Source organism: Lonchura striata, chromosome 9 (assembly GCF_050655825.1).
Source record: "Lonchura striata isolate lonStrDom1 chromosome 9, ASM5065582v1, whole genome shotgun sequence".
NCBI classification, from domain to species: Eukaryota; Metazoa; Chordata; class Aves; order Passeriformes; family Estrildidae; genus Lonchura; species Lonchura striata.
The window spans coordinates 2,061,482-2,205,216 of NC_140711.1; the positions used below are offsets into that span (position 1 = coordinate 2,061,482).

Here is a 143,735-nt window from a genome sequence, read left to right on the forward strand (position 1 = left end):
GGTAAACTTGCCTCTAACAGCCTGTGAGAGATATTTCTTATTTCAAATTTAATTGCTTTTTTTCATTTCTTCTTTCCTTCTGTAAGGTCAGACTTGGCTTATACCCTGTGCTTTTTCTCTCCCCCTTAGCTTTTCTATTACTACAACTTCCCAGGAGAAGTTAACAGCAAAATAATTTCTTCTTTTCTCTGCTGTTATTTTTTTGACTAACAAGCTCTACTCCTTCATCTTTCCCTTACCTTGCTGACCATCTCTAATTGCCCTGTAATGGTCTTCTCTCTCTCTGGACAGGGCTTCATTGAGTTTTTCAAGGAAAAACACATACTATGTGCTGTATACCCCCCACCACCTACATTCTCTATTACGGTCATTTTCCTCTACATCTCTTCTTTTCCTCTACATCTCTTATACCTCAGCCATCTAAAAATCTGAACTACACTCAAAATTCATATATTTTACTGAAATTGTTCCTTTTAGGCAGGGTTATCCTGATTCTGCGTCCTCAGATTCTGTACTCAAACATTTTAAGTGTTATTCATTACATTGTATAATCATCACTGTAATGAATTCAAAGTGGAAAGCAAGACATAAAAAAAGCTGAAAGTCTAAACTCATCTATAGCAGTTGACAATATTGTGCCCCTTTTCTTGCTTCAGGCCTTTCTCTTCTCACTTTTCATCAGACTTGTAGGGTATTTTTAAGATTTAATTATCTGTCTTTTCTCCCTCAGAGTGAAAATCAAAAGAATTGTAGTAACTGTTCTGTCTCTCTCGCTTTGGTTTGTTTATGTCCTTCAGACGGTAAACACTCCAGGCCAGTGCAAGGATTGCACTGTTGTGGGATAGAGGACACAGGCCTCCTAACGTCCAGGTGAACACTTGCATCAAAAGGAGACTTTTCTTTAACTGGATCCTAATGAATATAAAGATCCTCTGTGATATTCCTCTCCTTTATACCACAAAATGTGGGGGATGCAATTTTTAGAGATGGAACTTCAGTCTGGGAGTGAGGTAGGAGAAATTCCCTCAAGAGTGGTTCCCTGTGCTCTGCTGCTTCCCAAACCTCACATTCCCCGTGTTTCTGTTAGATGCTGTTTGGAATTGCAGCAATTTTAGCTGGCAAAATGATTGAGAGAAGTGTCACATTGCCCGTGTCGGGGCCTGCAGCACTGACCGGGCCCACGTGTTTGCCTTCGAGAGAGACGGGCACGCTGGGCTCCCCGGCAGGTCGGCCCCGAGCGCTGCCACCAGGCTCCTGTCCCTCGGCATGGCACACCGGCCCCGCACCGGGGATGGAGCGGCGCTGCGGGCAGCCTGAGCCGGGGATGGGGCCGGCACTGCGGGCAGCCTCAGCCGGGGACGGGAGCGGCGCTGCGGGCAGCCTGAGCCGGGGATGGGGCCGGCACTGCGGGCAGACTCAGCCGGGGACGGGAGAGGCAGTGCGGGCAGCCTGAGCCGGGGATGGGAGAGGCAGTGCGGGCAGCCTGAGCCGGGGATGGGGCCGGCACTGCGGGCAGCCTCACCCGGGGACGGGGCCGGCAGTGCGGGCAGCCTGAGCCGGGGACGGGAGAGGCGCTGCGGGCAGCCTCAGCCGGGGATGGGGCCGGCGCTGCGGGCAGCCTCAGCCGGGGATGGGGCCGGCACTGCGGGCAGCCTGAGCCGGGAACGGGAGAGGCAGTGCGGGCAGCCTGAGCCGGGGACGGGAGAGGCAGTGCGGGCAGCCTCAGCCGGGGACGGGAGAGGCGCTGCGGGCAGCCTCAGCCGGGGACGGGAGCGGCACTGCGGGCAGCCTCAGCCGGGGACGGGAGAGGCGCTGCGGGCAGCCTCAGCCGGGGATGGGGCCGGCAGTGCGGGCAGCCTCAGCCGGGGACGGGGCCGGCACTGCGGGCAGCCTCACCCGGGGACGGGGCCGGCAGTGCGGGCAGCCTCAGCCGGGGACGGGAGCGGCGCTGCGGGCAGCCTCAGCCGGGGACGGGAGAGGCAGTGCGGGCAGCCTCAGCCGGGGACGGGAGAGGCGCTGCGGGCAGCCTCAGCCGGGGACGGGAGCGGCGCTGCGGGCAGCCTCAGCCGGGGACGGGAGAGGCGCTGCGGGCAGCCTGAGCCGGGGATGGGGCCGGCGCTGCGGGCAGCCTCAGCCGGGGATGGGGCCGGCGCTGCGGGCAGCCTCAGCCGGGGATGGGGCCGGCGCTGCGGGCAGCCTGAGCCGGGAACGGGAGAGGCGCTGCGGGCAGCCTGAGCCGGGGATGGGGCCGGCGCTGCGGGCAGCCTGAGCCGGGAACGGGAGAGGCGCTGCGGGCAGCCTCAGCCGGGGATGGGAGAGGCGCTGCGGGCAGCCTCAGCCGGGGATGGGGCCGGCGCTGCGGGCAGCCTGAGCCGGGGACGGGGCCGGCGCTGCGGGCAGCCTCTCGCCGCCGCCGAGCGCTCCGGGCCGTGCCCCACACGGCACTCTGCGCGGCCCTGAGGGGACGCGGTCTGGGCATCGCAGTACGGAAAAACGCATTCGGCGGTTCGGGAGTGTCCAAAGCAGTCCCGATGGAGGCGGGATGGATGCCGTCAGAGTGCCTCAGGACACTTGGTCTGCTCGGCCTGCAGCAGACACAGCAATCGCCAGCATCCTCCGGAGGGGAAGCGAGGGGCCAGCAGTGATCTCTGCTCTTGGTGACAGCGACAGTACCTGAGGGGACGGCAGAGAGCCGGGTCAGGAGAGGCTGAGGCTGAAAATCAGGAAAAACTCGTTCTCACGGAGGCTGGACACCCAACAGGCTCCGCAGGGCGGGGCACAGCACCAAGCCTGGCAGGGTTCAGAAGGTGCCGGTAAACGCTCTCAGACACACGGGGTGCCGCTCGGGGTGCGGAGTGAGGGCCCGAGCTGGGGTCCCCGGTCCCAGGGGTGCTGTCCCACGCTGTGTCCCCGCGGCCGCCAGCCAGCCCCGCGCCGACTACAACTCCCACCCTGCCCCGCGCCGCGGGGCCTGGCGCCGCCGACTACACGTCCCGGCATGCCACGGGAGCGCCCGCTCTCGCGAGCCTGCGGGGCGGCGCTGTGGCGAGAGCGGAGCCCGGAAGCTCCACGTCGGTGATCGGGGCCGGAGCGGGGCCGGGGCCGGAGCGGGGACGGCGGGCGGCTGCTCGGCACAGCGGGGCCATGGTGAGCGGCAGGCAGGGCCCGGGGCCGCCTCGGTGACCATCCGAGCCGGCCCCGGCGAGGCAGCGCGACCCCGCGCTGGGCGGACCGAGCGCATGGGGGGGCCGGGCCGGGCCCGGGCAGCAGCAGCAGCAGCAGCAGCAGCAGCAGCTGTGTGGTGCTGCCCGTGGTGTTCTCAGCCCAGCGAGCGGCTGTCCCGCTGTCCCGGGCTCGGGGTGCGTGTCGCATCTCGGGGCACTTCCCGGCCCTCGGGAGCTGCGGGTCCCAGCGGTTCCCGGGATAAGCGCGGTGCCAAGTGTAGCCGTGCCTGCCTTCCTGCTGTTTGCAGCAGGAGAGGTGAACCCAAATTCATCTTCACATCCCATGTCACAGCTGTGGTACAGGTGCTACCTGACAATCAGGTGGTTCTTTTTCCTTGCAGAGTGTGACATAGATAACTGCAGGTTTTATTAATATGTGCAGTGTTCTTTGGTCAGTCATTATCCACTGAGTTCTGTGAGATAAAAGCAGCATTAAATAATCTCCAGTGAGTGTCTTAAGGAATCCACAATGCCTCAAATATATTAGAAAATTACTTTGCTAGACTTAATGCATTTCAAATACTCTGGCTGTACATTGCCAGTGATTAAAGTGGAAGGTCAGACCCAATTTTGTAAGAGAAAGACTTAAACTTTTTCCTGATGTCAGTTTCTACAAGACAGCGTTCCATTCTAAAACATAATTTTTGAATTGTGAATGGAAGTAAATTTATAATGGGCAAATGTTGTTGTGCTCTATTGTGGTAGTGACTTTTCTTCCTGGTTTGTCAGGTGAAGTAGCAGGAAGATTTATTTTCTAATATTTGTATTAGAAGCAAGTTCTTTTTGCTTTGCTTTCATAGTTCAGGAATACCAGGAGGATGTGCAGTGCATTTTTTTTTTTTTTTCACTCTGCTGGTGATACTTCTGCAGTATGAAGAAATTCTGAATGTTACAGAATTAAATTAAGCAGAGCAACTGCCATTGGTGGGGATATAACCCACAAAAACAGATACACAGATAGAGAGAAAAGAGTAGTAGCCATCTGTCTGCAGGGACAGCGGGATTGAATCCTTTTTTTCTCAGAGTGAACTGCAGCTCTCCTTTTCCTTTTTTTGAGCTGGTTTGCTGTGAAATCACCTGGTCCTCCCAATTGTTTCCCCCAGCCTCTGCGACTGGACATCAAGCGGAAGCTGACGGCCCGCTCTGACCGCGTGAAGAGCGTGGACCTGCATCCCACGGAGCCATGGATGCTGGCCAGCCTCTACAACGGCAGTGTCTGTGTTTGGAACCACGAGACACAGGTGAGGGCTCTAGCTGGGCCTTGTTGGGAAATGTGCGTAACTGGCAGATGTTATCAGGTGCTGGAAAACTGAATTTGTACAGGATATTCAGTCACTGCTGCTACCCGACTGTGCTCCCTCTGGCTGAGTACAGGAATCACTGTATCAGCAGACAAGGAAGTGATATAGTGGGCACTGTTAAGAAAATAGAAAGAGCTCATTTCAAAGTCGTGATTTTCTCCAGTGCTATAAACTGTAACTGTTTTTATTTTCAGACTCTGGTGAAGAATTTTGAAGTGTGTGACCTGCCTGTGAGAGCTGCCAAGTTCGTGGCAAGGAAGAACTGGGTTGTTACTGGAGCTGTAAGCTGTTTCCTCTTGTGATTTCGTATTCAGCTGTACTTTGTCTGATCAATTTTCATCCCATTATTTTCTGCAGATACAATTTTGTAGAGAAGAAGGGAATACAGTTTCCCAGAAGTTTTCTCCTTTAAGGAAGCTTAGAAGCTTAAATTTTCATTTCAAAAGAGAGCAACCTGCTAAGGTGACTGACTTTGCAGGTAATGCCAGGTAGATGGAGTTCAGCTTTTACTGCCATCTGGAACGTACTCAACACAGAGTTCTGACTCAGTATCATATGTGCTACTTTAACTCAGATTAAAATATTGATAGTTGTAGGTAAAATGAATTTGAAATTGCCTTCTACTTTTTTTCTTGGTTATATTAAAAATAATTTTTTAGATTTGCTCACCATTAGAAAAAAAGTCTGCTTTTATTCCATGAATGTACCTTGGAAGGAATAGTTGTATTCTGACCTTGGTAACACATTTTTCTTTATGGAGTCAGTATTTTTTGGCTAAATTAAGGTAATGCCTAAGTATTTTTGTCTCAACATTAATTTCCTAGTCTTCTGCCCTGTACCAAGCATAAAAATGTATCTTCATTTCATTACCATAGGCTGCTATGACTCAGTGACTTGTAAAAATGAAAATTTGGTTGAAGTTTTTTCCATTTCATAAATGACTCGAAACAGCAGTGTGTAATTTATAGCCTTCTGAATCCACGTATAATTTGTATCATTGGCAAGAAAAATTCCTAAATATTTTGTTATCTTTAATGGTGGAATGTCTTTTCCTAGCTCCCCGGCATTGCATGGAAGGTGGGTTGCACAAGAGATTTCTTTTCATGTGGCTCTTTCTGCCTTTTCCAGGATGACATGCAGATCAGAGTTTTTAATTACAACACCCTGGAAAGAGTTCACATGTTCGAGGCCCATTCCGACTACATCCGGTGCATTGCAGTGCACCCCACGCAGCCCTTCATCCTCACGAGCAGTGGTGAGTCCTGTGGGATCTTTGCATGTTCAGCTCTTCTCAGGCTCCTGTTTCCTGTGGAGTGAGGGCTTGCAGGTCTTCTTGGGAAGACTCAGGAGTCCTTGAGGAAGAAGCCAATATGACAGTTGTGATTTTGTTGTTTCTTGCTAGATGCATTCATGTTTTTTTAATGGAATATCAGCTGCACTTAAAATTTAAAATATAATGGCTTATGTTCTTGTCAGAGAAGAGCAAAGAGCCTTCTCTCTTATTATCTCCCAGAGGAGACATTTGTATATGTGCTAATTAGCATGGCAAACTCTCAAATAACAGTTCAGGTTGTGTTTTTAAAAAAATTTCATTGTGGCTTGGAGTAAGATTTTAGCTGGGAATCTGACTTGAAAGCAACAGACAGCTTTCATCTCCCTGTGGTCCTTCTGCAAGGACTGATAATCCTATAGATGCAAATAGATTATTAGCAGTGCCTCCTGTCCATACTGTACCATGAAATTCTGGACGATTATGCACTTTGAGGAGGTTGTTATCACCCACTGAAGCTTGCTGTTTTGTTGTTTGTGGTTTTTTCCAGATGACATGCTGATCAAACTCTGGGACTGGGACAAGAAATGGTCTTGTTCTCAGGTGTTTGAAGGACACACCCATTACGTCATGCAGATTGTCATAAACCCAAAAGACAATAACCAGTTTGCCAGTGCTTCTTTGGATAGGACAATTAAGGTAGAGAAACTATATTTATGTTTTTTTAGTCATTGAGTTTATCAGTGTACACAAACCAACAATCCTGTATGGATGATAGGTCAGTATTCTTAAAAGCAGGTGCAGTAAATAGAATTTTGACTGAAAAGTTCAGTAAATATACCAGATTATCTGTTGCCTCTAACAATTGAAAATTAGTTCTTTAAACTCTTTTAAGTACTGTATTTCCATTTGGACTGCACAGAAAAATGGAGAGGAGTAATAGTTTTATTTTCAATGAGTAATTTATGAGTATTGAAACTGTATAGCGGATAAATACTTTAACTGTGCACTAAAAAGTAAAAAACAACCCTGGTAAAGGTGTCCTTGGATGTGTGTTCATGGAATTGTTTCCAGAGATGCCTTCAGCCTTCTCATGGTCTCATCTGCTGTGCAGCTGTTACTAAATATCTGTGACTACAGATTTGCAGCCACTGAGCAGTAATACCTCTTCAGATTTCCTGTACATTCTCAGTATATTTGCTGTAAAAAGCCAGCACTGATTTCATATGGCCACAGATGTTGAGATCAGATGCACATAAATGTTGATTTGATGTGATAAACATGAGAAGATACTAGTATATCTACACTTGCTTCATTTTGATTCCTCATTTAACATGAGCTTTGATATTTAGTGTAACTGGAAAAATTAAAATTCAGGACACGGAGAAAACTCATGTATAATAGCAAGTAGTTACTAGCTATTTTTATAAACACATAGTGCTTCTTAAAAACAGTGCTTTATATGGTTTCATATCCTTAAAGTTTAAAGCAACTAATTTCAATGTTTAGAGGTATGAGCACAGCATGGGCAATTCAGCATGTTATTTGTGTTTATTGGGGGAAGGACTGCTGAGCAGTTGTTGAGGTTTTTCACCTAAGAAAACAACTGTGTCTTTGGAATTCTGTGTTCCTTCTCTTTGGACTTGAGAAGTACTTCTGGATACCTGTTGTGTGTGCCAAGGATGACCTAGACACAGCAGGTTGCTGGGTACAGGTGGTTGTGTTTTACTGGTCAGGTGTGGCAGCTTGGATCATCCTCTCCCAATTTCACCTTGGAAGGCCATGAGAAAGGAGTGAACTGCATTGACTACTACAGTGGTGGGGACAAGCCATACCTCATTTCTGGGGCAGATGACCGTCTGGTGAAGATCTGGGACTACCAGGTGTGTGCTCAGCTCTTCAGAAGTCTTTGTGCAGGCAGACACCTTTGGTATAAAGTTTCTCTTGTTAGATTTTTTTCTTGTGACAAATTGATTCCTTGCCTTTTAGGCCTCATGTTTGTGGATTAAGCTGTTCCTCCTCTATGTTCAAGTGTAAATATTGCTCATGTATCAACTCTTTCCATCCTTCCACCTCTCTTTTTTTTTCCTTCATTCTTTATAGCTTTCTGTTTCATCCCGTACACATTGGCACAGTACCATGTGTGGCACACACACCCATGCAGTTCTTCTACCCCCAAACAGGGCAGGAGTGATGAGGTGCTCTGTTTGAATGCTCCTCAGGAAAGAGAGATCTAATCCAGGGATTCACTTCTGTTGCTGGAGCCTAGTGTTCCTAAGTTCTTCCCGTCTATGGGTCTGAATGGCCAGAAGGGCAAGACAGAAGTTGTTAGGTGGTACTTTCTGGTCACTAAAACTTACTGCCCTGGTTGAAGCTGGCACTGTTTAATTTAAGTATTCAATGCAGTCATGAGTAGTACACAAGAGTGCTTGAGATTTTGCCACCATATGCAGCTGGAGACACTATACATGCTCCAGTGTAAGTTACCTCAAGCATGTCTCACAAGTGTATGAATGAACATTCTTACCAAAGACCTAAATTAGATGTATTTTCACCTGTGATGCAATGGTTGGTTATGACTTTTTTTTTGCAGTGAACTCAGCTGTCTATCATGCTTTAATGTGTTGTGCTATGCAGCTCTGAGAAAGCATATTTTCTAGCCATAAACACACCTGAACATAGAGGAAAACCCTTCTGTCAAGGGAAATATTTTCTTCTGGGCAGGAGGTACAGCTCAATGCAATCAGCTTTTAATAGCTTAGTGCTGTTGTTTGAATGCCTTCCAAATGTTAGAAATCTATAGAATTTTCAGATCAATTTGGGAGAGTTTTTTTATTTTTTTAAGAAATAAGGGTTAAAATGGGACATTGTGTTCTGTTTCTTTCAGAATAAAACTTGTGTTCAGACGCTGGAGGGCCACGCTCAGAACGTGTCGTGTGTTAGCTTCCATCCGGAGCTGCCCATCATCATCACTGGCTCTGAAGATGGTAATTTTGGGTTTTCTGGTGTAGAAAGGACAGGAAAAGAACTGAGGGGAGAGCTCTTGTGGTGGTGTGGCTCACCCCTGCTGCCGTCCCACAGAGATGAAAGGATCCATCCCTGTGTTTTTCCCCAGGCACAGTGCGGATCTGGCACTCCAGCACTTACCGCCTGGAGAGCACCCTGAACTACGGCATGGAGAGGGTGTGGTGTGTGGCCAGCCTGAGGGGCTCCAACAATGTGGCTTTGGGCTATGATGAAGGCAGCATCATTGTTAAGGTACAGTTAATGGTTGGAAGTGAGAAATTGTGATTCATCGCTGTCCTGTGTGCACAACAACAGGTTTCTGATTCTGGGACAATACGTAAAATACTGACATTTTGGCATTTTAGATGGCATTTTTTGATAGAGATTGGCTATTTCACTTGCTATTTTCTACTGAAAAGAAAAGCAACAATGTATTTTTTCCATAGTCTCACTTCTTTCTTACTTACTTTCTAGCTTGGTCGTGAAGAACCTGCCATGTCCATGGATGCAAATGGAAAAATTATTTGGGCTAAACATTCCGAAGTCCAACAGGCTAACTTGAAAGCGATGGGAGATGCTGAAATCAAAGATGGAGAGAGGTTGCCACTGGCTGTGAAGGATATGGGCAGCTGTGAAATCTATCCTCAGACAATCCAGCACAACCCTAATGGACGGTAACACATTCCTTCATCACTTCTCTTGAACTGGTTGGGTTTCTTTTGTTAGCAGGTTCAAATAAAAGGGATGCAGGGTCCAAGAGGTGCTCAGTGGAGACCCAGAAGGAGCATGACTCAGGAAGGAAATGGAGATCCTTGACATTTTAGGCATATATAAAGCTCATGCTTTGTGTTTCAGTGATAATCTTGGGCATGGGAGCCTTTACAGATAATCTGCCTTCTTGCTGCTGCCTGCTGACCTGGACACAGATACCTGACAAGTGCCTCTCTCTCCTGCCCCAGGTTCGTGGTGGTGTGTGGTGATGGTGAATACATCATCTATACAGCCATGGCTCTGAGGAACAAGAGCTTTGGTTCTGCACAGGAGTTTGTGTGGGCACATGACTCTTCAGAGTAAGTCTTGGAAGTTTTTTCCTTTGTATTACATATGCTGCTGCTAATTTAGTTTTTAGGCCATGTAGACCCAAAACAAAAAAATGAATTTTCAGTAATTCTCCTGCTTGAAAAGTTTGGACTTTTAGCACTCTGCTGGTTTTAGAAGATAACTCAAATGCAGTTGTTTTATAGCAGCTTTTGGTTTAGTAATTTTCAACTTCGGAAACTAAGTATTTGTTTTGTTTATTTAAAATTTAATCTCTATTTAGGTATGCAATCAGGGAGAGCAACAGTGTTGTAAAGATATTTAAAAATTTCAAAGAGAAGAAGTCCTTCAAGCCTGATTTTGGAGCCGAAGGTAAGTACTTTAAAAACAGATATGCTGGTGTGGTTTTTGCACAATGTGGATTTCTTCCACCTTTATTTTCTTGCAGGCATCTATGGTGGCTTTCTGTTGGGAGTCAGATCTGTCAATGGCCTGGCATTCTATGACTGGGAGAATACAGAGCTGATTCGCAGGATTGAAATCCAGCCCAAACATGTGAGTTTCTGCATGGCACTGAAGATACTACCTGTTTGGGTTTACTGATTTATATTTTCTTTATTAAACTGGTTTTCTTGCATGAAGCAAAGCTGGCAATAATAAACTAATAATTTGAGTTTATCTCAGTCATGAAGCAGAAAGGGCAGAAAAATTCCTGGATGTGTTGGCTTCTCAGTCCTAAAGCTTCTAGAGTTGTTGTGTTTTACCCTTAATTCCCACATAATCCTTCTTAGCCCGGGGTGTGTAATACTGCCACTGTTGATTCTGCTGTCACAGATTTTCTGGTCTGACTCGGGTGAGCTTGTGTGCATTGCTACAGAAGAGTCATTCTTCATTCTCAAGTACCTGTCAGAAAAAGTGGCAGCAGCCCAAGAAACACATGAAGGGGTCACTGAAGATGGAATTGAAGATGCCTTTGAGGTACCTTTTATTTAAAAAGTGGAATGAGATTAGAGATGGTAGAAGCAAGAGAGTGTGGCAAGCTTAGTCCTTAACACAGTCAAATTTAAGTGTTAGTTTCCAGACCATTTTTAATATCACACATTGTGCACCTGCCTAAGAACATATAATAATTTTTATGGGATTCATGAGGAGTGTATTCCTGTCTGAAACCCAGCATAATAAACCTTGATGCCTGCATTTCTCTTCATCGGTTCACTATTGTCAGAGAGTTATACGGATTTTTTTAAAAACACACTTTTGGGTCATTGCTTAATTTCTTTTTCTAAAATTTTAAAGTTTTGAAATGTTATTTAAGTTTGAGAAGTGAAAAGAAAACCTCATGTGGTGAATCAAAATTTCAGAAGGAAAGTTACCTTTGATTGTCTTGCTTAATGCTTAGTTTGGAGCTTGTTTCCTAGATTTATAATTGGCTTAGTTGGGAATTAGGGTAGCATGCAAGTAAAAAGAAATTATCATTTATGTACTTCCAATCTGTATCTAAATATATTTGCAACTTGCCCAACTATTTAAGTATACAATGTGGAATTATATTTTAAATTACAGTAGTCTTTCTGCTACCTAGAAGTACCTTTTTATGCATCTAATTACCCAAAATTTGCTTTGCAGGTTCTTGGTGAGATCCAGGAGATTGTGAAAACAGGTCTGTGGGTCGGTGACTGCTTTATTTACACCAGTTCTGTGAACAGACTCAACTACTACGTTGGAGGAGAGATTGTCACCATTGCCCACCTGGACAGGTGAGTTGCTGCTTCACTTAAAAGTGTTCAAGGTTCTCTCAGTGAAAGGGGTTCAAGGTGAACCCTGGCAGCTGCTGCTGTGCCCTGCTTTAGCACCAGAGGTGGGAACAAGTGGGACAGCAGTGCAGTTCTGAGGGATGAACAGTGCTCTGTGAAAGAGTGCATCCAGGAAAAGCAGAGTGTTGATGGGAGTATCCTTGCTACCATAAGAACTACTGGAATGGTTTTTTAAAGACTGTTTGTGCGGATCTGTTGAAGTGGAGTGCTCTTTGTTTTGTTTCAGAACAATGTATCTCCTGGGGTACATCCCCAAGGACAACAGGCTGTATTTGGGCGATAAAGAGCTGAACATTGTTAGTTACTCCCTGCTGGTCTCAGTGCTTGAATATCAAACCGCTGTGATGAGGAGAGATTTCGGCATGGCTGACAAAGTTCTTCCCACAATCCCAAAAGAACAGAGAACCAGGGTCGCACATTTTCTTGAAAAACAGGCAAGAAAACTATTTCTTAGTTATTCTTAATTGAGTTTGGTAAGCAAAACCCAGTGATATTATCTGTGAACATTAACTCGTTAATTATCCTGCTTGTTTGAGAACACTGTAACCTTCTGTTCAGAGTGCTTTTGTTAAAGTATTTAGGATTATGTTTGACCTGACAAGTCTCAGCTTCACTGTCAGATTTTTGTTTTAGGGCTTCAAACAACAAGCTCTTGCAGTATCTACAGATCCAGAGCATCGTTTTGAACTTGCTCTTCAACTTGGAGAATTAAAAATAGCCTATCAGCTTGCAGTGGAAGCAGAGGTAACAATACAAATTTGGGTGATTCATCCTGGATTCTGAGTATTAGCAGGTGTCTGAGAGGCCCTTTAAGAAAAGTCAGTGGTATGTGGAGATACAACTCCCTAAACAAAACTGAAATGCCTCCAATTCCTTTGATGAAGTTCTTCTGCCCATAATTCAAAGGAATCTAAGCTGTGGGATGGGGACAAAGAATAGTGTCTGCTCAGAAAGCTGCAGGAACTCCTGGAAAATATGAAACTTGAGTCCAGAACCAAGCCTTAATCTCCAGGACTTAACAGGGAGAGGAGGAAAGATAGGGCTGAAGCCTTCAGACCTTTTTTCTAGCCTTGGCAAACTTAGACTGCTGCACTAAAAAACCGATTTGTTCCCATCATTCTTATGCAGAGAGTCAATCTCATTGTTCCTAAGCAAGTTATTTAGAAGGAATGTTAACTCAGTTAACCTTTCAGTATTGAGGGTTAACTTGGGAGTTTTAAGAGATTGTTATAGGTAAATTTCCAGAGTTTTGCCTGCCTCCCCCCTCCATGTTTACTGAGAAGCTGTTTATTTTATGTAAGGTAGGGAGGGATCTCTTAACACTCACTGTGTCATGCTGGGAAGCTGCAATAATCACAGTACCTCAGTGGGAAGACAGATGTAGTCATGGGATACAGCACCTTCACAAGTCAACTTACATTTTCATACTGAGTGCTCTGAAAACCTTTAAATGCTGTTCAGAAATGTGAGTGGTTTGGTTTTTTCTTTCCCTCCCCCCTTTTTGTACAATCAGTCAGAACAGAAGTGGAAGCAGCTTGCAGAGCTTGCCATCAGTAAATGCCAGTTTGGCTTAGCCCAGGAGTGTCTCCACCATGCCCAAGACTACGGAGGGCTGCTGCTCCTTGCCACAGCTTCAGGGAATGCCAGCATGGTGAACAAGTTGGCCGAAGGTGCAGAAAAAGATGGCAAGAATAATGTGGCATTTATGAGCTACTTCCTGCAGGGAAAGTAAGTAGCAAATGAGCTTCTGATTGTTCTGTTCTTCTTTCTCAAGTGCTGAGACCCTTGGGTTCTTCAAGTGGTTAACTTCAGCTAACTGAAAACTTCATGGAGAAAGATGGGCATAGGACCTTCTCAGAAATGCTCATTCTATGATGGCTACTAGATTTAAAATCTGAAATGAAAGCACCTTAAATTAATGGAATAGAATAAACACCTTTCTAATACAAGAACTTACCTTTATTAAGTTTACTGGTCCAAATCACATTTTGAAATATTTTTAGGCTTGATTCCTGTTTGGAGCTCCTGATCAAAACTGGGCGTCTCCCTGAAGCTGCTTTCCTTGCACGGACGTATTTGCCGAGCCAGGTTTCAAGGTAATTTCTAAGCATGTGCAGAGCATGAGCTGTGTTGTCTGAATGAGCTGTCTGTAACAAATCTGGTTTACGTCTCCAGGGTTGTTAAACTCTGGCGGGAGAACCTCTCTAAAGTCAATCAAAAGGCTGCCGAGTCCCTTGCTGATCCTACAGAATATGAAAATCTTTTCCCTGGATTAAAGGAAGCTTTTGTTGCTGAAGAGTACGTTAAGCAAAGTCTTGCTGACTTGAGACCAGCCAGGGAATATCCCCTTGTCACTGTAAGTAGAACGTTTTATTGTCTCTAGAAAAGTAAAATTTGGTGCTGTGTAAAATCACCTCTAAGCAACTCAGTGCAACACTTAAATGTGTCTGGTTTTGGTTTTTTTTTTAACTTTTAGCCAAATGAAGAAAGAAACTTACTTGAAGAAGCAAAAGGATTCGAGCCCTCTGGAATAATGACATCTCAGGTCAGTGATGAATCTAAAGTAGAATTTTGCTATCTTACAGTAACATCTATCCTGGAGAATATTTCACTGGTAATGGACAAAATGTTGCTTTTATTACCTTGACTGTAAGTGCTGCAGTTGGCTTCATGTTCTTTTGCTTCAGATTTTTTTTAATCTACATCTGTACCTTGACTGTGAAATTATTTGTGTGCTTCCTCACCTTGGGTAACCCTGTGTAGAGTGAGTAGTTCTAGAGTCTTTCAGTTGAATTAATCCTACAGAAAAGTAACTCCAGTTGCATTTACAAATACTGCCTTGATTGCAGCTGATTTTCTAAAAGCTCAGTAGCTGGAAATGTAAACTCTTGCCTATTACAGCAATGACAAATGCTCTGTGTTCTTTGCTGGTGTGCTCCATGGTTATGGAATAACACTGCTCAGTAACTAACTGACCAGGAATCCTACTCAGGTACTTGAACATAGGTTCTAATCAATGTCTGAAGTAATGAACTAATTTTTTTACTACCTCAGTAGTCCAATTCTTATGCAGAAAATAGGACAAGTATAAGGTATAAGCATACAGATTGAAACAAACACTTAAAGCTTTCCAGAGCCTTAGAAGATGACAACTTCTAATTTTGCTCAAGTCAAATACACTACAGTGTATGTGAAAATCATAATGCAAGGGTTTCTTAAAGGCAGTGATGCTGGCACAACTCTTTAGAGGCTATAAATACCTAAAATCAAAACTGCGCTGGAAACTGAAGGAGAAACAGAAAAGCTACAACTCTCCATTGTCTGTATGTTTTTCCTCATAGGATATGCACTATAAAACATAGTTTTGGACATCCCTGACAGAGCAGAGAGGTTAGGTTACTTTCAAGCCTCTGTAGTGACTCTGCCACTTGTGCATCATAGGAAATACTATTAAAGCAAAATCAAACATTGTCTGGACTACCTATGGAAACAAAAGGAAAGAACTAAGAACTAGCATGCGTAGAAGCTGACAAGACCTCAGTTTATCTTTGCATTCAGCTCATGATTGCACAGAAGCCATAAGCCCCATTTTCCTCTTACAGCTGAGGCTGAATATGGGACGTTTTGTAGGAGACAGATTCATTCTATAATTAAATACAGTAAATTGAATAGTACCATTGCTTCAGTAAGATACTGACTGATGAATTATCTTAATATAAAACTTGTGCACAAGTGAAGCAAGAAGAAAGTGTTAAACCATTATAGGATTTGGAACACAAAGCCCAACAACTACTAAAATCTGCTGTCAGTCTCAACTTAGTCTCTCCTGCTGAAGATGTTGAAAATCACTAACAACACTTCAGTATTTAAAATGAACTGTTAATTTCTGAAGCTTCTCATTTTATCAGTTCCATCATCAACTGCATCAAATATACTGGGGCAGGAAATAATGGAGTGAGGACTAGAATCTTTTCTGACAGAGAAGATATGGCTCAAGAGTAACTAAGGGAAGCTGAAAGAGAACCACTGGGCAAGGGGTAGTAGAGATCTGCTGTTGTTTACCTCCTTTTGTTGAAAGAAAACTAAAGGAATTTCTTTGCCATTAGAAAAAGGCTGAAGAACCAGTTCCCTCTCCTAAACAGGAAGTGATGAAGACAGTTGTGCAGAATTCTGATAACCTGCCAGCAAGAGATCAAAAGGTACCCAGTTTTATGAGGGGAAATACAAGCTCTCACAATTCATTTTATAGTAAAGACTTCAATGGGTGTGATTTAACCAAGCTACTGCACACATGACTCTGGCAGTGCCAGAGCAGTGTTCAGAGCCCTGCACACAGTAACAGACCAGTTCAGCAGGTGGGGGTGACAAGGGGTGTTCAAACCTAGCTGCTCACAGCATGGTAAAGAGCTGCACTGGTGGAAGAGGCTTCCTCATCGAGCAGGCAGCTGCTCTCCAGCCTCCTTTAGCACTTGTGTTCCTCATGAGGCCTTGGCTGTGGTTTGCAGTGTGCAGACCCATCTATCCCATAAGGTGCATCACATGTAACCACAGTGGTATCTCCCTCATCTAGTCTTTTCTCTCCTTAGACACTGCTGGACCTGGAAGATGACTTAGACAACTTGGATCTGGAGGATATTGATACCACAGATATCAATCTGGATGAAGAGATCTTAGATGAGTGAACATCCTTTTATAGATGACCAAAACAGGAAATAATTTGGTCAAAACACAGAGGAATGAAGTTCTGTGGACTGCTTGCTCCAAGTTACTTTGATTTTTGTATCACAAGTGGGCCATGTACATGTAGAAGGAAGCATACAGCTAACAATTGTACAAAGAGAATCAGTTTCCAGTATGTTGAAATTCAAGATGTAAGCCTCCTCCAGAACATACTACAAAATGTTTTCATTTATCAAGTGATTCAATAAATCCTTTTAAACGTTCTGCTCCTCAGTCCTCCAATTAGTAGTAATATTTACTAAAAATAGTAAAATTCTTAAGACTAACCCAGCTTCCATAGTGTATATTCCAAATCTGTGAAAGAGGAGCACAGTAGCTGAAAAATAGTATTTTAACCTGACTATTCTCAGCACCTACACTGAGGTATGTGATTGTGTTTTCACTGTGCTGCCATCTAGCACTGGTAACCATCAGTATCAGCTCAGTTACTCTTTCAGACACTACTTCAGCTAAAAGCTCCAGCAGAGCAGTGATACAGCTTAAGGGTTAGAAGTGGTGTTTGTTACACCCTTTCCTAAACGAAGCAGTCCAGACCCTGCACTTACCTCAGTAACTTAAATTAACTGTGGGCAATTCCTTAGATTTAAGATGCAACAATAAAAAAAAAATTGAACTTAGGGTACCATGTCAGCAAAAATAAGTCATGATGGCTGCTCTAAGTTCACTTACAGAACTTTTCAAAATGAACTGCTCTACTGATTCATACGTATTTCAGTAAAGAAAAATACATTCTATAGCAGTCATTTTCAAGTATTTATTGTGGAAAGGTGTACAGAAAATGCTTATAAACAGACTTAAAACTTCTGATGAGCTGATGTTTACTTCATGAAGCTGAAGAAGTAGCCATTGCTTCTTCATAAGCCTGCAGGGCCAGCTGAATATAACCTTCTCTCTGGGATTCAGTTTTCACAAATACCTGCAGCCATGGCAGGAGAGAGGTTAATGAAAGAGCAGAGTCATCATGCCAGTGGCAGATCAGCCACCCACAACTGAAATCCTGGTGCAGCTGTACATAGGGAGTTTAAAAACCCCAGTGTGGCACGTACAAGAGTTCTGGTTAAGTATCTGCTTCCTAAGGTAAAGAGATATTTAACTACTAATAGGGTTCTGCTTGAAAAGCTGTCTTCTGCAGGTTACGCAGCTGAAAGCAGAAAAGCTTACCTTGATCAGATCAACTCCTTGAAGTTTCTGTTCCTTAGCTGCCTTTGCCGACTGACATTCAGGGTGAAGCATATGATATAGTGTAATTAAACTTGTAGCATCATCCAGCCTAAACAAATAAAGACTCATTTTAGCAATTCCTTTCTCTTCAGAATATTTATAGAGAGTGTATTTGTAATGTACTTTGCATAGCACAGGCTCTCAAGCTGCTGGTTCCACTGAGTATCCAGTCCCTGGAATACACAGGCAAATACCTACATATATCCCTGCTGAAGCCTGCTGGCCTGTTCAGCAGTAATACAGCTGACATCCTTCTGAAAATACAATTAATTACTAATAATGAATATTTAGTGGAGTTTTCTAACACTGACTGTGATGACCAGTATGTTTTACAGAAGCAGCATGAGAAATCCTGTGACACTGAGCTCTCAGCTTGAAGTTTGTGGCAGAAAAAGACATTCCAAATGCTGCTTGTTTAAATTGGCCAGATACACGAGTTCTCCCTTTACCAATCTGATTCTAAGCCAGGAACCTTCCTGAGTTCTCCATATGCTCAGGTTTAAAAGCAAGATCTGACCATCTGTTTCAAGTTTCTAACTGAAACAGCAGGAAATAAATGCCATTATCACTGCAACTTGGACTTCTGACTGTACAAATTTCTCCCAGCTCTAGTGACATTTTGAACTTCAGGGAACTTTGAATAACTTTAGCACCATGTTTTATAGAAATTCATCTATTTAAAATGAAACCTTATCTACATGTTCCTAAGCTACTCAGGAATTGCTCAAAAACCTAGAGTGTATCAATTCTATAAGCCAAAACTGAGCTCAGTATGGAAATGCCAGACTTTAAGATCAGAAGTACTCAGAGCTGGAAGTGTTCTGACAATTACATGGGAAACAAAAATAAACACCAAAAGACTACAGAAAGCTAATTTCTGCAGAAACCTATATATACCCTACAACTTCATGGACTATTACTGCTCCTGTACAGCTAACAGTAGCTACACAGCTAACTGTTAGTTACAGCAGGCCTAAAATGTCATGCAAGTGAGAACTATCCTACATCTGCCAGAAATACTTATTTTATTGTTGAAAGGCAGTACTTTTTCTAAGGCAAGGCAGGATTCCCAAGTGCCAGGCTGTACTTACAGGTCTCTGTTGATCATGTCTATGAGTAGGCCATCTGCCTTCTTCCTGCCGAGCAGGTACCACACCATGCCCCCAAAGTGCCTGGTTGAGCGCAGCAGGTCGTACTTGCCGTTTTTCTCGATGTCCTCATAGGTGCGGTGGTGAACCTGCGCACATACGTGCTTGTTTGCAGAACTGGAGCCTGGTGACAGCTTTCCCCCTGTACCTCTCAGTTTTTAATCCTTTTCATTTCCCTAAGGTGCAGGGGTAAGCCACATGCTGAACCATATGCCTGTTATAATTCAGGGTAACACCGGGCTAGCCGAGTCCTTGGTACTTAGGATTTAGCTTCCTTTTACCATAAGGATGTCTATGCCTCTCTCCTGAACTTTTGCGGAGACAGGGACATAAGCTCTGGTCCTTCTCTGCACTGTGGTCAAGCTGCAGCTATCCTTTCAGGAGAAAAATTAACTAGAGCAAGGAGCTGTGAAATTTAGGAAAACAGGTTACTTGAAAAATTGCCTAATATAAGTAACAACTTCTCAACTCACTGAGAACATTACAGTTTAAAGAGAAGTAAACATTTTAAAAGCAAGTGTAGACTAACATTCACCAGCAGCTGTAGCTACTAATTTTATTCTGCTGGAACTGTATTTTTGTAGCTGCTTTTTATCAAAAAATAATACTTTGTGCACAGTGCTCTTTCTCAAAACGCACTTTGTCAGCTCCCTAGCTGTTCCTACTAGTTCCTAAGCCAGCAGTCAGTGTGACTTCAGCAGCAAAACTCTGCTCAGAGCCCCTGACAAATGTTACCATCAATTCTGCTTTGCTACCAAAAGTACCTGAATAAAGACTATTTTTGTAGGCTGGCAAAAATTACTTGTGCAAAATCCTCTTCTACTGTTCTGCATAAAAATAAACCCCAAAACTCATCACAAGATAATCTATATGGGAAAATTAGAGCACATACGACCAACACCTTTGTTCCCCAGATGAATATGTTTACAAAATAAACCCTACAATTCTCCACTAGGATTTTTTTTTTTTTTGCTAGAAAAATAGAAAGTGAACTCACTCTGATATAGTCAGGCGAATCTGGCTCAAACTGAGCAATGCACATGTTCAGGACATCTTCGTGACGGTCTTGCTGAAATACAGTCTGAAACAGCAGTTTGCATTCAGGGGTAGATTATGTAATCACACCATCCCAACATCCCAAAATCAAAACAGCAGCCACAACTCTGTTCTGGGCAGCATTTACAATGAGTAACCCCTTCATCAAAAGACAAAATGGACAGAGGTACAGCAATTGACTTGACGACATTAATAAAATGTTTCTTGGTTTTTGATTCTGAAACACCAGTTCACATTTCCAGATTAAATGTACAATTGTTTCTAGTATGACACAGTATTACACCTACCTAGGATTTACCTGGCCCTGACCTGGAACTTTATTTCAAGTATTTCAACCAAGTTACAATGAAAGGCAATTTTCAAAACAGAATTCAAGCCACTCTACACATACATGCAGAATGGATTATTCAGAGTTACTCTGCCCAGAGAGCAGAGTTTCACAATCAGACTGCAATGAAGTAAAAGTGCTCAGTTTCAAAGCCAAGAAGAGCTTACCCCAAGGTTCTCATCCTTGAATAATGCTGGGGGAATCACCCTGCGCCCTTCCTTTGGGAAGAATATCTGGATCATCCTGTCTCGTTCCTCCCAGGTGGCTTTGCGTAACACCCCATTTGGTTCTCTAACTACAATGAAACGTTCCTGCAAATGAGGTAAAAACAAAACATTGTCTAAAGCCTTCTCCCTTCATAGCCAGAACCATCCTAAAAAACTCCTCATTTGTCTAAGTCCTTCTACTCCTAAAGTCACCCTAATAACACCAGTTTCTACCTGACTGTTGCCATGTGCCAGATTGATCATTTCTGCCTTACTACCTGCTGAATAAGTGTTGTTTTTGCACCTCAGTTTTGCTGTCTGACAACTGTGCATGTGCCAACGTTGAAAGCCATGGCTCTGGGAAGTTTAGAGGCAACATGACCCATACCCAGACAGGAAGTTAGCCTGATTTTATCATTTAATAACTCATACAAAAATTAGGAATGCAAGTGTCATTCACTTTTGTACCTTTTTTCCAGAGGTTGGCTAGAATAAAGTAAGAGTAAGTGCAAGGCAAAAAATACAACAAATTAAACAATATACTCAGATCTGTTTAGAAGCATAACTGCTTTAGGGTGGCAAATGGGAAAGTTTGCTGGACAGGAAAGTTTTCAGTATGGTTGTTGGGGGTTGGGTTTTTCTTGTTACTTGTGGAACTTCTTCCCATTGAGTTGCTAAGAAGCACTGATGGCTGGGTGCTCTGGTTTTTGGGAGTGTTCTTTGAGGGGGGGAGGGGGGAACAGAGATACCACGAGAATAGAGGCAGGTAAATGACAGCGCTGGGGAGTTGGGGACTCTCTCTCTCTCTCTCTCTCTTTGCCATCAGAGGAGGACGGCCCGGCTGTCACTTACTGTGGGGACAATTCACCAGCACCGCTGGAGCTCAGCCCTGAGGGACCGATCACCGTCTGCTCGTGTGCCCCGGGACCCCTGAACCCTGTGTGCCCCGGCAATCCCCCGTGTGCCCCGGGAATCCCCCGTGTGCCCGGCAATCCCCCGTGTGCCCGGCAATCCCCCGTGTGCCCGGCAATCCCCCGTGTGCCCCGGGAATCCCCCGTGTGCCCCGGCAATCCCCCGTGTGCCCCGGCAATCCCCCTGCCCTGCCCGGCAATCCCCCGTGTGCCCCGGCAATCCCCCGTGTGCCCCGGGACCCCTGAACCCTGTGTGCCCCGGCAATCCCCCGTGTGCCCCGGCAATCCCCCTGCCCTGCCCGGCAATCCCCCGTGTGCCCGGCAATCCCCCGTGTGCCCCGGCAATCCCCCGTGTGCCCCGGCAATCCCCCTGCCCTGCCCGGCAATCCCCCGTGTGCCCGGCAATCCCGAGCCCCGTCTCTCCCTGCCCTGCCCGGAGCCGGGCCGCCGCTGCTCCGTCCCCGCTGTTTCTTTGCTCCTGCTCTGAGCTTCTCCACGCCCCAGTCCCGCAGTTCCAGCTACCGCCGGGAAACCCCTGGTACATCTCACCCCCCAGCCCGGGATTTTGCTCATTCCTGCCGCTGTGACGGTAACTGCACCAAAGGGGGAGGTGCCTGCAGTCGAGAAGACTGTTACCGGGTCCCCGGTCCTGTTGGTTGTTAGTGCTGTAGTTACTGGGTTTTGTTTGCCTTGTTATACATCCTAGTAAAGAACTGTTATTCCTATTCCCATGTATTTGCCTAAGCGCTCCTTAATTTCAAAATTATAATTATTCGGAGGGAGGGGGTTCACATTCTGCATTCCAGGGATGCTTTCTGCCTTCCCTAGCAGACACCTGTCTTTCAAACCAAGGCAATGGTGCATCAGGAGGATAAACAGCAGTTTCCTGGAGAAAGCTCTCAGAGTAATAAATGGAAGACTGGCCAGTTCATTTCAGAGGATCATCACTATATGCACATTTGAACCATGAAGGGTTCCTGGAATCAGAACTTGGTTAAGAATTTTTCTGGCCTCTTATTACTGGTACTTAAAGACAATTGAGATGTTTAATTACACAAAGGAAAATTTATCCTTATACTCCCCAATTCCATTAGACAACTATTTCTTCACAGCTTTCCTGGGAACTCATTCATCATTTCTACAGCTTTCCATCAGATCTTTGCAAGTGTGGAGTAGCTCCATCTTACAAAGGAATCCAATCCTACAAAGAGCTTCTAGGAGCATGGAAGAACTCGGTAGTCCTAGCATATCACATCCACTGCTTATAAAATAATTAACTACTCACCATACAGCTTTCCCATGTCTGCTTTTGAGTAGCAGAATGTAATTTATGATTATCAGTTAGAAGCAGGTATTTAGAAACACATTTTTCTCTACTGCCTTGTAGCAGACTGAACTTTCAACTCCTCAGCCCTTTGCAAACTGACGCATCTACATTTGCATTAAAGCTTATTTTGAGAACAAAAATACTGTTGATCACGTTACTTACACGATGTGGAATGGAGTAACTTAAATCTGTAAACACATATTTTGCAGTTTCAGTTCCTTCAAGGACTTTGTCTTCTGCTAAGACATCATCAATTGGCTCTCGTTCATTCAAAACAGGGGGCATGATTAGTTTTGTTTTAGCTTCCTCAATGGCTTTTCTTGTGGCCTTGCAGGGGAAAAAAAAGTAGTTTAATTTTACAATTAAAACTATCATCCTATTGGAAAGATAATATACAATTTGGGGACAAGTATTTTCATTTAGAAGCTTGGTTTTCTTCTTCTGCATTTGACAAAAAATGAGACACCAATTCTACCTCTAGGTAGGTGAATTTCATGAAAACAATTTACCACTACTAAAACCTGGACAAAATGTTGGCAGAAGTTACAAAACTACAACAGGCAAACACCAAGTTTATTTTAGGTGTTTTTCCATGGTAAATTTCCCCCAAAATACAAACCACAACCAACAGTTTGTATATAGGTTTAATTGTGGCTACAGCAGAACTGGCTTAAATAAGGCCCTTTGTCATCCTGAATTATGTCAGACCAGAGGGGAGAGGGGAAATAAGTTGTCAAAGAATTCCCAGGGCTATAACTTAAGTATCATATGAAGGTATTTGATAGAGTTAGGAAGCATTAACAGCTTAATAAAGAGAAACTATCACCAAAAAAATATAAGTTTTCCTCCCATATTCCATCCAAATCGCACAAAACTGGACAAACCAAAATATTGCAAGTGAAGAAACACTGATTTACACTGATTTAGGGAATAATCCGAAACAAAGTAAAGAAACCGTAATGTTTTCAAACGCAGCAGTAAGGAAGGCAGAAATATGGGCTATTACAGGCATTTTGTTAAAATCAACACTTACTTCCGAAGGAAGCAGAGCAGCCTACCTCTTCCAGCTGAGCTTCGGTCATCAGCTTGTAGTGGGGCGGCTTGAGGCCCTTTTTCACAGGCCGGAACACCTTGTGCAGGTCGAGTCCCGTCATTTTGTAAAGCAGCGTCTGAACCGCTTCATCCGTGAAGGCGGGCTTGGGCTGGGCGGTCTTTCCCGCTGCGGGAGAGGGCGCACGCCGTTACCGGGCTGAGGAGGTACCACGGTCACCCCTGGCCTCACGGCTCCTCCCGCCCCGCATCCCTCCCCCCGCGCTCCGCAGCCGCCCAACACCGCGCGGCACGGCTGGGCCCCGAGGCCGGGCCGGCCGGCAGCGCGCCGGGGGTGCCCCCGGTCCCCTCGCGTACCGCCCGCAGCCGCGGCCAGCGCCCGCCGCGCGGGGAGCGCCCGCAGCCGCGCGGGGAGCGCCCGCAGCGCCCGCGCCCCCAGCGCCGCCATCTTCGCTCCGCCCCTGCCCGCCCCGCGGCGCGCCGGGAAACGGAGTCACGGCGGGCCGGCCCAATGGAAACGGAGCCGCGGAGTCACGGCGGGCCGGCCCAATGGAAACGGAGTCACGGCGGGCCGGCCCAATGGAAACGGAGCCGCGGAGTCACGGCGGGACAGCCGGCCCGACGGAAACGGAGCCGCGGAGTCACGGCGGGCCGGCCCAATGGAAACGGAGCCGCGGAGTCACGGCGGGACGGCCCAATGGAAACGGAGCCGCGGAGTCACGGCGGGACAGCCGGCCCGACGGAAACGGAGCCGCGGAGTCACGGCGGGCCGGCCCAATGGAAACGGAGCCACGGAGTCACGGCGGGCCGGCCCAATGGAAACGGAGCCGCGGCGGGCTGGGCCGAGAGTCGCCTCGTGTGCCGGGAGTGGCATCCTGTACCTGAAAGCTTTGTCCAAGTGCTTCTTGAACTCAGACAGCCTTGGCGCTGTGGCCACTGCCCTGCAGAGCCTGTTCCAGTGCCTGGCCGCTCTGTGTGAAAAACCTTTTCGTGCTATCCATCCTAAACCTCCCCTGACACAGCTTCAGGCCGTTCTCTCGGGTGCTGTCACTGGTCGCCAGAGAGCAGAGATCAGTGCCTGCCCCTCATGCGGAAGCTGTAGATGGCTACGAGGTCTCCCCGGAGTCTCCTGCCGGCGCGGGGCCGCGCGGTCCCGAGGCACAGCGCGGGGGCCGCTGCCGGCGCTTTGCGCTCCTGACGCGCTGCGGAGCGCCTGCCGGAGCGCGTGTGCCGGCTCCCGCGGCCGCGGGCGCGGCGCTGCGGCTGCCCCCTCAGCGGGGAGCGGCGTGGAGCCACCGTGCGGGACTAAAGCGCTGTACCCGCGGGTCCGGAGCGCTGCGGGCGGCCGTGGGCGCGCTGCCCGCTGTGAGGGGCACCCCCGCCCCGCGGCCGGGCAGGCTGCCCCGGAGGGAGGAACATTAAACATTAAATCCCACCCGGCCCCGTCTGCGCCGTGCCCGGGGCCGCCTGCCCCGCGCGGGGCACCGGCCTCGTCAGCCCGACCTTGGCCCCACTGCCGTGGGTGGGGAGCAGCTGCTGCCCTCGTGTTCAGGGAGCTGTAACGCTTTTGTGAATAAAGGAAAACACATAATTGCACTTAACCATAAGACCAAAATTAGCGTTATACTCAATAATTATGACATCGGCTCTGAAGTCTGTGAAGAAGGGATACTGACTTCTTATAACTGGGCCTGTTTCAGGGGGCTGTAAATTTATTATGACTTGAAGTTTATTTATTCTAGCCGGTCTGTATACCTTCCATTGTGAATTTCGCTCTTACAGACTGTGCTTAGGGAGGCCTGAAACTGAATTTGATCTTGAAGACCTCTTCCAGTCTTGATTAATCTATTATTCTCTTAGCAGCAGGCAGGCAAGTCTGTGTCCAAGAGCCCGGAAAGCCTCAAGTTCTGGAATATCAAAGCCACCCATCAGTGCAAGCTGGCTCCTGCCTTCCCATTGAAACAGGGAAGATTTCATCTCCAGGAGGAGCAACACAAGCAATGTGCTTGTGTTCTGTAGATCTCCAACTGTTTTAAACTTTAGAGGGTTGTTCATTGCTTTGCCAGATCAAAGTCTAAGTTATACTACTTTTGAAAATTATGATTCGATGTCTGGGAGAAAATGAAGCTTTTTAAATGTATATTGGTTTTAGTTAAAATAAAGTTAAGTATCAGCTTAAAAAAGTGTATTTGTTTCTTATAATTGATGGTCTTTGTACTGGGGAGCATTTCTGTTTTTCTCAGCCTTATATCCAAACACGTGCTCTGGATTGAATTTAATATTCAGCCTTTTCAATATCCTGGCCTTGTCAGGAAGGTTGCAGGAGAATATGCTGTTCTCATATTTGCCTTGATACAACTAAGTTGAAATTACTGGGTATTGCAGAGAGCAAATGAAACCCTTAATATTATTTTAATGCAATTTTGTGCAGAATTTATTTAAATAATGCTAAGAAATTGAAAAATAATTTTGATGAAATGGAGAAGGTGTTGTTTTTCAATTCTTGCATGGAAGATCTCTGGAGTGAGAGCTATACCCTATAAGGGAATTGGGAAGTTTTTTGGCAACATGCCTAAAAGCCACTTCAGACCTGTTCATAAGTTTGGATGGCAAGCCAACGTCCATTTTAATTCACAAAAGTGCTTAGAAAAACAACAGAATTTATTGGGCAATATCCAGGAGAGGTTAAATTCACATTCAGTCTGTACTGGAGTAGTAACAGCTGCTGTGAGGATTAACCTTTTTGATTGGTGGGATGAAAGGAAATATTAACTAACTATACTGTAGATGGAAGTATAGCAGGTTAACATAATTTATAAAGTAGGATCATTTATAACGGGTAGGTTGGTTATATTTTATTGTGGTTTAAATTTTGACTGAAGTGACAGCTTTAAGTAGGATATTTTATATTGATGTAGTTAAAAATGTAACACCAGCTTGAAGAATCGGTGTTGTAAAAATCAATAATGAAATAATGAATCTTTCTGAGCTTCTGTTATTATTTTCAATGCATCCCAGGACAGTTGCTGTTGGAAAATTGCAACCATCTGATGATGATGGGTGGATGTCCCCAGTGAAACCCATTGGTGGTCCAAGTCTGGATTCTACTGGGAAAGTGTCTATACAAAATCACCTGCACAGTTGGCAGTAATTTCCTTTTCACTGACAGTTTCAGGAGCGCAAAAGGATCAGAAGGCAGCTGGTGCTGAGAGTGCACCAGTTGGTTGACATCTCAGGGAAAGAGGAGACAAACGAGGAGCTTAGACGCTTGTGTTGTTGCTTTGCTTATTTAATTGATAAAATAAGGGGCTGTAGTTTACTTGTCTTCCTGAACCATAAATATGTCAAATTAGTAGTGAGAAGTTGTTTGGAAGGAAGAATTCTTTCTTGGGAAAAATACAGAGAAAAATACAAAATGTCAGGTTCGGTAACTGCGCATCCAATTGTTATGTGAAGAACACAGAGTGAACCCAGTCAGGCTGTGCATGTGTACACAGCTGATGATGTGACCTTTTTAGAGTTAATAGTTGATTCTCTTGATCCTGATAAGAAAAAGTCTGGCAATGCTGTGGAACATTATTCTGAAGGACACAATGGACCAGGTTGGATTAGTCTGAAGATAAATTATTTTTTCCAGAGAAGGCATAGAGTGCTGACATAGGAGCGATGACACAAACCTTACTATATCATCAAACCACTTTTTAGAGGAATTAAATACTACAAATGGTTTTGTTTCACCACGTACATTGAGGGAGCGGGTATTTTTTGCTAAAATTGTTGGAGTTGTCATTTTCAATAGGATTTCCTATTTTCAGAGTTGCCTGCTGAACCTCAGGTGCTGGAGCTCAGCTACAGCATTCTCACCCTGTGTGCCAGCTGCCTTCTGCTGCTGCAAGCATCCCCAGGGCCTGAGGAAACGTGATGCAAAAGGCTCCTAAAGCTGCTCCTTTGGTTCTGTCACTTGTAGCAAGTGCTCCTGCTCAGCACAGGCTGAGGACCTAATGCCCTTCGAGGTTTTATTTGTGCCGTGACTATTTGACGTCTGCGTTTCAATTCGAAGGGGAAATGACAAAGCAGGAAGGATTATCCGGGCACTTTATTTTCAGTTTTAAGCCTTGCTTCAGCCACGATTGCCCTGCACTCTGTGCTGCGTTCCTGTGGGCCACAGCGGGGCAGGAGCGAGGGCTTAGAGCAAGGAGAAGTGCCTGAGGAGCTGCAGAGAGTAATGTAAATAAACTGTTTTCATTAATGACCCACATTTGCCTCTGTCTCACATAAAGCTGCCATAATCTCACTTTAATAATGATAAATTAGATACACACAAAGACCGTTTCCACTAGTTGGGATTACATACATTATTTATAGTAGGAATATAAATTCCACTTCAGTTTATATTGTTTTCTTTGCTACACTATAAGGGCTTGAGCCAAAGCCCATTAAAGTCCTTTCCTAACTTCAGCGTGCTCTGAATTAGGAGTCCCTATTTTTCAAATTAGTTTTATAATTTCTTTCTCCTCTTGTAATACTTATCTTTTAAAAATAGTTACCAAGGAAAGAAATAATAGTACATATTCTGTATTATTCAAAGTGAGGTATAGTTTCAGTAACTGTTTTTTTCCCCATTCTTAATAGTTTTTAACTTTCCTCTACATCCTATCACAATTTCAAGTCCTGTCCTTCTGAATCCAAGTGCTTGCCAAGGCATGGTGAACTGTAAATCTGGTGTGCAGCACAAACTCTTAGGTGTGGGCAGGTGTGGGCAGGTGGGATGTGTGATCCCTTTGTTTTCACAGGGGAAGGAAGAGCAATATCCTGGCACATTTGTTGGTTTGTTTTGTTCTTTGGGCACAGAAAAATTAGCAGAAGATGGCACTCTCCAATTCAAAGGTTAATTATAATATTTTCCTTCTCTCCTGTTGCTAGCTCAAGTAGTCAACACCTTGTTCTCATAATTGTATTTTTATCTGTTTTTCAATGAAATCCAACACCTGAGAGAATCTCCTGAAACCAAAACTGTCCAAATTAAACCTAGATGTGTGTTGTGTGTATTGCCTGGCCTGTTGTCAAAGTTTGCATAAAAATCTAAATCCCATGTGTCTGCTAGTTACACTTTTTCAAGTTTTGCCATTCTTAAAAAGAAGCCTAGATGTCTAGTTTTCCTGCTTTTTTAAATCCAAATTTCATCTGGGCTATTGTCTAATTTTATGGTTTTTAATTTAATCATTTTCTCAATTAATTTACCTGGCAAAGAAACACATCCTCCTAGTTCTAAACTGGTTCAATAACACTCAGTGATAACAGCCAATTTTTGTTTCTTCCAGCCTGTTCTTGATTTTATTAATAGGCAACTACTTCACTCTTCAGTTGCCTCAGAAGGTGAATATATTTGTCTTCTTGTGACTTGTAACAGTTAAATGCATTAATTTTGTCTGCAAAACTGGTTCCGTTTCTATAATTTTGTTTGATTATTTTTTGCCAGTTTAACACCAAACATCTTGTTGCTTAGTGATGCCAAGAAACTACTCTTATCTGCATGCCATTCCCTTCTCAAGTTCTTTTTCCCCCTGAGACTCATCTGTCTGGGATTCTTTTACAATTTCACTTCTCCTTCTATGCAATTATTTTTCTTTAAGTCTCTCAATTGTTCTTCATAGTACCCCTAAGCCTGCCTGCCTTCATATTACTTTGAATTCATCTGGATTTACTAGGATTTGTTTTGTCACCTTGATTCTTCTTTTGTCTTTCCCCAGATGAAATTTTTTGGAAATAGCTCCTGTAGTTCACTATTTAACAGTCTGCACTTTTAAATTTACTTTGTTATTGTTGATAAAGGGCAATGTGTACCTTTGGCTTGCTATCATATATATAAATAGCCTGCATGATAAGGCCAACTTTTTTAACTATTTCATACCAATATCGCACTATTTGAAATAGAATCACCTCTCTTTTAAAGGTGGCTCTGGAGATGTGTTTGTGTATTTGTTTTTTTCCTTCTGTTTTTTTCTTATTCTTTCCTTTGGATCCAGACTGTAATACAAATTCAAATTGCTTAGGCAAACCCACTGCGCATTTGAAAAAGTCATTTTAAAGACAAGATCCTAGGGGTCTGACAGAACAGCTAAACCAGCTGTGCTCTCCAGGACAAACAACACATAAATCTACAGTATCTTTTCTTCAGGATCAAATAAGTGAAAGAAAAGCCTCAGAAAGTAAAAGATATTTTTATCTCACAGAAGCAGAACTAGAATAATTTTGTGTCAGTTAAAATCTTAGCCATTCCTGTTAGACTCATAAAATCCAACACTTTTTTCATTTTAACCAGGAGCATTTTTATTTGCTAATCAAACAGCTCCCTTTACCTGTTTGATATAAAGGTTGTCTTTAGGTCGAGGAAAAAAATGGCTATTCATCTCTTTAGTGAAGAGTCAATCTCACAAGAACACTTCCCAGTTCTAATTGATTTGCTTAAGTAGAAAGGAAGCAAGAAAATTCTAGAAACTGAAACAGAAATATAATTAATTTGGTCTTATAGTTACCAGATTATTTTCCGCATTTATTCCCAAGTGAACTTCTTGACATTTATTAGGTTGCTCACTGGAGCTAATAGGAAGACTTCCATCCATTTTTGGACAAACTGTCTGATTGGAGAATGAGATGTCACTAGATGATTTCCAGAAAAGCCACAAAAGAAAATGGTTCAGCTGGTGTTATCCCTGCTGTATTTGGGGCAAAATATATATGTATGCTCTTCATAAATTGTTTTAAACCTATGCAACTGAGGAAGTGATTGCATTTATGGTTCTGGGGATTTTCAGAGGGTGTTTATGGGTAGAGCTCTGCATTTCCACAGGGCTTTCTCCTGCATGCCCTGCAGAAATGGAATGGGCACTAACAGATGTCAGGGTTCCTACACCGGGGTGGAGCAAGTGCTGGCATTTGGTGAAGGCACGTATTTCATATCTTAATAAATAATAGAGCTGGGCAGCTGGAGGCATCTAGTAGCAGTTTTATTAAATGCTTTAAGGAAAAAAAAGCCAGCAAACAGCCAAGCGTGGCAAGGGAAATATTAGTGACAGAAACATAAAACACAGACCTGACTCTGCCCTGTGCACAATGCAGGGTGTCCCCATTGTCAGAGGGATGAGTGTGGGACATGCAGAGCAGGGAATTCTTTCATTGTTGGGGAGGAGGATTAAAAACAACCCTTCAGCAAGCAAGCAGACTGAAAATTAAAATAAAAAGTGAAAAGTGCTAGAAGTCCAAGTGTTTTTGTCTGGTTAGATGTTATTTGTTTATTTAATTTTTTTACAACTGCACAGGAAAAGGGAATGTCTTGGTCTTCCCTTTTATTTACCCATTTCTGGGCAGACTGTCTCTGATTTCTCCCGTTATATCCACTCAAAATGCATACATTATATCTTTTCATAAACAACTTCAGTATATTATCTAAGTGAAAAAAATTAATTCATTTTCTTTTTGGTTATTGAGCTGAGTCAAGTCACAGAGGGACCCACTGAGTTCCAGACCCTCTGAAGGAAAAACTGGAAGCAGAATCTTCCCACTTTGTTAGCAGCAAACCTCCCGATTGTCACCAGCTTTTCAGGTACATGCAGCCTCAAGATGCAGTTTTATATCTGCCCAAAACTGATCTCAGACTTTCCTCTGTTCAAGCCCTCCCAAAAACATTTTGTTCTTCATAACAAAAGTCACTAAACAGAGTCAGTAATTTTCTTATGAATTTTGATGAACAGCACAGTAGTTTGTGACACAGAAATTCAGGATCTGACTCTGAAAGGGAGCTTAGATAGAAAAGCAAACTGAATGCCATCCCTTTTGAGGCTCTGCCGCAGCACAGACCTCTCCTAAACCTTGCAAGGTATTTTACTGAGACGCAGCCAAGCCAAGGGTATTTCACAGGAGACTTTGGCAGCACTGAGACAATTTCACTTTTGTAGGGAGGCAGGGGAGTTTTTGATTGATACGTACCAATTAAGCAAAGTATTGCTTGGAGGGTTTTGTGTAACAGCCCAAAATTAACTGTGCAATTTTTATGCACATTTCTGCCTGAAGGACTAATATTTACCCTTAAAGCAGAGCATCATTTGAATTAGTCTTCCACTCCTTTTCCTGCTCCTTTCCTCTCTCTTTTTTTCATTGTAGACCCAATTAAACTTCTTCTAAATGCTGATACAATATGTGCAATTTACTATATTTTCTAAATATGATTATATTTTCTTCTAGCGGTAGTTCAACATTGCTTACAGTCAGACATTCTTTTGCTTTCTGCTCATAGTTTCCTCCGTCCAATTAAAAAAAATAAAAGGAAAAAATCTTCCTTGTCAAAATGGATCCGTGTGTGCTATTGGGAGCTGCTCGGGAAGATCCTCGGCAGGGTGTCGCTGTCGCTGCGGGTGGCTCGGGCGCTAGATGGCAATGTGGCTGTGCGACATCAGGGAGCGGCAGCAGCACAGCGAGTCCTCGTGTTTCAAAAATATTTGTAATATTGCCTTCTTATTATGAAAACAATTATAATGTGTAAATGCTCCTTTTTTTGCAGTCTAAAAGCTTTAAAAAGTTTATTTTCCCTGCATTATGACTACACGGGGAACATTTCTTAATGAGTTCGACTGGTGAGTACAACATTTACCTGTTTTTCTGGTCTACTGTAAAGCTCTCCGATTGATTAATCTATCAAAAGGCAGAATTTTCAGTTCCTGGCATCGTCAGTCTGTTCCTTACCATGAAAAGGGGAAGGAGCAATGACAGGATGTTGCCCTCCCCTCTCTCCTTAATTAACCTTTTACTAGGTGTCAGGGCAATGATGACAATGGACATTTAAAGACTCAGGTAAAAGCAAAAGGTGTTAGATGGCAATAGCAACTTTATATCCCTATTTTGAGCTAGGGAGCCAGCCTAAAGACAATCAGTGCAACAGCTGTCACTCTGTCAGAGTTTGAATGCTATTGATGACTTCAAAAGAAGTGGCTCCAAAACCACTGACCTTGCACAAATGACAGCTGCTGAAGGACCTGATCCTGCACAGGCTCTCTAGACAATATTGTGTGCATTTTGGGAATGGAGCTGAACCCCTGGTGTGGTGCTACTTTTCCATGTCATATCCTACCTCTGCCCCACTGCATTAGGTCTCCCTCTTGACCAGCCTGTGTGGGTCACTTTTTATCGAGATAAGCTGGTGCCCTATGTTTGTCAGGGTTAATGATCTCACTTTGCAGACAGGCAGGAAGAAATAATTTCTCAAGGAATTTTGCATGGAGTATATTATTGATGTTCAGATAAGGGGGAAATCAGGAATGGTGAGGACCCACCATGGTTATCAGGGGTGGGCAGTCTGCCTAAGGCACCCCAGAATGGTTTATTGCTCCCACCCTGGGGCAGGAAGGGTTTTTGTCTGCAGGTGTGTCTGCCTCTGCGACAGCAGGATGAAAAGGCTGTTTGAGCTGTGCTCTGATGGAATTGAAGGGCCATCCATGGCCTGTGGTTCCTGCTGGAATGTAGGATGAAGGGAGCACTGTCTCATTCTTTGTCTTCTCAGAGGCAATGCTGCTTTCCATGCCCAAAAGGAGAAGCAGAGCCCAGAGCAGACATTTGATTTCCAGCTTCTCTCTGTTGGCTTCTCCATCCTAGTGCAGTATCCAGTGCTGTCTTGTGGTAAACACCAGCAGTCATTCCATTGGGAAAGGAAGCTTGGATGGGAAAACTAAGATATTTATGGCCTTTATTAAGGACCCTTCTCTGCCCCCAGTCTCTGTTTTACTGTTGGTCTCTCTGCTCCATGTTCCCCACTGGTGCTTTATTTTGACATTTTTGACCACTCATGCACTTCCTTTTTTCCCCACCCATTGTCTTTTTCTGTCCTCCTCTCCTTTTCCTTGTAATAGGGTGTATCCCTATGGCATTTGGTTTTGTTTGGTTGGGACTGACACCAGTCCCCACCGAAAACATTTTGGTTTGGGTACTCTGTGTAAGTGCAAACGTCTCACAGCTACAATCTTTTATTTCTCAATGAGGAATGAATGCAAGTAAAGCCCTTGTTTAGTGGAAATGAGATTTGGGACTTCCTGCAGACTGATCAACTGTAAAATTAAAGCTGAACATTTTGGAGAGCAGTGCTAAAGTAAAACAAAATACACCCAATGAATCATGAAAGAATTTTCCTGAGGTTTGAACTTTTGGGGTTTTCTTTCAATGATTCAAAATAAAATGGGAATCTAAACTGGCCACAGAGCTGTCCCCATCCTCTTGCAAAGCAATCGGTCTCGGAGCAAGCAGCTCTATCCCATGAGCACATGCTAACTCCAAACTGTGTTTAAAGCCGAGGGTTCTGTGCCTCCCTCTGCCCCTCTACCTGTGCCGAGGGGCTGGGGCAGGGCAGGAGCCACTCCAGGAGCCCCCGAGCCTGGCCCTGCTGTGCTCTGCCTCGGGAGACAAGCAGGGCACAGCTTGCCTGGGAGCAAAGCTGTCCTTTGAGGTTATCTCTATGACCAGGTGATATCCCCTCCCTGCAGAAGGAATTTTTCCTCCCATCCTTCCCACTGATGGCACCAGTGCAGAGGACACAGAACTGAGTGTGCTGGGTCTGGGAGGTGTCCATGTGCCTCAGGGCTCTTCAGCTGGTGGGGGGAAACTCTTCACAACACCCTTTCCAAATCAGTTTGTTTTAATAGCAGATTAAGTGCCCTCAAGTCTCCTACTTATGTTTTCAGTGAGAAAATGGCCAAGCAATAACTGAAGCCCCTCAGAGAAACAGGACATCCTGAGCTGTGGCAGATGGACTTCCTTTACACAATTTTAATGAAAATTTTCAACAATAGCTCTGTGCATTAGTGTTCTTAGTGGGGTTAGCAAGTGCACATGTTTATGTATACACACACACAGTGCAATGCTACACAAGCTTTTTAAAATAACATACAAAATACTCGGAATACTTTGCTGGAAGAAATTGGTGTTGCAAATTATATATATATATATATATATATATATATATATATATATATATACTGTGTTATGACATGAGGCAGGATTAGGTGGAGAGAAAATTTCAGGACATGGGTGGCCACAGTTGAAGGTGTTACAGGGAGTGTTCAGTAAAATATCCTTGGAACAACAAATTAAAGTGAATGAAGAATAAAGTTAACCAAAGCATCAGCGAACATAAACAAATCTTCATGCTAAACAAATAATCCAAGGAAGCCAAAGTGCAATAATTAGAAAGGGATAATTATGCTTCCTCAACTTCCTAAAAGAGCTATATCAGATTTTCTGTAATTTCCTAAATGCATAGTGTAAGATACTGGCAAAAAATGACAAACCCCCGTTAAATTTTATGATATACAAGAAACTACTCTGGCTGAGGGCCTGTTTCATGGCAATAAAGAATTAGCAAAATTTTTTAAAAAATTAAATATTCTAAAGGTGCTCTCTTCTATAACACAAAAATATCTGGAAATTTAATATATAAGAAAACAAAACAGTTGCAATACTGTCATTTAGACAGGACTGTGGTAAAATATTTATCCAGTCATTGAATGTGTTGCCTTTAGTTCACACGTTTTCCTCTTTTGAAGGAGATTTTTTTTTTTAATTTTTGTGATTGCTAATTTCTGTTCATTTCTGAGGTACTAGTTTTCTAGGAAGAAAAACAGATGGGCACTGTTTTGATGTCAGTTATCTGGAACTGTTCTGTGGAACTCAGTTTAGATTTTGAAGGAATGCTCTGAGGTAATAAACTATTCTTATGATATTTTAACAAAATTACATTGTTGTCAAAATGCAGTAACAGCATGAAAAACATATTTATTAAAAACTCTCTGCATTTTTTGTATATAGTAAACAATCTGGTTTTCCCATCCCTTCTGGATGAGCTGAACTTCATTCCCATGCTTAAAATGACCCAACCATAATTACAGCATCACCTTCAGCCTCTCTTTTGTGTTTTTGTTTTCCTGTATTCTCAGGAAGGAGTCAGCATTAGAAGCCCACAAACACTGAAAAAGGCATGCCCCAAAGTTGATGCAGTCATAACTGGGAGGCTTTTCCTGTTGTTCCTGTGAGCACAGTGTGGAGAAGCCTTCCCAAGGTGCTTTAGACAGACCAAGGCTATAAAAGAGCAGCACTCAATGTTTTGTTTTAGAAGTTTGAGTCATACTTAGAACTACAATAAAGCAAAGACTTTTTGTTTTTCTCATCTCAAATGAAGATGTGAAAAGGCTCTCTCATTTTGTGTTTCCAAGCTGGAGCCTGGTTTTGGTGTTCCTGGGAAGCAAAGGATGTGGGCAGGGAGCGTTTGCTCCGAAGGAGGAGCACCGAGCTGTCCTGTCAGCTGGAGCAGCTGAGCCCTGACACTGTGTCCCTCTGCCAACTCCACTTGCAGGCCAAGAAGAGCAGCCCCAGGTAATTTATAACTGCATTTAACACACTCAAGAATAGGAACAAGTAGCAAAACTCGTGCTAGAAAATGTAGATGCAGGTGAGCAGGGTTTGTTTAGATTGATGGATGTGGATTCTGGAAAAGAGAATATAAAAATTTACACAAAATGCATCTCATGCAGAAGAAATATTTCATCATCTTTAATTTTTCTACAGATTTGACTGTCTTGCATCTTAAACTCCATGATAGAAGATATTTTTACCATAAACTTAAATTTTCAACTTTCTGAGAATATTCTTAAAGAATCTAATACAGCATCAGAGGAAAAAATAATTGGAACAATAAGTGTCAATGAGATGCATTTTACTAGGACAGACATTTGCATGGCCTGTGCTATGTACAAGAGTCATAGAACTTAAACCTATAGACTTTAGGAAGATGTTGGTTTTATACCTCAGGGCAGAAATCTTTTTACTGTCAATGTCTTTAGGGTCACAGTGGATTTAAACAGAAAAAATATGTCCAGAATATTTTTGTTCTACTGTCCTTAGGGCTCTTAGGAAGGGGAAAGCCCACTGCCAGTTATTGTGGTGTGGTCTAACACTGCACCTCTTTAGGATCTGTGGAATGCCTAATGTCTTGTGATGGGTAATTAGACCTGTTACTGGGAATATTCCTGTAGGTCTCTGTAGGAGCTAGTGAAGAGCAAGAGTGCTAATAAGTGGCCCTGAATCAGGAGAAGGTTTGTTTGTTTGGATGATGTTGGAATTTGCTCAGTAACTCTTGGAAAGTGAAGCTGCACATGGGGCTGAGGAGGAAGAGGATGAGTGTGAGCAGACAGACACAACCATTTCAATGCAGGGCAAGAGTTTGTTGGGATTTGCCTCCACACCAGGAGAAAACTTACAGTGGAGAAAAGCATCCTGTGGCCCTGTATCCTGAACTTTTTGTTCTATTATAAAGCTTTGATTTTAAGGTTTCCATTTCCATCACTAATCAAATATGAATTCAAAGCTGAGCCTGAAGCTCAGGACACAAGCTGTTATCCCGCTTCCTGTTTTATTTCCAGAGTTGTGCTGCTTGTGGGACTGAATAGGATCACAAGTCACTTTCCAGTTAGGATTTCAGTGATTGGTTTTTCACAATTGCCCAGCAGATCCAGTGGAGCTGGATATCTTTGAGAAACCAGACGCCTCATTTTCAGTGGTTAAATGTGGTTTCAGGTTTCCTAGAAATTTAATCCCACAACTGTCTATAAAGACAATTTGTACCAAAAGCTGTGATTTAGGGTTATATGGATATAGCTTTATGTTACCATATCTTTCTTCTTAAGGATGATTTAAGATATTGGGATGCAATATTATTTTATGACCCAAGTTTCCAATTCCAGTCTTGTCTTTCTCTGAAAATGAAAGTTCAAACAAGTCATTCTTCAGCTGAATATTTGATGCACATACTAAAATAAATCACTACAGAAGTTTGATAAATTCTTCACATAGACCAAAGTCAAAATAAGGCTTTTCTAGACTGCATTTTCCATAAATAACCAAAAGCTGCAAATGCATTGCAAACTCAGCATCCAAGCATCTATTAACATCATGAAACAAGTAGAAACACCTGCTGTGATTCAATAACCCTGTTGTCTAGAGGGTAGGAAATTCAATTGGTAATGCCAGATCCTTGTTAACTGAACTTGAGAGCATCATTGAACTGTCTTTATTTCCCTTGAAGACAGCAACACTGAGTAGAAACAAAAGAGCTCAGAACACAAGTGATCAAAAGGGATCATCTAGGAGCACCAGACAAGTGACCTAAAACATGAAGTGGTTTATTGTGGATTAGTTATCTTAATTTTGGGATGATCCTCAGAGTATGAGTGGAACCATCTCTCCAGCCAGAAGAACCCAAAAATGTATGATCTCCCAACAGGAACGTGTGGGATTTATTTTGTTTTGCTCAAATCTCAGACATTAAGTCACGCAGGCCTGAGAAATAAAGCTGACCTGTTGAAATTATCATACTGCTCTCTGTAACTGAAAACTCTGGGCTAACTTAGCTGAGCATGTGAAGGTGTCTTTTAGAGGAATGAGTGTCTTGGATTCCCACAGCTGGACTGCACGAGGAGAATGTACTCTGTGTGACAACTGAAAGGGAGGTGTCATTCAAGAAATTACAAGGCCTCTATATCCCCCTTTCGTTTTTGGGCTTGGAAGAAAGTAGGGAAATGAAGTCTTGGCTTCCAGTGGAGACAAATTTCGGTTTCCTGATTCCAGCAGTGTCACAAGTGCACTTTCACTGGAGTGCAGGTCCTTTTTACTCCCTCCCTGCCAGCTCCTGGGGACGGGGCTGTTGCCTGCCTTGGTTCCTATTATTGTCCAGGCTGCTTGTGATCATAGAGTTTCACCTGCATTAGACCTGGCTCTGCTGTTTCTTCTGTACAAAAGCTGCACCAATAACATCTCCCTTAGTGTTAATTAGCTCACACTGTACAGGAGAGTTGAGATATGGGTCTGAGCTGCTCTCACAAGAACAAGTCCCCATGCCTGAAGTTAACCCCACAGGACTTTCTTAAAGCCATGCAGGAAATCTGTGACAGATCCCAGAATAAATCACAGATTTCCTGTCTCTTTCACTTGAGCTGTAACTACACCAGGCCCAGGATTTCTTAGCTGAGGAAAGTGCTGTCCAACATTATCTTTCTTTTTCTGGTTTACTGTTGCTTCAGTTCACTGCACAAGTTGCTGCCATATGTTAGGCTGTGCCTGTTCACCCTATGACTCTTTTTTTATTGTATTTTATAGAACATGCATGAGTGTTGTACAGTGAGCAGTGGTAATGCTGAGTACCACTACTCCATCATTTAAACAAGCAAACCTCAATAAAAGTGAGTATTTGCAGGTGAAAGTAATTTATTGTCTGAGACCCTCCTCAAACAAAACTGTCCATACTTCTAATCTAAATAGCACTCAGAGAAGCAAGTTTGGTACATATCAAAAAATAACTGCCTGTGCTAAGATAATACATACAGATAGTGTTAAATTATTTGGATAAGTAATTTTCCTTTGTGCATATGCCACTTTGTAAAACTGGCATGTTCTGTTGTTCCCAAGCATCATTCCTCTTCAATGAATTATAAATTAACCAATGCACGGAAAGTAACTAGTGGCTCTATAATTGAATGAGATGCTCTGAATATACTATTACTTTTACTAGGGCTTGAGAAAGGCAAGTTGGAGGAATTTGGTTTGCTCTTTGGGTATCTTAGATGTTCACATGGACTGCCAAATGTTTCTTTTCTTTTTTTTAATTACTTTGCCTCTAGGTTAAACATTAATAGTTTTCATTCTGTGCTTCTCAATTTGCCATCATATGGTTCTTCTTTAGATAACATTACTTGTACAAATTCCAGCCGAAGCTGAATCAGTAATCTTCAGCCAGTCTTGACAGCATTTCTAATGCAGTACAGCTATGGAATTTCATTCCATCTTCTTGTTGCTAAATAACTGAACAGACACATGGGAACAAATGAGGTTTGTGTGTGAACACCCTCTTCTTAATTTATAACATGGCATTTAGATCATGTATTAAAGGTGTGATTGTTTTGAATGCAAGACCTTTGTAGACTTCAGTGGGCAATTTCAAAAGCAGGATGCTGAAGGTTTGTGCTCTACAGATGTTTAAAAACAAAACCTAACTTCCAGCACAGAAACTGATGCACGAGTCTGCAGGGAGCTGCTCTGAGTGGAACCCAACCAGTGCTGACATGAGGGACACCCAAGGACACCTGCCTGGTGCACTGTCCCAACAGCTTCTTGGGGCCCAAGAAGTTTTTTCCATGGAGCAGATGTGGGTCCACAAGAGGGTGGGTGCTTTGCCATGGCCCCTGGCTCCTTCTACAGCCAAGAACAGTGAGCACAGATGTGCAGAAATGCTTTGCTCTGCAGGGGTGAGTTCTGTCCCCCCCCCATTATCCCAGTGGGCCTTGCCTGACCCCACACAGCTCTCTGTGCACCGTGCAGGATGGCTCCCATTTCAGCCTGGCTTTCCCTTTACTGTTCTGGCTCCCATTTCAGGGGATAATGGGCAGCCAGCTGGATTACAATTGTTTTCATGTAAGGTTGGTTACTTTTTGTTGTGGGAAAAGTTACTCTTTGGGGTGAGTGCTACCACTGTAACATCTGTACTGATTCCGAAGCAGTACATACATCACATACTGCCCTGCAAAATAAAACAGAAAACATCAACTTAAGGGATGACACTGTTCACTTGAGCCCATTACAAGGCAGAAGGATAATGAAGATTTGGAGGATGATGGTGAGGGGGATGACATCTCCCTCACAGAGTTTTAATGAACACGAGAGCGGCATGGCACAGATCCAGAAACTGAACTCCAGCTTAAATCAGTGTAAAGGGGAAGGGTCTTAACCCAGGTGGTTATCCAATTCTTAGACTGTGACAATGCATTAAGAGAGTTAGCACTCAAAAGGTAGAACTTCAGTCTGAATATGCTTTTGAGAAAGAGTATGCTGTGGTTCTTACTTAGCAGAGCTGAACTGCTCCGTATTCATTTGATAGTTGTCTCTAGACTCCCTTTTATCTTTGTAGTTTAGAAATACTTATATGTCTCTGTAGCTGTAGCATTGTTGTTACTTCTGTAAGGCCTTGTAAATCCAAAGTGATGTGACTAGCAATTTATGTCATTATTTTGATTGCAATTAAGACAAGTTAAAGAGAATACAAACCGGCTTCAGTTAGAATATTCTGTCTTTTCCATAATGTACCCTTTATTTAATCTGGTTGCTTACAACGGTTCTGCCTGGTTAATGAGGCTACATGCAGTAGTGGTGTTAGCAGAAACCATCAGGTCTCTTCATGCTGCTGTTTTTAGTAAGTCTGATTTCTTTGTGAAAAACAGCTGTTTTGTACTTGGACTATCTGAGTTCAAAGACATAATCAGCAAACCTCATAGTTCTGAAGTCAGAAAGCTGTTAATTCTATGAGACTAAGGATTGATTGCAGGATTAGAATATCCCTAATAACAGCTGGCTGCATCTGGAGAGTTCTGCAGACATAGATTCTTTCTTCATCTTGTTACAGTCATTGGTTTCTATTGTTTCTTTCTACATTGATCTGAGATACAAATATTTTTTTAAAAAATCAGTTAAATTTTCTAAATGAAACTTAATTGGTGCTTTATAACCAAATGTAAACATCATGTAACTATACACACTTTGCAAATTTAAGAAAAACTCAAATCTTATCTGCTTTGTATGGAGTGTATGCATAAATAATTAATAATGCATATCATAAAATAGTAGCAATTAAAATAATAAAAATATAATCAGTGATGTTTAGCACAGGCACAGGATTTCAATTTTATATGAGTGGTGAAGAACATCCACCTTCAGTTCTTACTGTAGTTGTCTGTGGAAGCACCTGATCACCGTGAACAGCAACAGCCATTCTCAATTTACTGCCTAAAATGGCTCTTTTTCCCCTCCTAATTCCTGTTTGTTGTTTGTGTGCATCCAGTGCCTATTTTATGGATAAGGACAGACCTCTTTTAATACCTTCCTGATTTACAGATCCAATTCTGCCAGGCAAGAAGGAGCTGGTTTACACCAGGTAAACACGAGCCCATTTATAAGCAGAATGAAGTGCTCAGCCCAGGAGCACCTTGGCTTTACAAACCGAGCAGGGGCTGCAGGGCTGCCCCCAGCAAGTGCAGAGCCCACTTTGCCAGAGCAGCTTTCCCCACTGCAGAACTCTTGGGGAAGGACAGCAGCTGCCAGGTGAGGCTCTGCTGCCTGCAGGGATGCAGCCAGCTGGTGGAGAGGTGTGCTGCTGGCAGCAAGGGAGGCAGGAGCTGAGGCAGTGCAGCTGCAGTGCTTTAGCAGAAAACTTGATATTCCACCTCCTGTTGACTTACTTGTTTGCCAAGTTGCTTATATGTCAGCACTTGCAGTTTAAGATTCCTCACGTTCTTAATGGCATGGACAGGATGGACTTGCAGTGATATTTTCCCCCCACAGAAAATTCAGGCTGTTCTGCACCTCTGCAAAGCAATCATCCAAAGCTGGTGGGCAGAATTGCTTTTCCTCAAATGAGTGGGTTTTACTCAGTTCAAAGCTAATATGTACTAATGTCCCTTAGTTGCTGATTGTTTTTATTTTGTCTAATAATTATTTTAAAAGTAGAATTTTTAACTATTGCGCTTACATGATTTTATAAGGATTTATTATCAAACCACCTGTATTCAGTGCTTTAATGCAGGCTGAAAAATCAGTTGTGCGGTATTATCTGGAAAGGAAACCATTCTCTTTCTAGAAACATCTGTTATTGTTCCACTTTGAAAACAGTTTCACTGTTTTCTCAGAAAGTGAGCAAAGATAAATGTAGAACTAGACAGTAAAAAATGGAGTAGAACTGCTTAAATCACCAGGTGTATGCCAAAATGCTTTAGACAGACAATAAAAGATGAATTTTCTTGCAGAACGTTTTAGCCTAAGCTCTTTCTAATCTCCACACACGTGGAAGCAGCAGCCCTTACACATATTTGAAATAGGTAAGAAAAAAAGTTATGGCTTTTTTTTTTTATATTTCTAATTTGCAGTTTTAAAAGAAGTGCCGTGCTGCTTGCCTTGATGTTTTGGAATCACAAAAAGCATTTTTAGTTTTATTCCAGTAGATATTTTCTCTTGTTTGTTATTTTTAGCAGACTGACTAATGGGATCTTAAAAATATTCCTGAAACCTTCTCGGTTTCAGGAAGGTTTCTGAACTGAGTTCAGAATTGTTATTGGCTAAAAAATCAGCATTCCCAGGGAATATCCATAGGAATGGGAGCTGTGAGTAACAGAGAGGGTCACCCCTTAGTCCTCCTTCTACCCCTTGGTGCTGTCATTGCTGCCTCCTCAGTGTGAAGGAGAAACTAGATCAGGAGCAATGCAAGTGCTACTAAAAAGTGATTCTTTGAGATTTTTTCCCCCAAAACCATCACTCCCCTTTATTGGAAAAGCTGCTTTCTACAGCATCCTGTCCTCTAAGCTTCCTGAAATGATAATGAAAAGAGCAGGGCATACCTGCTGAGTCAGCTGCTGCTTTGTTGGAAAACCAACTGGGGGGGGCTGCAGAAGGGGAAGTAAAAATACCCTGGTGCAGAGAGTTCACTGCAGAGTCAGTTCAATAAAACTTGTGCTTCCCAGTCCTGGCAATGCATTTGGACATTTCAAAGGGCCTGATAAACAGCAATAGCCTTGTCTCCCACACAGTAAAGCTTCATCATGACATTGCATGAAAAGAAGCAAAACCTGGCAGCACAGTAAAGCAAAGGGTAAGGTGCTCCTCGGATGGGTCAAGGTGCTCTGAGCTGCGCTCGCTTCGCTGAAATAACAGCGTTGCTTTTCTGGCAGCAGAACATCTGTAACCTCTGTCTGCCTCAAAGCAGCACATCTGTTCACAGTTATGGGCCAGTACCCGACAGGAAGCTCACCCGTACTGCGCTCAGAGATGCTGGGTCACAGCTCCCAAAAAGCATTCCTAAAACTTTAATTAGTGCAGGAACACAGGAGAAAATGAATGCAAATCAAAGCCATGAGAGTGAAAGCCCTAAACAATTGTTTTTAACCTGATGAACTTCTAGGCAGCTGTAGGCAATCATCATGTTTTATTCAATGCTGTATTGATTTCAGTTAAAATTCCAGATTCTAAAAAATACCAAGGAATAAAACTTACATTGGTAGTGCTGCAAAGCTCCTAAAGAGCCTGGGCTGTCTGATCACAATGAATTCACAGCACAGCATGTTTTTTGGAGTCATTCCTGTCTTGCCAGCCCAGAGAAGCTGCAGTGCTTCCCTCTGTCAGGCAGCTTCTTGGAAGTTCTTCCAGCTTTAGGGGGAACGTTGAAACATACAGCACACAGTGTTTGCAGCAACATTAAAATCAGTTTACTGGTGCTACAGTTGCCCTGCAAAGAGAACATTTACTTGTTTTGGTTCTCTTACCTCTGAAAATAGATTTTGAGCAGATTGAGATGTATATTTTCAGTTCAAAAATATGTAAGCCTATACACATGCTGCTTTCTAATTATAATTATCTAATTATAATATAATTATAATTTAATATAACTGAATCCAGTTATTCCAAGTCTGATTTAACTGGAACACAGAAATATTTCTGAGAATGGTAGAACTAGAACCTTTTGTCCTGTGGCAGGAAAGACAGATAGAAAGCAATTTAGAAAACTAAAATTTAAAACCAAAATTTCATAACATCACCCAATTGCTTTGTTTAAAAGAATTCATGAACTTGTTTGAAACATACAAATAATACTACAAAATATACTGAGCTGACATTGTGTTTGGTTCTGCTTCTTGATAATCTTAACTATGAGGCTGACCTTGCTCTCCACTTATATTCATTTAATGTAGTCCAGTTTTATTGCTGTGTCTGGGAATGGGCTGATAATGCTGAAATTTTCCTATAGGATGCCTGACTTTTCAGCTGCTGGAAATATGGTGTTAATCTTCCACTAAAAAAAGGAAATTACACTTTCATTTTCCTATTTCCTTGAAGCACAGGCACTTCAGCATTTCAGTGCTCTAGCACAGTGTCTACTCTGTGAACTTTAAATTCCATCATGAAGACCCTGAAGGAGGTCACTGGTGTAGAAAATTACTTCTAACACAGTAAAGTTGTAATTGCTAAAACAAATTAATCTGATGGCTAATCTTTTGTTCTTAATTGGCTGTCATGACTTATAACAAGCAAACTCACTATGGCACTATATGCATTCATTTGTGTGGCAGGAAGTGCTTTATAACCTCAAGAAATAATGTCTAAAATATGCCTGGGACATAAAAATGTCCAAGTTATTTACAGAAAGACACTTGGGAGGTTTATAATGTGCTCATCTCTGGCTTAACTCTCTTCTAATTGCAGTTAATAAAATGCCTCCCCTTCCCACACTTTGAAGGGCAATGATGTTCCTGCTGAGGAAGTTGTGGCTGAACCTGGAGCTCCTGACACTTAGGGGATACCCAGGGAAAATTCTGTCTCTGTTGCAGGAATTTCATCTGCCCACTTGCCAACCACATACTGGACTCCAGAAAATCACTACACTATGTTGGACAAACTCCTGCTCTGCAGCAAAAGCTTGAACTCATGCCTAATATTTATGCAGTATGACATGGAGAAATTATTGATATATTATTGAATGGCATGATTCAGTCATTTTAACCCTTGAATATCAGTGTTTTTCTTGTGCAGAGTGCTGGGTACCTTCAAAGTGCATAAATAGAAAACATTAGTAATCCCACTGAGTGATCAGATAAAACTAGACAAAAACATTTGCTACTATGTATTCGGTCTTTTTGCTAATAAATCTAACAGTAGAATTCTTATAGGTATTTGAATAATACCAGTTTAAGGTTTAAATTGATAGTTAAGGTGTAAATATGAGACCGTGAGGTGTGAGGGAAGAGCTTTTGGCATGGATTCTGTGTTCAAGTGTCCTGACAGGTTCCTGAGCTTGATAAACAGTTCCAGTAACCTGGCTTCAGACATCACTTTGCAAAGATCTTGGTGCACAGGTCAGATGATCCTCTATATGCAAGTACTTCAGAGGCAGCCTGTAAAATATTACCTACTGGGCATAATGCAGAGCCATTACGGGCATGGGGTTTAGAAAATGTACAGAAACACAATTGTGACAAATGTTCTTGCAATTACTCTTATGGCACCAAGGTCAGGAAGCTACATGAGAGGCAATGAGTACCTGGTTTTCTATAGAAAAGACTTTTACTCGTTTTTTTTCTGTGCACTGGTTGAGGGGGAAGAAGAGCCTGTCAGTGATCATAATTAAGCATCAAGAAGCTTAGTTCAGAATTAAGAAATATAAATGAGGCAAAACTGATGAACATCTATTTGAAGGCTGGGATTTGAACTAAAGGAGTTACCACAGATAATGTAGTTAGATCCTAGGCTTCCTTTAGCAGAAAAAAGCTTGAGTTTTCTCTTAAAAAATAACTTTGACTTCAACAACTCTGTGTGCTGTCTGGCAGGATATACAAAATCTCAAAGTACACCATGGGCTGCAATGGCTGAAACAATTAGTGTAGTAACTGTTTATGTAACTTTTTTTTCTAAAATATTCAGAGCAGGTAATTTCTTATGCTTGCTTTCTTTGGAACCTGAACTTTGTTAGTAGTTAGTGTAAGATGTAGCAAGGTCCTTGTTAACTTCAGGTTTGCATCATTTCCAAAGAGAACATCATAGAGTTCTAATGAGCAAGTCGTTCAGAAATGGAATCAGAAAGCCTCATCAGCCCCCGGATGCCTTGCACATGACTGGGGCACAAGTAAAAATCCACTGGCGTAACCTGTAAGGATTTCTCTGAAAACCCAGTAGCACACAGACAAGAAAGCTGGCAAAAGCCTTGAGAACAGTTAAAGTGCAGAAGGCAATGATTTATACTGATGTTTAAAGCTGGAGAGAAGCATATGATTGTTTTATCAAACATTCGGAATTTTCCCAGAGAAACTTTGCTGCTTTTGTTGATAAGTGCACAGCTGACCGGTTGCTTTTCACTCTAGCAAATTATTCTGCTGATTGATAGCTCAGTTAATTTCAGAAGGAGCCTTCTTGCTGTAGGTGCAGCTGTGAGTTCTAATCAAGGGAAGCAATTAATTGCTATCTCTGTGGTACAGAGGAGCCAACTGGAGAACCAAATGTACTGAGAACAGTCCTCAGCAGATAACCAAGAAGAGTGAAATCCTGCCTAATATTTACTCCCTGTAACATTCCCTTAAGTACTTAAGTATTTAGTAACTGGATTTGTCAGCACTACTCAGTCAAGATTTCTGTTTTCATTATTTTTAATTTTACTTCATTTAGCAGTTAGTAAGAGGGATTAAACAAGGAAGACCTTATACTGCAATTAAGTTAAATAACTGACTCCCACATTTTCAGTCTGGATACAGTATTAGGATCCTGTGTCCCAGGTAGCCTTTTAAACATTATCTTCCACAACTTTCAGTGAGAGCAAGTTTGATGCCAGGTCATATAAACTCAATGTCAGCATATCAAAAAAAAAGTAAAAACTTTTCATGATTATGTCTTTCTGTGTTCAGATAAAACAGGTAAAAGACTAAAATATCTGTAACTGCTAATATTGACAGTCACATGAGTAAGAATAAGAAAGCAGTTGCAGTTTTTCAGAAGTGACTAACTACAATATAAAAGTAGGATCATTGAATACAGTTGCTGACCTGGTCTGTAATATGCTTTCACACACAATTTTTCACTTTAATATCAGTTGAATTCTGTTCTCGCAAAGTGGAAAAGCAGCAGTTAAATTAAAAAAAAAAAAAAAGTGACAATCATTTAAGCAAAGGAAGATATAGAAATTTCATCTGATATGAGGCTAATCCAATAATACCCTTGTATTAATACTCTGTGTAAAGAAAAATAATTTTCTATTAAAAAACAGTATATAAAAAGCCAGGGTTCTTCAACAGGTATTGAGCATACCTCTTACAACTGCCACCCTTAACTAAAATGGAGACCCAAAATAACCTTCCCAACACTAGCTCTGACTCACCCTATATTTTGATTTTCATTATCTCATTTGCATGATGCACTTGCACCTGATAAGAGAAAGGAATTGTGCCCATGTTTGGAGAGCTGGGGCCTGCCTGGCCTCCAGCTGTTCCTGATCTTGCAAATGGCAAGGCTACAATTGCATGTGCAGGTTCACCAGAACAGCTGGATTGTACTGGCTTAGAATTGAACTAAAAGGAATTAAGGCTTGCTGAAAGTTTTAATCCCACAGCAGAAGGAAGTGGTTACTGAGTTTACTTTTTTCAGTTGTCAGACTAAAGTCTAGGAAGTGTTCAGGTATGCTTGGGGCAATTTAAGAATGCACACAAATACACTCATTGAGATGCCTGTGGGTAGTGCTGTTTGGTGATTCCCTAAAATTTCTTATCAAATGTTTTAATAGAATTTTTCCCTCTTTCCAGAACAGGGTGAAGGTAAGGTTAATAGAGACATTTTGTTTATTCTAGAAGAAAGTACCTTGATATGTAAAGATAATCTTGCTTTTGGAGCAGAGGTGAGGGAAATTCCTGCATTTAGCCATGACTTTCTTGTGTGTAAAGTGAAGCCTTCGCTTAGGCAACCAGAATACACCTGCTTGTTGAAATCAAGTTAGGATTGCTGATTTCTGGGGATGTTGTGAGGCTGCTGCTGGCACTGCCAGGTTGGCTGGGCACTGCATTATTGCCCCCAGCTCCCCACAGCAGCTGCTCCCTGCAGCTCCTTTTGCATGCAGAACTCACACCTGGCTCATCTGACAATTTAAAAGTAACTTTCTAAAGATGTAGGAAGGAAGTTTGAGGTTTAAAAATCCATTCATCACAGACAAGCAGTTTGAGCACTGAAATGAGCTGGGGACTGCTTGAGTCACGGAATTCAGGATCCAGCAGTGGAGAAGAGCCATATTTCATTCAGAGGAAGACAAAGAAGAGCTGTTCTCTTTTCTCTCATAGATAGCAAACTGTAAAACTTCCCCTAATGTTCCATAATATCCATATAGGCTTTCATGTGAGACAAATTGTGTGGTGTCAGTTACACAGAGGAAAGTAGGCAGGATGGGAAAGGCAAGCTTTTAAAGTCTGGCAAATTCTGTTCTTATTCATCCAAAGTTAAAATTAATTGCCTTTGGATCAGTAGTCCATTAATTGTGAAGGCTGCTTCTCTGGTTTCAGCTTTTAATAATCAAGACAGCTTTCCAAGAGTTCACTCTGCATCCAGCTTTTTCATTTAGATCTCTTTGGAAAACTGATTCTGGAAAAACTCAGATTCTAAAGCCAAATTTGTACTGGGGCAAGCTCTACTGATGGCAAGAAATTTCCACTGGTGCAAATTTGAGCTAACTTGTGCATTGTCCCTTTATAAATAACTGTGTGTGCCAGCCTACCAGCAGGTGGGTCAGAAATGGTCTGTTCATATGGTTACTTGAAAGTATAAAAGCACCAATTATTTCAGACACACAGACACTGATGATGTTTATGATAAATTTTGCTTCCTATTTACTGTTACTAATATTTATTTCATTGCTCTTTAAAAAAAAAAATAGTAAAGTGCTCCCTTCTATGCCTAAAATCCATTATGTTTTATTTCCTATCCTGGCATAGAAGAACTTTCAAGATGGTAGAAATAATTTTGGGACAGCAAAATGTCACAGTGGGATTTTTTATTCCATCCAACAAAGAGAGAAATATTTTAACTGCAAAATACTTGGTCAAGATGTACTTCTGTACCCAAGTAAATTCCCTGTGTTTGCCAAGAAAAAAAACAACCCTGCAGAACAAAAGAAAGCTTGGAATGAATAAAAAGTTCAATAGGAGTAGATGCTATCAGAGCCGCTCTTTTACTTAAAAGGAACATGAAAAACCTTTTCCTATAAACTCTTAGAGGACACTAACTTCTCAGAAAATCCTCCTGTCTGTAATGTGGTATGCATGGTCACTTACTCCCCGGCAGAAAGAGACTGAGCACTTCTCTTTTAACTCCCATCTCTTTGGCTTCAGCACAGTGGGGATTTGGGAGCCTGCAGCAGTGGTCCAGGCAAGCACAATGTTGTCAGTGGCAGAGGTGAAATGTCTCCCGCTCCTTCACCTCCAGCACTTTGCTCCGTGACACAACCACTGCTCCCTCAGCTGTGTCACAGGGCACAGCCAGGCCTTGAGTGGTGCCACGGAGCTCTGTTTAGGAATAAACACACATTATTCAGATTTTTTAAATTACTGCTGCATCCACAGCCGACTTCAACCTCTTCCTTCTAACCAGCTGGATCTGTGCACTACCTTTATTTCTGGCAGCTGACAAAGAGATGTGTAAAATCTGTAACTTCTGATGTTCTCAGTTGTTCCCTTTTAATAATGGAAAGCTCCTACATATTTTGAATGGAATATTGACTTCTCTTTTGACAGTGTTGGTTAAGTGTTTTCATTGTAATTATTCTTGAAAAAGGAAAAGCAGTTTGAAATGCAGCTCTAGGCTGGGTTCCAGCTGGGATAATGACATGCTACCTCCCTTTAATCCCCCTCCAACATTGTTTCCTCTGATGTTCCTTAGCCGCTGGGTTCAAACCATAGTTCAGTGCTGCTTAGCAGAGCCCCTGCTCCTTTCAGAGATGGGTACACATTTTTGCGTATTATTGTGTTAATCAAGGGAGTCCTGTAGTTCCAAAATTGCTCAGTTTTGGGCCCACACCTCGGGGCAGAGCACAGCTAATCCAAGGAAATCCACGTAGGGAATCCCAGCACAGCTCAGCTTGGAGGCACCCCCAAGGATCAGCACACAGCTGCTGTGCTTCCCCTCTCCTTAAGGCAAAACTGAAGTAAACTCTTCAATGGCTATTGAAGTAATCCAGGGTTTGATTAATCAGCTGTGGTGACTCGGAGCCTGCTTTGGCCCGACTGTGCTGTCCAAGGAGCAGGACAAACTGCTGACGGCTCCCAGTGTCACGGGCAGGACAGGAACACAGGCTGATAGAGAACTGATCCTTTTCCCTTCTCAAAAATACCAGGATCTCTCTCACACTTGCTTAGTCTGGCTAACACATCAATGAAAATTACTTTGAATTTTTTATCCACGAGGAGTGCTTGAAAAAGGAAGCCTCTTTCTTTCTCTGTGATTTAGCCTCTCTATCAGCACCTGGTCCTCCAGAAGCACCATATCCTTGGTTTGATGGCACCTCCCCTCTGCTTCTCTGCTGAGATGAGAGTCCTGCAGCTATCTCAGGGTGGGAAAGGCTGTTTTGTTTCCTTCAGCCAAATCAGTAGCCTTGTTTTCAGAACAGAAAGTCACTGATGGGAGTAACAGTTCTTTTTGGTGAGAACTGAACTTGGTTCCAGTGTAAGGCTTGTGATAAATGTCGCCTCCTTGGTTCCACTGAACCAAAACAACTTGGCACTGCCAGGCAATTAAAATGTAAACAGCGAAGATTAGACTGTATTGGGGAAAAAAAAAAAAAAAAAAAAAAAAAAAAAAAAAAAAAAAAAGAAGAAGCCTGACTAGAGATAACCAAATTGACTAAATTGCAGTTGGGACAGGTCAGATTCCCAACATAAAACCTGGACCAAAGTCCTGTCTGAATCTAAAAGGGATGAATTAGCAACTGATAATGTAAGAAAAAGGGACATGATTTTCCTCTTTGAAATTCTGATCCCACTCATGTGGCATGGACTCTCTTGTCTCTTCCAGAAAGATGAACCGCTTTGCTATCTTTTTTCCCTTTCTATTTACAAGAAAATTCTATTTACAAAGCAAGGGAGAACCAAACAGACTTGAGAATTGTATTGCAGATGATGTGGCAGAATGTGGAGGATGAGCTGGTTGAGTCATTGGTGTGTGCAGTGTTTACTTCTTTTGGAAATAAGCAGAGTTTAAAATGAAAAAAACAGCTTCCTCAATTTTGGGCCTTTTTACTGTCTTTTAAACCCTCCACTAAACCTCACATTTTTGCAAGTTTGTGAAATCACTGCACAAGATGTGGCAGATCACTGATTGTTGTGTCACAGTAACAATACCATAAGTTCTTCTTCATCTCTCTCTCCCTCTTTTCACTGTAGCTCTGCTGGGATAAAATGCCTTGTACATTGAACTGTAAATCTGGGGACACTGGTAAAATCACTCCTATTCCAGTGACCTCCATAGAGCTACACTGGTTCATATGTATTTAAATATTTGTATATTTGGTCGATAGCCTGGTCCACTAAGGTCATGGGCACTGAAGGATGCAGGAGAATAATCCAAGATTCACAGGGAACTCAGGAGAGTGTAAAATGGGAAGGAACACTCAAGAGGTGTACTCTGTGTTTCAGGAGTAGTTGACTGAAGAGTCACATCTGGTCCCATTGAATTTAACAGCACAAAAATTGTTACTTGAAGACCAGGGAAGAAAGCTTAAACACATTAATTGGCAGGCTGGGTAAGAAAATGGGAATTTTCCAGAGAATGTGTTGTCAATAGAGAGGAGAAAGTAGCATGGCTTGGAAGACAAATCCAGTTCCTAATCTAAATGCAAAAATAGGAATAAAAGGAAAGTTATAGTATGTGTAGCACAGAAAACCATCAGAGTGATAACACTGTCAGTCAAATGGGTGGGTGATGGCTGGTTCCATAGCTGTGGAGTTACTGACATAATGTAGGAGTAATAAAGCCTTTGCAGTCATTGGAGAATTAAGTTTGCTGCATTTTAATGTTACTCAAATGTGTGATATGCTTGGGCTTTAGTTCATTTGTTAGCAGAAAGTATCTAGAGAATGCAAAATGAAATTTTTGTTAGCTCCAATCATAATGAGTCATTTGTAAACAAGCATAAAGGCTTAGATACATAAATTCATTACTTTAATATCAATGCTAAAGTTCTTTTGAGAATGATTCTTTGACTACTTTTAGTTTCTGTGGCCTCAGAGATCTAACTTTGGTTTTTCAGTGAGAAGTTTATCGGAGGCATTCTAACAAAAAACCTGGGGTGTTTCACTTTCAGCACAATTTATCTTACATGATAGGTTTTATAATCTTCATTACAAACTCTGTACTTTCCCAAGCTCTGGTAATGAGCACTGTGTATCCAGAAAATTACAGTTCATGCTGGTTTTAGTTCCTGGAGAGGTTCACTTTTGAAATCTGAGTGAATTTCCGTGTTCAGACAAAAACTGGCATGTGCACACCAACAACCACGTGTCTGCCTACATACACACATCTGAAATAATAAACTGTAAATCTGATTTTCAACTGAAAAACCTTGCAAAGGCCTATTTTGGTATTTTCTAAACACAGTATCATTCTTTTTAGTTTGAAATTCTCTCTCACAGCTAATGATTTAATCAAAATTATTTAAAATCTGCATATAGTAACTCAAATTTCTCAGTTTCACACGGGAGGATTTCTGGAATCTCAGGCATGCTCATATAACAGAAGTTCCCCACCTATTTTTGCTTTCCAAATTGAAATTATTAAATGTAGTGTGAAGTGTTGTCCTGATTAGCTATGGTACAAAGACTTTGACAAAAATTCCTTTAATTTCAATGTTATGGGAGATAAGTTATTTAAATGTAAGCCTTGTTAAATCATAGAATATTCATGATATTCTGAGTATCACTGTATGGAGTTCAAAGTGCACCTCTCACAAATGTACCTGAAAACAAAACCAAGGCACAGAAGTAAGGTTTATTGGTCACTCCTTTATATTACCTGCTTCAGAGGCCACTTCGCCCACAGCCAGTGTATTTTTTCTTCTGCAGAAAGAAATACAAATTCCTTTTCAGACAAGAGGAGTTGTCAGAATCCAGCAAACCTACTGTGACCAGTGATTAACTGGGAAAGAAAACAGATGAACTGATTGCATCTTTTGCTCCCACAAATGGACTGTGTGAGAATCATGAACTTTTATCTCATGGGTCCTGATGTTTGACCATTCTTGTTATGTACAGTAAGTGAGGAAATAGGTTTTTGATTTCTTTAGCATGATTTAAGGGCACCTTTACTATTGAACTCACATATAGCTTCATTTATCAGAAGCTTTATAAAATACTGTGCTTGGTAGTATTCAGGGCACCAAGTTCCAGAAAGCATTGCTGTGCTCCTGTCAATACAGATGTAAAACTGGGTTCCTGGCCTTCCAAAATATTTTTTTTTGCAAAATCACTGCGAGAGCTGGGCATGCCTGGAATGCAGTAGTTGACCAATTGATTTCCATTGCTCTGTCTTCAATCTTCAAGCAAAAAGAGCCCTTTTGGTTGCTTGGTGTGATATGCTAAGGCCAGTTCCCAGCCAATGGCCAGAAGCAGCACTGCAATATTCACATCAGCAGAAATTGTGTTACCCTGGCAGCTGCTGGGCAGAGCCATCATATTAATGTAGCTCTCTGAAAATGGGACTGGAATGCCCAAAAAAAGATCTGCAACATCACCTTGGGGGGTGGGGGGGTGGGTGTTGGGGCGGTGGGAAAGTAGAATTGTTGGGGTTTTCTGCACTTTGGTTTTTAACCTTATGGTATTTTAACAGAGCATGAAATATGCTCCAAAAAAACCCCAAAGTTTTAAGTGAGTTCTTGAGACCTCTGGGGTAGTTTATTCCTGATAAGATGGCAATTCATGAGATCAATCAGATGGAAGCTCATAAGAAGAGGGGTTAGACACAAATTCCAGTATTTTCCTAGCAGTTTTCCCCTTTTAATTGCCTTGGGTTTTTATAGATTCCGTGGCTACTGAAGAGTTGGAGGAGCACTGGCACTGCTTTTTGGGGCCTGGGGTATCTCAGGTTTCCCATTCTGGGTAAGTGTTATTGCTCTTTCTGAAAGCAAGCACCAGGAGAGTTCGATATCCAGTGTGCCAACCCACTCTGAAAAAGTGGAAATAGCAATTTTCTGCTGAAATTCTGATGGTAAAGGACAGACATTGAGTAACAGAGACTGATGGACAAGTAGAATGTGTAAAAGCTACAAGAGCAACTATTTAGAAAAGTTGACAGCTATAAATATAACACATTAAAAATTAATTTACAATGTTCAGCCTGTCTGTCCCACTTTTCTGTCTGGGACCTATGTTAACATTATACACTTAAGACATTATATCATTATTCTTATTTTAATGCATTTCATGCTGATAGATTTAATATAAACAGAGGTGATGACAGGAGCTTCAGTTTAAACAGGTTTAAATGTGAATTTGACTTTATGATTCTCATCAGGGAAAAAGACTAAACAGTTTAAGTTGATTAAATTTTCTTAAAGCTGCAGTAAAATATAATGAAAGCCATTTGTGCGTCTTTTTGCAGGAAAATTGAGTGGCTCAGTGTTAGTGACTGACAGTTTGGTGCAATGAATTCTTTTCTTGTGAAACAGAGTCAAAACAGTTTCTATTTTTCATAAACTTCTGCAAGGTAGTTTCAATTTTCTGATTTTCAGAGGAAGCATAGCTTGCCCATTTAAGAGTGGGCTTATTAGACCAAACTATATATGTCAAATTACTAAAAATACAGATAGTACCAGATATTATTTAAATATTATGTTTTCTTGTGCTACGGACATCACAGTGATAAATTTTTTTCTTCCTCTCTTTAAAATTAAATCTCTCCTTTTTAAATTTTATTTATGAAGTGTTGTGATTAGGTAAAGCCTGGGGCTCTGACTCAGCCTGAATACTTGTTTAAGCATGGACCAGATTCAGAGCATGGCCTATCACATGAAAAAAGGTGGTGGTGAACTTAGAAATAATTAATGGGTCAGGCTCTGGCTAAAGCTGATATATGTTTCCTAGAAGTTACTTTTGCACAAGAAAAATGTCATGTTCCTGCTATGAAACGAAGCCATTTAAACTATATTTAAGGGGAATACTGTATCCATATACAGACTTTGTTGTAATCTTTTCCCTGGAGCAGGATCTGAGTTGCACTGAGTGTGCTGTTGCATTTTGCATGTCATTGCCATGGAAATGTCACCCTCAGCACTCCCAGCTGTGCAGTGGTTTCTCAGTGTAGAGGATTGCCCATCACAGTGCGAGGACATCCTTGTTCACAGGGACCAAAAACCAGAGGTATTGGCCCAGGGCTGAACACTGGGAAGGGTAAGAGCCACCTGAGCAGCCCAGGGGCCCCGGGCTGCCCCACACTCGAATCAGCTCTGTACGAGTGGAGCTCTAGGCAAGCTTCAGCTTTATTTTTGGTCAGAAAGTGATTCATGCTCTTCCTGTTCTTGCAAATTACAGAAATATGCCTTCACAAAAACTCAATCCTTTTTTGACATGTTCTTAGGAATTATTTAATATTCTTGGCTCCAGTGTGGTATTTCATAGGACAGGAACTGGGAGACAAATGCTTGGTGTCTTTGTACGGGCTGTTTTTGAAGTCGCCTGAAAAATCAGATTAGACATCACAGCCTGTGTCACTTTTCAGTGCACTCTATTAAACTTGCAACATCTTGCTGCACGTTTGTTTGACATCTTTTGCCCCACTGGTGTTAAAAGTCATGCAAGTCCACAGATGTTAACTTTGGAAAATAACTTTCCATAATAAATCAGTTTAAATTATGTTCCTGGTTAGAGATAACATGGTTACTGGTCAGTTCAAATACTTGGCCACTGGTTCCCTGTGACTTCATGAGAAATCACATCTCTGCTCTGTGCCTCAGTTTTCCTTCATCTCTCCATCTGCTGATCCACCACACCTTGTGTTTGGAACAAATTTAGAAACTTAGAGAAAGAGCAAAATGCTTTGCTTTGAGTGTATATTATCAGTTAAAATTACTTTTCTACGGTTTTTTTTATGTAGAAAATAAGGGAAATTTTCATGCCTGGTGTGTCAAACTCAGCTCTCTTGGTGACCAAGACTCTGCATTTAGGTGGACATTGAAAAATCTTTCAGGTGTGTTTTCAAATTTTCTTGTGATCCACCAACCTTCATTCCGACTATCACAGTGAGCAACAGAATCTCAGCTGTTTCTTCACTAGCTCAAAAACTTATTATTAGCTCTGTCATTCTCTAATTTTTAAGGCATATTTTTGGCATCAGTTCCTTCACTTTTTGACCATTTTTTTGAGCATAAAATAAGACCACAGCAGCTTCCACACTTGCCAGCCCTGCAATAGGAAGTATCCTTAGGGATAACTGTCTCAATATTCAGAAACATATCCCTGGTGTCACTAGATTTCAAGTTTCCAAGGATATCTTTGGACAGTCCCACTCTTAGATTTATTCAGAAAGTCAGCGGGGTCAGTGAGTGCATGGGAAAAAGGATCAGTAGGAGCAGTAAAGACAACCATATGTAAGGATTCGCTGCAGTGAGAGATTCCAGCCTGATGGCAATGACCCTGGAGCCAAGGCTTGGGCTGCTGCCTCGCAGCTTTGCCAGGTATTAGAAGTTACAAATGTTTGTGATCTGCCCGTGCACTAATCCCGAGTGGCTGAGCTCTGTCAGAGGCTGGAAGGACGGCAGCACCCCAGCCATCCTCAGCTGGGCATCATCGGAGTGGGCAGGAGCAGCTCGGCCTGACAGCACCTGGGGGTGGCACTGCCTCAGAGGCACCAGCACAGGACCAGAGTGACGTGATTTCTCTTGGAGAATACAGGATTGAACCAGGGCTTATTGTTTCATAGCGGTGCTCATTTATACATCCGCTTATTACCAGAGACAGAGTGAAAAATCTGGCAAGGCAGCCTCAGTGGTAAATGGGTTTTGTCTTGCATAAAATGACCATCTCTGTGTCAGCTATCAAAGCTGTGAAAGCATGCTTGGAGCCACCCCAAATATAACATTGCTATTAACTTCCTCTTCACTTAGCCATAATTGCCTCATGAATTGGAATGTGCAACTCCAACTGACTTCCTTGGAGGACAGAAATCTTCTCTTCTTGCCATGCAGAATAAAATAGTAAGTAGCAAAGTAGAAACCTTTTTCATGATAAGGAAATTCTTCTTTCTGTGAAGACTTTCTTTTGGAAAGTAATAGATGCAGGATTAAAAAAGAGAGAGCAAAAATGACCTGCAACAAGACATTAAAATATTTGCTTGAATCCAATCCACCCACTCATTTGTAAAACATGCAGTTAACTAGATCTGAAACAAAGGACAATAAAGATAAACAGCTGGACACTGAACAATTAGCAATACAATTGGTCATGAATATTTCTTTCCCCTGTTTGCAAAGTTATTGTGAAAGAGAAAAAGAGAATCCTTCTGAGCAGCTCTTTAATGTGTATTTTTAAAATGCATTCACAGTATAATTCAGAAATGTGCTGGGCTGCATGTTTGTATCTGCAATACCTTCTCTGACAGCAAAGACCACACAGATTGCTTTGGGATGTGGAGCTATTCTCTCCAGACTTTTTTTTTCAATTTTCTTCTTTTGAATTTTTTCTAGGTCTTAATTCTAGTTCTGTACAATACCTAGTACAAAGAAGCACAGACTAGAAGGACTGCAGAGATCATGGGGTTTTAAATCATGTAAAGCTCTTTCAGGCATGGATTTTTACAGGTACATGTTAGTATATAAAAAGTAGAAAATCAGTGTCTTGGATGGTTTTCCTGGTCCCCCCGCCCCCTGAAGTCCTGTTGTAATTAATGCAAAGACTACAAAAATTGCAGGAGGGCTGGATCTGATCTTAAATCCTTCAGGGATGGGGACCAGTTGCATATACCTGTAGCACTTTAAAAAATATTAGTATTATAATCTCAGACTTCACTGTCCCAGAGCCTCTGCCCAAGGCAGGACAGGTGATCTGGGTCAAACTTTGGGCATCTCAAGGCCTGTTTTGCAATGATGTGTGAATGCACACTCAGGTTGTGGCCCTGAGCCTCTCTGTGCCCTCAGCACTGGCTGAGCTCCACATCCACCTCATGCAGAGTTCTGCACCCCAAGGGAAGTTGGAATTAGTGATGTGGCAGCTGGGGCTCACCTGGGCAGTGTGAGGATGTAGGGATGGGGTGTGTGGATGCCTGATCCATTTGGCTGGGCTTCCTTTTTATGACTGGGGCTTTCCTACAATCAGTGCAGGGAAATGGCCAGAGAAGTTCATCTGTTCCGTGTACCTACCTCAGGTGAGAGGAATTGGAGACTAAACATTTCTGATTATGATTGCTTCATTTCCAAACCTGCTCTAGTTTGTGGACGAAGGACATTTCTCTGCATTTTAAAAACCTCCACCCATCCCCCCACCCCCCACCCCCCCTCCGATTCTGAAAAAGAAACTTGTCTCAGTGTGTGGACACAGAGCACTGCTTAATCCAGCAGTGAATGCTGCACAGGTGTACAGCTACAATTCCATTGACAGCAAAAGTGTTCAAAACAATATAACAGAACTTTAAGACCTTTCATTTCTACACAGCCATGAGTCCATGAAAGTATTCCAGCACATGTAGGGAAGAAGCAATGAAAGAAATTCAATAAAAATATTCATGTTTTTGCCTAAAGTGGCATCAGAGGCAGAGTTTGTCACAAACTTCAGACAAGAAACCTTATGAAAATGACAATCTCATACACAGACATGTGTCAGTAGAAACTCCAGGGTTTATTTTATAAGCATTCACTTAAGCACTGCACAACAGAAATGTAACACTTCCCTGTTGCTATTCTCACATTTCATAACAGTGCACAGAGAATTCCATTTTGATGTTCTCAGAATTTATGTGATGTCTGCATTGAAGAGAGTCTGAAATGCACTGCTCTGCTGGGGTGAAGGAAATCATCACTTTCGTGTATGTTGGGTTCCAATAACCTTTTTGAACAGGATCCCATGCTGATGCTGGTGCTGTTCAGGGGCTGAACCAGGAAATATGTTGTTACTTCTTGGCTTCAGAAAACTGGAAAAGCATGTGCACTTCTGGATCTGTTTTTTCCCACCAGCAGTCTTTGGTATGAGGTTTTCTTATATCCTTTTAAAGCGGAAAAAACAAATATTTGCAATCCTTTCCTATTGACTTCATGAAGCCCATGCACACCTTAAATTCTCCATCTGCATGGGATATGGTGAAGATTACAGGTTTTTCCTCCATTCCACAGATCTGATCTTAATGTAGGATTTCCAGAGAGGAGTTTAGACTTTTTTCTTCTTCGTAGGCCTCCCATGCCTCTTTATACTGCAAACAATCAAAAGTTTAGATTTTCAGATTATGGCTATCTCTGATCAGATAGACTGAACATTGCTGTCTACCAGCATCTCTTGAAAGGTCTCCCTTCTCTAAAGATCATTTTCCAAACAAACTGCTTGGATTTCAATTACAAACTCAGCCAAACACAGCTGGCTGCTCTGTGACAGTGAGATCTTCTTGGACCACACTTCTCAGCAATGCTGGGAGCCAGGGATTAAAACCACTTTCCATCCACACAGACAACCACAAGTGGCCTGAAGATTTAAAGTATCTTCACAAGTGGGGCTTATGCTACACAAATTATTTTCCTGTTCCAACTCTCATGGATAGGGTGACTATTGAAACGGGAGTCATGTAGTTTCAATCAAATTCAATCCTCACTGAGGTTACTTTCAGTAATTATATAAACCTAATTTTTTATAGCAAAACTTACTGTAAGAATTACCAAAAATTTAAGCATGTCTGTGATAAGCTACTTTTGATACAATCAAATTCTTGTTTGCTAATTCAGCTGAGCAAATGGAAGACATAAGCAGCCTTTTCATTCTCTGCTTCTCTGTCTTGTGAACTGTGCATTCTAGAATTCCACCCCAAAATAAACACATATCAGCAATTCACTAAACGTATAAACAGCTTCGAAAGCTGTGTGTGCTTATTTAGTCACACTTCTGTAGAGAGTTCATGTAGATATATAAAACTTAATGCAGAGAAAGAGGGTCTTTTATGTTTATATTGAATTGCCAAAGTGAAATCCCAAGATTATTAAAAGTGGAAATGCAAGTTTTAGGCCATTTGAAATATCAGTTTGTGGAAACATCCCCTTGTTCTTCTGTGTGACTGATATAAATGCTACTTCAGCAGTTATATAAATATTGCCTGCCTCAGTAAAGAAATGTGTAGGCTAAATTAATGAAATAATTACAAATTCCATCATGTTTGGCATAAAAATCTCCTAGATGGAGTAGGGATGTGTATTTTCATTGGTTTACTTGTTTCTGCTAGGATGTTTTATGATCATTCACAAAGCTTGCCTGAACATAGTATGGAAGTGGATTATCAGAAATATTGTCAACCACCATGAGAGAAAAACTTCCCAAGGTGGAAGGGAAGTGCAATTCAGCCTATTTGAATGCACCTGAGAGATCCTCTGGAATACCACAGCTTTCTTGGTGGGTAAATCCTTTCCCAGAGTCACAACTTACAGAGCTGAAAGTGTCCCTGTCTGTTCTACCAAAGAACACATTCAAATGCTTTTTTCCCAGTGTGGAAAGCTGCCTCACTCAGCCTTTGATGAGCAGCAGACACTTGTTAAACACTACCATTAAAGAGCTTCCAGCATAACATCTTATGCCTGTATAAGCAAACAATTTGTCAAGCAGGAAAGAATAATTTTGGTCCTCTGCCATCTGCCTTTTGAAGGCCCGTCCCTCTTGCAGCACAAAGTGCTTAATTCTGCACTTAAAGGGGCAGGAGAGATTGTTGCCAGAATTGCTACCTCAATTGCCACGTTATTTGTTTTTATTGCAATAGTTCTGCAATGAGGTTTTGCAGCTTTACACTCCCCAGAAAAAAAAAAAATATATAGGCTGCCACAAAAAAAGGAGAAATCTGAGCAGACTGAGGCAAAGCTGCTCTCATTTGCATGTGGGGAGGAGCTGTGGAGCATCATTCAGGTGCACAGACAAGAGCAGAGTGAGGCTGAAGAGAGGCAGAGGCAGGCTTTGCTGCAAGCCATAGGAGAGCTCTCATTTGTTACAAGCAGTGCTAATTATTTTTAGGAGCAGAGCATTCATGATTCATTGCCCATAACCACTATGAGTAAAGTATTCCCTGGGCCTGGTCCCAGAGGCCTTAAAGCTAAAGTGTGACAGAAACATCAGCAGAGAAGTTAGAGCCCAGACAGAACAGAGTGAGCTGCTGAGGCTCGGTGTGCCGTGCAATTTACCTGTAAAATACATTTCATCATCTCAGGAGCAAATGGAGCAGCGTGGGGACCTGAGCAGAGCCAGGTCTGGCATTTCACAGAAATGTTCCTGCTAAGGAATTAAGCAGGAAGATATCTCAGATTACAAGAATTTCTTGGGGTCAGAATGGGATGAGCCCTTTTGTAACCTAAAGTGATCCTGACCAGATAAATGTTCTTTAAAAGGATGGTGTTATTTGAGATAATACAGTTGATCAAATACTGTTGTATAGTCCCATAACAATTATCTATTTTGGACATTTCTACAGAATTATGAATGCTTGGCTTTCTAATAGACAATTTTTTTCAAGTACCCACTGTATTTACTGTCTATGAGGAAGCAGATAGATGTATATATATATAGATATATGTATGCCTTTCTTCCCTACTTTCTTTTCTTTTTTTTTTTTTTCAGATTTTTTCTGACCTCTGGGTATGTTAAACTGTTTTTAGGTAGAAACCTACAGTTTATGATTAATCAATAAAAGGATTTCTGCTTTTTTATAGCATGTGTAAATTGTCTTTGACGGTCAGCATGGTTCTGTTTGGTGTGGTTCTCATTTTAAAAAGAAAAATATACTGTTAGCTGCCATAAAACAAAACTAAATCCTTAAATGAAAAAAATCAATAAATAATATTTAATACAGGCACATGGAAGATATTTGCATGTTTCTTTGTGGCTGCACCTAATAACAAATAGATTTTCATAGCTGTTAGAAAGCTACTGCTGTAATGTGTGTTAGAGCTGCCAAGGTCTATTTCCAGGATTGGGCAGGATCATTTCATCATTTCTCAGTCAGAACTGCTGCTCTCTGTGCTCCCCACTTTTCTGTTGTACATCAGACTCGGCTTTCAGAGCAGACTGGAAAAGGCTCCAGCCTCTCTCAAGGCAGGATGATTGAGTTCTCCTAATTAGGACTTTCATATCCAGTTCCCGGGGTTTGGCCCCCTGTCCATCCCCTGGAGAAGGTTTGCAGCCCGTACACTGAGGAATTCAGTGCATGTCTATTGGCAGACAGATTTTCTTCATCTTTCCTCTCCTTGACTATAAATACCATTTAAAAACCTGGCTTGGTTCAGAAAGTAATATGCATCAGGCGTTCCCTCTCCTGAAACATTTTCCTCCTAGAACTGCTCAGTGATTTTTCTCCTGTTCTCCTCTGCTCCCTTTTCCAATCTGTTCTTATTCCACTGCCCTTCTTTCTCCCAAATCCCTTTCAGAAAGCAAAAAGCAGGGAGTGATGGCTGAGCCACACATTTTAGCAAATGGCTGAGCCCTTCCTTGGCACTCAGCTTGTGGAAGAGATTGAAAGGACCTCCCTGACTGTGAAATGAGAGACAGAGGAGAGACCCCTGGACTTCATTGAGTAAGAGCTTGTCTAGAGTGGGAATTAAAGGAAGCACAGTAATGATTCCTGGGGACTGGTGCTGTGTAGATCAAGCTTTTGTCAGCCTGAGCAGTTCCAGCACTGCACGGGCAGCAGTGTTCTCCCTTTAGAATGCTTTGTAGCTGGGATCCTGCTAAGCAGCTACTGCAGAAATAATGATATAAATCCCATCTCTTCAGCTGGGTGCACCTCAGGTAGGTGCACTTCAAATAAAAGTGTGTGGGATCCCTCATTGCACAGTACCTCAGCACCCCTTGGGACCTGGGCATGTCCCTACATCACACTCAGCACAGCTGGGAAGTTACAAGGCTGAAATGAAAGCTCATTTTGGCATTGGCACAGATGGAACCATTACCAAAAACGAGTTACTGTGTGTTTGCAGTATCTCTGGGCACTGGTGACAGGCTCACTGCTTGTTCCACACTGGCTTTCTGGAGCAAAGAGCTCCAGCTCTGCCTGCCCAACTCAGGGAATTTGGATTGGAATTGAAGCTGCAGCACGTACATTAATAATTTTCTTCAGTAACTTGTTTATTCATTTCCATTCTGCCACTGCTGGGTCAGAGCTTTTGGCAGGAAAGTAACAATATTTGGCACAACTCCCACGTTCTGTGTGCAACGTATTCGTGTTGCATATAACACACGTGCAGCAGTGTACAAACACCTGAAACTGGATCAGCATGAAGTGATTCTGTGTTTTTGGTAGCAGCAGGCTGCTCAGTGAGTCCTACTCTCAAAGTTGTGCCCAGCAGGTACCGGTGGAAGAATCACAAGGATTTCCCTGCCTACCTGCGAGGCTCAGCCATTGCTCTGTGCAGCACAGGAGGCAGGGAGCTGCAGCACTGCAGGTTCTGTTTCCAGAGGCAGGTATTTAATTGTCTCCTTCTGTCTTTCTCCAAGAGATGATTCCTGCCAATCACTAAAGATGGAATTAACTTTCATGGGTGCCTCTTGCTTCATGGCAGATTTTTCAGTGAAAACTCCTCTTTTTTGAAATTGTTCATTGTCAGCACCCTGACACCATGGTGGTGGCGTTTGCTGAAGGGAACGTGCAGTTTCTCATTAGCCATGGTGCCCTGCTCGTTTCATTTGAATTTCAGTTTAGGTTTTCTGATAATTGTATTGTGCATCGGAGTTTGCAGTTTGCTCTGAATGTTCACATGCTGCAGGACTGCAGCAAAGGCTGTAAGTCACAGACTTTACTTCAGTGAAAGTCCCATTGAGAAGGAGCATGAATATTATTTTTTCAGACTCACATTTCTCAGTATTTCTACTATTTTTTCTTTTTAACACAGAGCCCATTCGAAGTGCCCTGTGGCCATATTTATGACATGAGGCAGAGCAAGTAGATTTGGTTGTGTATTTTGTAACCGAAGCTACACTGCTTTCTAACTTGTTTCTTATGGAGTAACAGAATGTCTAATTTGACTAATTTAGTTTCAACCATAAAAAAGAAAATGTGGGGGAAACGCAGTAATTGACAAAACATAAATTATTATTTCCCTGAAGTCAAAGTGTCATTATGCAAACAAAAAAGTTATTCTTTGATTAGAGATTCCAGGATGAGGTTTCTCTCTTCTTTTTTCTGTATTTTGGTATCTTTTAGTTTTTATAAATTTTGAGGAAAATGTCTAAGCAAATATATTCAAATCCTTACTCCACAAATACCAACAAAAATTGTCTGTTTCCCTAAACATAAAATAGGAGACTTCTTAAAGATGAGGATTTTGCCAGGCAGCTATTTCTGATCAAGATAGAGCCAAACAAGAAAAGAAAAATCCATCATAAATCCTTTCATTTGCAGTGGACAAAATAAGTAGAAAATAATGGAAAGCTTGTTTAAAGAAGAAAATTTCCTTTGTTTTTATTCTCTACTGACTCTACCGCATATCTATTTTTAAACAATTAGCAGACAGTACCAAAATCTCCCTCTTCACAATCAAAATATTCCTGTCTAAACCAAACATGTGAGACTTCTGGTATGAAGACTTCGGTTCTTTAAGCATAATCAGCAAACAAGAAATATTTACCTTTTGGCCTGGAGTAGGAGATACAGGACTGTGACACAGAGTTATTCACAGTTTTCCCAAGAAATCTTTGCATTTTACCATTTTGCATTTTACTCTTGAACACTTGCATTTTAAGCTTATTTTTTAGCCTGATGTACCTGTGGGTGTGAGGAAGGAGGGTTTGAAACATATGCACTCTATATGTTCAATGTGCAAGAGAAGAGGGCAAGGAATTTTGAGATGCAAGAGCTCGTTAAGTGCCACCTTTTTTCACAGTCTCTGTTCTCTTCCAAAGAAAAAGTGTTCCCATGCCACACACAGCTATGGTTTGCCCTTCCTGCTCCTCTGCCCCGTGTCCTCTACCAGGGGGTGGATTTTCTGGAGTATGGAAAACTCCAATAATGAACAAATGTTCACAGCAGCACCACAAAAAAAGTCAGAGGCTGCAACTTCTATTTCACTTCAGAGTACAGCAGAAAACTCTGAGTTCAATTTTCAGGCAGCCTGACAGTTGGGTTGAGTTTCATTTAACCAGATGGCCCTTCTGAATAAATGCTCGTTGCTCTGCCTGTAAGGATGAGTTACAGGTACATTAAATACTTAGGGGCTTGGAGATTTTATTTTTTTGAAAAGACCAAGGTGAGCAGAGGAGGAAAGGCTTAGAGAGAGCTAACAGTGCCCTTTTGCTGCTGTGGTTTGTGGTGTGAGTGTCCCCCCTGCCTGGAGCAGGGCTCACCCTGCCAGGGTCAGCATGCTGCTGGGGAAACGAGGGCTCTGTGGGATGCACCTGGGATGGAGAGGGGGATTGTGCACGTAACAGGGAGACAAAAGGGGGATTGTGCACGTAACAGAGAGACAAACAGCAGCACAGCAGCATGGGCTGCCTGGCTGGCACGTGAAGGTTTTGGGGTTGGGATGGCTGAGCTTTGGCCTTTGCCTCCCAGTTGGTGTCACCAGCAACTCCTGTGTGCCAGCAGCAGCACTTCCACGTGTGGAGCTCAGTCACAGCCCCAGCACCAGGCTGACACACTGAACTTTAATCAGAAACACTGAACATTCATCTGGGCGTGCAGAGGGATGATCACAGCAAAACAAACAGAGAAACACAGGGAAAAGTTGCTCAAATGAGAAAAATGGTTGTGATGTTCAGAGATGTGAACCTTGTCTTTTCTCTCAGCAATGATATCAGCTTAGTGGGGCACAACCACAGCAAGCTCTCCCGAAGATCATTGAAATTATATATTCTGTATAATTATATTCCACTACTATATCTTTGTTACTACAAAATAATTTAAAAGGCTGCGTGTATAAACTAAAATTAATTATTCTCCTATGAAACTCATCTCTAGGAACATAAAAATGTAAGCCAAACATAGATATGCACAGACAACTTTTCTAATATGAATTTGATACTCTCTCTGTGTGTATCAATTGTATTCAAGTCATATTCCTGGTCCTCAGTTCAGTCACTGCAGTGCTGTAGTCATATATAACATGTCACACAAACCCCTGGTGAGAGGTTTTGTTCTGCACCTTTTAACTCTGTTCTCTAGCTGAGTTATAACTGTGTTCTTGCTAATGTTCATCATTTTGGCTAAATTTTAGTCTGTTGTGTTGGCAACTGATCAAATACTGCAGAGCTTCATTAGGCTAGTGATGCCTTCTCAACTGCACAATTATATTCCAAGATTTGCACTAAGTCTAAGGACTCACCTTTTTTATATTTTCCAACACTTTATGAGCAGGAACACCCCAAAGAGTAGCAATTTGTTCTGTCAAATGTCTGTGATGTTTCCCTCTGTTGTATTTCCATTCGGTTACAGACACACTTGGTGGCATGCAGTGTTTGCCTGGCATCCCTCTCCATCCCCATCAGAAACTAGAATCACTTCAGAAATTCTAACATGGCTTGTAGGAAAGAACTGCTCCTTCTGCGAGCACTCCAAGTGTCCAAGTGAGCAAGGTCTGCTTGTATCTATAGCTCATGGTGGACTGAACTCAGAAAATGCTTTGTGTTCGAAAAAATTGGGAAAGCAATTCTTAAATGTATATAAAATGGAGCTATAGCTTTAAAATGAAACAACCAAAAAAGGAACTTAAAATCTTTTCTCACTGCAATGAAATTAAATGATCTGTCAGATTTTGCAGTAAGCTGATATTATTGTAATGCTTTTTAATCTGACACACTTTCACAAGAACCCATTCTCCCAGCAGAATCCTCTGACACAGAGCTAATTTGGAGAAGATCTGAGAGTATGATGCAATATCAGCTGCATTTGCGTAACTCATCACTGTTTTCATTTGAAATCGCTCGTTAAGACTCATGTTACTGTTTGGAAAGTTACTCAGTTCTTTCCTTTTCAAATTTTGAAGCACATTAATATGCTGGGAATAAAAAAGAAGCTGAAGATAACAGTAGATATGGAATTACAGTGTTATTCATAACAAATGGAAGATTTCAGTCTAGGACACTAATTGAAAATTCTGAGTTGACAAGTAAACAAATAATTTTTTTCTACATATAGAAATAAGAATTTACAGTGCCCACTTTATTTTCTTGCTATTTAATTTATTCTAATAAAACAGTTTTGCTGAATTCTTTTTTAAGCTTCTGGAACTAAAATCTCAGCAGTTCATTCAAACATCTTCAGACACCGCCTAAAAAATTATTATCATTTTAGTGTTTAAAAATATGCATATCAGAGAAATAATTCTGAGATATCAGAGAAAGAACCTGAAAAAATCTGGTTTGGAAAAAGAAAATTAATTTTTAGCATAACAAGTATTTTCTTCTTTAAGCCCTAGTTTTGTTTTTGAATTTGTTCCCATACATTACTATATTAAATTTTGTTCTAGTTAAAGCAAAAGCCATCCACTTGTTTTCCATTAGAAATATTGTACAGAAAAATATGAAGTAAATTAAATAACCCCTTTCTGCTCTTTCTCTTTAACTCTATTCAGTAAGTCATTTTAAAACCAATAAAATCCTGAAACTCAACAGACATTTTTCAAAATGGTATTTATATGCTTAAAATACATTTTCTTACCATATACAGTAGTTGAAATCATTCAGTTACACTAAAAATATTTCTAAAGGGTCCCACAGAATTCCTTGTGAAGTATTATTCAGATCTGTCAGCATTATAAATTGGCTTCATAAAATGGCACTAAAAAACTGAAAGCACCAGGATTACATTGCACTTGTTCTCTTCACATATTAAAAGTTTGTTAAATGCGAGTGTGTCAGAGTTAAAAAATGAACTCCCACACGTGCACTGAACAATTTCATTTCGGGACCAGCGGCGGCGGCTGCGAGCTGAGGCCGTGGGCTGGGTACGGATGGAAATGCAGCGATGTCTGGGGCAAATGTTACATTGAAATGGACAGCATTTTAAATCTGTTTTGCCACTCAGATGTATGGAATCCACAGAGCTCTGACAAAGCCGAGCCTTGCAGACCTGACAGATTCAGCCCAGAGTTCGACCAGTCAGGTTAAATTTCCTGACCCACTTCTTCTACTCTGATTGTGACCATTGCTCTGAAAAAAACGGAGAAAGGAAAAAAACGCACCCACACACAGGCCTCCAAAAGTATAATCATGGAAGTTACATTTCTTTAGTGCAAATTCTTATTCAACCTGTTAAAAAATAATTAACAAGAGGAAAAATCTTGAACCAAGTCTTCAAGGTTTGATTTTATTATTAAAAATTTAAAAGGTGGTCTTGATAATGAAAACTACCTTCACTAACAGGACTGAATCTTGTTTGCAGTGAAACTGGTTTGGGAATTTGCATCGTTTGCTTTGTGCTGTGGCTTTTTTCCTCATATGAAAGAAAAGCAGTGCTAACACATTTTGTGAGTGCTCAGAGCAGAAAGTTGTAGGAATCCAGCAGGAAAGGAAAGTGAGGGTGAGCACAGGAATTGTGAGCGAGCACTGGAACAGATCCACACTGCCTCCACAGCTCCCCAGAGAACCACTCCACCAGTGAAACTCCTCTGGAACCTTCTTTCGTGGGGTTCTGCAGGACACTTACCCAGCCCACGCAGAAAAAAAGCCCTTCTTGGTATTTTTCTGATGAACCCCCAGCTAGTCTTACTTGAAACTTCCTTATTTCTTCACCTGATGCTTTTTAAATACATGTAACGCATGTATACAATAGCTTCATTTTGAACACTTGCTGTGAGATTAAAATAAGATTTTAATTTTTGGTATGTTCTTGATGTTCAAAAAGTGTAGGATGGAGAGCATTATTAGCTATCTGCTAGTTGACAAGGGGCAGGATTAGGTTTCTTTAAGGGAATTACACTTTTGATGACCCCACTACATATAAAACATGTTAGCTAATGGGGGTGCAGAGGGGGCAGATTTAAGTGTTTGATCAGGAAATCCTGCATGAGCATATTGGATGGAAATTTGATTAGTAACCTTAGTGACAAGGGGATCAGATCCACTCTCAACATACAATCAGATCTGGCAGTACATGCTTTTTTGTCTCTTTGAAGGAAGGGAACATTTGTACAGAATCAAGGCAGCGTATTGGATAATTTAAAAAGCTGTTACATATTGAAACCTGGAAAATCACCTTTTTTGTTTTATTTTGGAAATATGCTTGCAGTTATCCTGGTGTGGTTTTTCTTACTAAGAAAAATAAAAAAAGCCCACCAAAACCAAAAGAATAAAAGAGTAAGACTTTTCAGATTTACTAGAAATATTCTAGATAATAGGCTTTTAAAAATGTATTTGTATTTTATCTCAGTGTTGTAAAGAATTCTGAAAAAGAAGAGAAATAAAAAAACATTGTAATTCCCTAATATTTGTGTAAAAGTATCATTATGGTCTTACACTGGTTGTAAGCATTATATCTGCCAAGAAAGCTGATTTAGTTTTGAAAGCCAGTTTATTTTTAAGATGACTAAGGCATGCAATAGAGTTTTTAACTAATGTGTTAAAAATAAATTTCTCTGTTTTGATAGGAAAGTCCTTTGTGCTTGACTTTTCAAAGGAGCTCAGAATGGCTACAGGAATCAGGCAGGCTGCCTTTTCCTTAGTGAGGAGTGGAAATTGAGGATGAGGATGTGCTGGGTGAGGAGTGGAAATTGAGGATGAGGATGTGCTGAGCACCAGCCAAGCATTTGGACACGGGGTTTGCTTTAGGAAGGACCAGGGCAAGCTCCAGACCTGTTGCTCTGCACCTTGTGTTGAAGGACTGGGGAGGAGGAAGCAGCTCAGGGAGTGCCTGTGGGCTCCTCTCTGTGCCTGTGACCCTCTGAGTGTCTCCTGGCCCATGGCAGGAGCACCCAGGTCTGGCACATGCGAGGCAGAAAATTTGCTGATAATGCCCCACCATAAAGAGGAGAGCCCAGGGTTCAGATGCTGCCTCTGCTGCTGACCTTGAGCCAGTAATTTCCTAACCCTTTGCTCCCTCTTCTGCTGCCCTGCTCTGCTTTGGGTTCCAGTGATGGAGCCTGGGATGAGGGCTTGGAGCATCACCCACAGATCAGCAGAACTTTTAGCACTGGTAGCTGTCAGACTGTGCTGTAGGGTCAGGGTGCTACTGCTTTAGAAATAAGATTTCACAGGAAATCCTGGCACCACAGCAAGGCAGGCTGTTCCTGTGCTTTAAACTGGATGTGGACTTCAGTTGTCATTTACTTGGGATTTTCATCTTTTCAAGGACAATTGTATGGAAATTCAGGATGTGAAATCAGCCTTTGAGTTCTAAAACTAAAAGCACGTCAAAGTTTCCAGTGTGCTGTGGAAAAAAATACTCAGAGTATCCTTTTTATATAAAGTCCACTGCTAGAAGTAATTAAGTAATAACATCTGATGACACAAGGACTGTCATCTGTTTAGACTCAAAGAACTGGAGAGCTCAGGGAGCCTGGGTATCAGATAACAGAAATGCTGCGTGGCGCAGCTCCTCAGCAGCTCCGTTCTTGAAGTGGATGGGAATTAATGAGGAAAACCCTAATTGTTAAAAATCTGTGCATTCAGGAAATATAGACAACTGGCTTGGGAACAGTTCTGAGCCCCAGGCCTCAGACTGGCATTGCTCCTGTGATGGAGGTGGGAATCTCTGCCTTTCTTGCACATAAACTACAGGGGAGTCAGACCCAGCAGTCTGAACCAGGCACATGCACAGTCTTCAGACACGCTGAAGAATTTGCAACTTATTTTCTAAAAGTACTTAGATGAGTATTAGCCTTTCCAGTGAGCTTGATGGCATTATTTATTTTATACAACAGTCTCATGAGAACAGCCAATAGTTTCATTGTAATTAATTCATCTAATATTTCAAAAATAATACACCCGGCAGTTTCGAGCTCCTGCCATTACGATACAGTAAATGTTGAAGCTTTGCTTTTTTCATTTTACTGCTTGATGTCAAAATACTTAAAATTGTTTTCTCCTTATAGCTAATATTATTTTTTTCTCTTTTTAATACCATGGTCCTAATTGCAGAGAGTTATAAAGGAATGACAAAATATAGTGGAAAAAAAGGTTCTGATCGGATTATAAAGGCTAACAACTAACCAGCAAAGTGGAACTTTTTTTTAACACCATCCAGTGATGTCACCAGTTTGAGGTTTCTCTGGGACTTTATTAAAATGTTTGTGACAGAGCCAATGTAAACCATCCTAAATCTAACACAGAGCTGAAAGGGCTGATTTTAGGGAATGCAAAGATATGGATCATTGGGTCTGTCGAAGCGGCATCTTGAGCCAATTATTGGTGTCATCTTGAGCCAATTTAATCAATCCAAGGGGGACTCGAAGGGGGTGGGGGTGCAGGGTTGCAAGTGTTGGTCAAACATTCTGGCAAAAAGGGATTTGTTGTAACAGCAACCAACCTCTGGTGTGTTGATTTACTTCCTCCAGCCCTGGGTTTGTGCACGCTGTAAATAACTGATCAATCAGTTCAGCTGCTCTCAGGGCTTTAATTGCAGGCTAAATTTGTAGAAGATGTGTTTGTATGTACACAAATGTGAGCTTGAATTTATTTAAGACACTTGCAGAGTGGAGGTAATTTAGCGTAAAAGAACCTGAAATCTCATACAGTGTTACTTTCACAATAGCAAAAGTGTACAAATACATTTCTAAAGAGTAACATCTACTGACATTATCTAAGCCTGATCATGCACACAAGTAAGCTTGAGAGTTGTAATTCCTATGACAGAAACTACTCACACAGTGGAAAAGCTACTCAGTGGAGGAAAGGTAATTTGCAACACAACTGCTAGCAACAGAGAATTGAAGTGAGAAGTGCTCTTAAAGCTTAATAATGTGATTTTGTTTTATCCTGCCAGACCCACAGCAGCAGTTTTGAGTCAGAAAATCTACGTGAATAAATATTTAATTTAAATTCTACTCAAAGCATCTTTTAAAGATATTTTTTGTTTCCTTCTTCTGCTTTAATAGAATGGTATGGGTAAGAGAGGTTGTTATGAGTTAAAATGCCACAGTCTTCCTCATTCAGTAAAACAAAATGAATCCTCGTCACTGTGATTTTTCAACTCAATGAGCATTTGCAAGTCAGAGTACCACAAATTCTCTTGTTATAACCACACATGCAGTTGTAAATTATAATGTGTCTGTGCTTGAATATAATTGAAATCTTGGGTCAAAAATGCTTCCCAGTAGTTCTGCAATTTGCACCTCTCATTATTTTAAAGGTAGAGAGATTGTGAATCTCTATTCAGTAAGAATTGAGATAATGTAATATAAATAGATATAGGTAACAGTAAGAGCAAACAGTAGAAACAGCAGAGAAATCTTTGCATACTAGGATAAAAATACATTTCTTACATAGGATTAAAGTAGTATGTGTATTTTAAGTATGTTTCATAAAGATTATCTATCAAACTAAATTAGTGAGAAGGGGATATTTGTTTTGGACAAGATGTCTTGGAAAAGCAATTTCTGTGTTTTGGAACTGTTAACACTGCAGCAAGTTGTGTCACTGCAGCACAGACAATGCAATGAGGTGGAATGTGAGATGAGCTGATAAAATAAAAGCTAACATTTAAAGACACTCAGCTTTGCCATGGCATCTGTGCTGTTCAAACAAATGGCCTTTTGCTTTAATATATCCCAGAAAATCAGCAAAGAGCACTCAGGGGAGTGTCCAAACCCAGCCTCTGCTTCCTTGCTGCAACCAGCCCGTGTGGAAACAGCAGTGAAAAGTGAAAATAGCCGTGAGCACAGGGCAGGGTGTTTGTGGTGTGTTCACTGAGCTCTGCCCCTCTGCTCAGTGCCTGTTCCTCTCCAGAATAAAGGATGGAGATGTTCAGGCAGGCAGGGAAGGCTGCTGTGTGCTCTGGGGGTGTTCCAGCACCTCTCTGCAGCAGGATCTGCCTCTCACAGCAGTGCAAGGAAAAGCTGGGACAGCAGAGCAGTAACTTAGGCAAAAGTACAGGGAATCTGTTAAACACTTCAGTCCTTTGAGACTGGATCTTTCAAATGTCTTGGTTTGTTTTACAGAGAATTACTTCCGTGTTTCACCAGCAGAAAAATGTTGATTATAAATTTAAGATGCAAGGTATGTCAGTTTACAAGAATTACATAGAAATTCCTGCTCTTCAATGTACTCACAGCTCAAAAATATTATTAGTGTTTGATTTGTCAGTAAAAGAACATCTTTCTTACATTTATAAACAGTATTATACTTTTTATCACTCCTACCCAGTGTACCTTTTCATCTGAGAGTGACATATTTGTGATGGTTCAACTTCAGCTATAATCTGCAGGCTCTAGGTCTGTAATTTATTATTTGCTCTAAAAGATCAGGCTCAGAGTTTAAACGTCCCTAGCTGAAAGTTTATACCAGTCAGGACAGAAAATTATTCTCTATGCCTAGGTTGAAGTACATTACTTCTTTATTGAATTAATTATGATAAGGATCATAACTTTAAACTAGGGGTGAGGTGCTGGCTTTCTACTAGGATTGCTTGAAGCAATTTTCATCTGAACATTTTTGTAGAGTTATTGAGTCTGGCAGGTCTGAACTTTATGAAAGAGTAACTTTCTCCCCAACTTAAAAGACATTGGACATTTATCCAGGCAAAGGTTTACCATATCCCATGTCTGCAGCCAGAAAAATTTGCACTGCATACTGAACAAATAACTACAGAACCAAATTAAACACATCTTATGAGCTTTTAAAATAAAAGCAATGCTGGCTTTTTCCCTGAGGGATCAATCAGGGCACTGAATTAATATGACAGATTTACTTATTTTTTGTTTGTTTGAAGTAGAAGTCTAAAATGATTTTTGGTCAAGGAGGAATTAGTCTACTAAACATGTATACATGAGTCTACTGAACCATGCATATTCAGTGACAAATTTTATGTCTCTATCAGATTGGGAAAATGTTGGGCTTCAAAAGCAGGTAAAGATGTTAATCCTACAATGACTGCTCCCCTCTGATTGGATTAAAAAACCCAGGAACAACGGAAGGAAAGTACAGATCTTTGAAAACTTAAAAAGCAGCTAAGAAAGAAGAAAAACATTCCGTTTGAGAAATGCAGGTTCCAATAACTGTTCTGTTGTCTTGAGCCACAGAGAGTTTGTGCAATACTATAAACAAGAGATCCTCTGGGAAATCTATGGTTTAAGTGATTTGCCTAGAATTACTTAAGAATTCTGTGGCTCAGATTGGATTAGGAATGATTTATTTGGGTGAGAGGTGGTTATTTTTTCATGCATTTTGTGTTTTATTGCCTTCCTTACATCTACTTTTTCAGAGACAAGAGGCTCCCATCTAACACCCTTAGTTATGTAAGTGCCTAAAACCAGTAAACAGTTACTTAGTCTAACATTTTAAAATAGCAGAGCTGTTTCTGTTACACAAAGACTAATCTCAACTGAAATTTTCCTTGGTGTTATTTTATAATAGAATAGATTCATCTTTAAAATCTTCAGAATTCTCAAAATATTTTTGTTCCTCTTTTATGACACTAAGTCAAATAACAGGAATAATGTCCAAGGTATCTTTTTTTCATATTTATTTTGCTGTTTTTCCCAATTTCTGCCCTGGAAATTAAGAGTAGGAGAGAGAGTAATCTCTAGCAAAACCCTCTACATTTTATAAACTTTTTGACTATGGAAAGAGGAGGGGGTTTCAGCCTTTATAGCATTACTTTCATATACATTTTTGTTTGAGTTCTGTAATTTCTTAGTTCAATACTCATTTTGACATTATAAATTGTATTAGAATAATCTTGAGAGCTGGAGCACTGAAGTAGCAAATACAGTTACCATTTTAACTTATAAATATTATTAAAAGCTTTGTCCTGCCATGGGAACAGAGAGAAATGAGGATGTGCTTATTTACTAAAGAGGGAGAGAAGGATCCTGGGCTGGAACTCAATGGATTGGTACTTATGGGTGTTTAAAACCATCCTTAAAATGTTCTTGTCTCATTGAAATGCTGAAATTAGAGGCACAGCTCCCCTTGTCTTCCATGGCAAAACTGAGTTTTCCTTACTGGGTCAGTAAATCTCTCGGTTCTGCTGCATTTCCCATTGTTCTCCTGTTGCACGTTGCAGCCATGGAGCTGCAGGACCTCCCCAGGCTGAGCAGCCTGGAACCACCACAGCAGCTGAGCCCATGCCATGGCCAAGGAACTGAGAGCATCCAGTGCCTGCTGTGCTCCTGGGGAACAGGGGAGAGGAGAAGAACATTCCTGGCACCCCCTCTGGGGGGCTCCTGCTGCCAGTTCTTCAAATCCTTGCGTCTCATGGGAAACTCAGTGCTCAGCTGAAGTTTTAGAGACAATTGACAGCAAAGGAAGGAAATCATGACCACAAGAGAGAAATTCTAATGATCTTATAAGGTCCCTTCTTAAATTGTGCATGCAGGCTTGGTCATTCCAGATCAAAAATGTGTAGCAGATTCAGAAAAGTTGTGGAATAGTGCCACAAGTATTACCAAAGACATAAGGTATGTCTCCTCAAAGAGGGCAAAACAGAGGAGGATTCTCTCTTGAAATAGTTAATCTGTGGGCAGACATTAGATATGACAGGAGTTCATAGAAAATTCATAATAATATCAAGTAAATACTATGAATGAGGAGATATAGAAATGTGTATTCATTGTTTCTCCCAAAATCAGACTTATATGCTGCCAGGTGATTTTGACAATAGATTTAAGACCAAAAAAAAAAAAAATCCCCTTTTTCAGAAAGTTAATAACTGTACAATAAAATCTATAACCATCAGATATTTGGGAGTAAAACAGGATCTCAAAATGGAACTATAAAGGCTTGAGGAAGGTAGTCAATGAGTGGCATCTAAACAAAGTGCTGACTGCAGCCCTGGAAACTCTTCATCCATTGATTTCTGGATGCTGGGAAGTTCCCCTGGGTACCCCTGGATCACAGCCTCAGCTTCTGCCTTTCCTCAAGGCCTTGCTGCTGGCAGCTCTGCAAGGCTGGACTCCAGGCAGCCTTGGCATGGATGTCCATCCCTGCTCTGGAGCAGCCACTGCCATTATCCTTCCTCTTACCCAACTGTGCTTTATGAGTTTGGCCTCAAATGGATTTGTAAGACATCAGATTTATCCTGCACCTGCTCCTCTTGGAAGTGCAACCTGCCTGGATCTGGTGCATGGAAAACCCAGCCTGTCATGTCCCTGGCTCCAGCATCACATCCACTGCCAGGTAAAAGTGCTGATCACATGAGGCAGAATTCAGAATGCTCCCTGGGAGCACAATCAGTGCTTGATTTGTGCTGAGCTGCTCTTCAGCCCAGAACTCATTTGAACACCAGCACTGCCAGTCTGTTGATGTGGTTGTTTCGTGTCCTCACCCCCTGCTATCTCTGATTTCATGTCTTTACCCCCTGATATCTCAGTCTTTGGAGGTTGGTTCTTGCCTGAGGCACCAAGCAAAGCACCAGAAGCACCATGTCCCTCCCAAGCCTCTCTTTTCTGGCACCTGTGCAAGCTTTTCCTCCATTGTATCTGGTCCTCAGGACTCACAGACCCATGTCAGCAAGTTCTGAGGTTACCGTCTCCTCTCCCAGCCTGTTTCAGGCCATAGGGAAACAGAACAACATTTACAATATACAATGAAATATCTCAGAATCTCAAATCAGGCAGACTATTTATTTCTGTTTTCCTATTAACTGTGGGTGACCAGTCCTTAGTGATTTTGTATCTTTTTCATACCTGTTGCCATTTTGATTCCCACTCTTCCTCCTGCACAAAGCATGAGCTGGTGACAGGCAATATCCCCTGCTCTCTACTAATAATTTGAGAGCACCATGTGGGGGCCAGCACCTGATCCTCACACTGCTCTGTTTAGATAATTGGTTATTTTAGCAACATTTTCCTCCAGCCCTCCCTACATGAGGCAGTGACTGGTCTCACACTTCCATCCTGTGGTTTAAAGTGTAACTATATTTTAGGCTTTTCTCGTTTATAGTGCATTTTCAAATGCCTCATTTCTGGTACTGAATATAACCAGCATGACACAAGAGGGGCTTTGTGTCTCCCAAAGAGAAGAGTGAATGGATACAAAGGTGTCCATTGGGTGCTACTTCCTTATCCCTACTTATATATAAAAATATGTGCCACCTGATTTATTTGAGGACCCTTTTATTTCTATTTATTTATACTTGCATTGTTTCTTTTCTGATGAAACAGACCTATAATCTCTAATATCCTGACAGATGGAAACAGTGTTTGTGTGCCTCTGGGGCAATGTCTCACTCATCGACACGGTAATCCTTTACTCCAAAGAAGCTGCTTTGCTTTTCTCCTTTCTACCTCAGTAGCACACCCTCTGCTGCTGCTGAGGAGCATTTCTGAAATGATGTAATCATTGAATTTCTTCTTTCCTACTGCCAGTCACTGCCCTACTTTGAGATGGCTGCTGCAATGCTGGTGACATGTTTGGGTTAGCTGTTGTTAGCTCTGTATTCTGTCTCTCTGTTCTTAAAATATTTTGAATTTTGTTTGGAAGACACTGTATCAAAGCTGACTGCTTCCATAAACTCCATTCTTGAACAGTGTGAATTTCAATATTTGGCAAATGTTCATTTCTGAATTTTCTTATATCTCTTTCCAAAAGTTTTGCCTTGAATTTCAATAATTATCAGATCTTTTGTCGAGGACTCATCCCTTCCCTGTAATTGGCTTCTTAATTTATGATTAGCAAAGTCTTTTATCCCCATCTTTTTCTGTTTTTCTTTGTTTTCCTTTCTATCCCTCAGCTCAGGTCCTCTCATGCTTCTTTAATGCAATTAACTAATGGCCAGCTCTCTCGCCTTGATTAGTGCAGCAGCTCCTGCTATCAGGAGCACAGATCAGTTCTGCCCGTTCTCCCTGGGGCTCTGGCTGGGGAGCACATCTGGGAGCACATCTGGGAGCACATCTGGGAGCGCTGCAAGCCGAGGGCTCGGAGCCGTGTCCCCGGCCCCGGCAGCTGCTCCGAGGCCCCAGGTCCTGCCCAAACTGAGCCCCCTGCCAGGCCTGCTCCTGGGCCTTCCCAAACCTGCTCCTCCCATGGGACTTGTTTCAAAGCGCTTGTGCCCTTTGCTCCTTCGTCAGGGGCTTTCTCCAAACTGTCCTGATACGTAAGGTGATTTTTCTGAGAGCCTGAGGAAGCAAACCAAAGTGATAAAAGCATTGCCTTCAGCAATAACTGTGACATTGATAGGTGAGATGTTGTGGTATCAAACATTCCCCACGAAAGGGGAGTCCAGCTCTCTCCTTTTCCATGCCCCATCAGTGGCACCAAATATTCCCCATACGAGGGACCTCCAGCTCTCTCCTTTTCCATGCCCCAGAGGTGCATCTGAGCAGAAGGACAGAGCTCAGCCCTGACCCGCTGCCGGGCACCCCTGAGCCCTCGGCCCCTGTGGGCATCTTGGACAACACTTTTGGCCACGTGGTGTGGAGGGAGATGGTTTGTGGGTGACCTTTTCCCTCCCCTATAATAATGAATTGAATCCTCATGAAGGAGAATTTTAGTTTCTATTGTTTTAGAAAAAAATCCTTTCCATTGCACCAAAATATATATTTTTTTTTTTTCTGAGGCAGCTGCAATGCTTTTCTGACAGACAGATGTGGAGTTCAGTCCTGATCTACAAGACCCTTCAAGTCCCCTGAATTTACTTTGTTATCTTTTCCCAATAAATAGACAAAAGGCTGCTTGAGAAGACTTTTAGCATTTTGCATGAAGAATTTTGATAAAACTGCTGCATATTTATTTGTCTCTGATAATCTGCAGGTTTTTCCATGCATTTAGCCTTTATCTTTTAATTTTGGAGTACTTTATTTTTTAATTCTGATGCTTCATAGTTAACTTTGCTAATAGGGGTTTTCTCCTAGCATCACCTTATATGTTGTACAGAATGCAGAAAGCCAAATTCTTCTCTTAACACACTTACTTGGCTGTACAGTGTATTAATACTGCATTCTTGGTGTTTATAAAGCTGTTTTTCATGTTTGGAAGCCATCGCTGCATTTGTCTTTAATTTTGCTCTGCTTTTTGCACTCTGCTGCAAATTAATGCAGTGTTTTGAAATGACAGAAACCTACTTTAACAGCATCCTTAAGTCTCAGTGCATTGGGAATGCCAGGAGTGATGTAGAACAGCCCTCCTACCTTTTTGTTTAGAAAAATCACCAGCGATTAATCTTTGTTTGCAAATTCATGGGAAAAACCAAAAGATGGCTAAACATTTATTTGGGTGCATGTCTGAACTTAAAACCTGAAACTTCAGAGGATCTTCAAGCATTAAAGCACTTATACCTGTTATCTTCTAAAATGCTGAACTGACAGTCTCTCCTTGGTGGTTCTCCGCACAGTTTTGGTATCAGTCAGTGCAGCTCTAAACTTGGTCTGTTCAGCCCAAATTCCAATAGATTGGAGCCTTTGAATACTATTTTCTTTTTTTTTTTATTTTATTTTTTCTTTTGTCTTTTTTTTTTTTAAGGTATTCTGTTATGGGAAAAATAAGATTAAATATCAGTGACACTGAAGTACAAATTAAATCAGCTTTCCTAACCTGTTTGAAGTTTCATTGAAGATGGCAAAGCCTGGTGGGAAAGCACTTGTGATTTCCCAGCAATGTGAATCCCAGGCACCCTATCACTGATAACAGAACATCCTGCTCGAGGACACTGCAAAGTGATCCTACTTGTTTACATTTCTTATTAAAAATGGAGAGAACGAATTTGAAATTTATCTTGCATGTTAAGGACAAGCCTCAACAATATCAGCATGTTCTCACATTGCGAAAACAAAAAAAAACCAAAAAAAAAAAAAAAAACAAAACAAAACAAAAAAAACAGAGAAAATCAATGAAGTTTTAATACAGAAGGTATTTGAACTTGCATATTCACATCAAACCCTCCTTGGTATCAAGTGTGTGACTTGATGGCAGTGATTAATGCACTTTTTACTGGTGCCAGCAAAGTTTGGGCAGATGGAGAAGGCAGCAGCCCTGCAAATATGCTCTATGCTCTTAGAGCAGGTTTATTTTAGCACTGGACTGACTGCTCCATCCTGAGCAGCTGCCCAGGGGCTCTGCTGCAGCCCAGCACGGAGCAAAATCCTCTGGAGGAGTCCGAGAGGGCTGAGCTCTGCTGTGCATTAATGAGCAGAGCCACCCTGCCCAGTGCCAGCCCGGCTCTCAGCCCTGCTGCCAGGCAGGAACTCGTGCTGCCACATTTCTAATGGCAAGGCAGAGCAGTGCTGGGAATTCCCAAATGTCTTCAGCTCCTCAGAAACGGACATTTGCAATATTGTGCTGGTGCATATCAGCAAATATCAGAACTGAAAGGTTCAGGCTCAGGCTCTCCTACAAGAACAGCTGATCTCATGAAATATTTTTTACTAACACAGTTCTGAGTCTCGTGAGAATTGCACATATTTGGGTTCTAAGCTAAATTTTTAAGATCCCAGGAAAATCTGTTCAGGGCTAGATATTCCTAGGACCTGAGGAGAAGCTGTGTTTGTTATTTGTGGTACCCACTGCCGAGAGGAGGTCTGAACCAGTTCTCTCTAAATTCAGGGCTGCACTGGAGGGTAACAGTGAACAAATGTGTCTGAACTGATTCTGCACCACACTGAAGGTCAAATTCTGATGACACAAACTAACAAAGCTGTGCTTATGACTCTCTGACTCTAATTAACACTTTGCTTCAGCAAGTATGTTAGAAACGAGCCTTCTTCACCAGAGCTGAGCCCAAGCAGTGTGCTCAGGAGCCAGAGGAAAAGAACATTTCTGTTTCAGTAAATAGAAGCAGCCCTTTGAGGAGACACAGAAATAAAGGCAGGATAAAAGACCCTTGGGTTCAGAGCCCCAAGTGCTGCTCTCAGTGGCAGAGAAGGAAAGCCACCCTCATGTTTGTATTTTCTGTGTCAGTGCATGAAATGTTACAGTGGCTGTTTCAGGACAGCCAGGATTAACTTCAGTGGATACCTGGCCACAGAACAGGCTCAGGGCTTTTGCAGAAGTGCTGCAGTGAATGACAGGAGCACGTGGCTGTAACCCCAAACAGTGTTGTGAAGGCCTTTATCCAGAAGCCAAGTTTACAGATTTTGCAAAGACATTAAAAAAACACTGTAACTTTTAATATAAACACAATTAACTAACATAATATTTATGCAATTTTCTTTTCATTTCACTTAATGCATATACCACACATGAATCAGAGTTTACTTTAAACAGTTGGCTTTGGGATACCATTATCATTCTTATCAAGAATTAAATTTTCTGGAGTGAATAACTTCCTTGCTTAGCTCAAATACATCTCCTGAGCTGAGCACCTGCTTCAAAGGGTTTGAGGATCTGTTCAGCCTGTTCGACTGAACAGTTCGTGGGTACAGGCAGCTGCCTTCAAGGTTCAGACAGACAGGGGTGATATTTTCCCCACAATGCTCCATCTCCAGTTGTTCCAGCAGGACAACAGAAATTTTTCACTGTGAAAGTAAGGATTGAGTAATGGGTGTAGAAATTTCTCTTAAAGCAGCACCCAGCATTACTATAATCCCTGCTGGGTTAGTGAGAGTTCTGGCTAGGAGGAACTGTGGGACATCTCCCCAAGAAGATATTCCTTACTTGATAAACCTTTTTGAATTTAGTCCGAAAAATAAGCAAAATTTTTATGGTGTAGAAACTAAAGCACAGACTTTACACAAATCAATCAATCCCATAAACAAACCACCAGCTAATAACCACAGTGGTTTGTTTATCTACTAGCATGATGAGAAGAAATCTAAAATCCATGTATATCACAAATTCCCTCCTTTATCCTGTATCAGAGCTGTCATTTCTTTTCTTTTCTTTTCTTTTCCTGCTTTACTTACCCTGCCAAGCAAAGTGGATATTTCATTGAATTATTATTGAAATAATTCTCTTTTTCTTTTCACATACTGCATGGTTATTGAGTGTCTCTGGATCCTCTAGTGTTTTGCCTTAATCAGAAAATACCTCACTGCTGAGAAATGACAGAGAAAGAATGGAAGTCACTGGCAAAGCATAAAAAAGCAAACAAACATCCTGCCCGATGTGCCCTTACATGGATCCAAAGCCCATTGTCCTGAAATAGCACTACACAGGATACCACTGCACAGGGAGAGTTTCAAAGTTTCCCAGTCCATAGCTAAAAGCAGCCCTGAAAATCACTGCGTGGAGAATCTCTCACAGCAGGTGATCCAGCAATTGGCATTCCAGGAGAGGTGGAGAGAGACCCTGGGGCTGCTGCACTCAGGTAATTCCAGGGCTGAGGGACAAAGCTGGCAAGGGGCTGACACAGCTTTTGCAGCTGTCCTTGAGCTCTCCATCCATCTCCTTCTCCATCACCTGCTGCCAGGGAATTCAGCATCCTCATTAAACACAAACCAGCAGAGTTACACAAATGATTTTTTTAAATTCTAGCAGCCAGGAGTTAGGGAATGCCAGGATCAAGCCTGCCACGATGATTTTCACAGAATCATGACATGGTTGGGCTTGGAAGGAATCTCTGGAGATCATCTAGTCCAACCTCCCTGCCAAAGGAGGTTCACCTGGAATCTGCTTTAGTATCTCCAGAGCAGGAGACAATTCTATTTCTCCCATAGGACCCTTGCACTACTCACAAGGGAGGCTTGACCTGTGTGAGATGACACTGCTGATGAATCAGAGCCAAGGTTGTCCCTAGGTTCTCTTTTTTACCTCAGCTGGAAGGCATAGAGTGAGTGGCGCAGAGACAAAAGAAATCAGAGGAGAGAAAAATTGAGAAGTGTTCCTATATTTCATCATATTAACAACCAAAGGGCTCATCAGCAGATTATAAATATATTCAACAGAGAGAAAAATTGCCTGTAATGGTAATGAATATTCAAAGGTAAAGTTTATCCCTGGTCTTCTAGTGAGCTCATAAACAACTGTTAAGCTGTTTGCAAACTAAGGAAAACTAAAAAGCATTCCAAGCCCTGGAAACTTCAAACTGCTTGTGTGACTCAACCTTACTCACACATGCACACAAAAAGAGGGGTTTTGGCCCCAGATGAAGCATGTGTCTTTTCGGTCTTACCCATTTTCAGGCTAATCTATTAGTGGATTTGGAGCTGTTTCTTGGAAGATTGTGTGGTGGATTAATAGATTATAGCTGAGGAACTCTACTCTTAGATGTGTCTGTGGGACACACTGTGGAGGTGGCTGAGGCTTTGAGCTACAGCTCCCTGCAATGCCAAGGAAATGAACATCCCCCCTGTTTATGAAAAGCACCAAAAGTCTGCATGACCTTTCCCTGCAAGTCCATGTGGGCAGGATGGGGAGCCCAGGTCCTCCCACCCTTGCCTGACACCCCAGAAAAGGATGTCCTCACCCTCATTAGTTACTAATGTATTTACAAAATTCCTAGGACATGCTGTGCTCTTCTCACCCAGGTTATATTCCAAATTATTCAGTAATATCTAGTCCCCTATATTAATGAGAAAAGAATTGTGAGAGGACTCAGTAAAGGTGACAGATAGTTAACCCTTGTGCCACTGTAACATTCCTGCTCACACAGGGGAGGTGACAACACTCAGACAGCTCAGCATGCCAGGGTGCTTTTACATACTAGCATGATGAGAAGAAATCTAAAATCCATGTATATCACAAATTTCCTTCTTTATCCTATACCAGACATGTAATTTCTTTCATTTTCCTGTTTTTCTCACCCTGCCGGGCAAAGTCAACATTTCATTGAATTATTATTTAAATAACTCACTTTTTCTTCTCACATACTGCATGGTTATAGAGTGTCTCTGGATCCTCTAGTGTTTTGCCTTCATCAGAAAATGCCTCAGAGTGTCAGTGGGAGCAGCCTTCCAAAGGGAAAAGACTTCTCCAGGTGCAGCTCCGGAGAACGTGGAGAAACAGAGTTCTGAGTTGGCTCAGAGCTCAGGGAAATCAGGATCTCCTGAGCAGCTCCCCCGACTCTGCAATTTCAGGGTGATGCATTGTACAAGCTGTGTTTGCTGAGCTGTGCTTTCTCCCTACTCCAAGGTGGGAGACTTCTCATTAACCTGACACAGCGAGGGGTCACCTTCCTCCTGTGCTGCAGAGAGGGGAGAGCACCCCCAGGCTGTTTGCTCAGTGTCAGGGAGCCAAGGTGCACAAAAGTTTCTGTGTTCACTCCTGTCTGGGCTGTTGGGTTGGCTCACTCCAAGAATGCCACAGACCTGCTCATTCTAGGACTCTCTATAGAAACCTGTGACAAGCAACCCCCTTTTGTCACCTGTGCTGGGTGCCTTTGCCACCCCCGTGTGAAATACAGGTCAGCCACTTTTCTGTCTGAAATACTACAGGAATCCTAGGCTAGGGATGAGAACACAGCAAGTCCAGATTTATCTTTTGTATCTTTGTTTATCTTCTGTATCTTCTGCAAGATACCTCCCGAGCCAAAGGCCCAGGGCATCAATGGGACTGCAGTTATCAAACTCCTGTCCCTGATCTGAGCAGACTTTGGCTCAACTTTTCTATGTATCCCTGGCTCCCTGATGGAATTAATCACTCGTGTATAAAATAGTGAGAGTCCATACAAATAATAAAAAATCCAATCTCATCCCTCAGCTTCATTGGCATTGGCAGTTGTACAGCATTTAGAATTTGTGTGCATTTCTGACAGTGATTACATTATAGATTGAGGAATCTACTTTTGTGTGTCTCATGTTTGTCAAAATCATCACAATAAATTAAGTACAGGGCCCTTATGATACACTCAAACGAAGCAAACAGTCCTGTCTAGTCCCAGAATTCCTAATACAGATGCAAGGACTGAGTAGGGAAACAGCATCAGTGTGGAAACTGTTATGGAAAAAAAGGAGAAAAATGGAAGCAACTTCTGTGGTCGTACTGATTCTCTTGTTTTCTGAGACACTGCCAAATCATGTGTGAAGACAGAGCTTAAAAACAATCTTTGGGAGCTTGTTGAAGTCTAGCACTTCTTTAGGTGACTAAGTATGGACATGAGCTCTTGAACAAAGGGTAAACATTCTCTCTTAGGCTGTATATCTACATTTTCCTTCCAGTTAAGAGATTGGTGAAAAACATGAAGGAAATGTGTACTTTTGTATTAATAATATCAAGAAGTGATGTAGAAAAAAATCAGCATACAAAGCCCAACTCATAGTGGAAGCTTTTCTGTTCTTTTCAAATAAAACTGGCTCAGCTTATATCAAAGCAATAAAGAACTAAAATAGAAATAGAAATAATAGAAATAGAAATAGAAATAGAAATAGAAATAGAAATAGAAATAGAAATAGAAATAGAAATAATAGAAATAGAAATAGAAATAGAAATAGAAATAGAAATAGATCAGAATATGTATCTTCTGCAAGACTGTTTACTATCCATCAGAGTATTTAAAAAAGTTCCAAGACAGGCACAATTAGTCTTTGAATATATTATGTTTGAACAGGTTAGCTTTGTTGCAGAATAACTTTAGAGTCCTCTGTGCAGTGACTAGAAAAAATTACTTAGTAAATGTATTTGAAATGCTGGAATCAGACAAGACACCTTAGCTGTTGTTGGTTTTGGGTGTCCAACTAGAACTTTTGAGAGAGCCTCTAACTGGATGCAAATCAGGAAATAAAACTTGGTGGCATCACTTGATGTTTGTGTGGCAAAGCATTGACATGAGTTTGATTTAGCACCAAGACTGAAAACTGCTGCCTTCACAATCCTGCAGTTTATTAATCCATGGACAATACTGACCAGGACTGCACACCTGCTGCAAGAGCTGTATCTACAACAAAAATCATCTGAAGATGTCCTCAGCTCCCTGAGTAAATACTACCAGGCAATTTCAGGTTATTAAACTGATGTACCCAGTTTATATAGACATAAAAACCATCTAGATTTGCTTTCTGAACATCTCTCGATGTTGTGAAATGCATCTGTTTCAATTTACTTCTATTTTCATGATCTTTCCATAGAGGCCAGATTCAGCATGTCCTATCTGTGATGGCTCAATTTCTTATTACTACAGAAATATCCAGACACCAGCAGAAGGTTTTACAGCCTCCAGGCAGCATGTTTGGAATCAGAGAAATAACTGAGAAACAACATGGAGAATGAGGAGAAATATGAAGAATATCTATTTTTAGAAGCTAAAATATCTTTGTATTTAATTACATTGTGTTTCTATCTTGTGCAATCCATGTACCCTACGAACATGAAAAGGAACAATCTGGAGCCTGTTTAAATGTGGTCATCTGGTGTGAATCTTTCAGGCGACTCATTCTGCCATTGTGATTACTTTCCACTCTCACATGCCATTTAATATTGGAGGAAGCAATATAGTTCTGTGTGGTTGTGGTCTAGCCAATATCAGTGTGTCACTGGGAAGTTAAAATCCCATTGAAGCCAGCAATGTAAATCTGCCAGACCTCCCAAGAGCACTGAAAACTTCTTTTTCTCCCTCTGTGCTTTAACGTGTGGACAAGATAACATCACATCTTTTGTGTCTGGGAAATCGTTCTCTGTTCTCATTCCTAAAAACTTGTCCCTCTTTCAGCTTCTTCTTCAAAGAAGGATTGCTTTTCTGAACCCTCTTGGTTCCTTTTGAGCTTTCCTTTTGTGGCTGAAGAAAAATTAAGGTGTGTAGATACAGAAAGTTTGTAGGACCCTGCCATTCTACTTGACAAGGTCCTGTAATTTTATCTGTCATTTTTTTTTAAAGAACTCTTTTCAGCTAGTGACCTTTTAAATTCCATTTATTAGTGAGGAAATGAAAATGGTCTGCAGGTTTGGGGATTTACATTCTTTTTAGTAAATATTATATGCATCTTGTTTTACTTAAGTGATGTTATGCTGGTCAGCTTCATAGAGTTACATTAGGAAAGGCTGGGAAGAAGCAAACAAAGCTTGGCAATAAATTGATCACATCATAAATTGTGCTTTTATGCCTGGGGAACCAGATCTAACCAGGCTAGGAGACTATTCTGGTGCCTAAACTGAAGTCTGTGAGCAGAAAAAAGGCAAAGCCATCAAAGATCCCTGCCTAGGAAAGAAGAGAAATGAAGAACATCTGAAAGGAACACCAGGAGCATACTGCAGTAAAATAATTTGGACCTTCACAGAAACTTCAGCATAGGAACTGCAGATTAGCAAAGACAGCAAAGAAAGGTCAGGTTTAGCACAGTCTGCACACGAACTTATGGTTTTTTAGTCTTTTGCTGTGTATCTTTGGTTGAATAAAGGTGAATAAATAGAGAAGTTATTTCCGTGTCATTTTCCCAATCCCAGTGTCCCTGCACAGCTTAACACTTTGTGTGCCAGGTACAGGGAGCTCAGCTGGCTGCAGAATAAATGAACATTTTGGCAACAGCCACAGAGGCTTCCCCTGGGCATGCTCTGGCCAGAAAGTGGAGAGACCACAGGAGATCACCTGTGTCTGAGTCTGATACAGGGACTGTGCTGATCTTATCCTTCTGAGCTCCAGAAAGGAGCTTTCAGTCTAAGACAAAGTCACAAAACTTCCCAGTAATATTTATTACTTCTGCACAATTATTTAGAGAAAATCTAAGCTTGAATCCAGACAGTCACAGCAGTCAGGTTCTGAGGGAATTCTGTGTAGAGTCTTGTATAAATTATGAATAAAATTACCAACTTGCTCCCAAGAACCTGTAGCTGATTTTCTCAAGTACATGAGGCATTAACTAGCCCTGAGCACAGCAAATCCTCACTGCTGCCATTTGGAAGAGCAGATCACATCAGCTGGGGACTTGCCAATTTAATTCTGTGTTTAATGCTGTGAGCCAGTGGGGCAAATTCATGTCTTCTGTGATAATACTATTAAAGACTTATTATTTTGATAAATCACAGGAGGCAAAGGTCATGATCTCCTGGGAACTTTGATTTCAAGCTGTTTTGCTCAGGATTTCTATATTTAACTTTACTGCTGAGTTACTACAGACGTGTGCTTTGCCTCTCAGTTTTGTTTCTTCTTTTACCTATGATTCTTCAAAACTTATTTTAAAATATTTAATCCAGCAAATTACCTTTCCTAATATGCTTTCACCTGATCAGTATATACTAGGGAAAAAAGATGAACTGGAGGAAAAATTCTTTGAGCTCTTTGGGTGTGTTTTACATACTGGGATTATTTAATACAAAGATGCTGCTGAGGACTGAAGGGTTAGATTAGGAACTGCCATTGGTAAAAATTTGGGGAACATGTCTAGTTAAACAATCTGAGAAATCTGTGTTGGAGGAATATCATCTAAAAATTGTCATTTGAGGAATTTATTCATTGTACACAAGATATAAGCAGCTACGTTCCTATCCCAATGGTGGTTGTTGATCTCCACAATACAAACCCCAGTTATTGGCTGAATTTAGGGTGATTCAGAGGCAATTCTGGGGAGTTACCCTCAGTTCATGACATATATTCTTCTCTCGGCTCCTTAACAAAGCAGTGCTGACAAGAAGCCTAAAACCAGTTTGTTGGAATGGGTTTAATTCCCAGCACTGCAGAGTTGTATCCGAAAGGGGCTTTGAAGGGGTGTGAGCTGCATCTCCCTGAGGGGTGCAAATGCACTTGGGGTTTAAGCTGCAGCTGCTCCCTGTGGCCCAGCATCCCAGCAGGCAAGGAAAGGAGCTGGTGGAGCCTCTCCTTTCCCCTCTGCCCTTGAGGGCAAGAACTGGGAGTCTGAAGCAGAGGAGGGCGAGCCTGACCCTCTCAGGCAGCACATGCTCCTGCCATGAGGGGATGGAGCACAGCAGGAACACATTTGGCAATCTGGGATCCGCTTGTAGGAACAAAATGCCATTTTAACCATTTAAAACAAGAGACTGCACCCAGCACAGCCCTGTCCCTGGGGACTGCCCAGGACAGCTTTAGCCCTTTCAAGAACAAAGAAAGGAGACACCCTGCTGCAAGAGCTCAGTGCCCTTTCACAGGCATCCTAGCAAAGGAATGACTTTTTATTTATTTATTTTATGCCTGCAGCTCAGCTTTGATGAGAGGTTCCTTGACTTTTCTGTAAAGGCTGCGTTTCCTGTCTGATACAATACTGAAGATGAAGACTGGCTCCTTCTCCTGTTTCCTTCCTACAGACCAAAAGGAGACCCTTCCAAAGTATGCAGCCTTTAATCTGGAGGCAAATACAGGCCCCATTTGTAGCCCTTCTCTCTTCTACAATGACAAGAGTTGCTGCTTGCAGGTAACAGTTTTCTATCTCATTTAATCCTTTCTACCTCCTTACTTCACTTCTATTGTGCTACAGAGAAATTGACTTTTATGCTGAGCTGCTGCCTGTGTATCGTCATGGCACTGGGGATAAGTAAACACACATTTAAGCCAATAAACTAGCATGACTTCAGCAATCCTTGTTTTATTCAGCATGGCAATCTTACAGCACGTTCAGTTTCAAATGATAGGGTGTTTTATGACAAATTTTTAGATACACAGGATCAAATATGCATTTATGTATTAATTATTACTTTATTATTATATTATTTCTAATATTCCTAGTATTGATAATAACAGTAATGGTATTATTAATTCCCTGTGAATTTGAATGCAAGTCACTCGAGAATTTTTCCACTAAGAGGCCAATGTGATGATTATTGCAAATAGTGAGAAATTATATTGAATACTTCAGAGAATGCTGGGATAAGCCTTTTTTGGTCATATTTTTGCACTGATGAGCTGTGAAATAAGACACATTCTTTCACAGTGTGAAATCCACATGAGAGGCCTTACAGGCTGATGAATAATGATTATCATTATCATTATGTTTATTGACCAAATATTAAGTTGATAGCATCTAATGAAATAAGCAAAAGCCCCAGTAAGTTAATGGAGGTGGAGACCCCTTCCCCTCCTGCATCCTGACTAACATGGTGCTCGTTGGACCATGGGTTTGAAGGCACTTTTTTCCCTCCCCTGTGCCTTGTAATGTTCCTGTAACATTTCTGGTCATTTCTTCTTTGTTGAAGTTGTGAAAGCTGGAAATTTGTTTATGTGGTTTGGTAACAATGTGAATTATACATGGCAAGTTATAACTTTAATGTTACTTGGTATATTATACTTTTAAAAATTGGTCCTCCTTCACCTGGGATCTTAGCAAAATTCACAGATGTTTTGGAAAAGTGTACTTTACTGTTTCTTCTTCCCTCTTATGGAACTGCTCACAAACATTAAAGACTTAATCCAGCTCCATGCAGTGGGACACTTACCACTGATTCAAGAGTACTTGGACCAGGCTCTTCCTTTGAAGGGAAAGGAAGACAAATGCCTTACAAAGAGATGTTTTGAGCAGGTGAATAGCACAGAAAAGATGAGTGGAAGATGAGCAGTGGCCAGTTCTTAGCACCTCAGGAAGGACAGAGGACAATTTAGAGGTATGCATCAGACAGCTCCAGGGCTGGCAGTAGCTCTGCGTATTCCCAAGGATTTTTTGGGTTTGTTTTTTGTTTGGTTTTTTGGGTTTTGTTTGTTTGTTTGTTTGTTTTGGTTGGTTTTATTGGTTGGTTGGTTTTTTAGGTTAAGTTTTCTTTTTTTTTTTTTTTTTCTTTTGAGAAGTCTAACTGTGGGTTATTCTAGCTTCATTTAAGGAAGCAGTTTCTAATTTGTGTCCCTGTTCATGAGAGTCTGGCCATGGAGTTCAGATCCATGTAGCTGCCACCTCCATAAGAGCTAAAAGAAGCAATCTTTTCTCCCTGTGAAATTCTTATCCCTTCCCCCTCAGTCTCAGTTTAGGGAAAATTGAGTAAATGTATTGTAGTTGTTTGAGCAGCAGCTTCTGTTCAGATTCACTTTCTCACTAGAAGATGAAATTCCAAGGGTTCTATTGCTTTCTGAAAATCTACAGCTGATGCTCTGTTGTGTCACAGTTACCTTCTTCCCAGCTATTATCTTCTACTTTCTAGAGCTGAATTGTGACCAGTGGGGGTGAGGGAGGGCTTTAATCAGGCAGGGGAAAATTACCCAAGAAACTCCTCTTTGAAAATAATGAGGGTATAGCTATGGAGCAATTTCTGTCACTGATTCCTCGTGCTCATGGTGATAGGTACTGGCTGTCCATGCAAACCTGAAGGACTCTGGTAGAAATCAGAGCATGAAAAGTGAATTTTTTCCTTACTGCAATATACTGATGATCCTTATAGGACATTTTCAGCTGTTTTCTCTGTGCATGTGATATAGAAAATGGAAGCATGAAATGAAAATACTCTGTTTGGAAAAGCTGAAAATTCTGTTTGATAAACAGGACAAAAGTATTCATAAGACTTGAACATTCCCTTTTTGGGTCAATGCCTTGTCATTTTCTTCCCTTGGGCTAAAATCTCAGCATGTTTTTAGGCGTCCAAGTCCTGGCCTGAGCTCACAGATGAAGAATGAGAGGATGAATCTGACAGTCAGGCATTCTGTCTCTGCCCACCTGTCTTGTCACCCACGTGCTTTTGTGTGCTGGTTCTCCATGCAAAAGACCAACACACATCAGGTAATTTGTTCCCTTCCAGTCTTCTACAGAAGACTGAGTTTAGTCCCTCAAAAACTGTTGAGGCTCAGATGCCTCCCCTAATTCCCACATTTGATGATGCCATAGGAGCAAAAACAGTCAAATGCGCTTTGCCATCATCCCTCCCTCCATCTGTTCCAAACTTCTGCCCATGGTCCTGTCCAGATTTGGATATCTAGAGAAGGGAAATGCAAAACTGAGTCATTTACTAAGGGCATTTTGTCCCCTGTGGATCCTTGACTGCAGGAGTGTGAGGAGGAGGAGGGTTCAAAGCAAAGGGCAGCTCAGGCCAGGGCACTGTCCTGTTCTCTGCACTGGCTCAGCACTGTGGGCTCCTCTTCCCTCTGTGGGAAGGCTGAGCCCTCTACTCCTGTGGGAACAGCAACTGGAAAAGACCCCTACCTGAATCTTATTAATGTAGCAGCTGAAACTCATTCCTGCTCTTTTATTCTTCTCATGGGATCCTGATTTCCAATAATTTTTCCATAGAGCCCACTGCTTGAAGGACTCTTTGATGTTCACATCATTGTCACCAAAGTCAGATGGAATAATTCTTAGAGTTCTTACTTTGGCTTCTACCACTCCCACCTGCACCAGTTACACTTCTGGTCTTACACTGACAATGGTTCTCTTGTCTTCTGGGCCCAGTTAGTAAAAAAACATCTTGTTCAGCATGACTGGAAAAGAGCCTCAATATTTGACCTTTAGATAATTGGAAGGAAGTGGGGTAGAGAGAGAAAGAGGAGAGGAAAACTCTAAAGGACATTCAAAGTAAAGATCTCCTTTTCTGAAGTCATTCTTTTGCCTAAAATTAACAGTGAGAGCCCAAACTGGTGAGCACTGGATTTTAAACTGGTGAGCACTGGCCATGGACCTTCAGCAGGGATGAAAGCTGTGCACAGCTGAGTCCCAGGAGCTGATTCTGGAGCTGTGGTGTGACTCCAGGCTTTGCAGGAAGCAGACTGCAGTGGGATGGCTTTATTATGAACATTTTATCTGGATAAAATTCAGTTGGTACTTACTGAATATAAATGAGTGCATAATATGAAGAGCACACAATTTATGTAATTAAAGATTGGTACAGAACACTGGTTAGAAATGGATTTTTTTTTTCCAGTGATGCCTTTTACTGAAATTGAACTGATCAGTTTCCCAAAATTCATAGACATACACACAAATTTGTTGTCATTTATGGATAATAAATTACTAACATTATGTTATAAATAAATCATCTTACCCCTTTGGGCTTTGTTTTCTTAGCCAGAACCTTTTTTCAGCCCTCGGAGCAGAGGGAGCACTGTGGAGAAGTCTGTCAGCTGTGATCAGATGTGCTGCTTGCTGCACGGCACAAACTCAACCTGATGCCTCCTACCCGGGAGAGTGGCCAGCAGGAAGGTCCAGCTGAGGTTCACAGTTCCAAAGTCCACAACCTTCTAATATTTTCAAGGTTTCAAGTGTTTTACACAGGTCAACACATGGTCTGCTTCTCCTAAAAGTTCACCAACAGTTTAGCAACGTAGCTAGCTCTAGGGTCTGGAGAGAGAGAAAAGTACATTATGTAAAATGACTATTGGTTTTGTAATTTTTATGGCTTAAACATCTTAGCAAACTCTCGCCAGGAATCAGACTTGGCCATGAGAAGTACACAGGGTTCCCTTTGAGTCAGTGAAACAGTTAATTTACATCAGGTGAGGATCTGACCTGAATTTGTTTCACCTCTGATGCAGCAGCTCCTGAGCCGCCTTACTCTCGCATATGGAATCCTATCACTGCTCTATCAAAGATGTAATTAAAAACCTGCCATAACAAACGTGCACTATGCCCTACCGAGCTCTCGTGCTGACAAACTGCCAGAGGGGAAGAGTTTGATCTTTTCCTCAGTGTGGCTTGCCTCTGGTCCTGAAGGCTTTATCAAAGGGCTGGGGAGAACAAGCCCTGATGAAGCAGGAGAGGCAGCCTGGAGCAGCAGCAGCCAGACCAGCCAGCCTTCCCCGGGACAGCCGGCACAGCGCTGGGGCACCGGGCGGGAGACAGGCAGAGCCCAGCACCCAGCACAGCTTGTTCTATGGTGATAGCAGCTCCTTTCTGCTGAGCCTGAGAGCAGAGCCCTGCCCCAGCTGGTGCTTCTGGGTGGTCTGAAGGCTGACTTCAAATAGCGGCCAGGGCAGTAAAACAGCGTGGAAGTGTCAGAGACATGAGGAACTCTGGCAAGGTCCTTATCAGCACACTGGCCTCCAGTTTTTGACCAGCTACACACTGAGGAGGAGCAGAACAAGCCACCATTCCTGCCTAAAAATCCTCGGGCAAGTGTGCATACAAAAGAAAACAGTATGCAGGGCATTTCTTTGAATAAATGAATTCTCAAACACAGTAATTATGATCAAAAGTTAACAAGTATCTTCATCTACTTCCCAAATATATTAATCTCCTACAAAATCATAGCTGATAAAAGCATGCTGGTCTTGAGTGGTGGCAAGACAGGGATGAGCATAGGAATTGTTTATAGATATGAAATACTCAATTCATTTATTCGGTTCTTTTTTTGTTTGTTTTCCTACAAAAAAAATTCTATATATCTCTTAATTTCAGCACTCAAAATAAATTCTTATATGACCATTATTCATATTATTCAATAAAAAAATCTGAAACCAACCTAATCAGAATGCATATAAAAGAACCCTTGATGTTAACATGCAGAATATCACAATCTCCAAATGGATGCTTAAACAAAACTTTAAGAAATTATTTTGTCTAAGGACTATGTCCAGAGCCCCCAGAAATGGGGATATTTTTATGATTCACTGAGATTTGCATCATGTCATAAGTGAGCCACAGATTTTATAAAACATATCAGTTATTTACAGCAGGCAGAAACTCTGCTTTTGCTGTGTGGAACAAATGTATTGTCTTAAAATCACATGGAAGAAGATGGCTGCCACTTTGTTTAGAAAATTTGCAAAGCTTTAAAGCAGGGGTGAAGTTGTCTGCTCATTTTACTTGTGAGGAACCGGGCATATATGAGTAAAATGATTTGTGAACTTCAACACTGCTTTAAATAGTTACAAGACCAAATATTGTATTGGGAATAGACAAAGAGATATTAAAGACAAAATGTTTTCATTCAAAAAAAGTACATAAAATCTGAAATTTTTAGCATTTCTTTTGCTGACATTGCTTCAAAATAATTCAGTTTGAAAATATGTTATTTTCAATGATACTGCATTAATTTTATTAACTTTTTTTTTTTCTCAGTGGGAGAACTTCAAATGTATCCAGAGTTCTTTCTGCACCAAAGGCTAAGATAGAAGGAAAAAAAAAATCACCTGGGAATGTTAAAATTCAAAGACCTAAATGTATCTATGACATATTCCAGCTGTATACAAAATGCACTTAATCCTGTGCAGAGAACTTGGCATTCAAACCAGCAGCCCTAATAAACAGAGCTCCGTGTTTCCATTTGCTATTAGTGCCCTTCACTTCTGTCTGCTGAGGGAAAGGTTTGTGTCCAGACAAAACTCCTGCAGGGTGGAACAGCAGAGCACACTCTGTCAGTGTTATCAGTGTCTTTCAATGTGGAACATATTTAACTTGACACAGGAGTAGAAAGAAAAGTAGAAATGGGACTTGTGAGCTGAAGTAAAAATGAACTGAGCTATGTGATATCTCTCAAGAGCAGAGAGGCAGAGGAGAGGCAGTGGCACCCTCAGTATCCCAGATCATGGAGGAAAAGTTCCTTTTGTTCAAGTACACTGAGGCAAAGGCTGGAATTTGGGAGGAACGCGAGTTCCCTGTGGGTCCTGCACGCAGCAGACCCAAAATCAGAACCACCAGAATCCCTGGCTGGCAGCAAAGAGCGAGTTTCTTACTCCATAGCTAAAATCCTCTTTTCTCCTGAGACCCACAGAGTCCTCCAGCTCCTTGGGGCCAGTTCTCCTGTGACTACAAACAGTTCTGCAGTGGAACCAGAGCAGGCTCCCAAACTTCAGCCTGATCTTACAGTGAATCTCTGGCCAGTGAGGGCCATTAAGGCCAATACGTATAAACACAGCCCAACCAAGGCAATGTAAGTGTGTCTTGCCTGAAAAATTCAGTTCCTAGCCTGGCTAGCTGGGAGCTCAGAAGTCCTTAGTTAACAGTAATTAATAGCTTACAATGAGTGAACTGAAGTTTTAGGGTGACATTTTAGTTTTCAGAGTTAGTCCTGTTTATGTATCAGAATATTTATCCCTTGTCAAACAAAAAATTCTAAAATACAAAAATAATTTGGGGAGTTGTCCCACCTTATAATATGGAAGCAACATTAATAAGCATTTGAGATGCCTTTCTAGGTATGCAGAGTTATTTTATTATTGTGATCATACCTTTAGTAAGCTAGCAAAATTCTATGTGTTCATAACATTTGTTTTTCAGGTAATAGTGATTTTCTTCTTTCATTGTAACATAAGTTGAAGTGCTGTATTTTGAAACAATTGAAACAAAAGAATTTGCCATGCCATTGTATCTATCTAAATCAGACAATTTTTACCTATTATGTTCTCAAAAAACAAATTTCAGATAGGCTGAGTGCTAAAGAAATGTAGAAATTATTTTATAACCACTTAAAATGATCGCAGTGTTTCTGGTGAAAAGGTGTATACTTCAGTTTTATACTAATACTCCTGCTACTATACAAAGTTGAAACTAAAGTTTAATACAACTTTTCAAACCAGTGAGGAGAGTGAAATAGATTTCAGGTCTGGCAGTGCAATGTGAAGCAGTTCCTCTTTGCTCCAGCTCTTCATGACCAGCGAGGGAATTTGTGATCATGGGCCCACCCAAGGGAGGGTGGGCAGCAAGAACCCCAGAACTGGCTTTGATTGTTGCAGTGAATTACTTCTAATCTTGTACACCACAAAACGCATTAATTCAGTTTCCAAGGTGTTCAGAGCAAGAGTTTACCCAAATAAGGGTCTGTTCTTGTATGTGCCTTTTACCTGTTTCTAAGGCAAGAAGGTGCTCAGTGAATGTCTGACATGTCTGCCACTGCCACAGGGCTCAGTGTGCATGTGGGACCCACGCAGTGCCCAGAACCTGTGCCCAGGAGAGCCCCGGAGCTGCTGCTGCTTTCTCCATGCTGGATTCCTGGCTCTGAAGGTGCAGGGGGAAGGACAGACAGACAGACGCAGCGGAGCAGTTTGTGACCCCTCACAGAGCCGGCTGCAACCAAGCCTGAGGCTCTGGCTGGTGCCTTTGCTCCTGCAGGAGGGCAGAAGGAGGGCAGGGAAGCTGTCGGGGCTGCCAGCAAGGCTCAGGATTGCTCTGGGCTCGGCCCCACTGCCACAGCCTAATGGGGGGTTCAACATGGCACCGTCAGCCATGGCCTAACTGGGGGTTCAACACGGCACCGTCAGCCATGGTCTAACCAGGGCTCTGACACGGCACCATCAGCCATGGTCTAACCAGGGCTCTGACACGGCACCATCAGCCATGGTCTAACCAGGGCTCTGACACGGCACCATCAGCCATGGTCTAACCAGGGCTCTGACACGGCACCATCAGGCACAGCCTAACCTGGGATCAACACGGCACCGTCAACTCCCAAGTCCCTCCGGAGCCTGGGATTCACTGGGATTTTTTCTTCCTCTTTGAAGGGAAGTTTACTGGTCCTACATTAATTTCAGATTAGTAAAAGAATCTCAGGGCTAATAACTTCACAGCTTTCATGGTGAAAACAAAAGCTGCCCGTGATGGAAAACTGCATTGTGAGAGATAAGAAAAGCCAGTTTCACACGAAGTTGGTTTGGTTTTTTGTTTTAATTATCATGACATTTTGGAGAGCAAAAGTTATCAAGGCTGGATTGGTGTCCTCAGTGCCAGGGATTAACAATCTATGAGTACTTTTACGTGATACACTTTTGTCTCTTTACAGAGGTGTGGTCTGGCCTTATGAAATTGCTGTTGAAACCACATGAATAATGTCTAGATTGGTCCTTTGTTATTGAGAAATATTTTTGGGGTCTGAAATTCTGTGCAGCATAAAGATTATCTGATTAGTGAGCATTAACACTTTTTAAGAATGCATTCTAAGTTTGCTTTGATTTTTAAAACCCAAATATTATAACAGTTATACTGTACATTCTGAAAATGTTCATTTGTAAGTTTCATACTTGTTCCTATACTAATCTTTTGGGAAAAAAAGTTAAACAGTTACACATTAGGTTAATTTTAAGTGCAATATATTCTTCCAAGGCCTTTTTTAATTAAAAAAAACCTAAAAATTAGGGACAGGAATGTGTACTGGCTTGGAACCTGAATTTCTTGGGCTTGATTAAAATAAAGTATCTCCCATTGATATTTTTAAGCTTTTGAAGTAAACAACTTCATTTCCTATTTCTGTGGAATGAGGCCATCCCTCTCACAGATGATGGCAGTCTTTCACATTTGTGTAGTTTTGTTGTATTTAATGAATAAGCACCAATATGAAGGGGTCTCCCTGGACTTCTGTCTGTGCTGCCATCTCCTGCCATCCTTCTCCCAGATCCCCTGCAAGGCACTGGAGCTCTGCTCCTCTTAGGGGCATTAAAAATTTCTTTGCAAGTTCCCTTTCCAGAAAACAAAATATTTGTTAACACGTTGTATTTGCAAGCAGCATTCAAAAGTTTTTATCATATAGTCAAAAAGCTGCAAATAGCATTTGGTAAAAGGAAAGCTTTGCAGCTCGGGAGACTGGCAAACAAAAAGAAACAAAATTCAGTGGAAACTTTTTAGTATTTCTGAATTTGTTTCCTCTCAGAGTTAGCAACTGGCATGGTTGAGATGCAAAAACAAACAGAAGAGCTCCCACTTTTGTTCTCACTCAATCTTGAATTTCATTTGAATGTTTTCAGGCTTGCTGGAGAGCAGCACATTTTGTGCACTGCTGAGATGCTGAGTGAGCAAAGTGTGCTTGGCTTCAGGTGCTCCTCTGCTGCAGGAAGGTGAAGTAATTTACGGGCTGTGTCTTCCTGTGGTGATGTCTGAAATACACAGTAACAATTAGCAGTGCTCCGAGAAGTGTTGACACCAATTCCTAGAGGAGATTATTTACTCCTAGTGCTGACCTGTCAATAAACAATGCTAAACTCTACCGAGAAACGACAAGGGTTTAGTGTGCAAGTGCTTTTGTTTGCCAGTGTTGCTGAGTCTTTCTTTCCATCTGGCCCAGGTCCTGGGAGCTTTATGGTTATGTCCATTGATAAAGGCCAGGTGGGCAAGTTTTGTGAGCTGCGTGTCACTTCTTCAGACATGGGATGTGGCTGCAGTGGAGAGAAAAGCAGGGAAACAAAAGGGGTGGGCAGGGGAGCAGAATTCCTCTCATTCCCAGCCCCTTCTCCTGTTCAAGCTCAGCAACACCTGGATGCTCCCTCAGTAACGCTGCTCTGGGATTCCCTGGCAGCTGCTGGGAGCAGCAGCAGTCTCTTTCATCAGGAAATATCCCGAGGGTGCTCCCAGGGCTCGGGGAGATGCCTGTGCTAACTGAGCTGTGCCGCCCAGCAGGGGCTGTTCGCTGGGCTTTGTCTGAGAGCCTCCCTCTGAAATGCTGCATTCTCCTTTGCAGGAAAGGATGTTCATATGCAGTGTATGGTTACTGGCTAGGTGGGGTGTTAGTCTGGTGTTTGTAATAACTTTAAGTCGCTTTTCTCACAGCTTGCTGAGCATTAGCTCATTTTTGTACCATGGGAGTCCCTGTCTGGTGTTTCCGCTTAATTGAGATGAATTGCGTAGGACAGAAGGCACTTTGTGCTCTTTGTCATAAACCATGTATCTGAAACTTAAACCTGGGATGTTTCCTTGCAGAGCACAGACCTCAAGGCTTGTAGTAACTTTTGGCTGCTCTTTTTTCAGGATTTTTATTAATGACATTTCTGTCTTCTTGGACAAAAACACCCAAAAAATGAAAGCCAGACATTCTTAAATACAGGAGTAAGATGCAGAAAGACATTTAACAAAATGAAACTTCAATAATGATTAGTATGTAGATTTTGTTTAGGTCTAGCACTTACTGAATCTGTGTTTTAGCAAAGCAAGCTTTGCCAAAGCCGATTGGGTCAAGCCTGTTTTACTGGTTTGAAGATGGTGTTAACTCCATCAAGGAGGTGAGCTGGTCCTTGGATTTCCAGTGTCACCTGTAGTGAACAGGTGGCTATTTACAGCAGTGTTTACTAAAGAGGTACTTAGGATAATATTTACTAAGAGAGCAGAGGAGAGAGAAAGCAGCCAAATGTTTTGGTTGCTCTGGAATTTGTCCCTTGTCAGCCTGAGAGGGCAGTGGTCCCAGAGAGAGCAGTGAAGCTGCAGTTTCATTTCCCTTCCCCACTCTCCTTCCTCAGCCCCCCCACAGAACAAGTGATGTCTTTCACTCTGCTTGTGCTGAGGAGATCCTTTGCTAATCAGCTGGAGTAGAAAGCAGATGATCATATCTACTCCATAAATTCTCACTGAGACTTCACTGAGGGCTAAATTGAGCTTCATTACACACTGTTTACATATTGCAGGGAGTCTTTGAGATGTTATTGCTGCTAGTTCTTCTTTTCTATAAAAGTTTGCAGGTGTTTCAAAAGTGCTGGGAGTAAAATGCATGTACTTATCAATGTTCTCTAGAAATCTTCTTAAGAATTGAATTTTCCTAAGCCTCAGGTATTCATCTATGAATTTTAAAGGTTATTGAGTGATTCAGCTGAGCTTGTAGCTCTCTCTGCTTGTGAAAATAATTTTGGAACAATGTCTGACTTAGGTTCAGTGGGAGAAGCAATGGATGGATGTATTGCATCTTGCAGAGTATCTGGCACTGCCCATTGTCCTCAACTCTCTAGTTTTGAAAACACATCCAAGTGTATCTGTAGTTTAAAGTTTCCACTGTTTTTCCTCCTTGATGAATAGAAATAATAGATTTCAGACACATTTATTAATTTCAATTTTGAATGCCATAAAAAATTGTGTTATTTCAGTGTTTTGTTAACTCTTGATTATTTTGCCCATTTCTAGAGATTTAAATGTTTCTGTAGAGTGCCTGACAAAAGTTCAGGAGCTCCTTAGGAACTGTTAGGTTCAGGAGAGTCTTTCCATCCCTGTCTTTAGGAACTGAATCAAGCTCATAGCCTGTGTTTTCACCTCCTCTGAACCTAAAGGGCTTTCAAATCTTGATCCTATGTGAGACTGAACTGAGAAAATCCTGACTGGGAGTCTCATCAAAACAACTGGAAATGCTTCATTGCTGTCAAGGTAGAAAAGCTTGCTCTCAGTCTTGGCCTCTTTGAACAGCTGAATTTTTGTTTCTTTCTTACATGGAAATAGTGAATTTGTAGACAAACTTTGCTTTGCAGTATCTGTGAAACTAATTAAAGTGTGAAGTCTTGGAAGTGATACACTTTGAGCAGTGTATTGAGGAAGAGGGGGAGCACATCTATAACTGTTTTCATAGCTGCTTTTTCTAAACAGGAAGAGTAATTAAAAATTAAGAACACTCTTAACATTATTTTCCTTCTTTTTTTTTCAGGGAAAAAAAACTCTGCTCTAGGTGTGGTGATATATACATTGGATGAAGACTACCTAGAACAAGAGTGTCAAAGTTACTTCCATTCTTTGAAAGTTCACAACTTATTTTAGATTGTTGTACTGCTCACAATTAACTTTATTCTCTTGACAAGAAAAGTGAAAAAATTAATAAATATATGCTGGAGATACAAGTTAAAATTTCATTTATGATTAGGTGCTCAGCACATAACAGAGGCCAGTTCAGAGGAAGAACATTGGCCAAAAGCCCGTGGGCTAAGGGCAGCATCCAGACACGGGCTCAGCACAGAGCTGTGGAAAGCACTGGAGAGCTGGCTAGCACAGAAGCACTGCAGGAATGCTTTGCTCTCAATTAGTCCATGTAATTGCCTGGTGTCAGAGCAATACTGTAAAGCAGACTTGCAACGTGAGACACATGAACAAGGAGATCTACCTTCAGTCTTAGACACTAATTGAGGTCAAATCACATAACTGGAAATCTTCTGAGGTAAAAGCAGTGTCAATTAGATTTCCTAATGCAGATCCTACTGCATTTTATTGTCAAAATTAGATAAATTACCTGTTACTGGCTAGATCTCAGTTTCCCTGAAAAAAAAAAAAAAAAAAAAAAAAGAGGTATAATAACCTCTTTTTTAAAGGAAACTATTTGGTGGATACAAAACCAAAAGAAAGACTGGTTTACAAGACCCGTGGGCAAACTTGTTAACCAGGTACTGTCATCATGAGCTGGATTGCAGTTTTGTATTTATGGAAAGGAAAGGCACAAAAGGTACTGGGAAAGTGAAGATGTGCAGTTTGTGTAGCCCAGCACACTTAGGGAGCAGTGTGATTTTAAGATAATGCCCATGTAATCAAGCATAGTATATAATGTTGGGTCAGCATTCTGCAGCTAATTCAACACTCTGCTGTGCTCCGTAGAAAATGAGCAGGTTTATGCCCCCAGGTAGTTATAAAATAGACCCTGGAAACAACCAACTTGAATAGAAACAAAGTAAAATCAACTGTAAACTGTAAACTGGGAGAGTTTGTTATCTTACTTAGTTGTCATGTCTTTAATTTCATGTTTGTGCTGGAATGGTGATGTCAGCAGTGCTTACTGGAGGATCAGGATCCTTCCAAAGGTTTTGAGATCAGCATTTAGTTCTGTGAAAGTCTGGATTAATATACCATTTCCACGAGAAAGGCAAAACTGGTTTGGAAGCAGACTCCTTAGAAAACAAGCATAAATGAGACTGCTAGCAAATGTGAAAAATGCTGTTAGATTTTGGACCTTTCAAAGACATGTATTTTGAGATAAATGTGCAATAAAGCCTGTGTTTAATCTAGGAAGAGGAGCAGTATTCTACTGGTAAAAAGCAGAAGGAAAATAAATTGCATCATCTATAACCTTTGCAGTCATAGGCTCAGTGAACAGAACATCAAAACCAAATGTAAGGAAAACAAGCCTCTGTGTTCAATTTACCTAGTGATATTCAGCCTTACAAGAAGCTTTAAGTATATTCATTCTTTAGCTGCAGTGTGAAAAAATCAGTACTGAGCTCAGTCTTCAGTGGATGAGTGTATCTAGGGGAAAAAATTGCCTAAAGCCAGATCCAAGGTCTGTCAGAGTGACTGGAAATAGTCCCAGAGACTCCAGGGACTGTAGATCAGGCTCTCAAACATGTAAATGAAAGTTTGATTGCTTTGGGTGAGCAATATTTCTGTTAATCATCCAGCAAAAGAGATCTGATTATTTGGAACAGTAAAACAGCCATTTGGTTCCTGACAGAATACAATGCATGTTTGAACATATCAAATGTGTTTGGAGTTAGGGAAGGAAGAATCTCGGGATGTTTGGGTTTGGTTTGGATACGCATCCAGAGCCTGCGTGTTTGCTGAAGCTGCTCACCCTGCACCGAGGGCTGGGCAAGGAGCAGCCCTGCCAGGCCTGCCCAGGGCCAGGGAGCCAGAAGTGCCAGAGCAGCCAGGATGCTGCAAAAGGAACTGCAGGCAGAGGCTTTTGGAACAAGTGTCTTCTGGAGAGAACTCAGCCTTCCACAATGCTGGTGTAAAGAGAACAGCTTGACTCCAGCTCTGCTGCCATGCAGGAGGCTCTGAGGCCACTGTCCCCTCTGGCACACCCTCCTGAGGCCACTGTCCCTCTGTGGCACACCCTCCTGAGGCCACTGTCCCCTCTGGCACACCCTCCTGAGGCCACTGTCCCCCTGTGGCACACCCTCCTGAGGCCACTGTCCCTCTGTGGCACACCCTCCTGAGGCCACTGTCCCCTCTGGCACACCCTCCTGAGTCCACTGTCCCCCTCTGCCATGTCCTCCTCCCCTGCTGCAGCCGTGGCTCTGTGTGCCCTGAGGCTCCTGCAGGACTTTAGGCTTTGCTGGCAACATGGAAATTTCTGTTTTGTAATAACATGAAAATGTTTCAGGTGTTTGCCCTCAGTTTCCTTTGAGATGCATGTATGTGCATGGGGACATAGAATAGAGATGGTGGAGAAAATCTGGAATTTTCTTTACCTTCCAATCCTGGCCAGATTAGGTTCTTCCCTAATCTGGTTCAATGGCTCCGTTTTCTCTCCTTGCTGTGTGCTTGAGGATGTAAGAAGTGCTGATGTCCTTCCCCTTACTAAAATTTGGAAGCTTTGGTTTTGTGTCTGGAGAATCTGACTATGGTTAGGCATGGTGAAAACTAGAAGGTACTAGAAAACTAGATGTTAAAACAAAACTCCCCATGCAATGCTTACTTGCTGCTGGAAAAAATCCTTACTGCAGGAGGAATACAAAATAAGGAGAATGAAGGAGAATGAAGCCATAGTTCAAATGATTTTTTTATTCTGCTCCCAGTGCAAAATACCAATGATTTTCTGCTTGTGACAGAGCTCATAAGAAATGGTACCTTAAGGAACTTGTGTTGACAAAATATCTGAATTCCTGTTTTCCACTGAGGTGAAACTGGCCCAGTGGGAGAACTGACATACCTTAACTCAGAGACTGTGCCTGGAGTCCTGTCTGAGTGTGTGCATTCTTACTAAATTTGTCACTCAGAGCTGGGAGGGTGAGTCTGACAGCTCCTGCAGTTCTGTCACAGCCATGACACAAATCTGCACCTGATTTAGAGAAGTTCTGCTCTTCTGAGAATTCCTTTCTCAAGCAGAAACCACACAGATAAATTTTATTTGATAGCTAATTAGAATTTAAGTAGATAAATATGTATCTGAGGACAGTGGATTAACCTGAGGATATTAAATGAAAAATTGGTTCATTGATTCCTTTTGAAAAGGACCATAAAAACATCACTCTGAAGACAGCTGTCATCTTTTATTGGCCTGGGTCATGTGTAGAATTTTTTGTTTGTTTTTTAAGGAGAGGAGTCAAAATCTTTTTTGGCAAGGTTTCTTTATCTGAGAATCTCTGATTAGGAATGTTGTGCTTTAGTTATCCTGGTGCCTGGTTCTGGGCCAGGATTTGTCAGGATGGTGGAGGTTCACAGTGATGGTGTTCTTTTTGCCTCTAGTAATGGTTTTTCCTAATAGGGCAAGCTCAGAAGGCTCATTACCATGAAGGGAATAATGGGAAAGGAAGTTTCAGTGGGATTTTTTTTGTTTGGCTTTTTTAAGAAAAGGAGACGGAGACAAAGGATGGAGTTAATATAAAATCCTGCTCTCCAGTTAGCCTAGGAGATGACCTGCAGTTTTTGGAATTACGGTATGTTCAAAGATATGTCACTGAAATAATGTAATGCCACAGACATTAGGCCATAATGACCCAAAAAAGTATGTGTTTAGTAGTTTGCAGCTGGAGTCAAGGAAGGAGCAAAACCGCTTGAAGTGAGCCAGAGCTGCACATTCTGAAAACCATTCTTGCATTTGGACACTGGCTGAGAAAACATCCCCAGCTAACTGTGTGCCTTTGGTTTAGATTAAATGCCACAGGATCAGCAGCCTGCAAGGGTGCAAGGAGAGCTTGGACAAAGGATTTCTGGCTTTTTGTGTAGCTGTCAACTGCGATCTGAAAAATCACAACCATAGTCCCCATCAACGGTGGTCTGGAATTTTACAGGGTGGGGTTTTTATTTGTTTTGTTTTTTTTTTTTATTCAAAGAGAAAGGACTTGTGAGAAAAAGGAATTTATATTGATCACCCAGAATAGGTAAAGGTCTTCTGTATGTCCTCAAATACTTTCTGATGACCATAAAGTCTAAATAAGCATAGCTGTGTGCTCAATAGTTTACTGAATTAGAGATTAATTTATGTATACCTTGAATTTCAAGAGTCTAATGAGGCCTTATATATTATTGTTAATCTTGCCTGTGTTCATCCATGCAGCCCTCTTGGTGAAAGCAGCAATGTGAAGAGCTGAAGTCTCTCTTGGTGGCACCACAGTTCTCCTGGTGCCTGCCTCAGCACTGGGCACAGCCAGTGATTTCAGATGTATTCATTGCTCTAACAGCCAGATGATTTTCCTGATAGGTCATCTACCTTTCCTGGTGTCCAACTTAGCAATGGTTGGCATGATGCATCCAAGATTTCACATCAAAGCTTTTTTTAGAGTTGTTTTTATCTCCATATGTTGTCTTACTCTTCCTCAAAGCAGTTTTAGGAGTGCACCTCATAGCTGCATGAATTGCCTGTCCCTTCAGCTGATGGTGTCTTTCTGCACTTGCTTGTAAGTGAAACCAATATTCCAACACTGTTGCCTTCCTTGGTGTGGGGTAGGAATCATCTAATGTAAATTTGAGGTATTTCAAAGCACCTGCCATTGCCCTGCTCCACAAGTGAGTGCAAATTTTCATTTGAAGCTTTTGCTGGAGGGGGCTTTGTGCTTAACTGAGCCCTAAGTTTGTTCCAGAGGCATTGGCTGAGCTAATAAGGGACCATCTAGTCCTACAAACCTGGCCTGTTTTCCTGTATCTAATCACACTTATCAGCAGTTATCCCAAAAGTGAAGGCGGTATGCGGAATTAAGTACAAAAGTGGTTCTCATGTGGCTAAAAAACATCCACATTGGCTTTCTTTTTTTTGCCCTGGAATGTTAATGCTGTGGTGCTTGGGTGTTTTGAACACAAAATGTTTTTCGTTTCCCCCACGGTAGTCTGGTCTCCGTATGTGAAGCAATTCCAAGGATAGTCTGTTCCAGAACATCTTTGGTTAATAAGAAGCTGAAAGATAAGCCTTGTGATAATTGATAAGTCATTAGCAGGACTCTAGTTCATCAGATAACGCAATTAATGGTTTCACATTTCCTAAAAAGTGGCAGTGTTGGGCTGAGTCACTGCAAGATGTAAGATGAGGAATTGTTTTGCAATCCAGTTTGAATGCAGGACAGATTTACATCCCATGTAAACATACACGTGTTTTTTTCTGCACTCCATACCTTGGCTTTCCAATCATTTTTATTGACATTGAATACTCAGTTGAATGCTTGTGTTATGAAGAATTCATCTTTTATTCACTCAGATTTTGTACTGCAGGAGCTGTTGTTTGTTCTCACTTCTCTTATGTGTGCTAATCATTGGGCTGTCACAATGAAAAGGTGTTTCACTTTTTTCACTGTGTGTCAGAAATATGGATTATGATTTGAACATCATGGAATCAAGTCATTCCATAACTAGATTACAAATAAGGAGAAAATATTTTCAGAATTCATTCCAAATTTCTTATGAATTTGGTTATGAATTTGAAATTCAGTTTTTTTCAGCTGGTTAGAACCAACATTTTCAATTACGTTGTATGGTATAAAAGTACAAAACACTGTGAAGACAGTAACACAGCACAACTTGTATATTCAGAGCTCTTAGTATTGGTACTGAGAATTTTACTGAGAATTGTGCTTTGAACACCAGCAAGCTGAAGTGCTACATCTTTGAGGCAATGTTGATTAGAAGAATTGGGTCTTAATTTCAAAACATCAACTGAACAGAACAGCTACAAAATGATCGTTTTGGTGGAGAGCTTTAGTCTTGCAATATTATTTCTAGAAAAGGTCACTTTTACTGAAGTGAGTAAGTCAGGAGGGAGTTCGAAGACGATTTGTGTCAGGTTTGCTGGGATTGACCGTGGAGCCAAGGAGCCACCGCAGCCACTTTGACTTTGCAGTAGAACTGCAGCCCCAGCTCTTCCCTTCTGAAGAAAGTGATCAGGATCAAAGACAACAAGTTGCTTTGGGAGTCTTTTTTGCTCTCTCGTTTGGTGGTGTCCCAATCCCAGCTGGGGTTTAAAATGCAGATGATGGCTGGAACTGCAGCTCAGCCTCCCAAAGGAGCAGTCGAAAGCTGTGGACTGTGGTCCTTGTCCCCTGTGAAGGTGACTGGTCCTTGCTGTTCTACCTCCATCCAGTCCTTCCATCTTCTCCTGAGAAATGTCCCTGAGTGTTTCATACTGGGTTTGATGAATGAGCATTTTATACTGAATAAAAATTCCTACTGACTCTTAGTCTTACTTGTTTTGGAAAAGACCGCACAAATGGCACACAAATTCCTTGCTTACAGCAAAGCAAAGATAAGAGAGGAGATAACATCCCAGCTGAATTGAAGGATGAACTCTGGTGGCATTGCTGTTGAAAAGCAGACTTATTTTTAACCTATTTCCCTCTGACATAGGGGTAAGAGCTTACTGGACCCAGCAGGCAGGTCAGGAGAATTGTGACTCTGAAGGCTCAGTCTGTACCGCAGTGCCTCAGTTGGAAGCACCCCTTTGGGAATCCTACAAACACTATTTTGTTCAAATATTGAGTAATACTTGTATGAAAAATATTATGGCCACCTACTATACTATGGGGAGATTTTCTGGGCATATAATAATGTACCCAGAATGAATTACTGTCGCTGCTTTCAACCTGTGTCTTTGAGAGTAAAAAAATTCTATCTGCTATTCTGTGCTCCATCTTAAAGGTGCAGCACATAAAGCTTCTCTTTTGCAGTGGGGAAAGCAAATCCCAACTGCACAGGCTGCTGCTCTGCCAGTGTGCAGTGGAGCTGATGTCCAGAGGGTAGATAAGGATCATGCTCTTATTAGCATACAACTTAAGGAGTTAATTGCAGCGCTTAAGAGAGCTGATAGCATCTCAAACTACAGCCCTGAAAGTGTCAGAGGAAGAATAACAGTAATATGACTGTTTGATTTAAAGAGATGGGAACACATCCTCTGCTGATAAAAGCCAATATCGCTGGTGTTGCCAGAGCTCAACTTGCTGTGCAAGGCAATGTCAGAAGCTGCCGGAAAGAGCTGTGTGAAGCCTGTCATGGCTGGAGCCCACTAAACATGTGTTAAAGCTCCCTCTGACTCAGTATTGAAGCTACAGCTGTCACATAAATAATAACAACTTATTTTTATGAATACTTTACTCCTGAGATCATTCCTTTTGAAAGGCTTGGAACATCCTAAAGAAACAGTCAACTGAAAGGTGGCAGAATCTGGCCTAGACTTACTAATTTTGAAATGCAGTTCCAAAGGTGATATTCCAGTTTGCTAGCAGTCTGTCTGTAAAGCACATTGTTTGGGCTGTAATATAATACAGTTCCATTCATCTCAAGTGATGCCTATGAAGTCATTTGCACGGTGCTGAGGGCACTAAGCCTCCTGGTGCAGGGGTGAAAGAGAAGACAGAGAGGAGCACGGGGTGGATGGAGGTGTTGGTGTTACTGAAAATGTCTCGGGGTCTGTCAGGTCCAAACCTGTCCCTGGGAAGTCTGGAGACAGAAGTGTAAACACTGGCTCTTAACTCTTCAGGGAGCTGAAGTGTATTTACTGTGTTCACTGACAACTTCACTGCAGAGAAAACAGGAAGGAAAAATAAGAAAATATTCTCCTATTTAAACTCACAATTTGTAGCAGCCACTCTTGGGCCATCCCAGTTTAAGGTCTCTGTGGTAAAGCTTGGTGTCACCATTGTCCTGTTCCATCAGTACACAGTGACTTGGAACAGTGGCTTCGTCCTGCTTTCCCTGGAAATCAGGAGGGCATTGGCAGAGTCACAGCTCCTTCCCAAGGCTCCTCCTGGGCCAGAGCAGCTGGCTACCACCCCTCACACAAGGCTGAGCAAAAATTCTCCATATCAGCCTGCAGCAGAAGAGCTTTGGACCTTTTATAATCTTTGAACCTTTTATAACCTTCTTACTTCAGTAAGGTAACACCTTTTATTCTAATTGAGTGCCTTAAAAAAATTGCCTAGGACTGTGCAAAAATTAAAAAGGCATTCTGAAGTGCACACATTTCTAATTAACAAGGGAATAATGTCCTTAATAGCTTTTTTTCTTCAAAGACAGACAATACCTGAAATTTCATTTTTATTACAGAGTGCTTTAGGCAGTGATTATTCACAGTGACTTCTGCTGTTCTTCTCTTGCATCTGGCAGATCAATTGGCACAGACAATTTGCTGGAGCACCGTTGTCACTATTTAATCCTCAGGATACACTTGCAGGAAGGTAGCAGGGAAGTGTCTGAGCCAGCTTCAAAGACTGTCACTTGAAGAAGAAATCCACGTCTTTGCAGCAATTAGTGACAATAGAGGCATGCACCTGTGGTGGGGAGCTTTGACTCAGAAAAGCTGATCTAAAAAACTTTTAAGCACCCAGGATTTCTAGTCTTTGGTTTGAAGAACTGACAGAAATGACCTGTTCACCTCTGAGCTGGTGACCTACAGGTGGAAGGAGTATTGTCAGAGGCATGTAAGCAGAATGTAAGGCTGTGTTGTTTTGATGTTTAAGCTATCCATTTCATCTTGGTGCAAGAATAACAAAGAGGTGCTCTGCCTGATGAAAGGCAAAGCTGCACTTGAGTTAACTCAGCTACAAAGCTAGTTTTTGCAAATATTTTTACAGGCTGCATAGTGGAGGTGTTAATTCATTTCCCAAATCAAAACCCAAGTCGAGGATTTTAAGACTCCTACTGTCTTTATGTGTGTTCTGTAGTCTCTAAGCCTTTTTAAATTGGAGTAACACGATTTTGTTTAAAAAATTAATAATGCAGAACTCTGACTTCAGTGGCAGGAGTTTCAAGACATAATATGCTTCCAGATCCTTGATTCTTTTGGATTGTGTTACCAGAGCTCAGCAAGGTGGTGCCAGGGAAGCTGTGTGGCAGTGAAGCTCTCTGCAGAACAGTTCATTTAGGAGCTGCTGCTCATGAAGGAACTATTGACAGCCAAAAGGCAGAGAAGTCATAATCCACCTTCTGACAAGAGCTCGGAGCAGTCAGCTGCCTCGATGTGGCACATTCATGCTGGATGTGGCTGGTATTAATACTCCAGGAGGCACCAAAGGATAATTACAGTAGTGCTGCGTTGCCAAATGGGAAGGTAAGAACCATCACTGTTTGCTTCAGGTGCTTGAGGTTGACAGAAATCTCCTAAATGATCCCCATTGCCAGATTTTAAATTGGGAAGGAGGAAGGAGGAGAAGGAAATGGATGACCATGGGGAATTTGGCCAGTGGCATATTTTGGGATGGCATAAAAAGGATGGACCACTGGGGTAAACAGTGTGAAGAATCTCTGTGTATGTGCTGACATGCAGTGTTTGCTATTTGAAATGTGTGTTTGCTCCTATAGAAAACAGTGGGAATGCAGAATTCTCAATAACTGCTGTCCCTGGGGAGGCAAACAGGCTGAGCATGGGGAGCCCAGCCATGCACATGGCTTGGGGCAGTGCCAGGAGATGCCAGCGTGAGGCTGGTCAGGGTCTAGAACTGCATGAGACCCAGCAGTTGTTTGAAATAGATTTTAAATGTTTGACAGGATGGCTGATCCTTGCTTCATGCATACATGCTTACATACAGTGTTTCTCAGAAATAGCAAGTAGAAGGTTCCAAGGGTGACAGAAGCATATTTATCCAATAATAAAGAAAATGAGTTGAAAATATACTTCCAGAGTCCAATATCTCTTAGCATTTTAATCCCACAGCACTTTGCATAAAATATTTGGTGTTTTTCAGCAAGAAGCCTATATTTTTTATGTGACAACTCACTGGAATGGAAAAAAGACTCACAGTGTGGATTAGTGAGTAAAATTTAATTTTATTTAAGCATTAGCCACCAGTTGCTGCTTAGAAATTGTGTTTCAAACTGAATTAAAATGGCAAAAGTGTACAGCATCTGTCTTCCCAAAGAGTTACCAAGTTTTAGAGGATATGCCAAAAAGTCACATGAAACTGGAGCAGTTAATTTCAAAATTATTTTAATAATGCCTGATCCATTTGAATTTAAGCAGATGAAGGATAAGCTGAAGCAGGGATAAACTGAAAGGCCATGTGCCGAGTCCCTTCATTATCTACGTGACAGAAACTGCTCTGCTTTAGCATCTGCTGTCTCTTCTTTGCTATCTCCCTCTTTAATTTTCCTAAATGGCTGGTGCACTGCTGCTGAGATAAGGTATTTAATATGGGAAAGGATTTAGATGTTCCTACAAGACCAGCCTAGCCTCCTTTTTTTTTTTAAATGTCATCTTGATTTGTGCTTTTTTCTTCTCTCTAAGTGATGGGCATAGGGATTATGAAATGAATCTGGTAGCTAAATTTCACTAATAAAGTCCTTGTCTCCAGTGGTAACATAAATAAGAATTGGTTCATAGCACAATAATTCCAGACAGCAATCATTATGAGAAGATGCATAAGCTAAACCTCATATTAGGAACATTACTCCTAAAATAGACATTTCAGAAGCTGTAGGGGTACATATACTTAATTTTAAATAAAGTTACCTAATTTAACTTGTTTATGGTATTCTTTATATTAAAAAGTATAATACATATATGCCTGCTCCTTATGTTTCTTAAAACTCATCCTGTAGCAATTCCATGGACTGACTCTATTAAGAACTAAAGTTTGGTAGCTCCCCCAGGAGTGTATTTTTCAGGGAGCAATCCTATCAGTATGCCACATTCTGGCACCCCTACAAATGTTGAGCAGCAGCTTCCTCCAGATGTGTTCTGCACATGGCTGGGACACACCCCTGCACAGAGCTGCTCTTCTGGGCACCAAAGGAGGTGTCCACACACATTTCAGTGTGTGGACTGCATTTCTAGGATCAGAAATGTGTTTCTGGAGTCAGTCTCCCCTTATCCCTGCTCACTCTCAGTCTCTTGGAGCTCACAAAGAAAGCCAGAAAAATGTGCTTCAGAAATACAATTGCAGTGCTGCAGCCATAACTGGGGCTCAGCTGTGGGCAGCAGATTAGAGCCAGTCTGAAGAACGAGGCTCAGGCTGAGTCTGGGGTCCAGTGCCCCACATCAGCCTCTGCACCCTGCAGACCTGTTCCCATTGCTCAGCAAAACTTGCACAGGCAGACAGAGCTCAAGGCTAACAGGAAATGCAAAGGCATTACAGCAAAGAGTTCACATTCCAAATAGCTGTGTAACCTGCATTCTAGCCCCTGTGTTTGCATATCACAGAAGCTTTCAATGTCACAATCGCCCATTGAGTTGTTCCGCAAAATTTCTTGCTTCAGTCAATGCATTCCATTGACTTTTATTGGGGAAGGAGACAGAAAATCATTATTTCACTATCAACTTCAGGACATTTTTAAAATTCAAATACATTTGTTGCTGCAGAATGCATTTTCTATAACATTTTGCTTTAATAAATGGCGAGGCACATTCTGGTATTACCAGCATAAACCTGTGACAAAGTCCCCAGACCACCTTGGACCCAGAGCTGAATGGGACAGGAGATTTCTGAATGTGGTTTCTCACATCTGGACTGAGCAGTGAACAGGAGAGCTCAGAGCAAACTCCCACTGAGCTTCCCAGGGCAGAGATGAGAGTCTGCAGGCTTAGCCCAGATGCATTTGGAGGATGCTAACCTCCAAAAAAAGAAAGCATGGAATTTTCTGGTGCCCACCTGAATTAAAATCCGTGTGATGTTGTGTTTCAGCTGACAGCTCACCCTCTGGTGTCACCATCCGACGACTGACAGACAGCATTAAAAACTTGTTCAGATGGGCAGGAGCACTGAATAATCACTTGTACAGAGGTTTGAGGGTGTTTAACCATAGATACACTTGAAACTCCAGAGCTTGAGTCCTGTAATAGATATTTTAACCCTTTTGGTTTGAAGTGCAAGCTAGCAGGGCAGATGATACTGGACAAGGAAAGATCTGATCCTTGAGTAAAGCTTGGAAGGCAGAGAGAACTGATATTTTGGTAGGCAGAGAATGCCAGATCCCTGGAAGGAGCTCAGGTCACATAATACAACAGCACTACAGTAGTTCCTTGATTTTCCTGAAAAGAGAGCCACAGGGTGCAGAGTTTACCCCACCAAAGTGGGTGTTTTTTCATAACTTGCCTCTTTATCAACACCTGTCTCAGAAATTAAAATTAAGAGTTTAATCTCCTGGTTTGCCATAGAAGCAGCTCTTCTAGCGTCTGAAAGAAGAACAAGCTTGCAGTAGCCTGTTCTGGAAATTCTCTGGTACCTTTTTGTAGCTAGAGGGAGGACATTAATGGATGCAGCTGCTAATCCTATAATATTCTAATGAAAACTTCATTTTTATTTAAACTTAGCTTTTATGGGCTTCCTGCTTGTGAATAACACTTGGTAGGAAAATGATCCTAGGTGTTAAAGCAGTGTGGACAGGGAGATAATTTCAGAGACTTCATCTCAGTTTCTCCCTGGAGGGAGAAAATGGGGCATAAGACATCCAGAATTGGAAACTTAAAGGTTGACAGCAACAACCTCAAAATGTGTTGCTTTTAGGTGACTTCAGGAGAGTTGTGTTCCAAAGCAAAATGTGTTCCTCACTGCAGTGTATGAAGGATTTTTGTTGTAATGTCCTGGTTCTTTGTGTCACGTGTGATCAGTGCCTAAGGCAGACATGTGGAGGGCAGCCTCTGCTCCAGAGGGAGCACAATTTCTGCCCTTCATTTAAAATTAGTGTTACTCCCTTTCCTATTGAATTGCACTAGCTAAGTCTCACCAGCTTGGGCTGTCATTGCCAAGGTGCTTTCTGCATTTAGTATGTGGAGACTTGAATTGATTTCCACTGCAGAAGAGCATAGAGAATGCAATCCATTACTGGAGATTGGGTGTGCCCCTCCACGCAGCTGAGGAGCTTCTGCTCCCTGCTGCACTTCAGGCTTTGAACCTCTGCACCTGAAGAATATTGGGTTTATGGTATAGTTCAGGCTATGTTGATGAAAATAATTAAAGAGCACTTCAATTCTTCACAGTGAAGGCCTCTAGCTAATGTTTACTGTAATGATAACATAAAATGCCGGGAAGCAAAATTTTTTTGAAAAGTTTTTAATAATCAGAACACAGAGTTTTGAATATTAGACATTTATAGGCAGCTCGAGTAACGATAATTTTTACAAGAGGAGCAGATGTCAATAAAGGTCTTTTTTCAAGGTGTAGTGTGCTATTGACAAAAGAGTTCTACTGCGAGAGAGAGGTGGAGGAGAAGTGGATGCAGTTGTGGACTGGAACTGCTCTTTACTGTTTCCATTTTTGAGAAATTATCACAGGCAATCAGCCATCTCCTTGGCTTTAGGATGAGGGTGTTTTGGGGCGAGTATCAAAAGATAGCTCTGGAGACAAGCACTGACATGGATCTCATTTATCCCTGCCTTGGAGCTGGAAGATGTGTGTGCTCTGAGGAAACCCAGCAAATGCCAGCAGGAGAAAAGACTGGAAAGTAAAACACGAGGTCAGGGGGGAAAATGAAAGAGATTCGGAAGATCATTTAGTCAAGTCTTGTGGGTTTAGTGTAATACCACAAATACAATGCTCTGAGCATTTTGAGGCCTCCTTCTTTATAATTCAACACCACATGCTGAATTTTCATTTCTGTGGTGGAGATGCTTTGGAGTCACCTTGATCTATTTTACAGGTTTTTTTTCAATTTTATGTAGGTTGTTTGGGTCTTTTTTGCTTTTATCTTTCTGTGATGGGCGAGATAATGTTGGCAGAATACAGAACAGTTAAAAGATGCTCTCTCAATCTTCATGGAAATTCCAGTTATTTTCTGCTTTTGTTGCAAACTAGTGGTGAAATTGCTCAGAAACCGATACACAGAGTTGAACACCTTTAAAACAGCTTTGTCTCCTGTTGAATTAATTACCAAAGAAAAAGTAAGTATGCTTTCAATTTTTCTCATTGCTGCTAATTCTAGGACAATGTGACATTGTATATTAATAAGTAGAATATAAATTCAGTGAAAGGATAGGAAAGTGTCTTACCATTAGCAGACTATAGGTCTCAAAGTTGCTTTGAAAGTTTGTACCTTTGCCTAAAATATTATAGCATCAGAATTCTGGTATGGGTTTTGTGCTAGGCTGTCTGAGGATGTACTCAGTCTTCGTGCTGTTGAAATTATTGAAGCCTGAATAATTTATCCCAGCAGTGCCCAGCTTTTCGCTCGAAGGTTTGAACACTCCCCTGTAATTGCCCAGAGCAGCAGATATTTTCTGTGATGCTGTGGGGTTGTGTCCTCGCGTGGAGAAGGAGAAGGCAGTGTTTGTGAGGGGAAACGTCAGAGCTCCCAGCTCCATCCCCTGCCCTGCTGGAACCCTGCACACACGGCTCTGCCCCTGGGACCTGCTGGGGCTGCACTCACCAGTGCAAAGGCTGCGGGGGAAACACAAGTGGGACAGGAGCAGTCCTGTTTACTCAGCTACCCACACCTCAGAGAGCACAAAAGGAGGAGTAGGTAATACCACTGTGATTCAGACTAGTGGGGAGGCCTGGCCTGTGGTTGTTTAGATTTTCTGCTGTCATGAGTCTTCTGGTAACAGACCCTAAACCAGGACACACATGAAGTCCTAAAACCTGGTAACTTAGCCTAAAAGTATAGAAAACCAGTTTATTTTTCCTGTCAAGTAGTTCAATGCACTAACAGAGCAGAGAGGAGATTAAGGTGGAGTTTGTCATAAAGATCTGTAAATATTCAGTGAGACACTTTTGTCTCATTGATCAAGTTACAGACTCTATTCTATCCTGCCCTTTTAGATATCTGGTGATTATTCTTAAAAACAAGTTATTAACCTTAATCTAAACTACTTACCTGTAAACCTAGAATCATTTTATCCAAGGGGGCCTTTCAGCACAAATTAGGTTTTGAAAACCACTGGTTCCCATTATTACTAATATTTGTAGAAAGCTGTTCCCAGAAATATTTATCTGCAAAATGCTGCTTGTTCCAAGAGTCTTATTTGGTTGTGCATCTTGCTTATCATTTGTTAGCATGTGAGTTTCCAGGGTCCAGTACTAAGGCAGACAAGGGTAATTGTTCTTCAAGTGTTGCTATTATCTTATTTGAGATTTCCCATTATGAAATGCCCTTAAATCAGTGTCTCTCAAAGAATCAGATTAGTGCCTGATTAGATCTGTCAAATTTCATCTTCCAAAGTGTTTTGTGCCAGATTTGGATTTGAGAATGGATACTTAGAGTATTAGAAGTTAATATATGATACAATTGAAAGCTCTGTTGGGTAATTGCATTTTTCATTTTGAATTTGTTACCCTAGCAAGTACAGTAGGGCACAAATGAAAGGTTCTAATATCAGAAAATTTACTACATGATGTCATGCACTGCATCCCTCCCAGAAGAATTCATGTTAATTGTCACAGATCCCTGCCAAAATCATGAGCAGTGTGCAGTAATGAAATCCTAATAGCAGACAGCTGGGTTTAGAGGCACATGCCCAATGGCTTCAGCATTTTTCAAAGAAGTTATTCCTGCAAGGGCTCTGAACTCCTGCCTGACCCGCTGAGGGAAGGGATGCTGCTCTGCCAGCAGCTCTGCAGAGCTCTGCAGTCTCTGCACATTCTGTGTGGGGTAGGAAAAGGGGCACTGGACCCACCTCTCTCCCAGTTTCCCTCAATGCCTGCCTAAGCCCAAGGGAAACATCTGCCTCTACACTAATTTGAACTGCATCACAACTTTCTAATTATCCCTTACCTTCTATTTTCCCAGGCTCCAGCCCTGGGAAGACCATTCTCTGATGTATGTTTGTTTATAAATGGGTCATTTCCATGGGGCTTCAAAACCTAAACTGTGTGTGGAGGAGTCTGTTTGCCACCTCACTGCAGACACTGGCTCCCTTGTTTTCTTGGGTGAGGAACATACCCCAGCAAGCACCTTCTTTCCTGAGACTGACTTGTGGATCATAGGGACATTTTGAGGTCACCTTCACAGCTCACAGTCCCAGACAGAAAGAAGGGGAGCTGTCACCATTCTTTTGGGATCCTAAAAAACCCCCAATTTTAATATACCAGTCCACCTGCTTCATGTCATGAAGAAGTAAACTCTGCAGGTAGATGTACTCAGTGGTACCAGCATCCATTCATAGATCAATTCTTCTCCTTTCTTCTCCTGTGTTTGGAATTTGACTTCTCACTACCTGTTTACCAATCATCTGAGAGGGTGACATTTTTTATCAGTATCTACAGCCCTGTACGGATCTATTTGGAAGCCCCATATTAGTTTTCTGCTGCCAAGCCTTGCCTATTGATGTGCTGATCACACCTTGGAGGAGACTACGACCTTGTACCCCAAAACACTAGTGTGAGCTGTCCACCCAAGAGGAGTGAGCTGTCCCTGCAGGGTGAAGCTGTGGAAGGTGGTCCCAGGGAATACTGGCACCAGCAGAGAGAGGTCCATGTGCCCCCTGAGACTGCTGTGGCAGCACCTCCTGTGCTGGGCAGTGAGCAAGGAGCAGAGTGCAGCAGGCCCCCAGGCACTTTGTGTCCTGCCTGGAATTTTGCACTGGGTGCTGCAGAAGGACATGCAGGTGCAGGCACACCCTTCCTACACCACCTGCACTAGGAGATGGTTTTCATCCCTGATGTCAGTGATATTTCTGTGATATTTCAGTGATATCTCCAGCCTCTTATGCCCTTTGATAAGGACAGCCACCACAGTTTCATACCTCCTGCTTGTCAAGGCAGTGCACGTAAGTCAGCTCAGGCAGAAGTTCTTGCTACTCCTTCTTTCTCTCTATAATGAATTCCAGTGTAAACCTGCCATGTTGCACATGTTGTTTTAGCTATTTACACTGTCCTACTTCATGCTTTTCTTTTAGCATATTGGTAAATGCTCAAGCAAAACAATATTAGAGCAGGGAATGCAACAATTGGTTTCTAAGAGACATCTCAAAATTAAAATTATAAAGCAGCAACTCCACTGTCAGAGGCTTGGCTGTATAAACAAAAGTTAATATTAGATGTCTCTCAGTTCTGATTGGAGGAGGGAGAGTGGACAGGTCATGCTGATTATTTTTGGTTTTACAGAGCACCAATGTAAAAATTAAGAGAGTAGCCAAAGAGAATGAACACACACATGAAGAGACGGAATTATTTTCAGGGAAGTGAGTAATAAAAGGAAGAATAGAAATGAAAAATGAAGTCTATGCAGCAGTGAAGGGTGGCTCTCAGCAACTGAATAGGGGAAGTAGAAATGTGGCTGCCAAATAGAACTGAACTCTTCTTTCCATTGTTTTGATGTAAATATACATCTGTATGTAAGTGGGTGTGGAAGGCATGGCATTTATATTCCCTGTGGCAACTCCAGACCAGTCTGGGTGTTGGAGCCCGGGCACAGGGTGGCACAGGGTGGCTCCCTGTGCTGCCATGGGATTTCCCCGTGTGCTCCCTGCTGCTGTCCTTCCTCAGGTGCCTGGGCACTGCCTGCCCACGGGCTCTGCCCAGCTGCAGCGTTCGTGCCAAAATGGTCACAGCTGGGCTTGAGCCAAAGGGCTGTGTCTCCTTGCTGCCACAGGGGATGCCAGCTCTCTGGCAATAATACAGCTTGTTTTTAAATTTCTTTTTAAATTTAAAATTTGAAATTAATTTTTTTTAATTTTCAATTTACTTTTTTTCTTGCCAGCAGGGAAAAAACATTGCGTTCTGTTCACGACACTTACTAAAAGAGGAGATTACAAAAATTCTGTAAATTCCTTTTTGTAGTGAGTTCAGCAGTACTTTTACCTCTGTTTAATGTAAGGATATCTTTTGCTTCTGTGGATGCCTTTTGGTATCTTTGTTTCAGAATAATTAGTGGTATTTTGGTAAAGGGGAGGTGGGGTCTGTAGACTTCCCAAATGCACTGTGATTGTCCTTATCTGATTTCTGTGGCTTTCCTCACAAAGCAGAGCAAGGTCTGGGAAAGCAAAGGAGGATTGCTAAGAGAGAGAAGAGCCGTGCCAAGCCCCAGCTTTCCAGCAGAGCTTGCAGAGCTCACCCAGCCGGGCTGTGCCCTGGTGTGGGTCCTGGCCCACGCAGGAGCCCAGCTCTGGGTGTGCTGCCAGTGCCAGTGGCATTTACAGCCCAGGTCACTGTCAGGGCCTCAGAGACACTGACGTGGGCAAGCTGGCAGCCCTGGGGTTTGTGCCCTCAGCACATGGGTGCCAGGTGCTCTGTCACAGCCCGTGACCCGCAGAGATCTGCAGAGGGGCTCCCTGGCCACGCTGGCACGTCCACGTCACGGGTCAGCCTTGCCGCAGGAGCTCAGGCATGAGGCTCCGTCTCCTCTCAGTGCAGGCTCTGCTGCACTGGTTTTCCTTAATAAGCCAAATATTGCCTTTTAGAATTGAAGGAGTTTTTCTCATCCCCTCACTGCTGAGCACTGGTGTAATGAGAAGCAGCAGAAATGACCTCTAGAGTTTGCGCAGCCCGATGTGCTTTCCTGAGGCTTTCGAATGCCATGAGTTCCACACAAATGACTATAAATAATTGCCTAGGTTGGCCTGACCTCGGGTTGCCTGAGAAGATGATCTGATAATGGCACGAGTGACTCTGGTTCTGTTCTGAAGCTGAGATCCCGTTTAGGATTATACTTATTTGAACTCTCTGTAATTTAAGAAGGAAGCTTTCTGCATGCGCCAGTACTGGAAACACATTCTGAGCACAGAGGTCACTGATGTGGCAGTTGAAATCATCATGAAATAAGTCACTTGGGACACCAGTTGAAGCAGAACTGAAAAGTTACCTCCTGTTTGACAGTGCAGTTTTCTTGCCCCGGTCTCTCAGCCCTGGTTTTGTATTAACTCCTCAGTTCTGTGGAGTGGCTGGGGCAGGGCCGGCTCTGCAGGACCCCAGCAGGGAGCTCTGTGCACCTGGGCTCTCACCAGCCTGCAGAAGGGCAAGCTGGGCACCAGCTCTTCCCCTGGGGGCATCCTTGCCTCCTTTCCTTTCAGTGGCAACGGTGTGTGCTCAGTTTCCAAGAATTCCAAACCAATTTCATGCAAAGTGGTTTGAGAAAGAAGAAATTACCAACAAAAATGGCCTTTATTACAACCTTGCTTAGTCATGCCTTTCTTTTTTTTCCCGACAAGTTATGAAGGATTAAACTGACTCGCTGATTTTTAATGTCCTTCTCAGCCCTAATGATTCTATGAGTTTTTTCCCCTGTAATTTCTGTTTTGTTGAATGCATAGTGCGAGGAGTAGTTCCATTACTTCCTGTCTGTCCACCCCAAGTGCTCAGAACTCACAGCTTTTCATAACACATGATTTTCATATGTAACAAAACAAGTATTTTGGTTTTGATGTGTTACGGTGCCCTCAGTCACAGAAAGAAAGATGAGAAACTTCTTCTTTGACAAAGTGTCAAAATTTCCAAGTTGAAATATCCTAAAACAATCCTCTCAAAGGAGGTGAAAAGTGCTGTTAAAACACTGGATTTGGTAGCAGTTTCTCAAATCAGCCATGTCTGTGACTTGGTGTGCCATTGCTGCAAATTTTTGGGTTTTCCAGCAAATGATTTATAGATACTGATGTTGAAGGCAGCAGCTTAGGCAATGTGCTGCTGGGAGGGGCACAAACCACTTCAAAAAATGGCCCAGAGCCCAGCAAACAACCAGGACTGATGCTGCCAGTGGAGGTGTTTGCAGTTACTGATGGTTGTACATGAAGCAGAAAAAAGTTTGGGAACTCCCTGGCTTGGAATAAAGAATTCCCTGAAGGTAGATAGTCTGTACAGATTAACTGTGGCCTTAGCAGCCAGGCTGTCAGTAAATTGTTTTGTTACTGCTGCTATCTGAAAGTCTTTAAACCTCATACAAGACTGGGAGAAAGCTCTGGAGAGATTTGTGTATTATTTATGTATTTTCATTTCTTCCCAAATGACTGTAAAAATAATTTAATATTACTGTTTTGAGTAATTTCCTAAGAAGCCTGTGAAAACTTTAATTCTTCCACTTTGCTGCATTTTCTGAAAGGCAGAGCTCTGCTTATCCTTTCTTTGCTTGGCCAAGAGTAATGTGTTGAGGGACATATCTGTACTTGGGGAAGCCTTGGGACTCATTTCATTGTGGCCGTAGTAATAATATGGACCATAAATAGTGCAAACTGATTTATCATAAGCAGAGCCACTTGGGGAGGGAGGCAGATTTAATCAGATTTAATTTTTAATCATGAGGAGACTGCAAAGGCTTTATAGGTGTGAGAGAGTGACAGAAGAGGACATCCACAGTGCCCATTTCTGCTCTTCATCAACTCTTTGTAACATGTTAGCTGAGATTTTCAAAATATCTGCAGGATTTAGTCACATTTTCCACTGAGGTGTGATGGGCTTAGATAAGTTAAATACCATGTTCAGAAAAAGGAAAAGAAGATTGAAAATCTTTCCAGTCCTTACTGCAGCGTCCCACGGTACATTGGTGTGAGGAGAAGGAAAAGACAGGTGAGATCTACTGCAAGGCTGGGCAAGCTTCCAAGAGCATTAACATTTTATTTTAAGAGATGAATAAAGCCCTCCAAATTGCTGTAGACTTGGCAGGTAAGGGTTGTTATGCTTCATCTTGCCTCTTGGCCGGATAGCTCAGGGAGTGGGAGCGTGCCAGATACGGCAGTCTTCCCCACTACCTGAATTTAATTTAAACCATTCTGTGCAGCCCTGATTTTAATCCTTTCATTTTGGTTTTGAGTTACCGCATATATGGCACAATGGAAATATTTTTTCAAACTTAAATTAGAAACATATTTTAGGAGACAAAAAAAAATGCCTGTCTTCTATGCAGAATGAAACATCTTTAACTGTTAGAAGAAGTAGAGCCATTGGACCATTTTACTTGAAAAGGTTGATTATTAGTAGAAAAATGTGGATTTTTCTTTTTGTGTCCCTTTCCTTCTTTCAATTGCACACGTTGCACAGAGTGTTTCTTCAGGGTGGACAAAAATATGTTTTTAAAATAACTAGAGATAGAAGTGGGAAGTGTCAAAGGTAAAAAAAAATAAATTTAGTGTGTTCATCTTTAGTTTTACACTCTACATGTAAAAGTAATGGCGGGGTTTTTTAAATTCTACTGAGATCTTTTTATTTGCCATAAATTATGTCAATGTTTTCATCACCTCCAAGAGTACATGTTTCCAGGATATACCATCGACTTTTGCTCTAAATGCAGTGCAGAACAGGAAGTATAAATGCTCAATCCAAGTAAAAATGGTGGAAAGAGGATGAGTTGCAAGTGGATCTTCAGTTTTGCTGCCCAGGTTGGCCTTGTTTCTTCCACAAGGAAAAGTAAGAGGCCAGCTCAATAGAGAAAAAAGGTCATTTTTCACCCCATTTTTTAAAATATACTCAGAGTGTTTTTTGAGTTACAAAGTATAGAAAATTCATATCTTTGTGGAACTGCCACAGAACACCTATGAGGAGCACAGGGGAAACCTGTTGGAGCAGTTATCAGCAATTCACTTTCAAAGGGATGATTGGATATATGGGGTGGGATTTCAGAGATCCTGGCTGTGGCTGGTCCATCAGAAGCACAGCTGAAAGATGGAGGAGTGTGGTTTAAATGTGCAGGATTCTGGTCCAGGATGAGTGTGTGGGAGCACTCTGACCTCAACTGAGCATTTCACAGAGCATCAGCACCAGTGGGGCTGATTCAGTGCTGAGGATGTCTGGAGGTCTGGAAATGTCACTCAAGGCCTAAGTCACTGCAGTGATGCTCATTTACTTGCTGTGAGTAATTCCTAGAATCTAATAAAAGTGAGGGTTTGGGGTATTTTAATGCAGATTTATTAGTAAATCAGATGTGTGTTAATGTAATTTATGCACTTCTTAATGCTTGCACGTTGGCAGCAGACCTTGGAAACAGAAAGGAATATTTGCTGTGCAATTGTGGTCAGAGGACTGTCCTTAATTCTTTGATGGATCATTTAGAGCCAACTCCAGAAGAAATGTGCCTGAGCATCAAGGCTGTAAGGACACACCCTGATGAACAGTACCAGCTTCTCTGTGGTCTAGATGCCAAACTATTGGCATGGGGGTTGTCTTACCACACTACTGGTGGCACTTGTTTCAGCACAAATATATGAACACATGACACAGTTTTAGAAATAAGCCTTTGAGAAGTGTGTCTTCTGAGAAATCCACGTTAGGTGATCTGGTTTGGTTTTATAAATTATGTGAATAAGGACACTGGAAAAATGGCTTATTTCTCTCATGCCTGGGAAATGGTGGAGGGAGCAGATTGAAACGTGGCTTCCCTGAGTGCTGGAATGCACAGCAGGTCACGCAGTCACCCATGGGTGTTGGCCAGGATCACATCTGACAGGGTCACAATGAAAGGCAAAGCAAACTGAAGCAGGGGAAGGGACTGGCGGGGTATCTCTGGTGGAGAAAGCTTATTTCCAACGTGCTGGCTACCCTGGCAAAGTGGGAAAAGGCCAATTAGCTCTGCTTATCCTTCCCTTCCTGTTGTTCCCAGCCTGGGTGTGAGCCACTCACAACTTCTTAAGGCTTTGAGCAATGAGCTGCTTTTTCTAAGGATGGCCAGGAAATCATTTAATAAGCCGGGGGGAGGGAGAAGTTTCCTGTTCTAGTTAGTCCCAATGTAATTCCCAAACTACAAAGAGAAGCCAGACCACCAGCCCCAGTGTCCTCACCATGCTCCTCTGACAGTGGAGATCTACCCAAAGTGATCACATCCCCATGGATCTCACTTTCCTCTCAGCTGGACCCCTAAAAGTTACAATTCTTTCAAAGGATGAATTAGTTGAGTGATTTCTTGCAGTTGCACGTAGTGGAAGTGCTTCCAAGGCCATGACTGTGGATTAGCTCTGTGCAGAGGGGCTGCATCAGAACCTCGGGGCCATTTGCAGCCTCACACACACTCCATGACAAACTAGGCTCAAGTGAAGCCTATTTTGCAATGCACAGAAAAAAGATAATGGAGATTGATGTATCTTTGTCTTATCTTACACCATTTAGTATCAATATTAACTTCATCACTTTGGTCTGTGAACACAAGCCCTTTTTTCCTTTTAATCCTCATGATACCGAGATGGATGCCAAGAAATTCACTGCATGTGTGAGTGCCAGGGGCTGAGCAGTGCAAGCCCAAGTTCAGTTTCAGTGAAAATCTGCATGACTTCCTTGTGCTCCTGCCAGCAGCTGGGCAGCCCCTCCAGCTCCCTGCCCTGTGCTTCACTCTGGCACTGACTGCAGCAAAGTGTCTGCACCAAACACCCTGAGGCCAGGTGGACCAGATCCTGCTCTGGACATGGCTAAAATGCATAAGGCACTTAGATTTATCTTACTGATGCTTTTGGTGGATTTATCCCCAGATTTGTTTTTCAGGTCTTATTGTCTACCAGTAAATTTGAAATCCACTTGTTAATTCACTAAAGAATGTGTGTGCTTGTTTAAAGTTGTGTAAAAGTATCATTTTATTGATTTGAGTAGGTGAATGGGAAACAGCAATTTTGTCAAAAGCCCGGGGTAAATTTAAAGCTTTTAATACTGTAACAGTCCCACTGAAGAGTTGCACAAAAAGTCTAGTGTATTTCTAAAAAAAGACTCACTAGATAGGATTTCATATTAAAAGTGGTACTGACTAAATCTGCACTGTTAAGGGAGAGAAATATAAACCCTGCTGTGCTTCCAAGTCTATCAATAGTATTATTCAATAACTGAAGGTAAATCCTTTGCTAAAGACCTGGCATTGGTGTTGTGGCAGAAGTGTGTGTTTGTTTCTGGAGCACACATCCTCCACTGCTGAGGAGCCTCTTGGAAAGCACAACATTTCAGAGGGGTCCTGAGGAAGGATGTGACAAAGCTCTGCAAGCTGTGACATCTGGTGGATGGCCTGGTTCCAGTGACCCAGGGCCCCTGTCAGGTACAGTGATGGGTTCGGTTTTATTGAGGTCTTTAACAAATTTCAGATGACTTAATTAAAATCATGAGTGTGCAACTTTGTCTCCACTGGGGGTTCACTTCTTTGTGCTGCACAGCACATTTAGGTGCTATTTGAATTTTGCTAACTGCTTACTTGACAGCACTGAAAGATTAGAAATTTGTGTTCTTTAAAATCTGAGAGAAGTTTGGTAGGTGTAGCATATGTTGTTAGATTTTGCTCTCCTTCTGCTTTCCAAGACAGGTGTGTTTATTGTTGTAGACTTGTACAACTGCATTTCCATTCTGTAATTACCAGTTTTTTAAAAGTCCCCAGAATCATGACGTTCACCTAAAATGCATCTCAGTGCAATATATTTTACTGCTTTTTTTTTTTCATTTTCTACTTCTAACAAGAGTCAAAAACCACACCTTTAAGTGAAATAATTGATTGTTTGCAACATAGAAATTGCAGTCTTCTGTGGCTCCAAGAGTGGAAACTTTCTTGAAAGTACAAGAAATTGCAAAAACAAAGAAAAATTAGTGTTTAGTAGAGCTCAGCCTGATATTCTTTAGTAAGACTGGAACTGTGAGGCAATCCTTGCAGTGGTGGCTGCAGTGAGCTGGCAGCAGGAGCTGGAAAAGAGGGCACAGGGAAAGCAGCTGAAAAATCAACATTTTTCAATTAAAAATAAACCTTTCCATGGCTGCTTCTGTTGGTTTTATATGCTTCCATGTCTATGCTTTTCAGAAGTTACAGATTATTTGTCCTTTATGATTTTTCCTCAGCCATTCCAGTAAATTTCTCCTCTGTTATTTGTTATTGCTGAGCTGCTCAAGTAGGGGAAGATTTGTTTGGTTGTTTTTATTTTGTTTTCCTCTTGAGATGCTCTGTCTGGAATTTCCAAGTAAAGGCAAACTTCTGGGGTGAAACTTCTGCTGGCAAGGTTTGGAGTGGTTATTTCAAATAGCTGTGGAAACTCCCTCAGAAACACAATTATTCATAATGATGAGGATGTATTATCAATCTGCCAGCAGTTTGCCTGGGACACAAATATACACACAAGACCATTGATTGAAATGTCTGACCTGAGCTTTTGTATCCAGGAAAAAGTTGTTGATTTTATCCCTTGACAGTGTCAAAATACCTCCACCAGAGATTTGTAGAACCTGTGTTTTTTCACCACACTTTCCTTATTTTTTCCTGAACTAAATTCTTGTAAGATGTTCTCTTCTCAGTATAAACTCACTGGTCTGCCTTCCCCCTTAACCTCCAAGGATTTAGTTTGTGAGGGGGAAGTGTTTAAAAATAATTCCAGATATGGCAGAACAGCCTATATCCTTTCTATAGAGTAACTGACATCAGACTTCTGAGTTCACAAAATGGTCAACAAAAGATCAGTAAAAATATCTAAGGATTGTGAAGGGCAAACATTTTTTTTCCTCTTTCCTTTAAAGGGAAAATGAGACAGCACAAAGCAGGAGTAGATTTTCAGACTCTGGAAGGCTGAGTGACACACACCTTTTACTAAAACTGTTGTGATTTTATAGCCTAAAGTACTACCCAACCTCCTAAAATATTCACTTCTGAGGATACTGGCTCTGCTGCAATACCAGGTTAATAAACAGATGAAGGGCCCTTTGCACAAGCAGGGCTAAAGAGAAAAAGGGAAATGTCTCCTGTTTCCTTGTGCCTGAGCTGGGGGCACACAGGTACCCTTGTGCAGGGCTGGGGTGGGCTGCATTTTGCTCCTGTTCGAGGGGGTGTGAGGAGATGCAGCCTGAGGCTGCAGGTGGAGGAGTTCTTCAGCCCGGGGATGCCTGCAGGGCAGCCCAGTGACTGCTGCAGCTCTCAGGTGCCTTTTCCATTGGAGGGCACAAAAAAGGGAGCCAAACTGGGACACACAGGACAAAAGCTGGGGAGGAGGGGTGGGAGGGGGCAGGAATTGATTTAACAGAGGGAGCTCTGTGGCTTGCTCCTATTCCAGGAGCAGGTGCCATTGCCACCCAGCCAGGAGCAGCAGCAGCCTGGGGTCACTTGGTGCTGTCCTGCTCAGATTGACCTTGCACAGTGTTCTCATTGAATTTTTTTATTTGAAGGAAACACCTGAGCGCTTGAGGACAGGGCAGGCAGCAGAGGAGAGTTATTTCCCTATGCCCAGATCTGAGGTACTCCAAAATCCCAAACCCAACAAGTGAGAGGCTCCAAAGAGCAAGGCAAGGACGTAGCCAGTGCCTGCCAGGCCATGATGCCCAGCAGGACCCAAGGCAGGGAGGACAGCAAATGTCTGTAAACACTCAGCTGAAAACCTTCCCTCACTGCAGGGCTCCACACCAAGAGCTGCAAATGTCCCAGCAGCGCAGATTTTCCCTCACTTAGTGTTTTCCCTGGTATGTTTTAGAAATGTTGAGAGTGGCTTTGGAGACTTTGAAGTGATTCATTTGGAAGCACCACTGGATTGTCTATAATGATTTTACTTTTAATGCATGCACACAGCAGTGGACACCCATCTGATGTGTTTTCTCATGCTCTCCTGTCTAACAATGCCAGAACTTCTTGTGAATTTATACCTGCTTGCACCAATATTTTATATTTGCCACATTTCTTGACTTAACTTAGTTTTAGAAAGACTAAACCTTGAAATAAGAATTTCTTTTTTTACTAGAAATTTAAATTACTTTTTTCCTGGCATATAAGACTAGACAGGGAAAATAACACACCCTTTTTCCCAAAGCAATGGCTACATTCATATACGCATACATACAGCCACGCCAAATCTTTCTAAACATTATAAGCATATTCTTTCCCTCTGCTGCTTGCTAACAGATTTTTCCAGATCGTTGTCCTGTTCAGGAGATAAACTGCTATACTTAATCAAGCATTTTCTGGGCGCTCTCCCTTTGTTTGACGGACTGGAAGTTGCTTGGGCAGCCCCGGGTACGCTCGGGCCCCGCAGCTCGCCCGGCGCCGGGCTCAGCGCTCGCTCCGGCGCTCGCCGCTTCACTGATGCCCCCTTCTGCCCTGCTCGCCTCACGCCACGGGAACCCTCCTGGCTAGGGTTTGGTGCAGGAAACCCTCCTGGCTTGGGTTTGGTGCAGGAAACCCTCCTGGCTAGGGTTTGGTGCAGGAAACCCTCCTGGCTTGGGTTTGGGTGCAGGAAACCCTCCTGGTTTGGGTTTGGTGCAGGAAACCCTCCTGGTTTGGGTTTGGTGCAGGAAACCCTCTTGGTTTGGATTTGGTGCAGGAAACCCTCCTGGCTTGGGTTTGGTGCAGGAAACCCTCCTGGCTTGGGTTTGGTGCAGGAAACCCTCTTGGTTTGGATTTGGTGCAGGAAACCCTCCTGGTTTGGGTTTGGTGCAGGAAAACCCTCCTTTGGCATGGAACTGGGGTTTGAGTGCAGGAAAACCCTAAAACCCTCCCTTGGCACAGCACTGGGGTTTGGGGGCAGGAAAACCCTAAACCCCTCTCTTGGCACGGCACTGGGGTTTGAGTGCTGCTGGCTGGGCTGGGGGAACGTGCCCGATTCCCGTGGTGCCGGCCCGTTCATCATCAGTCATTTGCCTTTTCTGCAAGTCAGAAATGCATCCTGTGAATGCACGAGGAATACACTGAAGGAAGGAGGTGGGAATGATTTCATCCACTGGAAATCTTTGTGTGTGAGAGACCAAAAAGCTCTAAAATGCACATTTGGCTTTCAGTTTTCAGTTGTGTGGTCACCCATGCACTTTTAGCCAATGTATCATATTGGAATTTAGTTCCTCCTCACAAATAAAATTAACAGACTATCTTTGAAAAATTTGGTCTGTTCTCTGTGACTGTTCTTTTTCACTTTCTTCTCCAACAACCCCTTTAGGGTGACCCAGGAGTGCACATCCCCTGCCCAGGCTCACCTTTAAGGGTGAGCCAGGAGTGCACATCCCGTGCCCAGGCTCACCTTTAAGGGTGAGCCAGGAGTGCCCATCCCGTGCCCATGCTCCCCTTTAGGGTGAGCCAGGAGTGCCCATCCCATGCCCATGCTGGGTGCTGCTGGCTGGGCAGGCTGTGTGCCACACTGCCATGGCAGCCAGTGAAGTGTCCCAGCTCCGGGATGCACTTGCCCATTCTGGCCAGAGAGATCCAGTTACAGAGCTGAGAGCAGCACCCAGATCCTGGCTCTCTGCTGCTGCTGCTGCCCCTGGGGCTCACTTCCACTCGGGTGCCTTCCTGCAGCCCACATTTTGCTGGGAAGGAGAGGGGAAGCAGCACCTGCCACAGTTTAATGGTGTGGGGCTGTGACCTTGCACTGAACAGCTTCACCCCTGCAGTCTGCCTGTCCCTGGAGACCCGTGCAGGAGTGGCTCACCTGCTGGAAGCACCTGTGGCTGCTGATTGCAGGGGGCACGCCAGGGTCTCTTCTGGAATGGCCATTCTGGGAAATAGCTGCACACAGACTGCTCCTTATCCTGTGAGGCCTCTCATCCCTGTGGCGTTCAAGGGAGCTCCTGCTGCACAGAAAACAGAGCTCCCAAAAAGGAGATTGCTTCTGTAACAGACACCACAAGAGCAAAGAGTGAGGGTGCTTGGGAAATAAAAAATATTACTTTTTTTTTAATTAAAAAATAACAAAACAAAAACAAAACAAAAAAAAAACCTCTTGTCAGTTCAAAATATGGATGAGAGGATACAGGCTGCTTTAATTCAGCATGTAAAGGGAGTGAAGGGAATAATGCCATAGAGACAGGACACACAAAACATTCCTCAGTTTTAGGGACTTTTAGGAAAAGATATCTGTGGAAATGTTTCTGCGTGTTTTCCAATGCAATGCAAAGATGGTATCACTGTTTCCCACCATCAGCTGCCGTGATACAGAACCACTGTGGAAGAAGGTTTTAGTCACTGCACTTTGTTGTACAATATTAAGTGCAGTTACCAATTGCATGAAATGGTCTCTCTTCTAGGTCAAACTCTTTGTTTGTATTGCAATGACAGCTTGACACAAAATGATTTAATGACTAAAATGAAAAATGGCTCAATATTTCAACCCTCATATCACGAACAATTTAAGAATTGAAAAGAATAACATAGAATTCACATATTTTTCAAAAACTCATGAAAACAATTCTCTTAGGTCCAGTTAACACTGACATTTAAATTGATCTTAGGTTTTAACGAAACGCCTGTTTTTTTTTAAGGAAAAAAATACCAACCTAATTGAAGTAAAGCCTTTGTATCTGAAGTTTTCTCCTGTGTCCTGATATAGCTGTCCCTGAGATGGAGATTTCTGCTTCTCCCTGTAAACAGCAGTGAGAACTGGCAGAGGCAGCTCCTTCCCACCACCGGGGCTCCCGGGATGTTGACACACAGGAGTGGCAGAGAGGAAGGTGCAAACAGACGAAAATCCCAGCTGAATGAGTGGGGTTTTAATCTTCTTGCACCTGTTTCCAGGAGGGAGTGTGACACTGATAGGGTGCAGAAAGGAATGTTACAACCTGGGCAGCAGGATGTGGGTGGAGGCTGGAGTCCCAAGGGGGAGTGGGATGGGGGAGGAAGAAGTAGGAGCTTGCATCGTATTTCTGACCTTGAATTTAGAAGAATTTGGTATATTGAAGACAATAATTTAAGAGAAAGAAAATAATTTAGGAGACATTTTTAAGTATGTTTTTTACTGAGGAATAGAGGTGTTGACCTGCATGATGTGAATGCAGCAACTTCTGAAATAGCTTCATTTCCAAAAGCAGTTGCAGCGAGACCACAGCACCGCCTCTGCTGAGAGGATTTCATGCACAGCAGAATCTGATCTTGCCTCCCAGGCTAATTGCCTGAGCACAGAGTGGGGATTTAATTAATGGTCAGGAGTAGGACATTGAGAGGAAAAACCATCCCAGCCAGGGTTGCTGTGAGACTGGAGAGCAGTGCAGCCCCTGCCGAGGGCTCTGCCCGGGAGGTGCTGATACCCCTCGGGGACAGGGGGCAATGCACAGGAGGGCTGCTGGAGGGTTTTTCAGCACCACTCGACCACCCCAGTACCCTGAACCCTCATGGTCACAGGGGCTGAAGCCAGGCTTCAGAGGAGCCTGCTTGCAGCCAGGAAGGCACCCTCATTTCCAGCCCTCTGTTCCTCAGTGTTCTTTTCCATTCCAGTAATAGGAGTGTGACAAACGGCTAAAATCCCCTGCTCTGCAGTTTCTGGAGCTTTGTGAACCTGCTCCTTTCCAGCACACCCCTGGGTCCTGTGCTGGCTGCTCCCTGGCCAGTGCTGGCAGCTCCAGCTGCTGGGTTATTGCCCAGCTGCACTCAGAGTCCTCTGAAACGATGCAGAGCAGAGATGAATTTCAAATGGTGCTTAAAATCCTATGTTATTGCTATAAATCCTTGGGTTTTTTCCCTTTTGCTCTCTTTTGGGTGGACTCCTAGCAATTTGACAGGAGCACGGGATATTTTTGATATATGGCATTAGGTCTGTTAGTTCAGAAACCCCACACAGAAGCTTGTTTTTAGAAAGAGAGAAAATAAGATTAAACAGGACAGAGAATGCTGTTATGAAGGAATGAAAATATTTTCATTACCAGAGTATTTGTATGTCAACAGCTGATAGGGAATGATGTGAGACATTCCCAGAAGGACTCCCAAAGATTTTTTCCTTGTGTAATAGACCAATTAGCAGAGCCCAGATTAAATGAGCAATGTCACATTGCTTCTTGCATTAAGAAAGTGTGACATTCGGTCTCTTTATCGAGTAAATATTTGCATTTTTTATCCTTGGGACTTCGGTTATACTGCTTTCAACAGCTCTATGTTCCCAAGTAATATAGGGAAAATGGAAGCTTGTCCAGCATAACTTTCAGACGTATAGATGCATTTCTCTGATGTAGTATAAATTTTCAAATATTTATTAATGAGAAGCTCTTGGAACACATACACATGTGAAAAGGAGGGGATATGAAACTCTGCTAACACAGAACTTGTAATATTTTTAAACTGACTTCATGAGTTAATAAAGGAGGAAATGAGCAAATTCAGTTTCAGACTGCTGCCAAGCTCTCCTGGAGCAGCCCTTGAACTGACCCAAAAGATATTATTTGATTTACAGTTTTTTCCCAATATTCAAGTGGTTTGGATAAATTTTAGTCTTTTTCTAGAGAAAACAGCTGAATAAGTAGATTAAAAAATTAATATATTAGAAAAAAAATATTTGCAGTGTAGCTTTGTTTTCTTAGCATCTTTTATATTCCACTGCAGAAGAGGCTGGTTGTTGGTGATAGGGCTCTCTTAGGAATTAATGTTGGTTTGCAGTGGGTGGAAGAAATTGCAATAGATTTAAAGAACTTTAACATTTAATTGAATTTCGTTTCCATACACCTTTTCTATTTCCACATCCCTGAAAATTTGCACAAGTTAATTGTCAGTTAATGCCTCTGCTCTTTCTCAGGTGAGTAATTGAAGCAGGTTATAATTCAGAATCAGATGCTCATTTGGAAGTGATGTGATCTGCATCTCCTGTCAGTTATGTGATGTCTTGGTTCGACAAGACAGGAGTCTGTGAAAGAGGGCAAAGCCTCCTGTGCAATGGAGAACGGCAAACCCCCCTCCCTCTGAATTACGAGGATCTTTAAATTAAAAGGCTCTCAGGCAAAGATATGGGAGTGGGAGTAACAATTCTTTACTAGGAGAAAACTAGACAACAATTTAAAAAGGCAAATGCAATCGGTACAAACAAAACCAGTGAAAGGAAAAAAAAAAAAAAAAAAAAAAAAAGTCCAGAACCTGCGGGGTGCCAGTATCAGTTCTACTGGGACAATTTGCTTCCCTTGCAGTGGCTGGTGAATTGTAGCTGCAGTGGTGATTTCTAGAAGGGTATAGTTTCCCTCTGAAGATCTGGTGGCAGTGGGGCCGGTCTTCCTCTGCGCCGGGGTTGCCTCTGAGCTCCGCTGCCGTCGCCTCTGCGCGCGCCGGCTGCTCCGCTGCGAGTGCCGCCGAAGAGAGAGCGAGAGAGAGCTGCTTCCCCAGGAATCCCGCGAAGAGAGAGAGAGAGAGCTGCTTTCCCCGGGAATCCCGCGCAGAGAGAGAGAGAGAGCTGCTTCTCTCGGAGTCCCGCGAAGAAGAGGGAGAGAGCTGCTTCTCCCCTCTGGGTGGGACCCCCTTCATTGAATCAGTCGAAGGTGTATACACAAACCATTGTCTCTGAGAGAGATAACAAAAAACCTGTCCAACCGGTTCGCCTTCGACAGATGGCAAATGGAATACAAGCTTATCTTACAACCCAGGACATTATCCACCCCTTATTCTATTTCCATCTGCACACCATGAAATCTTACACCCAGTTCTCTCTTAAGACCAAGTTTCCCTGTGGTACACAGCGGGTCTCCCCATCTTCCTGCATTACCCACCAAGTGTAACCAGGTCCTTGAGCAAAGACAATCCCACGAATGGGTTGGTCTTTGCCTGAGGTGGGATTAATCCAAACAGTTTTCCCTAAAATACCTTTCATATGTACTACAGGGACCTTATCTCCATCTACTGCGTGTAAGGGTTCTGACTGAGCAGGGCCAGCTCGACTGACAGACCCCCGGGTGTTGACCATCTAGGTTGCTTTTGCCAGGTTAATTTCCCAGTTTCTAAATGTTCTCCCACCAAGTGCCTTCAGGGTAGTCTTAAGGAGTCCGTTGCACCGTTCAACTTTGCCGGCAGCTGGAGCATGATAGGGAATATGATATATCCATTCGATACCATGTTCTCTGGCCCAGGTGTTGATAAGGCTGTTCTTGAAATGGGTGCCGTTGTCAGACTCAATTCTCTCAGGGGTGCCGTGTCTCCACAGGACTTGCTTTTTCAAGCCTAAGATGGTGTTCCGGGCAGTGGCATGAGGTACAGGGAAAGTCTCCAGCCATCCAGTGGTGGCTTCCACCATGGTCAGCACGTAGCGCTTGCCTTGGCGTGTCTGGGGCAGTGTGATATAGTCAATCTGCCAGGCCTCCCCATACTTGTACTTGGACCACCGCCCACCATATCATAGGGGCTTCACTCTCTTGGCCTGTTTGATGGCAGCACACGTCTCACAGTCATGGATAACCTGGGAAACACTGTCCATGGTTAGATCCACCCCTCGGTCTCGTGCCCACTTGTAGGTGGCATCTCTGCCCTGATGACCTGAGGCATCATGAGCCCATCGAGCCAGGAACAACTCCCCCTTATGGTGCCAATCTAAGTCTATCTTTGACACCTCTATTTTTGCTGCCTGATCTACCTGCTCGTTGTTTCGGTGCTCCTCATTAGCCCGACTTTTGGGGACATGGGCATCTACATGACGGACTTTCACCGTCAGCTTTTCTACTCGAGAGGCAATGTCTTTCCATATATCAGCAGCCCAGATTGGCTTTCCTCTACGTTGCCAGTTGGCCTTCCTCCACCTTCCCAGCCAGCCTCACAGAGCATTGGCTACCATCCATGAATCAGTATAAAGGTAGAGCTTTGGCCACTTCTCCCTTTCAGCAATGTCCAGAGCCAGCTGAACGGCCTTGAGTTCGGCGAGTTGGCTCGATCCACCTTCTCCTTCGGTAGCTTGTGCAACTTGGCGTGTGGGGCTCCATACGGCTGCTTTCCACTTCCGGTTCATCCCTACAATGCGACAGGAACCATCAGTGAAAAGAGCGTAGCAGGTCTCTTCTGCTGGTAGTTGGTTGTATGGTGGAGCCTCTTCAGCCCTTGTCACTTGTACCTGCTCCTCATCATCAGTGAGACCAAAGTTTTCACCTTCTGGCCAGTTCGTAATTATCTCCAAAATCTCAGGGCGATTCAGGTTTCCAATACGGGCGCGTTGAGTGATGAGGGCAATCCATTTGCTCCATGTTGCGTCAGTGGCATGGTGGGTAGTAGGAACCTTTCCTTTAAACATCCACCCCAGCACCGGTAGTCGGGGTGCCAGGAGGAGTTGTGTTTCTGTGCCAATTACCTCCGAGGCGGCTTGAACTCCTTCAAAGGCAGCCAAGATTTCCTTCTCTGTGGGAGTGTAGTTGGCTTCAGACCCTCTGTAACTTCGGCTCCAGAATCCCAGTGGTCGGCCTTGAGTCTCTCCAGGCACTTTCTGCCAAAGGCTCCAGGACAACCCATGGTTCCCGGCTGCAGAGTAGAGCACATTCTTGACCTCTGGTCCCGTTCTGACTGGGCCAAGGGCTACAGCATGAGCGATCTCTTGCTTGATCTGGGTGAAGGCTTGTTGCTGCTCAGGGCCCCAGTGGAAATCATTCTTCTTTCGGGTAACCAGATAAAGAGGGCTCACAATCTGGCTATACTCAGGAATGTGCATTCTCCAGAAACCTATGGCACCCAGGAAAGCTTGTGTTTCCTTTTTGCTGGTTGGTGGGGACATAGCTGTGATCTTGTTGATGACCTCAGTGGGAATCTGGCGCCGTCCATCTTGCCATTTCACTCCCAGGAACTGGATCTCTCGGGCAGGTCCCTTGACTTTGCTCTTCTTGATGGCAAAGCCAGCTTCTAGTAGTATCTGGATGATCTTCTCACCTTTCTCAAACACTTCTGCCGCTGTGCTCTCCCACACAATGATGTCATCAATGTATTGCAGGTGTTCTGGAGCCTCACCCTTTTCCAGTGCAGCCTGGATCAGTCCATGGCAGATGGTGGGGCTGTGTTTCTACCTCTGGGGCAGTCGGTTCCAGGTGTACTGCACGCCCCTCCAGGTGAAAGCAAACTGAGGCCTGCATTCTGCTGCCAGAGGAATGGAGAAAAACGCATTAGCAATATCAATGGTGGCATACCACTTTGCTGCCTTGGTCTCCAGCTCGTACTGGAGTTCCAGCATGTCCGGCACAGCAGCGCTCAGCGGTGGAGTCACTTCATTTAAGCCACGATAGTCCACAGTCAATCTCCATTCTTTGTCAGATTTGCGCACAGGCCAGATGGGGCTGTTGAAGGGTGAGTGGGTTTTGCTGACCACCCCTTGGCTCTCCAGCTTCCGAATCATTTTGTGGATGGGGATCACGGCATCTCGATCCGTCCGATACTGCCGGCGGTGCACTGTCGAGGTCGCAATTGGCACGCGTTGTTCTTCCACCCTTAGGAGTCCTACTGCAGAGGGGTTTTCTGACAGTCCAGGCAAGGTGTTCAATTGCTTAATGTCTTCTGCCTCTACAGCGGCTATTCCAAAAGCCCACCTGAGTCCCTTTGGGTCTTTGTAATATCCGTTCCGGAGGAAGTCTATGCCTAGGATACACGGAGCATCTGGGCCAGTCACTATAGGGTGTTTCTTCCACTCCTTCCCAGTCAGGCTCACCTCAGCTTCCACCAGAGTCAATTGTTGTGATCCCCCTGTCACACCAGCAATGGAAACAGGCTCTGCCCCCACATGTCCCGATGGTATCAGAGTACACTGTGCACCAGTATCAACTAAAGCATCATATTTTTGTGGCTCTGATGTGCCAGGCCATCGGATCCACACTGTCCAGAAGATCCGGTTTTCCCGTGCCTCTCCCTGGCTAGAGACAGGGCCCCTCTAACACTGGTTATCATTCCTTCCCTGGGCATACATACTAGAGGTCCCTTCAAGGGGGTCTGACAGATCGTACCCACAAGCTTGGTCACGGGAGGTTGAGGCTACCTTCACTTTGGTGGAACTCCCCCGGTTAGAGTTTCCCTCCTTGAGTTGACGGACCCGTGCTGCCAGGACAGAAGTGGGTTTCCCATCCCACCTCCCCATGTCTTCCCCATGGTCACGCAGGAAGAACTACAGATTAGCCCTTGGGGTGTACCCTCTCTCTCTAGCTGGGGATTGTTGGGTGCTGATTCTGGGGCCTGTGACTCTCACGGGTGCTGTATTAACCTTCCTTATCTCCTCCCTCATCTCCTCTTTAAACTCCTTAATCACAGCTGAGATATGAGCCTGCATTGGGCCATTAATCATACTCTCATAATTCCTAAGTTTGTTGGCAACAGAACCTATTGTCTCCCGGTGGGTGTCAGCATTGATCGTTGCAATGAAGGTGGCGTATTGAGATGGCCCAAGATTTGCCAGACTCCACAGCATTTGTCCCGTACACCTGACCTTGTCAGGATCATTATTGTGTCGTCCATCCCTCCCAAAGAGTACCTCCAATACTGCCACTTCTCTCAGCTGTTGGATCCCTTCCTCGAGGGTCTTCCAGCGCATTCTATGATGGTGCTCTTGCATTCTCTCTCTGTGGATAAACCTCTCCCTGACACTCATTAAGAGCCGCTCCCAGAGAGAAAGGGACCCTGGTTCCCTTACAAAAACCTGATTTATACCTGAGTCCTGGGTCAAGGGTCCCAAGTTCCTTGCCTCACCACCGTCCAGCTGCACGCCTGTACCCATAAGATCCCAAACCCGGAGTAGCCAGGTAGCATAAGCCTCACGCCCTCGTCGCACAATGTCTTTATGCAGATTGCGAAGACTTTCGTACGTCAGGGACTCGGTGATGATAGCAATCTCTGGCTCCCCTGTGGGTTGTGAGGTTCCTCCATTCCTGTCCCTATCTGCAGGGTGCTCTGCTTTCACCTTAGACTTCCTTGTTTCTACCGGGGCCACTGCTGCTGACCGTGACTGCCTTTGTGGTTCAGCTGGAACCTGGACAGTTGTAACATCTGTGGGTTCCACAGCTGTACTATTAGACTGTTCCTCCTCAAGGCAAAGGGCCGGTTTCTCACCAGCTGGGGAAATGCACTCCTTCAGCATCTCTCGTATCTCCTTAACCAGAACCCTCACCCAATCTGGGCGGTTCATTTCTGAGGTGGGCTGTGGGGCAGGGTCAGGCTCTGGAGCAGCAGCATCTCGAGTCTGTGGTGTAGGTGTGAGGGTAGTTATCCAGGTTAATCTTCCCTTATCTCTGAATGCTAAATATAACAGGACTATCAGCAACACCACCCATTGTATGGTATCATTAGCACTTATAAAGGATCTTAACCCTTTGAGAACTGGTGGAGCAGACCCAAAAAGATGGTTAAAAGGTTGAGAGAAAGTTTGCCCAGGTGCTATTTCCTCGCAGTAGGTACCGTTATTAAAGTAACCCCAAAAACATACAGTTAACGTGTGATAGCTATGAATCCATGTACCTGCCTTCCAGAGGAAATTAAAGATCCATGAATTCCTCACCCAATTAACCCAGAAGCCAAACTTGATAACAGACACCGTAGCCTTAGTTATAGGACCCATTTTTAGATAAGGGTCTGCAAATGGGAAAAGTATAGCTACGATCACATGCCACCCAAACCAAGGTAAACTAGACCACATGGTGATGCTGAAGATGTTTTTACACACAACAAAACCAAATTACTTAAGAACTGTTAATCCTTTTTCCCTCTCAATGCCCTCGGGCCCCACGTTGGGCGCCAAATTCTGTCTTGGTTCGACAAGACAGGAGTCTGTGAAAGAGGGCAAAGCCTCCTGTGCAATGGAGAACGGCAAACCCCCCTCCCTCTGAATTACGAGGATCTTTAAATTAAAAGGCTCTCAGGCAAAGATATGGGAGTGGGAGTAACAATTCTTTACTAGGAGAAAACTAGACAACAATTTAAAAAGGCAAATGCAATCGGTACAAACAAAACCAGTGAAAGGAAAAAAAAAAAAAAAAAAAAAAAAAAGTCCAGAACCTGCGGGGTGCCAGTATCAGTTCTACTGGGACAATTTGCTTCCCTTGCAGTGGCTGGTGAATTGTAGCTGCAGTGGTGATCTCTAGAAGGGTATAGTTTCCCTCTGAAGATCTGGTGGCAGTGGGGCCGGTCTTCCTCTGCGCCGGGGTTGCCTCTGAGCTCCGCTGCCGTCGCCTCTGCGCGCGCCGGCTGCTCCGCTGCGAGTGCCGCCGAAGAGAGAGCGAGAGAGAGCTGCTTCCCCAGGAATCCCGCGAAGAGAGAGAGAGAGAGCTGCTTTCCCCGGGAATCCCGCGCAGAGAGAGAGAGAGAGCTGCTTCTCTCGGAGTCCCGCGAAGAAGAGGGAGAGAGCTGCTTCTCCCCTCTGGGTGGGACCCCCTTCATTGAATCAGTCGAAGGTGTATACACAAACCATTGTCTCTGAGAGAGATAACAAAAAACCTGTCCAACCGGTTCGCCTTCGACAGATGGCAAATGGAATACAAGCTTATCTTACAACCCAGGACATGTGAATTCATTGAAAGAAGGCAATGGAATGTTATTCCAGTTCAGAATTCAAAGGACCTGCATTTCACAGGGTAGTCTTGTCCATCCAGATCTTCACTCTGGTTCATCCACTGATGTGTTTTTACCTCATCTTCACCTTCTTCCTCAAATCTGTTCCTTTTGCTGATGGCTCTTTCTGAATACAGAGCACAAAGCCTGCTCCTCAGGTCACAGGAACACTTGAGAGAAGAACAGTTTAATTCCATGAGAGATATTTATCAATAACATTGCAATGTGCTCCAGAAAAGATACAGGACTGCTGTCTGCTACACTTTACATATTGTCATCCTTCCCTTTAAACCTTCCAATATTGCCGCAGGTGGGAGTTTCAGAAGGGCCTAAGTAACCCTAAATAACTGCATTTTTAATCTTCACTCATGTTCCAGGGGGACATTCTTTCAGGGATGTCCAGGAGGTGCTTTGGGACTAAATATAAGATGTCCTTATTTTTTTCAGATTTTTTTCTGAAATTTTTTTTTCAGGTTTTTCAGATTTTCTCCTGAGGTTCTTTGGTTTCTTCTCTTCTGCTGGTCCTGGGTTTGAGGATTCTAGCTGACACCATTTCTGGCAGCTGAATTCTGGTTTGTTAGATCATCAGATCAAAACAGGGGCATCATGGGAACCTGCCTTCAATGTACAAAATTCATAAAATGTGCATGCCATAAGGGAAGGTTGAATTGTGTCAGAAAATCCCAGTTTTCTCCTTTTCCACCTCATTGGTAGCTACTCAAGGTGTTTACAGCATTTGCTGCATTTTTGCACCTATCTGGAAGTGCAGATTTCAGTGCATCTCTGTGTTTCTTTGAGAGGTGTGTGTGTGTAAATGTGTGCAGGAAAGACCATTTCTCTTCTACTCTCCTTAAAATATTTTAATCTTATTTATATTTTAATAAATTAAATATTTTATTTATGGATGGCACCTCTCTAGAGCAAAGCTGAAATAATACAAATACAAGCATTGTTCCTGCCCCTCCCTTGGTCACTCAAAAAAATCCCAGAATGTGAAGGTCCTTCCCTGGAAATGAATCCAGCCCCATGGATACTCCTTCCTGCAGGAAAAAAGGAGCAGGTGCCAAGTTAAGTAGGGTCCTGCTTTCCATCCAGAGGGGTGAGTGTGAATATAAAGAAGTTAAAACAGTGTCTAATGTTGATTAGCTAATAGTCACATTTGAAATAGGCTCTTCCCACCCCTGAATATTGCTGGGGTCACTTGGAAGAGGAATGACTGCAGGGATTTCACTCAGGGTGGGGGTCCACAGGCAAAAATGCAGTGAATAACTTGTGTGGTATTCTACCCGCTGCAGAGGAGCCTTCACCTCTTGCTGGAGTTTTTTGGCATCTAGAAGAGCTTATCTTCAAGCAGCATGCAGAGTGTAAGGTGAATTGCAAAAGAGGAATGCAGACAGCTTCTCCTATCAGCACATTGTTTTGGTTAGAACTCCACTGGAGTTCTGTAAAAATGCGCTTGGGGGAAGAGAAACAAGACAAAGTCAGCCTGTCCTCTGGGTTTGCTTAGTTAATCAAACAAGCTTATTGGGAAATTAACACTTCTGCGCTTAGAAAAGAATTGATATTTTATTTTTCAGGTGCCTTCAAACACTGTAGCCAGCTGTCTGAATAACAACCGGGCACAAAAATAAGCTCTTGCACCTCTGGCTGTAAATGCAAAGGTTGGGGGGGGGCAGGAGCCTGCATTGTCAGTACTGGCATGGACATTACTTTGAGAAAGGAATATTTTTTAGGCCTGACTTCTTGTGAGTGACTATGGATCTTGCAGCACCCTGGATGTTGGCAGGAGCAAAACTCTCAGCAAATGACCTTTTCTATGATATTTTCTGCTTTATTTTAGATTTATCTGGTAACTTCCACCAATATTAGCTGTGACTTTTATAAAACTTTTATAAGTCTTTTGTGACTTCTATAAAACCACCCTTTAAGAACTGTCTGCTTGCAAGGCTGGATGTCCTGCACTTCCCTCTCCTGAGCACAACAGTGTGACTCTGACAGCATCCGCCATGCAGAGATACTCCTGGAAATTTCAGATGCATTTTTCAGTAGTAGATTAAAATGTGGTCTTGCATTTTCTAACTCAATTTTGCAGAGAATTAAGCCCTTCCAAAAAGTATGAATCTGCTTGCTGTGTTGGCTGTTTCACAGTGCCAGCACTGAGAAACACCCCTGGCTCTGCTGCCTCAATCCCTTGCCCTGGATCCCGAACCTCTCCCCAAATGATGGTGGTGGCCCCTGCCCAGAACAGCTCCTGGAATTCTCTTTCACCAACCTTGCCACCATTCCATCTAATTCCCTTTTCTTCCTTGTCGTTGGAGCTTCCCTCCTCTGTGATTTTCCTAACCAGCTTGAGGAGCACAGGGGTTTCAGTGCTCGCTGGCTGTTTCCTCAGCTGTTTTCACACACTTTACATTCTGAGGGTTTGTATCTTTTCCCTGAGAAGCAGGATTATATTGCACTTCTCAGTGACCTGCAGCATGGGAAGCAAAGCCTCTAATGTCCAACTCATTTAAAGCTGTGTTAAAATCTAGGTTATCATTTTGGTAATAAATCTCCTCAGCTGGGGAGTTCAAGTGTTCTCTGCACTCACCCGTGTCCTCAAAGACAGTGAACTTGGGGAGGTGTGTGGAGTTTCTAGGGGCTTTTTAAAGGATTCAAATGTAAAAGCAAAATAGCAAAGGTCAGCCAGGCTGGGGAGCAGGGGCTGTAGACCTTTGCACTGGTTCTGAGGTGTAGAAATGAATGAACATTGTGGCTGCTTTGGCTGAGGGGTGCCCAGAGTTATCCCAGGGGGCTCCGTCCCGCCGGGATCCGGTCCCTGTCCGGCCGTGCCGCGGGAGGGCTCTGGGTGAGCAGAGCCCCCGCTGAGGAGCCCCGGAGCAGCGAGGGCTGTGTGAGTGTGAGTGTGAGTGTGAGAGTGAGTGTGAGTGTGAGTGTGAGTGTGAGTGTGAGTGTGGGTGTGAGTGTGAGTGTATGTATGAGTGTGTGTGAGTGTGAGTGTGTGTGAGTCTGTGTGAGTGTGAGTGTGAGAGTGAGTGTGAGTGAGTGTGAGTGTGGGTGTGAGTGTGAGTGTATGTATGAGTGTGAGTGTATGTGTGTGAGTGTGTGTGTGTGTGTGAGTGTGTGTGTGTGAGAGTGTGAGTGTATGTATGAGTGTGTGTGAGTGTGAGTGTGTGTGAGTGTGAGAGTGTGTGTGAGTGTGAGAGTGTGTGTGAGTGTGTGTGAGTGTGGGTGTGAGCGTGTGTGAGTGTGAGAGTGTGAGTGTGGGTGTGGGAGTGTGAGGGTGAGTGAGTGTGGGTGAGTGAGTGTGAGTGTGTGTGTGTGAGTGTGTGTGTGAGTGTGAGTGTATGTGTGTGAGTGTGTGTGTGAGTGTGTGTGAGTGAGTGGGTGTGAGTGTGAGAGTGAGTATGAGTGTGTGAGTGTGAGTGTGAGTAGGAGTGTGTATGTGTGTGTGAGTGTGAGAGTGTGTGTGTGTGTGAGTGTATGTACCTGTGTGTATGTGTGTGTGTGTATGTGTGAGTGTTTGTGTGTGTGTGTGTGTATGTGTGAGTGTGAGCGTGAGCCGCCCGTGGCCCCCCGTTCCAGGCCAGCCCCCGCAGGCCGTGCCGTGCCGGGCCGGGCCGTTCCGTTCCGTTCCGAGCCGTGCCGTTCCGTGCCGTGCCGTTCCGTTCCGTGCCGTGCCGTTCCGTTCCGTTCCGTTCCGTTCCGTGCCGGGCCGGGCCGAGCCGTGCCGTTCCGTTCCGTTCCGTGCCGTGCCGTGCCGGGCCGAGGCCGCGGGCAGCGCAGCCCTCGGTGCGCGCCGTGCGGAGCCGCTGCCGCGCCGGTCCGCGCACGGCCGGCTGATCCCGCAATGGAGCGGCACCGCGGCCCCAGCGAGAACAGAGCTGCAAATTCCTTGTCAGCAAATGCCTTCAGGAAGCGTGCAGCGGGGAATAAAGGAAGGCGTCCCTGTCTCCTGCCCCGCGTTTCCCTGCTGCCCGAAGACCTGGCTCTTACCCTGTGCACTCGAGAGACGTTTCCTGAGAGCAAA

General features: G+C 42.7%; 2 protein-coding genes and 1 long non-coding RNA gene across 5 annotated transcripts; 2 read left to right on the forward strand and 1 right to left on the reverse strand.

The window, feature by feature from the left end:
- The first annotated feature begins 2,542 nt into the window (after window positions 1-2,542).
- Window positions 2,543-17,691, forward strand: COPB2 (coat protein complex I subunit beta 2). The gene is made up of 23 exons (XM_021555745.4): window positions 2,543-2,669; window positions 2,888-3,147; window positions 4,328-4,465; window positions 4,720-4,806; window positions 5,654-5,780; window positions 6,346-6,494; window positions 7,532-7,678; window positions 8,683-8,782; window positions 8,911-9,053; window positions 9,276-9,475; window positions 9,761-9,871; window positions 10,123-10,211; window positions 10,288-10,394; window positions 10,674-10,817; window positions 11,466-11,596; window positions 11,880-12,087; window positions 12,287-12,397; window positions 13,167-13,381; window positions 13,657-13,749; window positions 13,829-14,009; window positions 14,130-14,198; window positions 15,760-15,852; window positions 16,240-17,691. The coding sequence occupies exons 1-23, from the start codon at window positions 2,543-2,545 to the stop codon at window positions 16,333-16,335; spliced, it is 3,126 nt and encodes a 1,041-aa protein (XP_021411420.4). The 3' UTR covers window positions 16,336-17,691.
- MRPS22 (mitochondrial ribosomal protein S22) lies at window positions 17,134-24,660 on the reverse strand. Of its 2 annotated transcripts, none has more exons than XM_021555748.4 (8): window positions 24,522-24,660; window positions 23,649-23,809; window positions 22,753-22,917; window positions 20,314-20,457; window positions 19,760-19,843; window positions 18,706-18,851; window positions 17,555-17,663; window positions 17,134-17,309 (listed from the first exon to the last, which is right to left on the reverse strand). In XM_021555748.4, exons 2-8 carry the CDS (start codon window positions 23,742-23,744, stop codon window positions 17,217-17,219), a joined length of 837 nt encoding a protein of 278 aa, XP_021411423.1. In that variant the 5' UTR covers window positions 23,745-23,809; window positions 24,522-24,660; the 3' UTR covers window positions 17,134-17,216. The 2 variants fall into 2 exon arrangements, with proteins under 2 accessions (XP_021411423.1, XP_021411422.3); XM_021555747.4 differs by lacking the exon at window positions 24,522-24,660 and adding an exon at window positions 23,998-24,147.
- A 10,001-nt stretch (window positions 24,661-34,661) lies between these two features.
- Window positions 34,662-109,988, forward strand: LOC146766564 (uncharacterized). 2 transcript variants are annotated; one of them, XR_014957266.1, is made up of 3 exons: window positions 34,662-36,051; window positions 89,476-89,689; window positions 101,087-109,988. It is a non-coding gene; the product is annotated as an uncharacterized LOC146766564 (long non-coding RNA). The 2 variants fall into 2 exon arrangements; XR_014957265.1 differs by having other exon boundaries at window positions 101,505-109,988.
- The last annotated feature ends 33,747 nt before the right edge of the window (window positions 109,989-143,735 follow it).

Coding starts and splice junctions, on each gene's coding strand:
- MRPS22 (XM_021555747.4), bottom strand. CDS start 24,088: ATGGCGGCGCTGGGGGCGCGGGCGCTGCGGGCGCTCCCCGCGCGGCTG. Junction 20,458..22,752: donor GTTACTCCATTCCACATCGT/GTAAGTAACGTG, acceptor CCTCATTTGCAG/GAACGTTTCATTGTAGTTAG. Junction 18,852..19,759: donor ATTCGCCTGACTATATCAGA/GTGAGTTCACTT, acceptor GTATGTGCGCAG/GTTCACCACCGCACCTATGA.
- COPB2 (XM_021555745.4), top strand. CDS start 2,543: ATGGATGCCGTCAGAGTGCCTCAGGACACTTGGTCTGCTCGGCCTGCA. Junction 9,054..9,275: donor AAGGCAGCATCATTGTTAAG/GTACAGTTAATG, acceptor CTTACTTTCTAG/CTTGGTCGTGAAGAACCTGC. Junction 15,853..16,239: donor TGCCAGCAAGAGATCAAAAG/GTACCCAGTTTT, acceptor TTCTCTCCTTAG/ACACTGCTGGACCTGGAAGA.